Below are 144,179 nucleotides of genomic sequence, written 5' to 3'. Positions count from 1 at the left end.
CTCAAGTATGTACAATCCTTCTGTTCACTTATGTTTTTCATCTTGTCCAGTGTCTTTCAAACTTTTTACTACACCCATGCATAAAATTTTATGGTCAATGCATGCATACATATTTTTATAAAACCAAACCAGTTTCACAATTAATTCTGATTTTAATATGTGAAATGCATTCTGACACTTTCTACTCTGTTTTCTCTTTTATTTTGTTCTTTTAAATTAAAATAAATGCTGGTTGTCCCTCACTGCATTGATTTTAGGAACTATTCTTCTTAACGAACTGCTATTTGAATATTAATGTTCTGATTTGTGTTATCAGCTGTGACTGTCAATTTTTTTTCATTCTATCACTGTTCTCAAAGCTCTAATCTCCTTCTCCCACCACCCTACACATGTATTAGATCAATTGGACTTTGTGTTTTTCAAAGTCTTTACGCACTCATCCATTAGTTTCCGTCTCTAACTCCTTCATTTCTGTCAACTGCCCAGGAAACTGTGGCCCCATCTCCTCTGTAACAGATAGAAAATTGCCATCTAATGGTGGAAGAGAGACAATGCAGGCTTACATTTAGCATCCTTCCTCTCAATTCTCTCTCTCTCTCTCTCTCTCTCTCTCTCTCTCTCTCTCTCTCTCTCTCTCTCTTCCTGTCCTCCTCCATCACCCATTTCTGATGCAGTTTTCATAAACACTTACCAGCATTTTAACAGGAACTCCGTCCTTTCAGAGACTTTCAATGAATCTTCCTGAAGTGATATTGCATTCTGTAAATTTAGCTACTCCTTTCACAGAAGTTTGAGGATCTGCGTGCTAGATGTAGCTCTGTCCTCTACTAGCTGTGTGACCTTGAACATACCACCTACCTCTCTGAGTCTCAGTTGTCTTAACCACAAAATGAGCATGATAAAACCAGCCCTGACAACTTCCTTGGGTTGTCTTGTGGTTCAGCAAAGAAAATACAGCTTGTTTCTGTTCCTCTCCTCTTCTGTCTATTCTCAATTCACCAGCCAGATCCTGTTAAAACTAAATCAGATCGTGTCACTCCCGTTCAAAACCCTCCACTGCTTTCTCCGAGTAAAAACCCAAGTCCCTACAGTCACCAAGAAGGTCCTATATAATGTAATCTGTTCAACTCCCTGACACCACAGGGCAAGGGACATTGGAGTACCACTGCCAGCTTCCATGGGGCCTGGGGTGGGGGTTGGGTGGAAGGTCAGCATCCTGCTTGGCCCCCTTTGAACCCTGGTGGAGGTTGTGACGTGGTTGGCTGGAGTGGGGCTGGGTATTTTCAAAATCTTTTCTGCCCAGTGAGGCCACTTTTTCTGTTTCCTTGCCTAGGGAAACAGGCCTTTCTTGAGGCCTTTTGTTTTTCTGCCTATTGACAGTTCCACGCTGGAGGCTTCTTCAGCCGCTTGTCCAGGATATATGGGTGGCAATAAGGAAGCTGAGGAAATTGACTACCTTATTGTTCCTCAAGTTCTGAGGTCCCTAGACAGTCTGTCTTCTTCTTTCTACCTTGCACAATCTTCCTATGCTTATTTGTGTGTGTTTTTTCCAGGCTGTTGTTGTTGTTTTTTATGTGTTTTTACTGTAAGAGGTAGGACCTGTGAGGAATGAGTCTACTCCATCTGGCACAGAACTGAAGGTGGATATGAGATTTGAGAGCCTCTGAGAAGGGCCTGGATGTTAAAAACAGAATGTTTTTATGTGCTGCCTTAGAGAACCCTTTCCACATAGCACTGAAGAATCACCTTCTCTAAGAAGGGCCAAGGAACTCCCATGAACATGTCCAAAAAATACAAAAAGTGAGGCAACCAGCTAAGGTTGTGGAGGTTTTACTCTGAACAGAGGCATCCCACTGAGATAGTGAATAGGGCTTCATTTCAGCCACATTCCCCTTTCAAAACTCTGTGCCCTGGTGTGAGAAATTCATAAGGAAAATGTTTAATTCACTTAATAACAAGGAGCACCATTTTTTTATGCACCAAGGTGCTATATGATATTTATTCCATCACTTAGTGATGGAATAAATGTCAAGATTTTTTTTAAAGATAATCATTATGACTGGTATTATTCCATATTGCCCTAGAAGACATAGGTAATATGATTTTTTAAAGGAAGTGATTTGATTGTCTCCTCCCAAAGCAGACTTAGTAAGCTGAGGGTCTTATATAAGATATATGTGCCAAAACCGGTTTGGCTCAGTGGATAGAGCATCGGCCTGCGGACTGAAAGGTCCCAGGTTTGATTCCGGTCAAGGGCATGTACCTTGGTTGCGGGCACATCCCCAATGGGGGTGTGCAGGAGGCAGCTGATTGATGTTTCTCTCTCATCGATGTTTCTAACTCTCTATCTCTCTCCCTTCCTCTCTGTAAAAAATCAATAAAATATATTTAAAAAAAAAAGATATATGATACAAGATAAATATAAAAAATTAATAGCTTCCCTATGCTAACTATAATCAGATATAAGTTGTAATGACAAAATATTCCACTTACAATGGAAGCAAACCTATTTTAAAATCTAAGAATAATTTTAACAAGAAATTGATAAAAACTATATTAGAGTATGAAACTTCACTGAAAAAATCTGATTGAGTGAACAGATATACTAAGTTACTAGAGGGAAGACTCAATATTATAAATGCTTTGGCTCTCCCCAACATAATTATGAAATGTTAAATAAAACTGTTATAATTCTATGTTCTCCATGTCAAATGTAACCTCCTCAAAAAGGCTTTCCCTCGCCACTCTATCAAATATTTTCCTTGCTCCCTCTTTTGTAATGCTCTAGCCTTCCAACTTGTTCTAGCCTTCTTTATAAGTAAACTAGAGGCCCAGTGCATGAATTTGTGCACTGCTGGGGTCCCTCAGCCTGGCCTGCGGGGATTGGGCCAAAACTGGCTCTTCAACATCCCCCAAGGGGTCCCGAATTGTAAGAGGGCGGTTCTCAGGTGATGCAACCTGGAATCAGGCTCCCTCCTCTCTGGTTCCGGGTGCATCACCCAAGAACTGAGAACCGCAGCTGGCAAGTCACCACAGCTTGGCAGTTCCTGCATTGAGCATCTGCCCCATAGTTACCAGCTGGACGGTCGGACAGTTGGATAGTCGCTTAGGCTTTTATATATATAGCTAATATAAAGCACTAACTTTATATTACATATTTATTTGCTTTCTCTTTTACTTGTCTATTAGCAATAAGTTCCATGAAAGCACATTCTTTTTCTTTTTTTTATGCTTCAACCTTAACTTTTACTTATTTTTTATTTATTTGTTTTTTGACTTTTAATTTATTTATTGATTAAGGTATTACAGATGTGTCCTTCTCTCCCCATTACCCCTACACACACACTCATGCCCTCACCCCCCTGTTGTCGGTGTCCATTGGTTAGGCTTATATGCATGCATACAGGTCCTTTGGTTGCTCTCTTCCCCTTACCCCCACTGTCCCCTACCTTCCCTCTGAGGTTTGATGGTCTGTTCGATGCTTCTCTGTCTCTGGGTCTATTTTTGTTCACCAGTTTATGTTGTTCATTATATTCCACAGATGAGTGAGATCATGTGGTATTTATCTTTCTCTGACTGGCTTATTTCACCTAGACACACCAATTAGAAAGGATATATGCACCCCTATGTTCATAGCAGCACAATTCACCATAGCTAAGATTTAGAAACAACCTAAGTGCCCATTAGCAGATGAGTGGTTTAAAAAACTGTGGTACAGCTACACAATGGAATACTACGCTGCTGTAAAAAAGTTCTTACAATTTGCAACATCATGGATGGAACTGGAGGGCATTACTTTCTTCTTCTTATTCACCACTGTTTCCTCAGATGCCAGAACTGTGCCTGGTGCATAGTAAGTGCTCAATAAATATTTGTTGGATGAATGAATAAATGAACAAATGAAAGGCATAACATATTACTTTCATGAATTCAGTTATATATTAAAGTACTGGGAAGGAGATATCTTTAGGGGCTCTACTTCTAGGATTAGATAATAATATATATTTGTGATTTTGACATCCCTAATGACAAGCAATTGAAAATATTTGATATTTTTTGTTCCCTTGAGTATTTAATCTCTCACTCTCAAATATCATGAAAATTTTAATTGGTGGTGTCCAGTTGAATAAAATTTTACTCTACATGTATGAAGCTTGTAACTATTCTTTCAGATTTTTGCAGGATGAATGAATTTATAACTAAATTCATGATGCCAAACCTGCATAGCAATTTCCTTAGTTTAGTGAATGAAAAACCATTCATAGCAGATATATTTCTCAAATCCCCTAGCTCAGGGGTAGGCAACCCCTGGCATACGTGCCAAACATGGCACGCCAGTAACTTTTGCTGGCACGCGAAACCCTCTCTTCTTCAAGGTTCTTCACATACGACACCTTAAGAGATATCAAGTAGGCGTAACATGTTCTCAAAAAATTAGGGTTGGCACGCAGAAGAATTTTGAGTCAGAGATTTTGCTGGTTTTGGCATGCACTCACAAAAAGGTTGCCCACCCCTGCCCTAGCTTCTTCTAATCCTACATTATCTAAGTGTTAACTTTCTTATTCTAAACAGTCCATGGGCATTCTTCATTATGATGCTTAAGGCAAGAGGAAAGTAAAATGTCATGACCTCTTTTGATATTATGAAAACGATTATTTTACCAGTAGGAATAGATGGGAAAGGTTGTTTACTGGTCAATAACTATTTCTATATTCTATGTGCCCTTAACTAGAACTTGACACTTCTTCCAGGATGTCAGTCAAAGGACTTTATATCTTCATGAGAGGGTCATTTCTAGTTTTTCCTGTGATAAAATGGGAGAACTTTGAATCCCTTACCTAATAGTCTATGTAAACAATCCTTTCAATCAGGGTGGGGAAAAAAGGTAGAAAATAGCTATGTACAAGAAGAGTTAAATAGAACAGAGTCTGTGTCATAAGAAGAAAATCAGCCAACGAGAAATAGATGCACGGGTCATTGCTTGTTCTACATCATTTTGGGGGTTAAATACTCTACAATGTGCTTCAGGAGGCTAATACACCAGTATGCTTCATAACTCATCCATCTCCTTGTCAGGCTTTAACATTTTCCAGCACATATACATTTCTGTTTGATGCACTCCAAGTCCTCAATTTCCCTCATACTTGTCCTCCAATCAACATTCCTTTGAAATATGATCTCCACCTTCTCTCCTTACCTAAAGCTTATCTACCCTTCTAAGTACCAATCAAATCTCACCTCCTTGAACCCTTCTCTGACATTATCCGTAGAGATCACTGTCTTCACTGAATTCCTAAATTAATTCTCAGGGACAATGCACTACAAGTCTGAGGAACACAAATATAAGACATTGTCCCTGTCCTTCACCTCACACTGCCCAAGGAGTTTCTCATTTATTTAGACAAATGAAACAAAACAAAAATATACCACAATGGAAGGAACATTGCCAGTAATTAATTAATTGTTTGAGAATTTAGAGAAAGAAGAAATTACTGAGCCCTGAAGTAGTTTGGAAAGGATTTGCCAAGAACACACTTGACCTAGGTCTAAGGGGATGGATAGGATACAGATATATGGAGAAGAGAGCATTATAGGTGGTCAGGACAGAAGTAAATAAAGAATTGAGATAGAAAAGAACAAGATATGTTCCAGGAGGAAACAGGAAAAATGTCTGGACTATATTATTATTTATTTTTTAATGTATTTTTTAATTCATTTCAGAGAAGAAGGAAGAGGGAGAGAGAGATAGAAACATCAATGTTGAGAGAGAATCATTGACTGGCTGTCCCCTGGACACCCCACACTGGGGATCGAGCCCGCAACCCAGGCATGTGCCCTTGGCTGGAATCGAACCTGGGATCTTTCAGTCTGCAGGCCAATGCTCTATTCACTGAGCCAAACCAGCTAGGTCAAGGACTATATTCTTTAATGTACTAACCATAGTAAGTGCTCAGAAAGTATCATTGATTGATAGAATGAACTGAGAAAAGTAATATTTTTGCCAGGTAATAATCTGCCATTCTGTGAATATATAAACAGAAGATAGTTTCATTTTAAGGAAGTATAAGAGCATTAAGTTCCTACAAATATGAAACATTAATTATCTGGTTATCATATCTACTGATAGGCAGTATTATTAAGACAAGCTAAAGAGAACTCATCTTTTAAAATTTAGTTTAAATTAATAGAAATATAAGTATGATCTCAATTAATAATATTACTAATGGTTGCTCTCTATATCTGGCTGTTGAAAATGTCAATATGTAAGTTAAATATCTACAAAAATATGTACAATTTTAGCATAGTTCCCTTTCATTATATAGTTAACCTTTTTATTTTTGAAAATGCCTCTTTTGAGAGGTGATGTCTTCTACGAATAAGGACTTATGTACTCAAGTAACCATTAGATATATTGTTTCTGTAGAATAATAGATGATTACAAGAAGAACATATCTATTTCTGGTTCCCAGAACCACCATTCCACAGTTGCTTGAGGCATAATGACAGCAACCTTGAGTAAAGACTTTTCTCTTGCTGAAATCTGCAACATGTATCAGCAAGAATCAGGATGTCTGCTGTGGACTTGTAAGACCTGCTCCCTCATGCCTGACTTTAAGCAACAAACTGATCACATCACAGCTTTCCCCCCCTAAGTGTCAGACAACCTGACTGAACTCTGAAAAACCTAACTGCCCAATTGCTTAATTTCATTAATCAAATAAGCTTGTTTGTGTTCTGTGAGTGTGTATGTTTATGTGTTATGTATCCGTGAGCTAAAACGGTTAGTTACAGATTATGACTACATGTGGGGAAGATGTCACATTTTCTCCACTAAGGCACCTTTGGCAAGGTCAGTTTCTTCACTCCCATGAATAATCTTTTGTGGGTCACTAGTTAGGCCTTTACATAATAACAAAGAAATTAATAAGAAAGCCTGATGTTAAATCAAAGAGATGAGAATTATTTCTCACTAAAAATGAGAAAGCTACTTTCATACAGTTAAGCAAATGAAGTGAAGTGTTTTGTTGAGTTAAACACAGGTTTAGTTAATTCATACAAAGGTACTTGAAAAGTTAGAGTTTTCAGTAGAGATGTTACTCTCAAAGAATACTCATGAGAGAGAAATATGAAAATGAAATCAAGTTGGAAGAGAAAATTAATACATACAATTGTTACAATAGACCAGCTAATGTTGGTCTTAGAATTCAGTTATGAAATAATATAGAAGCTGAACACGCCTTAATTAATACAAGTGAGAATGAACAGTTACTTTCTGCCCCTAATTGTACCAAGAATTCCTCTTAAAGAGTATGTTCAAAATAGTACAGAGTTAAAAAATGGGCAGAGAGCAGTTTACAACTTCCCCCTCACAGCTAACCATCCTCAAACATACTGTGCTCTAAATTCAAAGTAGGCATAAGACGTGAAAAATTCTTCTAGTCTTGCTCTAGATACATGTCTTTTCATTTATCATAAAGTCTGCTGCTCCCCAGAATCATAGAATTTGGCATTTATCTGAAAATGCGATGGGGAAAACACATAGGTAACAAGTTCGCTTTGATAGTCAATGACACAGATCATTGTTCATGCCAATTATTTCTCCAATTATGGAAACATTATCAATTTTAGTTGAAGATATAATTCTGGCATTCTGAGTCACTTTTTTCTTCTAAGTTTTTGGCGTGGGCCAGAGTTATCCAGCATTTGATGACATGAGTTGCAGGGCTGCAGTCTTTTATCTGCCCTCCCACACTCCTCGTATCACAAGGCCAAGAATACAAGTACCTGCTCATAGCAAATAGCTCCAACATGTTTGCTTACAAGCCCGTAAATCCCATGGAAACCAGGCCAAAAAAACCTAGGAAACTGGAAGAGAGTGCATGCTGAAACAACCTAACAAAACAGGCTGCTTTTTCTAACATATTTTACCAGTACGTTTCTTTTGAGAACACACAACTAAAAGTGGACAGGCCAATTGTGATGGTTAATTTTGTGTAAACTTGACTGGGCTAAGGGATGCCCAAATACCTGGCAAAACATGATTCCTGGGTGTGTCTGTGAGGGTGTTGCCAAAGAGGTTAGCATTTGAACCAGTAGTCTGAGTAAAGAAAATCACCCTCACCAATGTGGGTAGGCATCATCCAATCACTGAGGGCCTGAGTAGAACAAAAAAGATGGAGGAAAGGCAAGTTCGCTCTTTGCTTGAGCAGAGATATCCATCTTCTCCTGCCCTTGGACATCAGCACTCCTGATTCTCAGGCCTTCAGACTCAGACTGAATTACACCACCTACTGGTTCTCCAACTTGCAGATGGCAGATCATGGGACTTCTTGACTTCCATAACCACAAGAGTCAATTCCGGCAATAAAACTCTTCTTATATATTTATATTCATTTATATTTATATTTATATACATATACCATATTGGTTATGTTTCCCTGGAGAATCCTGAATAATATACCAATGTTTCTGTGGAATGTAGAAAGCATGGCTTTTTATATAACCTGGCGATATACTCTTATACAGTTAAATCCAAACTTCCAAGGTAGAAAGTGACAGTGGGAAGGAATGATCATATTCGAATTGTTAAAATATCCATAGGGAAGACATATAAGCTCACCACAGTGTGTTATAAAACATCAGTCATTAGCTATCTCATCCTGACATTAGTCTCAAATTTACCTTCAGAATACCTGAGTTTAAGCAAGAAAGATTAGCTATACTTGGAAATGTAGGAACAGAATCCTAATGGGAACTAAAAAAATTAACTTGTCAAGAAAAACATATTTTCTTAACATATCTAAACAATTTCCCCCAAAGAGACTAAAGAGTTAGCAGTATCCTTAAAGGAGGAAATGAGAATATAAAGGATAACATCTCTAAAAGGAATTTTCTGCTTGCACACTGATTCTGCTTCATTACATTGATGATGTGCAGAAAACAAAATTAGGAATCCTCTGTGTTGACTAGGTTACCAGCCTGCATCAACAGTGGCCCTGCTTATGGACCAAGGGCTCAGCACACCCAATAGAAATATAACCATAGCTGACGCTGACCATAGCCCAGGCCCCACACCAACTGCTTTACCTGCATTTTATCATTTAACTCTCATAGCAACCATCTGAGATAGATATTTTTACTTCTATCTTAAAATAAAGAGACAAAGACATCGAAAGGCTAAATAACCTGTCAAGCTAGCTGTATAGAGGCTAAGACAACTAGTAAGTGACAGTCAGGAGACATCCTATGCCTTTCTGACTCCTCCCTTTAAGCAACTCTTAACTCTTCACACCCAAGGCTTCATGGCTCTTTTTTCACAGATATTTAAAAGATAATGCCATGATTAACTCATACAGCATGGAAAAGGTCATTATAAAAATCACAGAGGCTCTTTCTGACCTAGAAAAAGCCACAATATCAGTATGAAAAATAAAATTCAGTCAATCCAACATTAATTCACCACGTCTTAAGAAGTGAGTGCTAAATTTTATTTGCTAATATATCCCATTCCTAAAAGTGTTGTATAGCTAATATTTCTGTTTTAAATTAAAAAAGAAAATTATAGGTTTCAAAACTGTTAAAGATATCATGACAGTGCTTAAAGCTTTTTTAATGCAAATTCTTTATTGTTGAAAGTATTTTATATGTCTCCTTTTTCCCCCCATTGACCTCTCCCCACCCACTCCTTGCCCCCCCAGCACATGCCCTCACCTCTTCTACTGTCTGTGTCCATTGGTTAGACTTATATGCATGCATACAAGTCCTTTGGTTGATCTCTTACCCCCACACCCTCACCCTCCCCTACCTTCCTTCTCAGGTTTGACGGTCTGTTGGATGCTTCTATGTCTCTGTATCTATTTTTGTTTATCCGTTTATGTTGTTCATTATATTCCACAAATGAGTGTGATCATGTGATCTTTTTAAAAAAAATTTAGATCGTGTGATATTTATCTCTCTCCAACTGGCTTATTTCGCTTAGCATAATGCTCTCCAGGTCCATCCATGCTGTTGCAAATGGTAAGAGTTCTTTCTTTAATTTTTTTTTTTAATTTTAATTTTATTTTATTTTACTGAGAAGTCTCAAAACCAGAGCTGGGAATAGCTGGTTTGATTTAAAAAAAAAAAATAACTATTTTCGCACACTTACCCGGATGAAGCTCACATCTTGGAACTGTGAAGTCCTGGGCTGCTTGTTGGCAGAGGGAAGCAGGGAGGTAATCTATTACAACTCACACCTCAATTTCCCCTTCCATGCTTCTAGTCTCTACCTAAAAGCAAAACATCCCAAAAGGACTCAATTGTCATAAATCCCTCACCAGGAACAACTCTGATCTTCACTTCTCTATGACAGAAGTTGACACCACACCCAAACACATTGTCACAAAAGTATCATAACTCCCATTTATTTTTCCTAAGGACCCATTTTATATTTCCCAAAAGATATTTGTGTTTTCATTAGTGCCCCTTCCCCCTCCTCTTCTAAGAAGTCATTTGTCCTCCCAGAAGTACCCCTCTGCCCTTCCCCATCCCCTATTAATATTTAAGCTCCAAATTCTAACCTCTTCCTTGAGTCCCATTTTCCTGTGAACTAACGAATACCTATGTGAAAATATATATATATGTTAATCTGTCTTTTATCAGTTTAATTTGCAGACCTCCAAGCGCTGAACCTAAGAGGGTAGAGAAAGTTTTTTTTCTTCTCCCAAAGTTGGACTTGACCCAAGGGACACAGTTTTCCAACCCTGTATTGAATAATAACATCAAATTAGCAGGAACAATAGCTGCTGTGTTTCTTCAGTTTCCCCTTTCACGGAGGCAGACAAAACTTTGTTTCCAATTAGGATCAAAACACACTCAATAAAGGGCTTCTCAGAGCTGATGTCTATGTTCCTGCTGCAGGGATGCAAAAATAAGCATGTGAAAATTTACTTATGAGAGTCCAGTATAGAAATATTTGGCATTTTATCGAATCATTTTCTCTCTATATATTTCCCAATATATATCCTGTTGCTTTTAAACTCTGTTAATTGTTGGCATTGAAAATAGATTCTGTATTCAGAGTGATGTGCCATTCTCTACATATACTAACATTTTCCCCTTCTTAAAAATTCCTTTTTAATTGAGGGGGAAAGCACATAAAAATAAATCAAAATATTGAATTAAATATTAACTATGGTCTCGACTATATAACTAATGTTCACAGAATTGGTAAGTGAATACCTTTGTGTATTGCGAGAAAAATTTTGTTTCAATAGGGAACTCCATCTTTTATAGCACAGCCTTCTGGGTTATCAGATTCAGGTCCTGTTCATTGTCTTTGAACTATTTTGCATTTCTTTGTAAATTGCAGGTAACTGATAGATATACAAACTCTGCTTGTCTGATGGAGATTTGATTGACTTCCACTCCCTCTGGGAAAACCAGTTTTGGTTCCTTCCTGCAAATTAGACTGGATCCTGTTACTTTACCCAAATTGTCCATTCTTATCAAATGGTCGATTCTTCCAGTTTTCTTCCATATCTGACTATCACCCTCCATACTAACATCTCTAATTTTCTCCCTCCTTCCTGACTCCATCACTCACCAAGAACTAAAACCTGTCTGCCTAGATCTCTTTTGAGACTCTGGACTCCCTTGCAGCTGGCCTTTTCCTCCAGGCCCTGAATAAACTTTGTAAGTTGAGTGTCAAAGACTTAACATAAACCTTGAAGAACTCACTATCACAGTAGACCAGACCTGGGCTGGAATTCTGCTTGGATAAGCTACTGTGTAAACTACTAAGGAAGTCCAGTGAAATGCTCAAGTCGTGCACACCTTTATATGAGAGGTAACCAAGACTGTGGACAATACGACCAAGAGCACGAGCATACGAACTGGAGAGCTTCAAGGAAGTCAATGAGCTGTGCTGCCTCACCAACTGCTGCTCACATCATTCTGGTCTCCAGAGATGGTTCATGCTCAGTAGCAACTGCTATACATTTGTTCCCCAAAACTTCTGCGACATTTTTCAGTCAATAATCACAGTCAAAGTGCCAAGAAAGAAATTTGTCAAATATCTGTAATTCTTCTGACTCCTGAACAGATTTTCCTCCACCCATTTCTTGGAATCTAGTACACTGGTTACCCTAAGTGTTAAACTGGCTCTTTATTTTATGTAACTTTTTATTTTTATATCAGTGTTTCTCTTTTTCACTTCACGCATCCCTCTTTTGAAACGCTAGATCTCTGGGATTCTAAAACAACTTAACCTTTGCCAGCAAATCTCAACAGATGGTTTAACTGGTTTTACAGGTATAACGCCAACAAGAATCCTAGAGAAACTATTTCTTTAGACCCTACTTCCTCCACTTGGGAGGTTATGATCACCTGGGAGTTGTTAAGTTACTCATTATCTTTGTTTTGAACAAAAGGAGGGATGACCATATTGAATTTTATCTGAGCCCTGTGTTTCTAGAAGGTAGCAACAGTTAAGAAATCCCACAGCCCTTTCCAGGAAAGAATAAATGCAAAGAACCACTCTGCCCTTGGTACCCAAAGATAAGACCCACCTCCATCCTTCATCATTGGGGCTCCTCAAGACTCACATTAGACTCCCTGTCCACGCTGCCCCATGACTCCCTTGATTCCTTGCCTCTGTAAGACCTCAGGGGTTCTCTTTCTTCTTTGAGATATTCCTCATTAATGAACAGTGTCCTTATTACAATAGCCTGAACAAAATAGTCTCCTTAATTGGCCAGTGTCTTGTTTTCTTTGATGAAATTTTTACAATCAACATTTATTATTGTAGGGGATGAAAAACTTCATTTTTTTTCTCTACCTTTCTAGGTTCTCCCATTGGGCCCTACAAATTAACCCAACAAAGACAAATTAACAAGAGATAAACAGAGTTTATTAATGTGTACACTGTGCATAAACACAGGAATATTCAGAGATTAATAACTCAAAGAGGTAGTTAGAACTTAGTCTTATACATCATCTTAACAAAAAATAATACATTTTATTTTTTAAAAATTTTTGTTAAAAGTATTAAATATGTCGCCCCCTTTTCCCCCATTAACCCCTTCTAGCCCACCCCTCCACCCTCCACCCTATTGTCTGTGTCCATGGGTTATGCATATATGCATACAAGGTCTTTGGTTGATCTCCTTCCATCCACCCACCTCTGTCTTCCCTCAGAGATTCGAAAGTTTATTCCATGCTTCTATGTCTCTGAATCTAATTTGTTCATTAGATTCCACATATGAGTGAGACCATGTGATACTTGTCTTTCTCTGACTGGCTTATTTTGCTTAGCATAACAGGTCCCTCCAAGCTGTCTCAAAGGGTAAGAGGTCCTTCTTTTTTACTGCTGCATACTATTCCATGAAAACCAATACATTTCAGAGAAGTGACAAGACACAGAACAAGGACTTTGAGTTTTGGTGGGTGGCAAATTGTGGGAAGGTAAACATAAGGGGAAACTAATGGAAAATAAGAGCTAGTTACTAAAGTTTGTTATATTGATTCCTCTGGTGTCTAGAGTTGTCTCAGTAATTAATCTTTTTGCCTTTCTGGTAGAAAAGAAGGCAGAGATATTCTCACTTCTCCTACTTAATCGCCTTTAGTTCAAAATAATCCTTATGCCATAGTAACATATTTTGGAGTGGCATAAACTAAACATTATTCTTATATTTAATAAAAAAATAAGTAGCATAATAGATTTTTTTCTTTCAAAAAGTATTTTGGTTTTCTGTGATCGAATGATGATTTTTTTTTAGTGGAAGAAAATGTTTTTTAGCTTTGTGGCAGTTACTTGGCATACCTTTTTTGAGATAGCTGTAGTTGTGGATAATTATGATCTCCATTTCACTGATGATGACACAGGCTCAGGGACATAGGCCTTACTGTGTCAGACATAGTCTGTGCTGACATTCCACATTCTTGTACCTCCTTCTATGCCTCTCCTGGTTTTCAGAGGTTAGAAGTCTGGGAACCACATTTCTTAGACCTCCTTGCCAGTAGGATTCTGGATTCATTTTAGGTTCCCCTAATGAAATGGATATGCACAAAATTTGGAAGGTGAAGAAAAGGCACCAGCAAGTAGAACTAGATAGGTCAACAGATATGAATTTTTTCATTAGACTCCAGGTGTTTCTCTGCTAATCACCCTCCCTGATGCTGCTGGAAGCTGTGATAATTGGTGGCAGTCTCCTGTGGTTCCTTCTTTGGAGATCTGAAGCAAATTCTGAAAGCCAGCAGTAAACCTGAGAGCTAGCAGTGGCTTTCCCTGACCTTTGCTCCTCCAGCCCTTCCAACAGTCTTATAAGCATCTAAATATATGCATTATCACCCCTTTCAATTGAAATACCGAAAGTCATTTCTGTTTTGTTGTCCCAATCCTGAGTGATACAGGGGTGCCTGACATTACAGACCTTTTCATCACAGAGCTAAACTTGTGATCCAGTTGTGTTTGATTCCATAGACCAAGTTGTCTACTACCTCCCTGGTTTGCCAGCAATGCCTGCATTACAAATTCCTTCCTGCACCCTCACCTGCTCCTTGCACCATCACCTTCATTTTGGTATATGACAACTCCATTTTGAAATCATCCCTGATTTCTGATATCCTCATGTCCAATCCACCAGTTCTGCAATTCTGCTCTATCTTCAACATATATCCAGAATATGACCACTTCTCACTACTGCCAGTACAAGCCAACATGATCTCCTCTTCTCCCTTTGACTGCCAACAATCTATTCTCAACACTGCAGCCCTGTCACTCCTCGGCTCAACACCTTCCAGTGACTTTAGCTCCCACCCAGATGAAAATTCAAGTCCTTTCCATAGCCCTATCTTATTTTCTTCTGCTTTCCTCCTCACTCCACATCACCATCCTCCTCGCTCTTCTTAAAACATCTAAGTACAATCCAGCCTTAGGGCCTTTGTACTTGTTCTTCCCTCTGCTTAGAATGCTCTTCCCCAAAATATCTGCCTAGCTCACCCCCTCCCTTGCTAAAGATTTTGCTCAAATGTTACATTCCCAGCAAGGCATTCCTCCTTCCCAACCACCTAATAAAAAATAGAAACTCATCTCTCCCCAGGATTTTCTAATTCCCTTAACCTGTTTTCTCTTCCACTCAATACTTATTCATTTGTTGTCTGTCTACACCCACTAGAACAGTGGTTCTCAACCTTCCTCATGCCGCGACCCTTTAATACAGTTCCTCATGCTGTGGTGACCCCCAATTTCATTGTTACAAATGGAACATAATGAAAGCATAGTGATTAATCACAAAAACAGTATGTAATTATATATGTGTTTTCCGATGGTCTTAGGCGACCCCTGTGAAAGGGTTGTTCGACCCCCAAAGGGGTCGCAACCCACAGGTTGAGAACCGCTGCACTAGAATATAATTTCTGTGAGAATGGAGACTTCGTCTATTTTGATCACCTCTCTATCCCTAAGTCTAGACCAGTGCTTGGCACATAGTAGATACTTAACAAATAAATAAACTCAGAAAGCAGATTTAAATTAAGTGCTATAATAGATGTATAATAAAACAGGCTTGAGAATTTTGAAGAGGAAGGAATTTATTCTGATATCTGTGGAGGGGTAGAAATCAATAATGTCTCACGAAAGAACTAATATTTCAACATTGTCATGGAACATGAGTAGGATTTCCATTCTCTGAGAAAGGATAAAAACCAGAAATACTAAAAAAATGTTTATGTCTATTCTTTTTTTTTTTTTTTTTTTTTTAAATATATTTTATTGATTTTTTACAGAGAGGAAGGGAGAGAGATAGAGAGTTAGAAACATCGATGAGAGAGAAACATCGATCAGCTGCCTCCTGCACATCTCCTACTGGGGATATGCCCGCAACCCAGGTACATGCCCTTGACCGGAATCGAACCTGGGACCTCTCAGTCCGCAGGCCGACGCTCTATCCACTGAGCCAAACCGGTTTCGGCATGTCTATTCTTATTAAGATTGCTAAACCTAACACTATAAAAACACACAAAAGTAGCTTCTTCAATTTTGCATTGTGTTTCATGTGATGTAACATGTAAATAAAACAGAAAATGCAAATCAACATTTATTTTCTGTGCTACTATTTGTAAGAAAATGAGTAAAATTTAACACTGAATGACCCTGAAACTGAATCTATGCCATAAATGTATCACCTCCTATTTTAACACTGTTTGGGTGGCCAGAAGTAAAACACAGGTAATCTTGCTTAGAAGACAAAGCCCTGCATTCTGATATTCTGATTTTGGTTTTGCCCCTTATAAGCTTGGGCAAGCCACTAAGTCTCATTTGATCTATACTATTTACAAAGTCAATTCCTGCTCTCATGTTCTATCCGTAGGAGGTAATGCATTTGGAATTAAATCAAACAGGCATTAAGGAAGCTTAAATGTTTTGAAATGCTGGTGCAGAAAATCATACACTTTCCCAAGGTAATCTGAGATTCAAGAGGAAGTTATTTTAATTGGTACAGATTCTGATTTTGACGTGCCTATGGCCTTACACCACGGTTCATTGTTTCTCCTTCTAAATTCTTCCCACAATGAACCATGGAATGTTACCATTAATCATTCAAGTTTTAAAATAATCAATTCACAAACCAGGTAAGTCAGTTGTGAATTTGAGAAGCCCTATTAGATCCAAATAAATTAAATGATACCAGTCTACACTCAATAAAGTCCAAGTAAAATTATGACCTTCCTATTTTTCTCCTAGTTTATTCTCATGTGACAAGAGGAAAGAAAAAAAAAATGCTTCATCGCATGCCCCTACAAATTCCTTCCTAACTGGTGTTGAATCATGGATGGGGGATTATTCAATTAGACACTTACTGCTTCTCTCTCTGTCTGCTTACAGGACAGCACATGTAGCAGCCTGAAACCTGACCTCAGACACTGGTCTCTATGTGACCCTGTGAACCTTGCCTGAGACAATTTGGTTATACACATTCATGAATCATGTGGCTATCACTTTCTCCTGTCACAGCTGATTAACCTCAGGGAATTACCATGGGAACCCATCAAGCACTAACAAGATGCAATGTAGATACTGTGTACCTGCCCAACCTGTGCATTCCCTGAAAAGTGCTTCTCTTTTCTCCCTGGGCCTCCGTCTCAGTGAGAGAAGGACTTTGTGTGGCCACATACAGCCCAAGACTTGCACATCTGTAATGAATTCTAAACCCAGGAGACTTACTTCCTACCCTTCCCAATGTTTAGATTTGAACTGGGATCTTTGAAACCTAGAGGTTTCCTCATTATTGTATTAGCTTAGGAATTCCAAATATTTTAACCAAGGGGTATTGCAGGAGTAACTTCAACACAGAGAAAATTACTTTCCTGGATGCCAGTGAACCCAGGGTCATGCTAGTGGCTTCAGTATGCTGAGGTCTCAGTCTGGAAAGTCTAGTGGTGGTTCTGGAGGGCTGCTAGTGTGGGAGAAGATCCTGAAGACCTACAGTTCACTGAGAAGTTGCCTAGGTCTAGAAATATTCAGCAAACTCGCAGTCTTTTGTTGTTAGGGTTAAGAATATGCTTAGGAAAGTGTATCATTCAACTCTCAAACAGAATCATGTAGGCTCTGAATAGCTTTCAGAAAAGGATGCATTTCACAGACATCTTCAGGGATTCCATTTTGAAGAGATCTTGTAAGCCAGTTAGAACTACACACATAAGATATTAGAAAGAAAAAAAATAGCATGGGGAGCTCCTTTCAAAGGAACTTCTGAAAAACTCAATTTGAAGTTCTTAAAAAAATATCATGGGCTCAGCCAGCATGTCTCAGTGGTTGAGCATCATTCCATGCACTAAGAGGTCAAGGTTGGATTCCCCCTCAGGCACATGCTGGGATTCTGGGCTTGATCCCCAGTAGGAGGTGTGCAGAAGGCAGCGGATGGATGTTTCTCTCTCATCAGTGTTTCTATCTCTCTCTTCCTCTCCATTCCTCTCTCTCTAAAATCAATAAAAACATATTTTTAAATGTATCACCACCATCAATGCAACCAAAGATTTGCTGGAGAAGAGAAGGTCAGTCTTAGGAGGAACTGCAATCAACTTCAGGAACATAACACAAACATCAATATCAGTAGCAGAGATATTTGCTTAAGCTCACTGGCATCAATTGGTGTAAGCATTACTAAGAATTCAATGCCCACAACAAATACTCAATGGGAACTTTCTCAGCAAGTAGGACCAAATAAGATCCACGGGACCCAGCTACCATTCTCACACTCAAGACAACTCCAAAAGATTCTGCCAAATGGTCAGGCCATTCCTGAATTCATAGACGTTCACTGCAATCTGGATCAACAAGGCGTTTTGGAAATCAGAAAAACAAATGCCAAGTCAAAGGAGAGTTCTCTGTCTACAGGCAAGTGTCCAACAACTATAAGTCACAAGGGATGGCAGATGGTGAAGGACTTTAAACTTCTCTGTTCACAAGGAAGACAGCAAACAAAATCATTTTTCTTCCCCCCATGATGCAGGCTTTAAGAACAATAACTTGCAATCACTCTTAGAATACCAGAGAATAAATAATAATGGCAGTTCATGGGTGGAGATGAGAGTTGAGGTGAGAAAGAGAAGATATGAATACAAATAGCAGAACAAATAAAAAGCATTTTTTATTCCAGAAACCTTTCCCCTTATGTCAAGTTTCCTAACTCCAAAGCTAGGCACGTGAGAATTCATTTAAAGTAGAAAACGACCTATTCCCAACTTGATCATAAATTCCAGGAAATGCCAGGCGCTTTGATTATTATGGCCCATATGCCACGAATTCATTAAAACACAGACCTATTTAAATTACAGGAAGCACCACTTTGTGGAATGAGTGTGTCCTGGCTTGACTGTTCTCTTTTAAGTGATGCTAGGCAATTCGCTTAGGTCTTTTTCTGTGTTTAACTTCACAATTGGAAAAAGGAAAGGGGGAGGGGGGGAGGAGAGGGAGAGAAGGAAAGAAAGAAATTCTCCATTTCTTCTGCGTATCATTCAGAGATGCTGTGAGAATTGGCTAATAGCATCCTTAGAACATTGAGAGGCTTCTGGAAGCCCAATGTGGGGCATTCCCAGAACTGCATGCCTCAAGCTTGGCCCATATCCCCGTGGGACTCCACAGTGCCTGGGATGTTAAGAGGTTCATACTACAGTGTCCTCCTTCAGCAAGTCTCACTTGTAAATTTTCTAAGAAGGATCTTCTTAAAGAATGTCAAGGCAATTTAATTGAGGAAAGGAAGCTAAAGGAAACATTCAGTGATAAACAGGTTGATTCATTTAATCATTTCACAAACATGTGCCAGAAACTCTGCTAGTCTCTGGGAATACAAAGCCAAATGAGGCAGGGCTCTAGCCTCAGGGAGCTTATGGACTCGTAGGAGAGGAAGACAAACAAGCCTGTGAACTGGTACTGTGCTGAAGGTAAGACTGGGTGCTATAAGAGTCCATTGAGGCCATACCTAAACTGCACTGGGGTTTCCAGAACAGGGCATGCCTTGAGCTGGACTGTAAAGACACATAGGAATTAAGTTGAGAAGGAGGAAAGGGTATTTCGGGCAGGAGCAGCATCTGCAAAAATAGGTGTGAACCAGCTTTCCTACAATGTAGAGAAATACTGAATGAGATATGTGTGAGGAGCACCTAAGGAAGAGTAGGCATTGAACAAACAGGTGAAACAAATGGAATAGAGTCAGTGAAAGAGCTAAAGAGCTTATGGTGGTGCCGGCATGAGAGCCTCGCCTCATCCATGAGGCCCTGGAATTTATGGCCGGTAGGGGAACAGACAGGATGGTTGAAGTGGTACGCACAGGATCCCAGCCTTGGCCCTATCATCCTCATCTTCAACCCTCAGACCTCCAACTGTAGTTCATATGCTGACACCATGTAGATAAAAGGAAAGTAACCATGTCAGATTGGCTTTTCTCAGAATCACTGATTTTATAAGATGTCTTGAGAAGCCGGGAACTGAATCATGTCTAGATTTATGACTATAGAATTGTAGAAAATGTACAGGCAGAGTATCCTTAAGATGCAGCGCCCTCTGGATGCAGTGGTCTGAGAGTTTAGAGATTATGCTTTGGTGAGTTGTAGCAGTTACCATCTAAAAACACTATTGACAACCCATATTTATTGAGCTCTCACTAGATGCCAGGCAAGAAACAAACAAAAAAATAAACTCTTGTCCAATCTCTACAACCTCTAATTAACACATGATGTTTCTGTTGTTCATATTTCAAGGATAGTCATTTCTTTCCATTTGGCAGTCTAGAAAAGACATTTGGATCAAAGACAGTGAATCACATTTATATGATCTCCATTTATTACAGTTCCAGGGGAGAAAGCTAGAAAAGCCTAGTCTCTGCTGCCCCCATGTGGCCACTGTTCATCATCCTTTGCTTTCAGCAACCACATGAAAATACATTTCATACACCATCAGTAGAAGTGTGAAATTAAGAAATTAAGAAGCTCTTTCTATGAAGCCAGCATTATCCTAATCCCAAAACCAGATAAAGAACTACAAAGAAAGAGACTTACAGACCAATATCCCTGATGAACATAGATGCAAAAAATCCTCAACAAAATTGTAGCAAACTGGATCCAGCATTACATTAGAGAGATCATACACCATGACCAAGTGGGATTTATTCCAGGGATGCAAGGCTGGTACAATATCCGCAAATCAATAAACGTGATACATCACATAAACAAACTGAAAGACAAAAATCACATAATCATATCAATTGATGCAGAAAAGGCATTTGACAAAGTCCAACACCCTTTTTTTGATAAAAACTTTCAGCAAAGTGGGAATAGAGGGATTATACCTCAACATAATAAAAGTTTTCTATGACAAACCTACAGCCAACATCATACTCAATGGGCAAAAACTAAAACCATTTCCCTTAAGAACAGGAACAAGACAGGGATGCCCGCTTTCACCACTCCTGTTCAACATAGTACTGGAAGTGCTAGCCAAAGCAATCAGACAAGAAGAAGAAATAAAAGGCATTCAAATTGGAAAAGAAGAAGTAAAATTGTCATTATTCTCAGATGACATGATACTGTACATAGAAAACTCCAAAGACTCCATCAAAAAATTATTAGACTTAATAAATGAATTTGGCAATGTAGCAGGATACAAAATTAACACCAAGAAATCTATAGCATTTTATACACCAATAGTGAACTTACAGGAAGATTTAAAAAAGCAATTCCATTTACCATTGCACACAAAAAATTAATATACCTAAGAATAAACTTAACTAAGGAGGTACAAGACCTCTACTCAGAAAACTACAGGACGTTGAAAAAAGAGATAGAGGAAGACATAAACAGACGGAAGAACATACTGTGCTCATGGATTGGTAGAATAAGCATCATTAAAATGTCCATACTACTCAAAGCAATCTATAGATTGAATGCACTCCCCATTAAAATACCAACAGCATATTTCACAGACCTAGAACGAACTCTCCAAAAATTCATCTGGAATAAAAAAGACCCTGAATAGCTGCAGCGATCCTGAGAAAGAAGAACAAAGTAGGTGGGATCTCAATACCAGATATCAAGCTGTATTACAAAGCCACTGTTCTCAAAACTGCCTGGTACTGGCACAAGAACAGACATATAGATCAATGGAATGGAATAGAGAACCCAGAAATCGACCTGAACCAATATTCTCAATTAATATTTCACAAAGGAGGAAAGAACATACAATGGAATCAAGACAGTCTCTTCAATAAATGGTGCTGGGAAATTTGGTCAGACACATGCAAAAAAATGAAACTAGACCACCAACTTACACCATACACAAAAATAAACTCAAAATGGATAAAGGACTTAAATGTAAGACGGGAAACCATAAAAATCTTAGAGGAATCCCCAGGCAGCAAAATCTCAGATATATGCCGAAGCAATATCTTCACTGACAAAGCTCCTAGGGCAATGGAAACTAAACAAAAAATAAACAAATGGGACTACATCAAAATAAAAAGCTTCTGCACAGCAAAAGAAACCACCAATAAAACAACAAGAAGGCCCACTGCATGGGAGAACATATTTGCCAACGATATCTCCAATAAGGGTTTAATCTCCAACATTTACAGGGAACTCATACAATTTAACAAAAGGAAGATAAACAACCCAATCAAAAAATGGGCCACGGACCTCAATAGATACTTTTCAAAAGAACACATAAGAAAGGCCAAGAGAATATGAAAGCATGCTCAAAGTCACTAATCATCTGAGAGATGCAAATCAAAACAACAATGAGGTACCATCTCACACCTGTCAGAATGGCTATCATCAACAAATCAACAAATGACAAATGCTGGCGAAGATGCGGAGAAAAAGGAACCCTGGTACACTGCTGGTGGGAATGCAGACTGGTGCAGCCACTGTGGAAGACAGTATGCAGTTTCCTCAAAAACTAAAAATGGAACTCCCATTTGACCCTGTGATCCCACTTCTAGGAATATATCCCAAGAAACCAGAAACACCAGTCAGAAAGGATATATGCACCCCTATGTTCATAGCAGCACAATTCACCATAGCTAAGATCTGGAAACAGCCTAAGTGCCTACCAGTAGATGAATGGATTAGAAAACAGTGGTACATCTACATGATGGAATACTATGCTGCTCTAAAAAGGAAGGAACTCTTACCATTTGCAACAGCATGGGTGGAACTGGAGAGCATTATGCTAAGTGAAATAAGCCAGTCAGAGAAAGATAAATATGACACGATCTCACTCATTTATGGAATATAATGAACAACATAAACCGATGAACAAAAACAGATCTAGAGACAGAGAAGCATCGATTAGATGCTCAAACCTCAGAGGGAAGGCAGGGGAGGGTGGGGGTAAGGGGGAGAGATCAACCAAAGGACTTATATGCATGCATATAAGCATAAGTGATGGACACAGACACCAGGGGGTGAGGGTGAGGGCAGGACTGGAGGGATGGGGGCATAAGGACACATTTTTAATACCTTAATTAATAAAAAAAGAAAAACAATTAAAAAAAGGATTTGGGAGAATAAAGCTACAGTCTTGTGTAAGAGGTTTCTCCTTTTCCTTGTCCCCAGGAAAATTCTATGATGAGTCCCGAGGAGATCATTTGGTTGGAGGGTCATATCCATACTTCAAGGTATCTGGTTCAACACCCCCCCCCCCCAAAAAAAAAAAATCAGGGCACATGCAGGAGTCAACCAGTGAATGCATAGATAAGTGAAACAACAACAAAGGGTAAAAAAAAACAACACTGTAAATGACATCTTAAGAGATCCCAGTAGTAAATTCTGGTTTATCCGTTTTAAAATTAAAATATATTTGGCATACAATATTAGTTTCAGGTGCACAACATAGCGATTCAACATTTATTAATATTACATGATCACCAAAATAAGTGTAGTAACCATCTGTCACTGTGCACAGTTATCACACTATTATTGACATTACCTCTGCTGTACACTACATCCCCATGGTTTCTTTGTTTTATAACTGGAAGTTTGTACCTCTTAATCCCCTTCACCTTTTTCACCAATCCTCCCATGCCCCCCTCTGGAAACCATCAGTTTGTTTTCTGTATCTCTGGGTCTGTTTCTGTTTTGTTTGGTTTGTCCATTTATTTTGTTCTTTTAGATTCCACATATAAGTGAAATCATATGGTATTTGTCTCTGTCTGTCTGACTTATTTCACTTACAAATACTCTCTGGGTCCATCCAAGTCGTTGCAAAGGACAAGATTTCATTCTTTTTCATTGCTGAGTAATATATTTATCACATCTTTATCCATTCATTTGAATTGAAGGCCCTTATTCAAGCTTTCTAAATTCCATAAGTTCCTGCAATGTCCAAACTGGTAAAAAGCAGTTTATGTCCAGGAATTCAGTAAACAAATTCTGGAAGCTATTTCAACCAATGTCTTAGCTATGTGCTGTGAGAGCTTTGAAGAATTTCAACCAAATATCAAATTTATTATTTTCGGGTCTTCTTCAACTAACCTATCCTACAGTCTCTCCTTTAAAATCTGTTATGGAATAAGTTTAGCCAAGCAAATTCATTTGTTCTTCTCCACACATAAGCCAAAACTACTAAATCAAATTATTCTCCCACATTTATTTCCCCGTTGTGAAACACTTGCTTTATTCTTTTCATTACACCAATTCCTTCCACTCTAGGAAATTTTAATTCAACTTTTCTGTGAAATGTTCTCAGCCTCCACTCAGAAAACGTAGGCCAAAAATTTCAGCATCTTCCACCTAGAGGAAAAAATAGAGACAGACAAAGCAAGAGAATGACTAGTAAACCTTTGCTCTTTGTATACTTACATAACTAGTACATGCTATCCAAAGCAAGGACTGCCTCTAGTCTTTCCATGTTGTCTTTTTCTACATTATTACAAAGATAGATAGATGATAGATGATAGAGAGAGAGAGAGAGAGAGAGAGAGAGAGAGAGAGAGAGAGAGAGATGATAGATAGATGCTGCAACCTTTTGCAGTGAGGATTCAGGATCTGAAAAAGGGGCTGACGCACAAATGAAGACACTAGACAAGAAATATGAATTTAGAAGGCATGGGGGCCAGATGGAAACCTTTCTCTAGTGGAGAGACTCGCTGAACCCCTTCACCTCTTAGCTTTTACTCAATTTTAGAATACACATCTTGCCCTCAGTTAGGCATGGCAATCCGGTAGCAGACAGATTATCTCAAAGGTCAGTAAATATTAGTAAAGATTTACTTTGAGACTACTAGGTCAGGAAATTGCTTGAGCCAACACTATCTCGACAGTACAATCAGTGCATAGCTTTTAGCCTTTGCTAAAGCTCAAGGTTCATCAGCCTTCTGAGTTCATTGTTGCACTTTCATGATAGTGTTTGACAATGGATAGCTTCCCACATATATAGGTAGATAGATAGATAGATAGATAGATAGATAGATAGATAGATAGTAGTCAAAACACCACAGTTATCATCATCCTGCCTTGATCTGTTAGTCTGATGCTGACTTTTAGGAGAAGACAGGCTGGTTAGCTTGTAGAATGTCCCAAAACAATCATGATTGTTTTTTCATGATGCCATTTGAACTTTAATCTCTTGTACCTTCTATAGACTTCAAGTTAGGTCTAGAGGTTTGATCAGTTTCAGGTTAAGCATTTTAAACAAAATACTTAATAATTGTCAAGAATAATTCATAGGTGCTACTGTGCTACCCACTACTAATGATGCTAAATTTTCTACATAATTAACAAATAATCTGTAGAGTGGCATTTTGGTTCTATTCAAAAACAACCTTTTAAAAATGCTTTTAACATCTGCTATGGACTGAATGTTTGTGTCCCACCCCTCAGAATGCATATGTTTAAACCTAATCCCCAAGTGATAGTACTAGGAGATGGGGCCTTGGGAGGTGATTAGGCCATGAGGATGGAGCCTTTATGAATGGGATTAATGCCTTTATAAGAAGAGACAAAGGCCCTGGCTGGCTTGGCTCAGTGGATAGAGCGTCAGCCTGCGGACTGAAGGGTCCCAGGTTCGATTCCGGCCAAGGGCACATGCCTGCGTTGCGGGCTCGTTCCCCAGTGGGGGGTGTGCAGGAGGCAGCCAATCAATGATTCTCTCTCATCATTGATGTTTCTATCTCTCTCTCCTTCTCCCTTCCTCTCTGAAATCAATAAAGAAATATATTTTTTTAAAAAAAAAGAAGAGACAAAGGAGCTAGCTCACCCCTTTTTTACCATGTGAGGATACAAGAATACAGCTGTCTGTAATCTGGAAGTGGGACCTCACCCAACCATACTGGTACCATAATCTTGGACTTCCAGCCTCCAGAACTGTGAGTAATAAATTTTTGTCAGTTGATAAGCCACCCAATTTATGGTATTTTGTTATAGAAACTCAAGATGACTAAGACAACATCCCTTGAGGTTCTTTGCCTGAATCAATTACTACATGGAGGTTTTCAAAATAGGAATTTATTAATTATACTAGAGGCCCAGTGCACGAAATTCATGCATGGGGCGGGGGGGGGGGGAGGGTCCCTCAGCCCTGCCTGCACCCTCTGCAATTCAGGACCCCTACACCTTTTTCTTATCTAGCTAACCTCTTCACATTTAAAAAAAATAACTGAAATACCACCTACTCTAGGAAATCCTCTTTGAACAAATCTCTTTACAATCTGTATTAAGTATTTATTATTATTATTGTTATTAGTTAAGGTATTACAAATGTGTCCTCATCCCCCCCATTAATCCCCAACCTCCCCCACCCCCCGCCCCGCACACTCATGCTCCCATCCCCCCGTTGTCCATGTCCATTGGTTTGGCTTATATACATGTATACAAGTCCTTCGGTTGATCTCTTCCCCTTACCCCCACCTTCCCCTACTTTCCTTCTGGGGATTGATAGCCTGATCGCTGTTTCTCAGTCTTTGGGTCTGTCCCTGTTCATCAGTCTATGTTGTTGTATTTTATAGCATATCATTCTTTTTCTTTAACAGCAGCTTAGAGTGGATACAATGTGCTTCTCATTCTTGCATCTGAATTTTTTCTTCTTGCTCTTGTAATAGCAAAGCTTATCCAATTTACATTTTCCCTTCAAGGGCTTATATTTGGTTCAGTTTCTAGCTGGCTCCCTGCTTTTTTTTTTTTTTTAAGCAATAAATTTGTGTTGTGATAGTAAGCCTCACTTGTAATTAAGCCCGTAGGTCTCCCTATCCGAATATTTCTATAATACCTATCACTTTAGCATACCAGAGATTGTGTTCATTTATAGACAATAACAATAAGTGTCACCTGATCATTTGCTCTTCTAGTAATATTTTATAGCAAGATGTATTATTCTAGTAATTTAACTATTACAAAACTGAGGCATACAGAAATAAATCACATTGAACAATAAAGAATGATTCAAATATCAAAGCGTACTACACTTAGGGCCTCCCTTGCCCTGTGCCTCAGATATCATAGCATATTACATAGTTCACATGGAACTCAGTTTCCTTTAAAATAGGAAGGGATCCCATACTCATGAAGCAGCTACTTCCACACATATTTTTTTTATTTAATTCACAGCACATACTCTTTGTACTAATTGTTGGGAAATCATCCTAGCAATTGCCTCTGTTCCTTTCTGTATTGTTGCCTTACATTCTGATGTCATTACTGCGCTTTTATCAGCCACTCGCTCTAATAAGATTGTGAATTATTTAAGGGCAGAGATCATGACTTGAGCTTGTGTTTCCCTGTCATGGTGCCAGATAAATACTCAGATGCCATCCAGTCCAAATGACTGTGATGAGAGAGCCTACCGTTGCTGGAAACCTCTGATTTTTATTTAAGGGGCCTCACTTGTTCTGCGCCTTTACAGAGGGGTGAGTAGGGGCTGAGGGAATTTGAGGAACCTCAGACAGAATTCTCCTCCTAAAAGATTTTTCTAAGCTAGAGCCTGGGACTGCCGGGCTTTTGTCCAATTAAAACCCGGACACACAGGAATAACAAAGGCACTGGTCTCCTACTGCTAATGCCTAGGGATCAAACCCCAGCCTGCAGGAACTCACCCCCGCAGTCAGGACCAGGCTGATGGGTGGACCTGGGCCGGTACTCCTAACTCTGGGGAGAGGGAGACTTCCCATGGCTGCAGGCTAGAGGCCCCGGACTCCGTGCCACCCACCCGAATAAGTCTATAGTGCAGGCTGGTCAGCAGAGCGGCTTCTTCACCTGGGATCATGGGGAGGCCTGGCCTGGCCTGTTAGCCCCATGATTGCAGAGAGGCCTGGTCTGGCCTGTTTGCCCCATGATCACAGGGAGGCTTGGCCTGGCCTGCCAGGCTGGGGAGCGTAGACCTGGGCTGCTGCTTGGCACTGGCACACATGCAAGTGGCCACGGGGTGGGAACATCCACTTGGCACCTGTGCCTGTAGGTATGGAGTGGCTGGGGGTGTTCTGGGACCCCAGCTGCTCAGGGCCTATGTGCGGGCCTACAGGCTAGGAGTGGCCTGGGTCCCAAGGATGTTCCCAGGCCACCTGTGTATGCAAATTAACCCACCACCATCTTTGTTGGGTTAATTTGCATACTCTCCTGATTGGCTGGTGAGTGTAGTGGAGGGATGGTCTATTTACATGTTTCTCTTTTATTATATAGGACTAGAGGCCCGGTGCACAAAAAATTGTGCACTCGGGGGGGGGGGTCCCTCAGCCCGGCCTGTGCCCTCTCACAGTCTGGGACCCCTCGGGAGATAACGACCTGCTGGCTTAGGCCTGCTCCCAGGTGGCAGAGGGCAGGCCCAATCCCTAGGTGCAGCCCCTGGTCGGGCTCAGAGCAGGGCCGATTGGGGAGTTGGGGCGCCACCCCCTGTCATGCACAGAGCAGGGCGATTGGGAGGTTGTGATGCCACCCTCAGTCACACTCAGGGTAGGGCCGACTGGAGGGTTGGGGCACCATCCCCTGTCACACTCAAGGCAGGGTCAATGGGGAGGTTGTGGCGCCAACCTGTCACGCACAGAGCAGGGCCAATCAGGGGGTTGGGGCACTGCCCCCTGTCACTCTCAGAGCAGGGCCCATCAGGGGGGTTGGGGCTCTGTACCCTGTCATGCACAGACCAGGGCCAATCAGGGGGTTGGGGCGCTGCCCCCTGTCACGCACAGAGCAGGGCCGATCAGGGGGTTGGGGCGCCGCACCCTGTCACACACAGCCGCAGGGCGATCAAGGGGTTGGGGCGCCTTCCCCTGTCACGAACAGAGCAGGGTGGATAGGGAGGTTGTGGCCCCGCCCCCTGTCACACACAGAGCTGCAGGGCGATCAGGGGGTTTGGGCGCTGCCCCCTGTCACGCTGATCCTGGTGCCAGGAGGCCTCACGGCTCCGCTGATCCTGGTGCTGGGAGGCATATTACCCTTTTAATATATAGGGTAGAGGCCTGGTACACGGGTGGGTGCCGGCTGGTTTGCCCTGAAGGGTGTCCTGGATCAGGGTGGGGGTCCCCACTGGGGTGCCTGGCCAGTCTGGGTGAGGGGCTGAGGGATGTTTTCAGGCTGGGGGTGACTGAAGCTCCCAACCGCTCCTTTTTTCCTTTTTCTTTTTTTTATTCTGGGCCAGCTTTAGCTTTGAGGCTTGGCTCCAGCTCTTAGGCCTCCGCTGCTGAAAGTAGGTTTCTGGCCTTTGCTTACAATGTTGCGATCCTGCTGGCTGAAGCCCGGACTAAAGCAGGTTTCTGGGGTTTTGTTTAGCTTCTATATTTGTTACATAGTTGCTTAGAGTTGCAGCTCAGAGGCCTGCAGCGGCAGGCGGGGAACATTGGAGTCCTCCATCACTGAAGCAAGCAAGCCTCATGTTAGTTTCAAGCTGCCTGGCTGCCCGCCGCCATCTTGGCTGGCAGTTAATTTGCATATCGCCCTGATTAGCCAATGGGAAGGGTAGCGGTCGTACGCCAATTACCATGTTTCTCTTTTATTAGATAGGATATTTTTTTCTTTATTAGGTGACATTCTTCTATAAATAATTGCTGTAGTAAATACTGTGGTGCTCTGCTCAGATCTCCTCTTCAGGGCCAGTACATTATCCCCAGTTTCTGGGAAAGTCAGCTACTGAATTCACAGCTATGTCTCTCATTGGGTGCCGGGGTCCAACCCCAGCAGGTCCAGGGGTTCCCAAAGGCGTAGACGGAGTCGGCGAAGAAGGAATGACACGGAGACAGCGTTCAGTTGATCAGCAGCTTAGCCAGGATCTCTAGCCAGGATCTCCAGCCAAGTTCTGTTCAGGATCTCCAGCGAAGTTCTGGTTAGGATCTCCAGCCAGGTTCTGTGTCCATGTTCTCTTGCTAGGTTCTGTCTCTAGGTTCTGAGGCCAGTTTCTGTCCAGGATCTTTTGCCATGTTCTCTCCAGCGAAGTTCTTCTGTCTCTAGAGAACGTTCTGTGTAGGTTCTGTGCCAATTTCTGTCTCTCTCTCTATCGCTTGCTGTCTTGTTACATCTGTATTTATACCAGTTGATTCAATCCTATCAATCTCTATTACAATGGTTAGGGCGTTTCTTATCTCCATTCCAGGGAGTAAAGATTATGTAGCTTAAGCATGATTGTTCGTAGTTAAAGTGATTAATTACCCACCTGGCACTTAGTTAAGAGGTTTTATTCCCTCCCTAACTTCAGGGGAAAATCCCTACCTGGGGATTCAACCTTTCTCAGAGAGGTGACCTTGGTTAAAACACAGCGCCAAGAAGGTGAGCAAACATATTAAGAACCGTATGCCATATATGCTAGGTCCCTTGAAACAGCAAGGATGGACCAGCTCCTGGCAATTGGGAATGGCCCTCAGATACAGGGAACTGCTTCACTCAGGGTTACACACTCACTTCCCACCCCTGCCCAGGAATCAGGCAGTAGTCAATGAGTATCTGATGTTGGAATAAAACATACAGCCCGTTCTCCTCAATTTACTACAATTCTGAAGGGCTATCCCAGCTCCACAGCTCTCTGTAGTATTGTCTGAGGCCTCAGTTGTAACTGCAGTGCAAGTTAATTCTCCCTCTGTCCAATTCAATCTTCCTTAACCTTTTTTTTTTTTTTAATATATTTTATTGATTTTTTACAGAGAGGAAGGGAGAGAGATAGAGAGTTAGAAACATCGATGAGAGAGAAACATCGATCAGCTGCCTCCTGCACATCTCCCACTGGGGATGCGCCCGCAACCCAGGCACATGCCCTCGACCGGAATCGAACCCGGGACCCCTCAGTCCGCAAGCCGACGCTCCATCCACTGAGCCAAACCGGCCTTGGCAATCTTCCTTAACCTTTACAGATGATTTCTTCTCAGTAAATCTTCCTTATGCAACTCTCCATCTCTGTTCATCTGAAACTCATTTTAAAACAATAAGAGAGCTTTCTCCTTTTTTCCTTTTATCTTTTTGTTCATTTTTAGAGTATCACTATGAACTCATGGATTTTTGTTTATTAAATGTATTGCAATAAATTGCAGCTATCGTTCTTTGTGGTGTTCAAATGATCTCAAAAGTGGTTAGTGAAGGTCCTTCATGATGCCCCCTCTGTCCCTTAGACATATCCCATTAGTCTTTAAGTGCATTCTTGCTTTCTAACAGAATAAGAAAACCATGCTCATCACGAATTCTTCCAGCCCCAGACCCAGAATCTAAAAAACTCTGGTTCCATTTTCATGGGAATGATGGCAAGAGATCAAGACATGGGCACTAGGGGTAAACTGTTTTCTCTTAATTTCATTTTCTAAATGTGTTTTTGCTGCTATACAGAAATACAATTTATTTTTGTACAGAAATTTGACTGTGGTCACATCAGAATTACAACCAAGTTCTCCTGAATCTCAGTCTATATCAGTTAGAAATAGTTTCAGCTGCAAATAACAGAAAGTTGGTTCCCAATTGACTAGGAAAACAATAAGTTTAATTAGCTCATTTAATAAGGAGTCTGTTGATAGCCAGTCTGTGACTGATATAATACTAGTAGCCTAATGATCCTGTCAGGGACTCAGTTTGTTACTATTTAACCACTTGTTAGTTTGTTCTCATGTTTCTTGCCTGGTTCTTACAAGACCACTGGCCTACTCCCAGATATTATCTACATTCCAAGCAAGAATAAGGGAGAATAAAGAGGTTAATGATTAAGTAAAACTCCTTTCCAGGCTTTGCTTGTTTTATTTGAGAAAGATGCCCTCTCCATATAATTCCACTTACTCGTTATTGGACAGAATTGTCACAAGTCCAACCCTTGATGTTAGGTAGGTTAAAAATTGAGCAACTTGGGTCTGTTGGGATTACAGGGAATTTTTACAAGGAATTTTCGCTTAATTAGAAACCTAACTGCCATTTAAAAACCATTTTCAGTTAGATATGAGTGGTGATCCTGGGCAAGGTTGGTGGCAGGCATAGGCATACATGTGCAAGGAAATGCCAAAGGGAAATCCTACAGTAAGGACAGGTACAGCAATGGCGCCAGTTTGTTCCTAATATGTGGGGAAGACAATGAAAACTGTCACCGCTTACCAGGTGCCTACAGTGGCATTAGAGAGAACAGCTGTCTGCTACTCTATGCTGAGTTTTCCAAAGAGCAGAAGCCAGATTCTCCTGGGTCCCTGGAATTGTAGCTGCTGGATTTAGTTCAGGGCACCAGGTGTCAGAGTTTCTCCCTCGTTTGTGTAGGTTGCTACCCTCCCCACAGCCGAGTGCGGCTCCCAGGTCCTCCCCCAGGACCCTTGCAGGACTGGCCCTGAGTCCTGCCCACTAACCCCTGAGCCTGAGAGGACAGCCCTACTCTGGGGGACTAGCCCCGGGCCCCTGCGCACCGTGAACAGCAGGCGTCGCTATTGTTCTTGTTCGGAGGAGCTGAAGGAATTGGATAGGGTGGCTTTGGGAGGATGGAGGGACACAGAGTCCCCAGGGGACACTTTGGAAAGGGGCCGCTGGAATAGCCCGCTTGCCTCTCGCCGCCCAGAGACCTCTCCCCAGTCCTCGCGGAAAATGGTGGCAGAGAACCACGTCAGATCCACTGTCCCCTAACGACGCCATGTCGGTCATTGCGGGTGGGGGGACAGGGAAGCTGGGACGCACCGGTTCTGCGCTTGCGCCGCCGCGCTCCGACCGCGGGCTCCGGGGTAACAGGGTGCCGGAGCGGAAGTGCTCCGCTGACCCCTGACCCCGAGGGCTTGAGAGTCCGCTGCCTGTTGTTCTCTGCGCGAAGCTGTCAGTTCCTGCGAGCAAGGTAAGGGGAGGCGGACTTGGGGAAGCGCTTCACGGGGAGGGTGTCCAGCGACAGAGCAGGGCTGCGATGTGTGTTGCGGGGCGGACTGTGGAGTTCTCGAGTGATTGAGGGATTCATTGAGTGCCTAGTAAATGCCCTATGAGAGGGTACTACGATTATCTTCATTTGATAGAGCGAGAGGAAGAACAGAAAAGCTCGGAAAGCCTGTCCATAGTCACACAGCTAGGAAACTGGGGAAGCGTTTCCCTTTTTTAAAATTTGTGGAACTTCAGAGTCCTTGCTAGCTATGCTACCATCCAGTTCTGCCTTGTGTTGATGCTACTGTAACTGGGCCTGAGAGCATGACTTATTAGGCTACAAGTGCTAAACCCTGTTATTTCAATGCTGCCACGGGGATTGTAATAACGGTTATTCCACACCAAAGCTCCTGGCTGAAACTTTCTTTGCAAAACTGCCCAACAAGGAATCAAATGAAAATCATGAGAAAGAGGGAAGGGATGGTGGGGTGAGCCCCATGAAGGGCAGAGGGCACAGGGGACAAAGTCAGTGGTTTCCAGCTCCATTGGAACTGAGCAGTGCTGGGCTCCTCTCCTCCCAGCCCTCTTAACCCTTGTTTGTCTCTTTTCCTCCAAACCACAGCAAGACATCCCTGTCCTCCAGACTTTGCTCAAGGTCTGTCACCTCTAGGGCTCAGTGTGATAATCGGGGATTTGTAATAATTTTTAATTTTTATTTGGCTAGTAATTAATATTCACTGTCAAAACTGAGAAATGCAAATAAACAAGAGGAAAGGTGACATCACCATTCAAAGGTAACTGTCAACATTTCAATAAATGCTCTTCCAGAATGCTCTTCCTTAGTACACACATACTGCTTAACAAATGGGATCACACTGCAGTTGCTTTTTGTAACCTGATTTTAAACATGTTAAGAAATGAAAACAGGCCCTAGCTGGATGGCTCAGTGGATAGAGTGTCAGCCTGTAGACTGGGGGGTCCCAGGTTTGATTCCGGTCAGGGCACATGCCTGGGTTGTGGGCTTGACCCCCAGTAGGGAGCATGCAGGAGGCAGTCAATCAATGATTCTCTCTCATCATTGATGTTTCTATCTTTCTCCCCCTCTCCCTTCCTCTCTGAAATCAATGGAAGTATATTAAAAAAAAAGAAATGAAAACAGGATTCCACACCATTTTTAAAGCCCATGTGGTATTACTATTTGTATTTTTTTCTATTTGTATTTCTTACTTTTTTTTTTAAATATATTTTATTGATTTTTTACAGAGAGGAAGGGAGAGAGATAGAGAGTCAGAAACATCGATGAGAGAGAAACATCGATCAGCTGCCTCCCGCACATCTCCCACTGGGGATGTGCCCGCAACCCAGGTACATGCCCTTGACCGGAATCAAACCCGGGACCTTTCAGTCCGCAGGCCAACGCTCTATCCGCTGAGCCAAACCGGTTTCGGCTGTATTTCTTACTTTTTAATGGAGTTCCATTTGCTGGAGGTTTAGTTGAGTCCAAATTTTTGAATGGTGGAAACAACTACACTAACATCCTTGCAGCTTTGTACTCTTTGTATTTGCTTTTTTATGATAAATTTCCAGGAATAGAATTATTGAGAGAAAGGAGGTACCAGGTGATTAATAACTTCTGAGTAGATGTTTTTAAACACAAGTTATACATCTGTCCAGGAAATGGGGAAAATTCCACATGCGAAATCCACAAGTGCTTAGCAACATCTCAAGGGAATAGACTGGCGCTCCAGGCCATGTTTCCAGATTATTCTACCCAGGGTGCAAGGGTGATTATTGTTAGGCTGATGATTATGGTCTCATGACTGTTTGCACTGATCTTGAACTTCCTAATTCTACCTTTGTAGATCTCCATCCTTTGTCCAGAGCTGAACAGAATGGCCATGTCTCAGGTGAGTGCCTCATTTCCCCCCTGCTTTGTTTCCAGTGAACTTCAGGCAGCTTTGGAGAATCTATAATGTAACCTTGAAAGATCTGTTAATCCCCTCCGCTCTGGCTGTTTTCTGTTCAACCTGTCGTGCACCTCAGGTTTCTCCAATCCTTGCCCTCCCCCCCCCCAGAAAAAGAATAAGAAAAGATAAAAGACAAATACTTTTCTCATCTTATTCCTCTGAGAAATTCACCTCATCTTTCTTCTCTTCCTTCTCAGAGAAGATTGTTTAAATACTTAGAATCATCTGGCTTCTTCCATTTCTTCACTTGCAGTTCACTTTTGCCTTTTCTTTATGTTGAAAATAATGAAAGAAAATGCATGCTTAATGTTTTAATATTCATGAAAAATAGTAGGCAAAACAGTCCCATTTCTTCTCCCTCCAGTTCTTCCACAAGATGCGCGCTGTTAACAGTTTGGTGATAGCATGATGTGGATGCATTTACATCAGTTAAATTAACTAAAAACAGATACATATGTAATGTCGTACACGTTCTTACACCAATGCCATCCAGCTCCCATATCCATCTTGCTTTTCCCATCTGATTATATATTCCAGGTGGTGTTCCTCATCCTATATAATAAAAGGTTAATATGCAAATTGTCCCCTCAACAGGGACTTCGACCAGGGGGTGGGGCGAGCCATCCAACCTCCCGTGTCCCTTCCCCTCAGCCAGCCCAGCCCAATTGGCCCGATCGGGGTAGGCCAGCCAGACCCTACCCATGCAAAAGTTTATGCACTGGGCCTCTAGTCAATACATAAAGATTATTTTAGTTCCTATTTTGTAGTATGGATGTATCATTTAACTTTTTCTCTATTCATGGATAGTTAGGTTTTTAATTTTCTTCTTCTTTTATGAACAGTGCCTCTTAAACAACTTTCTAGGTATATATCCAGTAGTGCAGATATTTATGGAGAATATACCTGGAAGTTGGAACTTTAAATCAAAGGTATTCACACTTCAAATTTGCCCTCCCAAATTCTAGGTTAATTGCTACTTTCACAAAATTTTAAAGGCCAGGTCATTTCTATGTTCAACTTTTCCAGGCTCTTGAAAGATAAAAAGGAATTCAATTCATTTTATGAAGCCCCTTAACCTTACATTTGAAGAAGATACTACGATGTAAATCATAGACCATTTTTACTTAAGTATATGCATACTAAAATTCTAAAAACATATTCTAAATAGAGCATTAATGCATTGAATTGAGCATTTTAAAAAGTAATTTGTACATATGATAAAAATTCAAACAAAAGCATTCTTTAACAAAAGGTGAAAAAGAATTCTTCCAGTTCCCCTGTCCCCTCATCTCCTTCATTTTTATACATTCTTCTAGATATCAGGTATGCATATGTACCTATCCTGAAATAAAAATCTTTTTTTCTTTTTCATATATTACAGCACATTCTGGTACTTTTCATGATCATTTTCCCTTCACTGTATTTGGCCAGCCCCAGGTTTTCTCAAATTGGTACTCTTGACATTTTAGGCCAGATAATGCTATATTGTAGGGAGCTTGAGTATACATTGGAGATATTCAGCAACATCGCTGACTTCTACCCTCTTGATGTCAGCACCCCACCCCACATGGCAATGAAAAATTTTTACAGGCATTGCCAACTATTCCCTGGAAGACAAAATCACCCAGGATTGTACCCCATTTACAAAGTGGCTGATTGATACCCCACTGCCTGGAAATACCATTACATACTTACCTTCTGTGATGTACATTTAGGATGTTTTGATGCCATAAACAACATAGCAATACATATCCATGTACATTTCAGTTTGTAGCCATATCTGACCTGGTAGATAACTTTCTAGAGGTGAGAATTCTAGGTCAAAGTCTGTGAATGTTAAATTTTGACAGTTTAGGGCTTCTAAGCCAGGTGGCCCCCTCTCTTCTCTAGTGAGGTCATGGTCCCTAGCAACTGAGCTATCATTTGGAAGGAGTGAGAGGAGAGGGTGAGCTGCTCTGAGAACTCCTGCTTCCTGTCTCCTTCTTCTGCAGAGCTAAGTAAAACTGATGCCATGGAATGCCTATTGGAGCCCTGTGGGTGCAAAATGTTTCCTTGAATTCAAGACCACCAAGTGTTGGTGTGACAGTATAGGATCCAGAGTGTAAATAAATGGGTTATTGGTCTCTGACAGGAATCCGGGCACTTAGAAGAGTGAGTTTTTGTTTGGTGGTGACAAGCCAAGCATAGACCTTCCTTTGTTTACCTCAATCTGCTGACCAGGCCAGACACAGACCCTCCGGCTTCCTGGTTTTGGGTGTGTGTGTGTGTGTGTGTGTGTGTGTGTTTATGATTGATTAGCTAAGAGTAGAACCCTTGGTCATTATAAAGGAAAAACCCATTGAGTCCCTTCTGGATAAGGGAAAAGCCAGTTCTTCCACACCATGTCTTTCTTTCCTGTATTTCTCCTTTTGGTGTCTCTTTCACTATTCACACAGAACACTTCCCTTCTGCCACTTCTGGTCACCAAATGTGTGGAAGTTTTCCCCCACAGCAAGCACTTCTTTCTCACTGGGTATCCTACAGTCTAACTCATTTTTTTTTTTTTTTACATTCTCCAATATATTTTATTTTTTATTTTGGTTTTTTTTTGTGTGACCACAAATCAATCTTTATTTTCTTTCTTTCTTTTTTTAAAAATATTTTTATTGATTTTTTTACAGAGAGGAAGGGAGAGGGATAGAAAGCCAGAAACATCGATGAGAGAGAAACATCCATCAGCTGCCTCCTGCACACCTCCTACAGGGGATGTGCCCGCAACCAATGTACATGCCCTTGACCAGAATCGAACCTGGGACCCTTGAGTCCGCAGGCCGATGCTCTATCCACTGAGCCAAACCGGTTAGGGCCTTTATTTTATTTCTTATTGCTTAAAGTATTACAATACTTTACAGGCATTGCCAACTATTCCCTGGAAGACAAAATCACCCAGGGTTGTACACACACACACACACACACACACACACACACACACCCAAAACCAGGAAGCCGGAGGGTCTGTGTCTGGCCTGGTCAGCAGATTGAGGTAAACAAAGGAAGGTCTATGCTTGGCTTGTCACCACCAAACAAAAACTCACTCTTCTAAGTGCCCGGATTCCTGTCAGAGACCAATAACCCATTTATTTACACTCTGGATCCTATACTGTCACACCAACACTTGGTGGTCTTATATGTCTCCTTTTTTTTCTCCCTTGACCTTCCCCTGGCCCCCCGTACCCGCTAGTGTCTGTGTCCATTGGTTATGCTTATATGCATGCATACAAGTCCTTCGGTTGATCTCTTACCCCCCACCCCCACCCCCGCCACCAACCCTCCTCGGCCTTCCCGCTGTAGTTTGACAGTCTGTTCGATGTTGCTCTGCTTCTGTATCTATTTTTATCACTAACTACCTGAAGATAGCATCAGATCCCACAAGTTAAGGGCTCAGTCCCACAAAACTGCCCACCACACCTGTGTTTCTGACCAAGCAGCTATAGATCCCAGAGGTTCCAGTGACTCCCCACCTTGGTTAATTTGCTAGAGTACCTCACAGAACTCAGGGAAACATAGGCTATGATAAAGGATACAGATGAGCTTCCAGAAGAAGAGCTACATAGGGTGAGGCCTGGGAGGGTTCTGAGTGCAGAAGCTTCTGTCCTCATGGAGTTGGGGTGGTGGTGTCACCCTCCCTGTATGTGGGTATGTCCACCCACCTGGAAGCTCCCTGAATCCCTTACTATAGGAATTTCTTCAAGGCCTCCCCTCATACATACACTCAATTATTAACTCCATTTCCAGCCCTGGTCCTTTCTCTGGAGGATGGTGGTTGGGGCTGAAAATTCCAAGCTTCTAATCATGGCTTGGTCTTTCTAGTGACCAGCCCCCCATTCAGGAGTCAATCAAGAGTCACCTCTTTAGAACAAAAGGTGTTCCTAGTGATTTTATCATTTAGGAAATGATAAGGGTTTTAAGAGCTCTGTGCCAGGAACCAGGGAGCAGATACCAAATATATATTTTCTCTTATCTCACAGTCATGATTGAGTAGCTGCATTTAGAACCGTTCTAGTTCTGTAGTCTCTGTGAAGTCTTCTGTGTCAGCCCCAAGGAGAATTTACGTCTTCCTCTCCTCTGTTCATAGTCTTCTCTGTCACTGTCCTCTGAGGGCTGACAATCCTCCTTCTCTCTCACTTTCCCTCCCTCCATCCCTCCCTCCTACCCTCCCTCCCTCCCTTCCTCCCTCCCTCCTTCCTTCTCTTTCTCCCTCCCTCTCTCTCATATATGAGTTTCTGTTGTTCTATTACCTCTGCTATGCTGAAGCTCCTTCTGCTCAGGAGGTGTTTATTTTTATTAATCTTCACATCCTTGGAACTTAACTGCTTGGTCACTATTCAATAAATATGGGTTGAAAGAATGAATTTCCAGGGTAAGATCTGTTTTTTCCTAAAGCTTAAAATAACTTTGTTACATAAACACTTTATATCCTATACTATGTCAAATTGTGGACAGTGAACAGCATAAGGACAATTATATAGAGGAAGGCAATGCAGTGTGCTGTGTTAAAATGTAGGTGTGGAGACCTGGCCAGTGTTCTCAGTGGTTAGAGCATCAGCCTGTGCACCAAAGGGTGGCAGGTTCGATTCCCAGTCAAGGACAGGCACCTGGGTTGTAGGTTCACTCCCGGCCCTGGGTTGGGGTGCAGGTGGGAGGCAACCAACCAATGTGTCTCTCATCTCTTTCTCTCTCTCTCTCTCTCTCTCTCTCTCTCTCTCTCTCTCTCTCTCTCCCCCCTCTCTCCCTCCCTCCCTTCCACTCTCTCTGAAAAGCAATGGAAAAAATATCCTCTGCTGAGGATTAACCAAAAAAAAAAAAATGTAGGTATGGAAACCAGACCACTTGGGTTTTAATCCCTAATTCCTAGGTGCGTGACCTGGGGTGAGTAACTTTGCACCGTGTGTGCCTCACTGTCTTCATCTGTCAGGGTTCTGGATGGGAGCAAGGATCGAAATACTTAGGATAGGCACAGAGTAGGCAGTTGATACAAGTCATATATATCCAGTCCCCTGAGCGCATCACTCTGGGCTAGAGAAAAATGTGCTGTTGTAGGAATCATTGACCTTCAGAGATGTGTTTGTGGACTTCACCTTGGAGGAGTGGCAGCAACTGGACTTTTCTCAGAAGAGCCTCTACAGGGATGTCATGCTGGAGAACTACGGCCATGTGGTCTCTGTGGGTGAGGGACTGCTCCATGGTGTGGCTAGAATACCCCTACTCATGTCTCCCTCTCTTGGCTGCTGCATGCTCAGGGGTGTCTGAAGCCCTGAATGAGTTCAGGCCTAAGGCTCACTGTCAAGAATTCATACTCCTGTTTGCACCCAGCACAGTATGTTTGTGCTCTTGCTTTCTATGTGCATGTTCTGCATGAGGGGAAAATAGCTGTGCTCATGGGACGGTCACCGAGGCCAGACCATCTTCACCCTGCAAGGATGGGCCTCGGTTCTAGACTGCCTCCAGCATTAATAATAAAGTCCTGTGTCATTTCACCACCACAGGATACCTGTTGGATACACCAGATGTGATCTTCAGGTTCGGACAAGGAGAAGAGGCCAGGAGGGAAGATGGAGAACCCATAATACAGAGCTGTCCAGGTGAGCATGTGCCTGCCAGTCAGGACAGGGCCAGGAGAACACAGTAGAGCAGTGAGAGCTTGGCCTTGGGCATGCTCTTGAGCTCTTCTCAGAGCCCTAGCCTTAAGGACAGGACTCAGATTGAAATGAGTTGCTGTGATATCCACAGGATGCCCCCCATACACTGGTTGCCTAGTGAGAAGTGCTAAGCCTTTTCTTCATCTTTTCTGGCACCTTCAGGGCTTTCCCCCTCTTGAGCATTTATATTTTCATCAGAATAGAAGTAGATGCAGGTGTGATGTTTCCTCTTTATTTGCTATATGGTGGGCCCTTTGAGTCTGAAACTTGGAATCTTGTCTTCAACCTCAGGGAAATGATCCTACCTGGTTTAATAGAATCAGTGTGGACAAAAAGCTTTGCTAATGACCTTCAACTCTATCAGACTAGGTACCCGCTTGTCTTTTCCTGCCCTCACGGTGTGAGTGAACGGTGTCAACATTCACACAGGTCTCTATTTTCTCTTCTTATTTCCTCTCAGACTCTTCCAAAACTGACTTGTGACTGCTGGTTTTCATATTCCTCCTCTTATCAGTACTTCCTTCCCACTCAACTCTTTTGTCTTTTGTATTATCTGTTTATTAAAAAAAAGAACTAAAAACTGGAGAGGACATTACTTTATGGTGGCAAGCTTCAGTGATCCATACCTCAGTCCCGGACAGAGCTGCTTTTTTTTTTTTTCTTTATCTGTTTGTTTTTGCTCTGCACCCCTAATGGGGATTCAGACACTCTTCAGATGTTAATTTTCCTCTTTCTCCCCCACTCACAGTGGCCAGTCAGTGTGCCTACTCCAAATAAGTCTGTCTAGAACAGTGATGGCGAACCTTTTGAGCTCGGCGTGTCAGCATTTTGAAAAACCCTAACTCAACTCTGGTGCCGTGTCACATATAGAAATTTTTTGATATTTGCAGCCATAGTAAAACAAAGACTTATATTTTTGATATTTATTTTATATATTTAAATGCCATTTAACAAAGAAAAATCAACCAAAAAAAAATGAGTTCGCATGTCATCTCTGACACGCGTGTCATAGGTTCACCATCACTGGTCTAGAATTCTGCTACTATTCAGTGTGGTTCATGGACTAGCAACATGGTCAAGGCCTGGGCTCTAAGTAGAAATGCACCTCAAATGGACTGAATCTGAATTTGCTGTGAAAATTAGTGTCAGAGCTACAGCCATAGTCAGATACTGACCCGGCTGATCCCAAGTGACTCCTGGGCGCCTTTCCCAGAGCCCATGCCTACTGGGCAGAGGCAACCTCTCCCTCAGAACCTTCCTGTGCAGACGTACACCCACCACTCTGTAGCTTCTCCCAGGGACATTTTGGGCTACAATTTCCTCTTCATTGCTCAGTCATTCCCATATCTACTGCCTTGTAGAGATTCACTGGGAGTTCCAGTCTACTAATGGCATGCCTTTTCCTACTTCCAATGTTTCCAGGGATTATAATGACTGTGAGTTCATTCTTATTTCATATTCCTCCTCTTATCAGTACTTCCTTCCCACTCAACTTATCCTGGAAGGAGGAAAAGCAAACTAAAGGCACAGTCCAGCCTTGGAGTTCTGATTCCCTTGTATAAAAAGCATACAATATTGCCCTGGCTGGTGTAGCTCAGTTGGTTAAGCATCATCCTGTGCACTAAAAGGTCACCGGTTCTATTCCTCAGCACATACCCAAGTTTTGGGTTCGATTCCAGGTCCAGGGGCATATGCGAGGACATGGATCAATGTTTCTCTCTAAAATCAATGAAAATATTTTTTAAAAGTAGCCTTCCTTCCTATATAACAAAAGCCTAATATGCAAATCGACCAAACAGCAGAACAACTGGTAGAACGACCGGTCGCTATGATGCGCACTGACCACCAGAGGGCAGACGCTCAATGTAGGAGCTGACCCCAGCCTGCAGGCCCCAGGCCAGGCAAGGCAAGTGCCAGCGCCCACCCTCCCCCAGATTGCTCTGCATCGCCCCACAGAGGGAGGTGACCTGCAGCAGCAGGGGGGGGGGGTGGGCAGGGCCGGCAAGTGGGTGGCACCAGGCCAGCCAAGGTGGGTGCCAGTGGGGGTCCCCCAGACCGCCCCGCCGGTTGCACCACAGATCAGTCCTGATCACCGGCCAGGCTTAGGGACCCTACCCCTGCACGAATTTCGTGTACTGGGCCTTTAGTAAGATATTAAAAGTAGTGGAGGCTCATGTTATGTAGGAGTTCTGAACAGTATGTTATTCAGAGTAATTCTAGTGTGTTTCTAGTCACACTTCCAAGTACAGCCTCTTTTCAGGATTTCTGTTTTTAATTCTTGGGAGTGTTTAGTTTTGCCACCCTTCTGTGAAAGACAAGGATTTAGCTCAATTACACATTGGCCTTCTGCTCCCCAGCTCCTTCGCAACTTTTAAAAATTTTTTATTTTTAGTTTCTTTAATTTGCTGGTTCTTTATGTTGGATAATTTTGGATTCTATCGTAGATACTGGTGGTTATTTTGTTGTTTTAATATTCATTTATCATGTAATTAACCTGGTTAGATTCAGACCACCAGTTTCATCTCACCATCTGAGGGTGTTGGTTACAGTCAATTCAGTTTTCAAAGCCTTCACTGTGCTCCTTTGGATCTGTGTTGTGTATGAAACTTTCAAGAGTTAATGTAAGACTTGAGTGATGGTTTAAGTCTTGGTACAATTTTCAAAGCCTTCACTGTCCTGCTTTAGGTCTGTCTCACACACGTGTTACTCAGGTGTTGGTCTCAGACTTGAGCTGGGGTTTAAATCTTAGTTTAGTTCAGTTCTTAAAGCTTTTGTATGAAGCTTTGCTTTCCTTGCATGCACAGCTCTTGGATGAGCTCATGTCTTAGGGAGATTCATATGCCATTGGGACAAAGTTTTGTGAAAAAAAAAACAGTGATGTACGGGCTGCTTTTCCACTTTCTGGTTCACCTTCAAGTCTCCCCGCTTTTGTTTACTTGTTAGAATCCTCAAGGAGTTGCTTTACATATTTTGTCCAAAGTTTTTAGTTGAAATAATCAATAGACATACTTCATTGTAGCCAGACATAGAAACCTCAAATTCATTAATTCTAGGTTTATCTTTATCTCTGTCCTTTTGCTAGTTTGAATTTAATTTTCTCTTTTCCTGGTTTCATAAGGTAGAAGCTTAGATCATTAATTTGATAGCTTATTTTTCGAATATGATCATTGCAAATGCTATGACAGTCTTTAAGAACTGATCTAGCTATTTTAACACCTTTATTGTATAATTGACATACAAGAAATTGCACATATTTAAAGTGTATAATTTGATAAGTTTTGACATGTACACACCCATGAATCTATCACCACAATCAAGATAATGAAGTCATAGATGAGTTGGAAGTATTCCTGCATCTCTTCAGTTCTTTGGAAGAATTTGTGTAAAATTGGTATTAGTTTTTACTTAAATGTTTGATAGAATTCTCTAGTGAAGGCATCTGGGATTGGAGTTTTCTTTGTGGGAAGGTATTAAATTACAATTTCAATTTCTTTAGTAGATATTGGGTTATTCAGATTATTCTTGAATTAATTTGGTAATTTGTACCTTTCAAGGAATTTGTTCATTTCACCTAAATTGTCAAATTTATTGGCATATAGTTGTTCATAATATTCTCTTATTATCCTTTTTATTTTTGAGGGTCAGTGGTAATCTCATTTTAGTTTTTAAAAAGTCTAATTTCGTGTAGTAGTGAAAACTATGAACTTCATTTAAAGGGAAATCTTTCCCCCTTTTCCCCTCTTGAGTCCTGCTCCCCTCATTCCCTCCCTGGACAAACAATATCGCGAATATGGTGAGTATCCTTCTAATCCTTGTTTTTATACTTTTACTACATATCTATCATTAATATAACATTCTTTTTGTAAATTTACCAGATTAGTGTTCTCAAACAATAGGCGTCTTTCTACAGCTTGCTTTCTGTATTCAGTGTTGCACTTTGAGCTTTACCTATGCTGATATGTTATATTTACTAGTTCATTCATTTTAACTCTTGTATAGCATGCCAATGTCTGAGTATCACAGTTCATTAATCCATACCTCTATTGGTGAGCATTTGGTTGTTTCTAATACTTTGTTGCCCTTCTTGTACATGTATCCCGACTCACATTTGCAGAATTTGTCTATGGTGTAACTACAAGTGGAATACCTGGTAGGGTATGTACATTTTCAATATCACTAGGTGTATTATGTCTTTTCTCTCATAAATAAGTTCAATTTGCCTTGTGTGCTTAAGAGTTTTGCATCTATGTAAATGAAATTTCTTCATAATATGCTCATATTCTGACCTTATTTGCTTTTGGCATTAAGTTCATTCTGTTTTGTATAATATTAAGCATTGTTTTACTATAATGTTATTTTCAACATTTCTCTCTCATTTTGTTCTAATTGTCTTTCGAAAGCAAAGAGCTGATGTTTAAAAATACAATTTAATATGGTCAGCTTTTAGTTAATATTTATTTATTATGCTATTACTATATTTGTATTTCTTACTTGTTTGTATTTTCTATATAGCCTGCTTTTTCTTTACCTCTTTTTTTCTGCTTTTGCTGTGTTTTCTTTACCGCCCTTTTCCCCTTTGGCCATCTTCCTCCTGAATATTTCAAGTACCAAGCATTATTCTTAGCCATGCTGTGGTAAAGTCTCTGTCTTTTCTTGTCCAAAAATGTCTATATTTGTCATCTTTCTTTGAAATAATTTATCTAGGAATAGAGTTATAAAATGTAGCTTCCCTTAGGACTTTGAAAATATTCTTTAATATTTTTGCTTTTTTTTTTTTTAACCTAGATAGGGGCTCTCAAGATCACTACCAGATTCAGATATTCTTGAGAAGGACGCATGGGAATCAGCATATAGTTGTACTTACAGCTAAAATTTATTACAACAATGAAGTGAGCATATATAATTAGATTATAAGGGGAAAAACAGTAATAGATTCTGGAGGAATTCATGTATAGTATCCCTTATGCTTTCTCCCTCCCATGAAAGGTCACACAGGACACACTTCTCCTAGTAGTGAAATTCAGCAACCTGTGTGATGTTTATGCCCAGGGAAGACTATTAGAGGCTCACCACCCTCAGATTTTCTTAGAGGCTGGTCAGATACACAAACTTGGCTTAGCACGTACCAAAATGCCAGACTCCCAGAAGGAAAGGAAATGTTCAGCATAAATCACAGGGTTTGTACGAGCAGCCTTATCTCTTAGGGAATGGTGGGGACATTCCTGAACTCCAAATTCCCAAATGTCAGCCAAGGGCCAACCTCCCAAGGAGGTCTTCCTAAGTATAGCATTCTCAAGGCTTCTTTGTTAACCTATGTCTTGGCATATTGCCTCTCTCCATTTTCTCTATTCTTCCATTTGGATTTTATATTAAACTTATGTTGAAACTTATCATTTCTCTATTTCTCTTAACATATTTCTATTTTGTTAGCTCTTTATGCTACATTTTTGTGTTATTTCTCAAGCTGTCATCTAATTCATTAAATCTGTCTTTATCTGTGACTAGTTCAACCTCTCTAGTTTAACACCTATATATTCTTTTATATTTATACTAGAGGCCCGGTGCACAAAAATTTGTGCACTCAGGGGGGTCCCTTAGCCCAGCCTGTGCCCTCTCACAGTCTGGGATCCCCTCTGGAGATGTCCACCTGCTGGCTTAAGCCCGCTCCCCAGGGGGATCGGGCCAAAGCTGGCAGTCAGACAGCCCTCTGGCAGCCCGGGAGCCCTCGTGGGATGTCCACTTGCCAGCAGGGAGCAGGCCTAAGCTGCAGCTGGACATCCTTAGCGCTGCTGAGGAGGCGGGAGAGGCTCCTGCCACCACCGCTGTGCTGGCAGCCGTCAGCCTGGCTTGTGGCTGAGCAGAGCTCCCCTGTGGGAGCACACTGACCACCAGGGGGCAGCTCCTGCATTGAGCGTCTGCCCCCTGGTGGTCAGTGTGTGTCATAGTGACCAGTCATTCCCAGTCGTTCTGCTGTTAGGGTCAATCTGCATATTACCCTTTTATTATATAGGATTCCCAAAAATTTCCTATTTTTCAACCCATAGTCCAATTCTTACCTGATTTTTTTGTATACTTAAAATGTATTTATTTTAAAATCCATATGTTTCTACTAGTTATATTTCTAGGAATGTGGGAGTATCTTTAAATGTATCTGCTAATTCTCTCTCACAATGATTCATTTCCTTGTGAGGTTTTTAATTGCTTACTGTGAGCTCTTCAGTGAGAATTGGTTTTCCATAGATGGACTGTGAGCCCTAAACTATAAAAACATAACAATATAGGGTATGTACATTGTTGGAAAGTTTTGGAAAGTTTGCCATTGCTACTAATAACAGGACCAATTTTCAGGTTAATTTTTCAGATTGTTGTTGCTGTACTACATTGATAATCACTTGAATTGGGTTAAAGAACTAGGTTTTTTGTTTCTTATACAATAGAGGCCCAGTATGCACTGGGGGGGGGGTCTCTCAGCCCAGTCTGCGCCCTCTTGCAGTCTGGGACCCCTCAATCTTTACTGCCCGCCTGCTCGCTGCTCCTTACCGCCACCACCACTACACTTGACAGCCGTGAGCCTGACTTCTGGCTGAGCAGTGCTCCCCCTGTAGGAGTGCACTGATCACCAGGGGGCAGCTCCTGCACCTGCTCCCTGGTGGTCAGTGCACATCATAGCGACTGGTTCTGGTCGTTCTGCCATAAGAGTTGCTTAGGCTTTTATTATATAGATAATATCCTTATTTTCAATTTCCTTGACCAGTGGGGAGTCCTTCTAGTTCCTGTTAAACAAGCATGGAAACACCTTGTGATTCCAGCTTTAAGCGCAAATTACATTCCTGAACATTTGTGCCCTATTGTCTGGAGTCCCCTGCAAATCCTCAAGCTTCAATTTCTGTTCATCCCACCACTTTAAATTTCCACTTCACTTTTCACATGTAATAAGTTTATTTTCTTGATTTTGAGCTTGACTGTGTTTTAAATTATTTTTGTTAAATATGAGCCAGCATTTCTTTGCCTTTTAATTTGGTAGTGGTGGAGGAGCATAGGGAGGGTCAATCCACATCAGCTAAAATCTATTGATAGGAATTCTCAGTGGGATGTTTATGAATTAATTTTATCCTAGAACATTGTAGTAGGAGCATTTACAAGTTTGATGATTTATTGCATTTTTCCCCCTAGAATTCTGGAAAGTTGATGACCAGAAAGATAACCACAAGGAAAGCCAAGATAAATCTCTGTGGCAAGCTACATTTATACACCAGGAAACTCTGAAGGATGCGAGTGACCAAGAAATAAGAACATGCGGAAAAATTATTTATCCCAGCACAGACTTCGTTTCTATAAGACAAAGACTCCTTAAATATTATTCATGGGAAAGATGTTCAAAACATAATTTGAACTTTCTTAGTCAAAATAGAAGCTATGGAAAAAAGAAAGATGATGAATATCAGGCATATTGGAAATTATGCTTCTGTTCTAATCTTGATAAAGCTCAACCTGGAGAGAAAATCTTTGAACCTAAACACCATGGAAAAGCCTTCCACCATAAGCAAGCCCTTAAAAGTCAGAAAATTCAAACTGGGGAGAAACCCTATGAATGTTCTGACTGTGGAAAAGCATTTATCCAGAAAGGAAACCTTGCTGTACATCAGAGAACTCACACTGGAGAGAAACCTTATGAATGCTGTGAAAGTGCAAAAGCCTTCAGCCAAAAGTCAACCCTCATTGCACACCAGAGAACTCATACAGGGGAGAAGCCCTATGAATGCAATGAATGTGGGAAAACCTTTATCCAGAAGTCAACTCTAATTAAACATCAGCGAACTCATACAGGAGAGAAACCATTTGTATGTGGTGAATGTACAAAAACTTTTAAGAGTTCATATCACCTTATTAGACATGAAAAAACACACATTAGACAAGCATTTTATGACGGTATCAAACGTGGTAAGTCAAGCCTTATGCATCAGAGGACTCAGATGGGTGAGAAACCTGAATGCAATAAACACAGGAAAACCTTTTATAAGAAACCCACCCCCATTAAACATCAGAGAATGCATACAAAAGAGAAAACTTTTGAGTGTAACGAATGTGGAAAAAGGGGGGTCTCTGTCTAAACTCAGCTAGTAAAGACAATGAATGGACTGCAGCAAAAAGCTTCAGGGGAAAGTCAGACCTCTCTGTTCATCAGAAAATTCACACAGGAGAAAAACCCTATGAATGTAGCATATGTGAGAAGACTTTCAGTGGAAAATCATACCTCTCTGTACATCATAGAACTCATACAAGAGAGAGACCTCATGAATGCAGAAGATGTGGGAAAGCCTTTGGTGAGAAATCGACCCTTATTGTACATCAAAGAACTCATACAGGAGAAAAACCCTATAAATGCAGTGAATGTGGGAAAGCCTTCAGTGAGAAGTCACCACTGATTAAACACCAGAGAATTCATACAGGAGAGAGACCCTATGACTGCAGTGACTGTGGGAAAGCCTTTAGTAGGAAGTCAACTCTCATTAAACATCACAGAATTCATACAGGGGAAAAACCATATGAGTGTAGCGAATGTGGGAAGGCTTTCCATGTGAAATCAACTCTCATTGTACATCATAGAACTCATACAGGAGAGAAACCCTATGAATGCAAAGAATGTAGCAAAGCCTTCAGTGGGAAGTCAACTCTCATTAAACATCAGAGAAGTCATTCAGGAGATAAAACCTCTTAATACACTTAAGAGTGGGGTAACATCACTAGCAGTTATACTTCATTGTATATCAATTCATCCTCGGGAGTAACTCTTAAAGGCCAGAAATTCTTCATATAGTATTTAATGTTCATTTAACTTAATAAAAAGTATAATTGCAGAAGCATATAATAAATGTGATCAATATTTCACCCAGAATTCTTATGCATGCATGGAAAATTGTATATCAAAGAATTCAAAAGTGGCAAAACTGTGCTTGGTGTTGGAAAGCCTTTGGAGAGAATTTAAATGCCATTGCTTATCAGAGTATTTATGCTGTGGAAAAACTACAAATTTAATGAATTTATAAAACTGTTAGAAATTATGAGAAAAATATGTTCCAAACATTGTGGAAAAGGTGCAGAGGCTGGAAATAAGCACTCATTAGTAACACTAAGATATATTCATTGTGGAATAGAGTATGACATTTTTAAAAGAACAGTACAATAAAGCATAAAATATTAATCCTAGTTAGGGCAAACTTCCAGTGTATTTCTTAAATAGAGTGAGAAAGGATGAGTCAGCATGATCCATGAGAGAAGATCAAACAGAAGATCTTCCACATATTTATCAGTATATTCAGTGCAGAATTGCAAACACAGAAAAGACAAATAGTAAGCTTTGACACAACTTGCTTAGGAACAGTGCTTACAACATAATATTTTGTCTTTTAAGAAAGGTTAATCATTTAATGGTTACACTAGAGGCCCCATGCATGAAATTCATTCAAGAGTACATCTTCCTTCCTCCGGCTTCTGGCACCAGCTTCCCTATGGCATCTGGGACCCAGGCTTCCCTCCAGCCGCTGGCAGGCTCCCAGTACCCGGGCTTCCCTCACAGCCCTGGCTATGTCCAGAAGGTCGCCCAGAAGGACATCCAGTCTAATTAGCATATTACACTTTTATTATTAAAGATTTTATGAGGCAATGAAAGATTTTTAATTTTTAGTGTATCTACCGTCACAGCAATATTATTTAAAATAGCAAAAATATTGATTATTCAATGATGGGCAATTGATTAAAGCTATATCAAAAAGGTGGAATAATATGTACCAATTAAGAATTACCCTGTTTGGGGAGAATGGTCATGATAATCTGTTAAGTGAAAAAATAGATTATAAAACAATATACTGCATGACTTACATTGTAAAGAAATACATAGAGGATGTATATTCACCATTTATATAAGTGATTCTGGGTGGTAGAAATATAGCAGTTTTATTGTGAGTAAAATTATATGCACATATATAAGTAAACATATTTGTATTATATTAAAATATATTTTAGGGCTGTGTGTATGTGTCTAGGTCTAGGTAGACACAAAGAACAAAAAAACTAGGAAGGAAATACTCCAAATTATTAAGTTATTTATCATTTGGGCATTGGGATTATTGATGATTTTTAAAATGTCTTCTCCAGAAATTAAACTTGTTTAATTTTGTATATACTTGATTCTGTTTTCCATTTATTTTCTCATTCAGCTTTGTCTTTGATATATGACATCATTCTCTTAAAAATGACCTAATTTTCATGTGTGTGTGTGTGTGTGTACATGCGGGCATGTGTGTACTGCCTATTCATTTTCCATGTGATTGAGTCTATGATTTTGAGTATGTATTTTGTGTCTTTATAATATGTTTCCTGTTATTTTAATATCTGGAATGTTATTTTTTTTATAAAAATAAAACATTTCCATAGTTTTTTAGTTTGTAACCACCAAATCCTGTGACATAATTTATCAGCTAACAAATTTTATAGGTTAGGAGAGATGAATGGTTGAAAGTACCAAAAAGTAATGAGAAAACTGACTTCTGACATCCAATAGAAAGATAGAAATCTCATTCACCATGATATTTGTGAATGCTCATATTCCCCTCTTTTCCTTGTCCTGTTGTCAGCAATTTTATCAGGTACACCCCAGGTGACCCCAATAATTTCTGCCCTATATAATGCTCTCCCCTTGAGTGTGGGCAGAACTGAGACTTGCTCCTAACAAATAGATTATGGCAAAAGTGATGGGATGTAGCTCCATTTTGGCAGACTAGAGAGTTTTTCTTAGCTGTCCTGATGAAGAAAGCAGCCATGCTGAGAAAAATCCATGTGGCAAGGAACTGCAGTTGGCTTCTAGGATCCAAGGAAACCCTGAAACCCTGAGCTAAGACAGTGGGACTTGAGTGGCAAGACTATTGAGATAAGAGAAGTGAAGAAAAATAAGACCAATGGATTGAGCTACTTTTTCCCACAAGGAGCTCAATGGTTGGTAAATGGCATGAGACAGATTCAGAGATGCACAGCAGCCAAGTTCCTGAGAAACTAGGAGCTTTCCGCAGAATTATGTGCCAAGGAGATCAAACTTAAAGTTCAGATCCCACCAGTGATGATGGGCTCTGGTAAAAACCACAGACTTTCAATTGGATCTTCTTTTAAATATATATATTTGAAAGAATTACATATGTCTCCTTTTTTCCACCATTGATCCCTTCTAGCCTGCCCCCTACCCCCTGTTCCAGACCTTCACCACACTATTCTGTGTCCATGGTTATGCATATCCCAATATATAAAAACCCAGGGTCCATAACGACCGACCGAAGGCTCGACCAAACACCAGAAGTCAGTCCTGCAGTCAGTGCTGGGTTGCTGTGGTGACCCAGCACTGACTGCCGCTGAGGGTGCAGCGACCCAGCACTGACTGCTGAGGAGGCTGCGGATCAGGCCTGGAGAGAGAGGCAGGGTCTGATCCGCAGCCTCTGTGGCAGCTGTTGTCCAGCCATTGCCTCTCTCTTTCTCTCCAGGCTTAGCTAGCTGCCACACCTCTGTTTCTCTCCAGGCCTCTGCAGGGGGGCTGCTGATCAGCCCCGCCTCTCTGATCAGGCCCAGAGATAGGCCCAGAGACACTGACTGGCATAGAAACCGACCAGTCAGAACCAAATCTGGGTGAACTGTGAGGAGCCAATGGCTGCCTAGGAGACGGAGCTTTTGACACTGACTGGCATAGAAACTGACCAATCAGAACCAAATTGGCCGGTAGGGGAGGGCAGTTGGGGGTGAGATGAGGCCTGCAGGGGAGGATAGTTGGGGGCACGATCAGGCCGGCAGGGGAGGGTAGTTAGGGGTGATCAGACAGGCAGAGGCAGTTAGGGACAATCAGGCTGGCAGAAGAGAGCAGTTAGGGGTGATATCAGGCCAGCAGGGGAGGGCAGTTGGGGGCAAACAGGCTGGCAGGGGAGGGCAGTTGTGGGTGAGATCAGGCCGGCAGGGGAGGGCAGTTAGGGGTGAGATCAAGCTGACAGGGGAGGGCCGTTGGGGGCAACCGAGCTGGCAGGGGAGGGCAGATGGGGGCGAGATATGGCTGGCAGGGGAGGGCAGTTGTGGGTGAGATCAGGCACGCAGGGGAGGGCAGTTGGGGACAACCAGGCTGGCAGGGGAGGGCAATTGTGGGCGAGATCAGGCCGACAGAAGAGGGCAGATGGGCGCGAGATAAGGCCGGCAAGGGAGGGCAGTTAGGGGCAATCAGGCAGGCAGAGGCAGTTAGGGGCAATCAGGCCGGCAGGGGAGGACAGTTTGGGGCAAGATCAGGCAGGCAGGGGAGGGCCATTGGGTGCAAGATCAGGTCATCAAGGGAAGGCAGTTAGGGGCAACCAGGCCATCAGGGGAGGGTAGTTGGGGGTGAGATCAAGCTGGCCAGGGAGGGCCATTGGGGGCAAGATCAGGCCAACAGGGGAGGCAGTTGGGGGCAACCAGGCCAGCAGGGGAGGGCAGATGGGGCCAAGACAAGGCTGGCAGGGGAGGGCAGTTGGGGGCAAGATCAGGCCAGCGGAGGGGGGCAGTTGGGGGTGATCAGGTTGCAGGCAGAGGGGTTAGGGGCAATCAGGCAGGCAGGCAGGTGAGCAATTAAGAGCCAGCAGTCCCAGATTGTGAGAGGGATGTCCGACTGCCGGTTTAGGCTTGATCCCACAGGACATCCCCTGAGGGGTCCTCGATTGCAGAGGGTGCAGGCTGGGCTGAGGGAACCCCCCCTCCATACACAAATTTCATGCACCGGGCCACTAGTATACATATACTTTCTTTGGTTGATCTCTTCCCACCCACCCCCACATTCCCTCTGAGATTCAATTGGATCTTCTGAAGAACTTTACCTAGGAATTAGTGGGAATAAATCTTTAAAATATTGATACCCTACCATGAATTAGCTCATTAGCTAACTGAGTTAAGGTAATTTGCCCCTACTATAATTTCCTGTCAGAAACTACAAGTCATCTAGAGCACCTACAATTTCTCATGCAGAGTGGTATTAAAAAATTACCAGTCACAGAATCAAAACTAAGGTAAAAGTAGACAAGAGAAGCAGACCCACAGCTAATTCAGGCATAGAAGTTAAAAGTCATGGCCTTTAGGCCTGTCCAGTGTGGCTCAGTGGTTGAGTATCACCCTATGAACAAGGAGGACATAGTTCAATTCCCTGTCAGGGCACATGCCCAGGTTGCAAGCTCAATCCCCAGTAGGGGACATGCATTGGGCAGCTGATCAATGATTCTCTCTCATCATTGATGTTTCTATCCCTCTCTCCCTCTCCCTCTCTGAAATCAATTTAAAAAAATTTAAAACATAAAAATATATTTTAAAAAATAGTCATGGTTTTTAAAATAACTGAATAATATGAACAAGAAAATTTATAAAATGAGGAAATTCATAACAAAGCAAATTATTTCCAATAATTATTTACTTTTTTGCTTAGCTTTTTATTTTCCTGGAGTCTCAAATTGCCCCTTTTGTTTGTTTGCTTTTCCAGGGTCACAAACATCTAATCTATGGAATTCTCCTTCTCTCTGGTATTAGAATTCAGGATAGTTATTAACTTTTAAGAGGAGGATTCAGAAAGAGTAAAAGAAGGACCCTCAAATAGGGTCAATAGCAAGCTAGAAACTTTGTCCAAAGAGTATCTACAGAAGGTGGTATTGCTATGCTCAAAATCCTCATGGAATGAATACTGTGACCCACAAACAGGGACTTTCCAAAGTCTCCCTTCCTCTCTCTCTCTAAAATCCATAAAAAACATATTTAAAACTATATCCTGCTAATGCCTGTCTTTTAATTGGATAGTTTAAATCATTTATGTCTAAAGTGATCACTGATGAGGAAGGACTTTTTCTGTCATTTGCTATTTGATTTTTCTATAATTTGTGTTCCTCAATCCCTTCATTACTGCCTTCTTTTGTGTTTCATTGATTGCTTTCCCTTTTAGTGTGCTGTTTTGATTACTTCATTTCCTTTTTTTGTTTATTTTTTAAAAATATGTGTTTATTGCTTTTAGAAAGGAAGGGAGAATGAGAGAAGGATCTATCAGTTGCCTCTCATACACTCCCCAACCAGATATCGAACCCACAACCCAGAAATGTGCCCTAACCTGGAATCAAACCCACAACCTTTTCAAAAAATATATATTTTTATTGATTTCAGAGAGGGAGGGAGAGGGAGAGAGAGATAGAAACATCAATGAGAGAGAATCATTGATCGGCTGCCTCCTCCATGTCCCCTACTGGGTATCCAGCCCACAACCTGGGCATGCACCCTTGACTGGAATCAAACCCGGGACGCTTCAGTCCGCAGGCCAACACTCTATCCACTGAGCCAACCTGGCTAGGGCAAACTTGCAACCTTTTGATGTAGGGGCGACACTCCAACCAACTTAGCCACCCAGCCAGGGTGGTATACCGTTGGATTTTTATTTCCCTGAGGGATAATGGTTTTAAAGATCTTTTCATGTGCTTATTGGACATTTCTATATCTTCTTTGCATAAATGTCTATGCACATCCTATACCCATTGCCTTTATTTTTGAAAAATAGTTTTGCTAAATATAGAATTGGCTGTTGACACATTGTTTTCTTCTGGCACTTTGCATATATTCTTGGTGCTTCCTACTCCTGTAACACTGCTTTCTGGCCTCCATGTTTCAGATGAGAAGTCATTGTGATTCCCTTGCATATAATATGATGTCCTTGTACCCAACGAGTCACTTTTCTATTGTGGCTTTTAGTATTTTCGTTTTGGCTGTCAATGGTTTGAATATGATATGTTTAGGGATAGAGATCTTTGTGTTTATCCCACAGGGGATTCATTAAACTTATTTTATGTCTAGATTAATACTTTTCATCAAATTTGGGGTTGTTTTAGCCATTATTTTCTCCCCAATATTTTTCTGCCCCTTTCTCTTTCCTCTCCTTCTGGTCAATATCCAGAGTTCTGAAGTGATGGTTTTTTGCAATTTTGTCAGTTTTACCATTGCTTCTTATTAAGCCGTTTTTGGAAGTCCCACCTATACAGTCGCTAATTTTAATACCCAATACTTCCATATCAACTGCAAACAGCTGCAAACAGAGGGCAAGAATAGTTTCTCTGAATTGCCCATTGGGGAAAGCTTATTCTCAAACAAAGCAGAGTAGTGAGTAACATTTGCTTACGTGACCTGGTAATTCTTCACTGACCAGACTAGTATAATCATCTCGCTAAAAGAAAAGTTCTATAATCCTAAGTAGTTAATCATGTTGACTGGGAAAAATAATACTTCACACAACAACGTTGAATTGTACATTTTTTCTTCCTCCAGCAGATGGTGACATTTTATAGACTATGGATAAATTGTCCAGACCAGTAAGCTAAGTGACTAAAATAGAATTGCCTCTAGTTTGTTTTCTCTATCTACATCTTGAATTCATTTACAAAATGGCATTCATCAAGAAGTCACATTTATAAAAGAAGACCAAGAATAATAAAAAAATCATGACCAATATTGACAGCGAAATTTTTCAAGTTCTTAGCTGCATTGTGTTTTTTCACATTTGGCATGAAGTCACATCAGCTTGCCTATATACAAAAATAGAACAGCAAGGACAGAATGCTAAAGTGCGCAACTGTTTCTTTAAATAACGTCCATCTCTCATACCCCTTCATTTCTTGCTATGTGAGTTTCAAATCTAATGAGATTTCACAGACTGAGATGTGGACAAAAGGCAGTTCAGGCAGAGGAAACAACTTGAGCTCAGACTTAAAAGCATCAAACTATTTGACATTTTTGCCGGACCCGGAACTGTTTGGCTAGAACACATTGCATAAAACACACAGTGCTACCAACTGAAGTTGGAGTGGAGGATAGAAGAGGAAGAGGAAGGAATTGGTTGGAAGTGAGACTGTAGGTTGGGGCCAGACTATAAAATCTTTAGAAGGCATGCTAATGATTAAGGACAGCACTATGAAAAACCTTATGAGGTGTGCTAAGGAGTGTGAAGTTGGTCTTGTGGGCCTCAGAGAGCTGTCTTACAAAGGTGTGAACACAGTAAAAGAGGGAATCAGAGAGACCAATTAAAAGATGATGGATCACACAATGCTGGAGAGGAAAAACACAGTGTGGATTGAGGAACGATGACATTTTGCATGGAAAAGGGTTAATGATGGAGCCATGTTTAGGAGGCACTCACATGATAGGTAGATGGTGAATGGCTGGATGTGCTGTCTGAGAAAAAGGAGAGGCATGTACAAAGATGACTGTGGGGTTTCCAATTCTGGCATGTTCATGTGTAATAATAGCATTATGCAAAACAGGAAATTCATGAGGAATAGAGGGGTATAAAGGATTTGGTTTGGGATGAAATGAATTTGAGGTGCCTGGAGGGCACCCAGGTGCAGTTGCTGGGACAAAAGTATAATTATGAGATTAATGAGTTCAAGAGAGAAATCTGGAAATGCTATTTGAGTGAACAATGAAGACTTGATGGGAAAGGCCATGGTAATTGAGTCCCAGGTGGTTGAATAAAATGAGAAAAAGATCCTAAGGATAGAGCTTTTGGATTCCTAATATGTTCGGTTAGGTCAGTGATGGTGAACCTTTTGAGCTCGACGTGTCAGCATTTTGAAAAACCCTAACTTAACTCTGGTGCCGTGTCACATATAGAAATTTTTTTATCTTTGCCACCATAGTAAAACAAAGATTTATATTTTGATACTTATTTTATATATTTAAATGCCATTTAACAAAGAAAAATCAACCAAAAAAATGAGTTCGTGTGTCACCTCTGACATGCGTGTCATAGGTTCACCATCACTGGGTTAGGTGGAGACTATGTAGGAGATTAAGAAGGAGCCACTTGAGCCATAGCCGGTTTGGCTCAGTGGACAGAGCATTGGCCCTTGGACTTAAGGGTCCCAGGTTCGATTCTGGTCAAAGGCACATACCTTTGTTGTAGGCCCCCACGTATGTGCAAGCAATTGATGTTTCTCTCTCTGTGTCTCTCCTCCTCCCTTCATTCTCTCTAAAAACCAATGGAAAAAAATATCCTCAGGTGAGGATTAACAAAATTAAAATTAAAAAAGGAGCCACTTGAGAGGTAGTAAGGAAACTACAGGGAATGGAGTTATGTTTAAAGAGGAAAGAATGAAAGTAACCTTCTCACAGTACAGCTTTTTTATTGGTGGGAAATAGAGTGGTATACAGTGATATCCTAACAATCTTTCTAGAATAATCCCTTTGGCCAGAGCTTGGAAACCTGTCTGGTCCTTAACATGTTAGAAAGTCAACCTCTTAAGGATGTGAAAGACTGAGCATAACATATAATTAACTAGAGGCCTGATGCACAGATTCGTGCACATTGAAAGGAAATTAATTAGAAGGTGGCCGGTGGGGCGGGACTGGGCAAGATGGGCTGGACACACCCTGGAGCCAACCTCCTGTGGTCCCTCCCTGGCCAGCTGCACCTGCAGCGGCGCTAGGGCTCAAAGGGTGTCTACGGAGTGAGTGGGGTCCCTCTGGCAGGTGGGGTCCCTTGGCCTGGATTGCAGGGATCGAGCCAAAACCGGCAGTTGGACATCCCCTGATGAGTCCTGGAGTGTGAGAGAGTACTCTGCAAAGTTGCTGTTGCTTGGCAGCTCCTGCGTTGAGCGCCTGCCCCCTGGTGGTCAGTGTGCATCATAGAGACTGGGGTCTACTGGTTGTTCGGTCGTTCGGTCACTTAGGCTTTTATATATATAGATTAAAGTTTGAGATGTACTAGTCTAGGATATCCTTTCTCACCTGTCTGGTGCTTGGGAGGCCAGTTGGTCTGGGAAGCATCAGCTGGAAAGGCTTATTCTCTGATCTATGTGGCTAGCCCAGGCTTCCTCACACAGCAACTTCAGGGTTCCCAAGAGCAGTAAGGCGGCAATCCCCACAGTGGAAGCTTTTTTTTCAAGCTTCTGCTTGTGACCCATTTGCTACTATCCCTTTGATCAATACAAGTCACAAGGCCATCCCAGGGTCAGTGTGGGTAGGTATTGCCAAAGGGCATGAAGAGAGGAGGATACAACTTCGTGGTTATTTTAAAAACCTATGACACTCTACTGGGGTTTAGACTTTGCGACTAAAACACCTTTTGCACTCTGCCCAGCCACATCCCTCCACTCAAGTGAGCACAGAGCCACCTATTTGCTTAAAAGAAGACAGGAGGGTGGATATAAAAACATGGGGAAGGAACAAAGGTATAGATTTACATTGGAAAATATATTCTTGCCACAAAGGAAAAGATGGGTACAGATGTAAGTGGATATATAGGTCTGGTATCGGAAAAGTGAGATATTATCTAAAACAGTTTCATTTTCTCTTGAAGAAGGAGGTAAGGTTATCTGTTGAGATGGGAAGGAGTCGTGGAAGGCAAAGAGAGGGATCAAAGATCTAAATACTAGTAGTGTAGACGTCTCCTTCTAGAAGGTTTGAAATAGTCTTGAGCCTGGAAATTGACATGGAAAGTACAGGATCTCAGGGACCATTTGAGATTGATGATTATGACTTTATCTTGATGCAATCTGTCCTGTAGGGAAACTTTTTGCAACAGTGTCTGCAGGCACAGAAAGAGCAAAACGCAGGGTTGGGAGATTTTGCTAAATAAGTAATTAAAAGACAGAGGAAAATGGAGTTTAGGTTATTGGCAGAAGTATTATTAAAATAATGGTCTGGGGTCTTTTTGCTGAATATGAAAATGAGAAGAAAATGGGGGTACTGGTCAATGAGGTTGGAGAGTAGAGAAAATTTGAGCAAGTGATTGAAAAGAGACAGAATTGTGGACAGAACGTGGATGTTTGAGCTGGTGATTTCATAGGTGGAGTAGTTTCTGTGATGAAAAAAGACTGAAGAAGAGCTTTTGAGATGCTCTGACTCTTCCACTTTGAACACCTTTCCCTTGTGATGAGAATTGCTTTAGAGCTTCCATTAACTGTACACCACCTTCTGCAAAAGAGTGCTCATTATCCTGAGGAAACAGAGCAAAAAATTATCCTTTTTAGTTCTCTTTTGGATTTCAGGAACTCCGAGTTTAATCTGCCTCTTGGACTTCCTGTCACTTTTTCATCCATCCTCGAGTACATGTCCCCCCTTATGGGTCTTCTAAACACTGAGCTCCTGAGAAACGCCTCCATCTTCCCACTATGATTCTGTAAGTGTTTTTTGCTCACTTGGGTCAGAAGTCTTGGTTACGCCAACACCAGGAAGTACAGAAGCACTAAAAATCATGGCACTTTTAAAATGAGTAAACAGATTCTCAGGATGTCTGTAAAAGGTGCATGCACCTCAGGGGGCAAAACTCAACTCAACACTTGACATTTCACAAAGACTACACCTTAATAACTAAGTGCGCCATATGACTGCAGTAGTGCCTCTGAGCTCTCTGGACCTCCATGTAATGTGCAATCTTCTCCCCTCCCCTCCCCCCAATCCTCACCGGAGGATATGTTTTTATTGATTTGAGAGAGAGAGAGAGAGAGAGAGAGAGAGAGAGAAATAGAAACACTGATGTGATGGGCTGTCTCCCATAAGTGCCCGGCAGGGGATCAAATCCTAAACCCAGGTATGTGCCCTCACAGGGAATGGAACCTGCAGCCTTTTGGTGTATGAGATGATGCTCCAACCAACTGAGCCACCGGGCCAGGGCGCAGTCCTGTATTTTTATCTAAGTGGAGAGATTCTCCATCCAGAACTCTAACACTCATCCTGGGCGGATGTGGGCACTGGATGTAGATGGTGACCAGGAACCTGACTCTAAATAGTGTGGAAGCGAGCCTGCCTGTGAGAGAGATGGCCAGGCAGGGGACATGTGGCCAGAGAGGCAGTGGAGATCTCTGGGTGGGGTCCACGTCCCATCACTGGGTACATTCCGTACACGAGCCCCTCCCTTGCCTGATGTTAATTCATGAAGACTTGACTTCATTACGGAGGAGTTCGGGAAAGGTGGGGTCTGGCTCCGTGCACCCCAGCCGGCGACTCCGCCCCCTACCACCCACCCCCGCAACTCCGCCCAGCAGGGAAGGAGGCGGGGAGAAATTGCGGGCGAGGCGGGCGGCTGCCAAGGCGGCCAATCGGCGGCTGAGCCGAGGGACGGGGGCGCCGCCACCAGCCACACCGCCTCCCAAGTTTCCCCTGCGGATGCCCAGCCCCGGTGGCTCCGCTCCTCCCGGCTCAGAGGGGCCCACAGGGGCCGGAGGAGCGGACTCCCGACAGGGTTCCTAAGCCAGGGGAGAGGACGGGCGCCCCACTCGCTCCGAGGGTCGGTCAACGATGAAGAGCCGGCGGCGGCGGCGCAGGGAGTACTGCAAGTTCGCGCTGCTGCTGGTGCTGTACACGCTGGTGCTGCTGCTCATCCCCTCCGTCCTGGACGGCGGCCGCGACGGCGACAAGGGCGCCGGGCCCTGCCCCGGCCTGCACCGCAGCCTCGGGGTGTGGAGCCTGGAGGCGGCGGCGGCGGGAGAGCGCGAGCGGGAAGCGGAGGCGCGGCCGGCCGCCCAGGGGCCCGCGGGCCCGGCCCCCGGTGCGGCGGGCAACCTCAGCGGCGCCGTCGGGGAGACGGTGCCCGGCGAGAAGCAGCACATCTACGTGCACGCCACCTGGCGCACCGGCTCGTCGTTCCTGGGGGAGCTCTTCAACCAGCACCCGGACGTGTTCTACTTGTACGAGCCCATGTGGCACCTGTGGCAGGCGCTGTACCCGGGCGACGCCGAGAGCCTGCAGGGCGCGCTGCGCGACATGCTGCGCTCGCTGTTCCGCTGCGACTTCTCGGTGCTGCGGCTGTACGCGCCTCCGGGGGACCCCGCCGCGCGCGCCCCGGGCGCCGCCAACCTCACCACGGCCACGCTCTTTCGCTGGCGGACCAACAAGGTCATCTGCTCGCCGCCCCTGTGCCCCGGCGCGGCCCGGACCCGGGCGGAGGTGGGCCTCGTCGAGGACGCCGCCTGCGAGCGCAGCTGCCCGCCCGTGGCCCTGCGCGCCCTGGAGGCCGAGTGCCGCAAGTACCCGGTGGTGGTCATCAAGGACGTGCGCCTCCTGGACCTGGGCGTGCTGGTGCCCCTGCTGCGGGACCCGGGCCTCAACCTGAAGGTGGTGCAGCTCTTCCGCGACCCGCGGGCCGTGCACAACTCGCGCCTGAAATCCCGGCAGGGGCTGCTGCGCGAGAGCATCCAGGTGCTGCGCACCCGCCAGCGGGGCGATCGCTTCCCGCGGGTGCTGCTGGCGCCCGGCGTGGGCGCCCGGCCCGGGGGGGGCCCCTCCCGCGCGCTGCCCGCCGCGCCGCGCACCGACTTCTTTCTCACCGGGGCGCTGGAGGTCATCTGCGAGGCCTGGCTGCGCGACCTGCTGTTCGCGCGCGGGGCGCCCGGCTGGCTGCGGCGCCGCTACCTGCGGCTGCGCTACGAGGACCTGGTGCGGCAGCCGCGCGCCCAGCTCGGGCGCCTGCTGCGCTTCGCCGGCCTCCGCGCCCTGGCCGCGCTCGACGCCTTCGCGCTCAACATGACGCGGGGCTCGGCCTACGGGGCGGACCGGCCCTTTCACCTGTCGGCGCGCGATGCCCGCGAGGCGGTGCACGCCTGGCGGGAGCGGCTGAGCCGGGAGCAGGTGCGCCAGGTGGAGGCCGCCTGCGCCCCGGCCATGCGGCTGCTGGCCTACCCTCGCAGTGGGGAGGAGGGCGACGCCGAGCCCGGCCTGGACGAGGAGACATCGCAGGAGGTGGAGGCCGCTGGCGCCACGTAGCCTCCCGGCCGCAGCCCGGGGGGAGATCCGGGTAAGGGGGCGCCTGGGGCCGGGAGGGGCCCGGGAGGGGCTGGAGGGGCTGGGGCCAGCCTGCAGGGGAGGTCGTGATGCCGGCCGGAGCTCACCCGGTCAGGACAGGTCTGAGCGGTGGGAAAGCGCTGCTGGCGGAATTGGAGCGTCGCCACCTGCCTCCTCCAGGGAGGGCCCCGAGATGAGAGAGGTTAAGTATGGCTGCGCCGGAACCCAGGTCTAGGCACTCCCAGTGCCCTCTATGAAGTAGGAGTGAAGGTCATCTGTTGAGAATTGGGGGAGGGGGAGGGGGAGCAGAGGTCTGGGGAGAGCGGAGAAGGTTTGAAAGTCATACTGGAACTTGAGACCGGAAATTGACATGCAGAGCATAGAATTTGGGGGACCATTTGAGGTCGATGATGATGATGACTTTATCTTGATGGCAATCTGTGCTGTGGGGTTAGGTGGAAAGTTATTGACTCTTATTCTACCTCCCCCAATCTGTTTCATATTTCTTCTCTCTCTCTCTCTCTCTCTCTCTCTCTCTCTCTCTCTCTCTCTCTCTGATGTGGAGGTTCCAGAACTTTTCTTCTGAGTTCCTAAGCACACAGGCATAGTCAGGCTTCTCTTGCAATAGTTTTTGCCCGTGTGTGTCTCAGGCTCTGGTATAGTGGCCTAGAATGCACTTAGCTTTCCTCCTGGCTCATGTGGAGTCTCCTCCTACCCCCACGGCTGGTGTTTGCAGGACATTTGACCATATCCCATTTACAGCAATTCCCAAGAGCTGCTTGGTCAGCTTCCTCTAGTGCCGACAGACCTCAGGGCCGGGCTTCCCCTCGCTTCATCCCATCCGTTTTTTGTTTTTTGTTTGTTTTGTTTTTAATATTTTTATTTCAGGGAGGAAGGGAGAGGAAGAGAGTGATAGAAACATCAATGAGCAGAGGGAATCATTGATTGGCTGCCTCCTACACGTTGGACCGAGCCCGCAACCCAGGCATGTGCCCTTGACCGGAATCGAACCTGGGACCTTTGGGTCCGCAGTCTGACGCTCAGTCCACTGAGCCAAACCAGCTAGGGCAACCTTAGATCCGCAGTAGCAACAGGAGGAGCTTTGTGAAAAGACACGCGCCCCCCCCCCCCCAATTTGTTTTGTTCTTTCTCTGTAAAGTATACATCCTGAGATGCTCAAATGGGGCTGAAATGATCTCAGAATGTGTTCAGTGTCTGGTCAGTTGTTGGCCGAGGGAAGAGCTTGTTCTGCATGAGGCTGACTTTAGGAGTCTAGTCAGTGGCATGGGGATAGCTTTCCCCAACCTGTGTGGGAGTTGGAAGGGTGAAGCTTTCTGCACTGTGCAGTCCAGAGGAGGAGGAAAAGCTGAGCCTGGTGGGAGGAAGTGACTTAAGTTTCCATTCATTATTTTATAGTATAATTCACTATTCCCCTGGGATGACGCTCTGAGGACAAAGTTGAAGATGTTAATGAACATGGATATTGTTGTTGTTAGTAGCAGCTGGCTGAATTTTCTCCCAGTAATCAAGTGGTTTTGTATGTCAGTTTCTGTACTTTCTGGGAAGTCTGTGTTCCTTCCTGGTTTCCAGAGGAAAGGACAGTAAGGCCCAGGGTGACTTGTCACATCTGAACAAAAACATCCTTTCATCTGTTAATCCTGTGTTTACAGATGTAAATAACATAATGGCCCCTAACCCTCCTTCAGAGGCCTGAGGGATCCCCTCTCCAGGGCAGATGCTGCATTTTATGGCTTTATAGAACTGACAGTCTCCCAGAAACTTTCCCCCCATTTTAAAAATATTATTTTATTGATTTCAGAAAGGAAGGGGGAGATAGAAACATCAATGATGAGAGAGAATCATGGATCGGCTGCCTCCTGCACGCCCCCTACTGGAGATCAAGCCCGCAACCCAGGCCTGTGCCCTTGGCCAGGAATCCTCAGTTTTCTTAACATTTATTGAGTGCTGATTGGGGTGGGATAAGAAAGAGAATAGAGAGGAGGTTTAGTACAAGGCTTCATCTTCTAGGACGTTACTAGTATAAAGGTGACTACGGAGGAGACACTAGTGCTGCTGTTTGGAAGGCCAACCGGGCTTTCTCTGCAAGGCTGCAGGGACATCTGGGAGCCAGTTTTAGGCTCTTCCATACTTTGGTGACTAATCCCTTCCTCCCACATTTCTGCTGGAATTATTGGGCACTTACCATGTCTCCACCAACATTATTGACCCATCGATGAGTTTCTAAAACCCTGTCAGGCTCTACTTTAGGGAAGAGAAGGGAATGGATCCTTATGTACCATGCATTGAGTTGGGCATTGTACATATATCATTATTTGGACATGTTATCAGTTTTATAGGTGAGGAATCTGAGACTCAGAGAAGTTAAGTAATTTGCCTGAAGTCACACCTGGGCTGGTGAGGGTGAAGCAACTTTGGTGTTCGAACCCAGAGCTCAGAATCTCTCCATTATAACACACCCTTACCTGGCCTCCCTTAGCAGCCCCTGGCAACACCGTTGGTACTCCAGCCATTCTTAGAGACTAATCTGGGGTGAGAAACACATTTAGCTTTATTACTAATACTAGAGGCCCAGTGCACGAAATTCATGCACTGGTAGGGTCCCTAGCAGCTGCTGGCTGCCAGTCAGGTACTCCCTCCCTTCCCCTGGCCAGCCCCGCGGACCCCCCACCCCCACCCCCGCCGTCAAACTCACCGATGAACTCCCAGTCGAGGGGACAATTTGCATACTATGCTTTTATTATATAGGATGTTTCATCTACTGAACAAATCAAAATATCCTGGAGCTACCAACAACAACCTACACAGGATAGCTGGTAACTCTCCAGCCAGCCTCCCCATGGCTGCCCTCCTCATGGGGCATCTGACCATGCCCTCAGCTCATCAGTGAAAAAGGTCTACACATTAATTGACCTGAGTAACTCCTGGATGGTCCAGACCTGACAACCAGGATTTGCCAGGGAGGGAGTCGGTGCAATTTTTTCAGGGCTGGATGGGGACCTCAGCACCCTGAATCAAGTTACCAAGGACCCAGACCCTTTCCACCTTTTGCATCTTTTTGGATTTCATGCACCAGCTTATCTTCCCACTGTCACAAGATGGTAGCCTCAGCAACAAGCATCACTTCCTCACACAACTACTCAGGGTTTTTAAAATGCAGAAAGGGAGGAAACTGATCAGCAAGTAAGCAGTGGAAGAGTTTTTCCTTATCTGTCTCTCTTTCCTTCAATCTGGTTATGGAAACCTTTCCCAGAATCCCCTGCCCCCAGCCAACTTCCTATTACGTCTCACTGGCTAGAATTGACTGGTCCAAAAATCGGTGAAAGTGACTAGCATCATCATGTTTGGACACATTACATTCACTGGAGGAGCTCTTGTTTCTAATGTCAATACCTGAGTTCCACCCCTAGAGATATTGATATAATTGGTCCGGCATTGGGATGTTTGTAAAAGTTCCCCAGGTGACTGACTGTACTGTAGAGAGAAGCTGAGGACCACTGACTTAGACCAGTCATGATTCATCCCCCAGGCTAGGTTGTTGCCATGGGAACAAGATCAGGATGGGGGCTGTTAATGAGCAGCAAACTGTCTGCCACAGTAATCCTATATAATGAGAGAAATATGCAAATTAGGTCAGGACATCATGACCAGCTCAGGAGGCTGCGTCATGACCAGCTCAGAGCACGCGCCCCCAGCCCCAGTGGACACATACCACACACCAGGGCTGGGGGCGGGCTCCGAGCAGCCATGGCATGGCTCAGAGCCCGCCCCCAACCCCGGCGCTGCCAAGCTCCGAGGCCACTCCTGCGGGGGGGGGGGTTCGCGGGCAAGCAAACCACACAGCCTGCCCTGGGAGCCTTCCTGCCCTGGGAGCAAGGCCCCTGGTGGGAGTGCAGTGCTGTCCAGCTCCAAGGCCACTCCCGCCAGGGGCTTGCAGGCAGGAACACCACACCACCTGCCCTGGGAGCAAGGCCCCTAGAGGACCCACGGACCCGCCCAGGGGGGCATGCTCCAAGCCGCAGCGTGGCTGGGACCAAGGCCCCCAGCAGACCCACCCAAGAGGGTGTGCTCCGAGCTGTGCCGCAGCGGAGACCAAGGCCCCTGGCGGACCCGCGGACCTGCCCAGGGGGGCATGCTCTGAGCCGCTGCGGCCAGACTGTGGCTTAGGCCCACTCCCCATTGGGAGCAGTCCTAAGCCATCAGTAGGACATCCCCTGAGGGCTCCCAGACTGTGAGAAGGATCAGGCTGGGCTGAGGAACACCCACCCAGTGCACAAATTTTGTGCATCGGGCCTCTAGTTTATGTGAAAGAACTTGAAATTGTGAAATTCCAAGCAGATGTAGGGTATTAATATGGAAAGGGGAAAATGTTTTAAATTATTCATGACTACGGTTCCCAGCAGACTGATGTGCTATCCTATCCTTTTCACCTCTACCCTTGGTAGGACCCAGGCTTTCATTCCCATAGGCATTTAGGACACCTTGAAAGGAGATAAGTGCACTGTACCTTAATTCCCAAGAGTCAGAAAGCTTTTTTTTCTGAGGAAATCATCCAAACAGAAAAAGCAATGACCAACCACCCCCAAGTCCCTAACAACATTATGAAAGTCATTCCATTTTTTTTTTTAAATATATTTTATTGATTTTTCACAGAGAGGAAGAGAGAGAGATAGAGAGTTAGAAACATCGATGAGAGAGAAACACCGATCAGCTGCCTCCTGCACACCTCCCACTGGGGACGCGCCCGCAACCCAGGTACATGCCCTTGACCGGAATCGAACCTGGGACCCTTCAGTCTGCAGGCCGACGCTCCATCCACTGAGCCAAACCGGCCTCGGCGAAAGTCATTCCATTTTAATCAGGTTATTATGCTCCAAATGGCGCATGTATAAATATTACTGCAAGGAGAGCCTCGTGCTTCAACACAGACTGCTGATGAGAAGGCATTTGTTAAACATTGTTCCTACACAGATTTCTCATTCAAGAAAATTAGTTTAAGTTTCCAATTGTAAGGCATTGTGGGTGCTGTGTTCATGCTAGAGGGATGGAAGTTAGGAGGGATAGTGCATGTGTGTGTACGTGTGTATGTGTGTGTGTGTGTGTGTGTATCCATAAGTAGGTACCTGAGTGGCAGGGCTACAGTAAGGTGTAAACAATTTTTATTTTATTTTTAAATATATATTTTTATTTCAGAGAGGAAGGGAGAGGGAAAGAGAGATAGAAACATCAATGATGAGAGAGAACCATTGATCAGTTGCCTTCTGCACGCCCCACACTCGTGATCGAGCCCACAACTCAGGCATGTGCCCTGACTGGGAATCGAACGTGACCTCCTGGTTCATAGGTTGATGCTCAACCACTGAGCCATGCCAGTCAGGCATCTTTACACGTTTTCTCTATGCTCCTGAGAGCTGTCCTTGTAGTCTGGGGGAGGGCAAAGGTGTGAATTTGCAGTTGCTGAGGGCAGGACTCAGAGAGTTTTCAAAGAGGTGTTTTTTGGTCTGGGCAGAGATTTTCTTCTCATGTATACAAATGTAATATAAATAGTTGGCAATGATGCTTTGAAGAAAAAAAACACATTTATAAGCAGCTGGCTTAAAATCCCTCAGTACACCTTTTCTCAGGCTCAGCATGAGCAACACAGAAAAGAATGAAACTAAAAGCTAAACGGGCCTTGCTTTTTTGTGTCTGATGTTCTAGTCGCACAAGATGACTAATAAATGAACCTCCCTCTCTGTGAGGGCTTCTGACTCCCTCTACCTCTTGCTTCATAATGGAACTGAAGGAACTTGCTCTACTGAAAGAAACATTTCTGCTTAGATGCAGTATAGAGGAAGAACGGTAGAGACTGAGAAACAACCTTGGCCCAAGTTCAAGAACACAGGGAAGTGAACTGTTAGGGAGCTGAATAGGAAGTAGCTTCAATTGGAGAAAAGTTGCAGCGCTCAGTGATATGTTCGTGAGAATTGGAGCCCTTCAGTTTTGCTCCCTGCCCCCCATGGCCCTCAGGCACCAAGCCAGCAGCCCGGTTTGACATTTTTGCAGCTGGTCTTGCTCACATTAAAGACCATTATGCTGGATCCTGGGAAGAAATTGGAACATCATTTGATAGTGAATATATATATAGGGTGTCCCAAAAAATGTATGCACAGTGTTTAGCTGATAGCTCAATTGATGTTTCTTTCTTTTCAAATTTGACCCATTAGAATGAGTAATTATTCAAAGTGTGTATACATTTTTGGGACATGCTGAATATATATATCATCATCCGACGATATAATTTTAGAGAGGGAGAGAGAGAGAGAGAGAGAGAGAGAGAGAGAGAGAGAGAGAGAAACGTCGACCAGCTGCCTCCCATACATACCCTAACCAGGGATAGAACCTGCAACCTAGGCTTGTGCTCTGACCGGGAATCGAACCCACAACCTTTTGGTGCATGAGATAACACTCCAGCCAACTGAGCCACCCGGCCAGGAATGACAGTGAATACAAGTATTTTAAATCAGAAGATTAAGAGGATGTGAAAAACAACCACCAGATCTGACTTCCATCCTGACCATGTTTGTTTGGAGTAAGCAGATTCTCCTCCCATGAAGAGTCACATGCCAAAAATAATCACCAAGGGAGACAGGTTTTTACTCATGGCATGGAAGCCCTTTCTGTTAACACTCCTGTCACAAGCCCCAGTAGGCAGCCCCAGGGGCACAGGGAGAGCTGTGAGGGCCCAGGGCAGTCTTTGGGCTATGCCATCAAGAAGCCTCACATCTGGGCAAAACCCAGATGCCCAGAGGGATGGTTTGGAGAGATTAATTAATATTGTGTGATTAAGATCATTTGAGCCTGAATGGGGTGGCTCAGTGGTTGAGCGTCAACCTATGAACCAGGAGGTCACAGTTTGATTCCCAATCACGGCACATGCCTGGGTTGGGGGCTTGATCCCCAGTAGGGGGTGTGCAGGAGGCAGCCAATCAATGATTCTCTCTCATCATTGATGTTCCTATCTCTCTCTCCCTCTCCCTTCCTCTCTCTGAAATAAAATAAAAACATATTTTTTAAAAAGGTCATTTGGACTTGGTAACCAGCAGCTTGGAAGCAGAGAAAGCAGCCTAACTGAAGGTCTGACACAGAACATTACAGAGACATTCATAAGGTATGGGAGCCAGTAGGGGCGTGAAACTGAGTTCTTTTATAAAGATGAACTGAAGAGAGTTATGAGCAACCCCCAGAGTGACCTGGGAGGCTAACTAAAGCAGTCCTTACATACACACAGATAAGGGGAACATTAAGTAAAAATGTCCCAGAGCTTAGAAGTCACTTTCCCCAGGACTAAGACCAGACATTACCAAAAAGGATGCATTCCTGCCTTGGAGAGATTATGGGAACAGTAAGCCAGAAATACTAAGATGAAGATAATGTTTTAAAAATAGGACTTCCTTTCAAACAGCGTGGAGTTTGGCATATGTTAAATAGACAGATTTTGGAAGCAATAAAAGCAGATGCTATCTCTTGCTCTAATAAAGAATATCACCAACACAGATGTAATAAAGGAAAACAAGACATTTTTCATGTTCTACAAACAACAAAAAGTTACATGTTGTTGCCTAAAGATAGCAAAGGGGGCTATTTTGCAAAAAAAGAGATGGTTGGCTGAAAATAAACACGCCCCCAAAGAACAACAAAACTCTTAGCATGATTGAATGCTTTTTAAATTAATTTTATTTTTATTTCTCAACAACCAAAAGGGAAGAGAAATGCTTTTGACCTCAGGAAAAATCCATGTCCTGCTCCTAAGTATGGCCATCTCTGGCAATCCTACAGGCCCCGGGGGAGGACTGGTTTACGCGCTCTAGTGTCCTGTGCCAACATAAACCTCCTCTCAGCCATGGGGCCACTTTATCCCCTCCAGCTTGTGGACAAGGCTAGGAAAGGGAGGAACAGACACAGCGCCTCGCTCTGCAGGGAGAGCTACCGGAAGTGACGGGCTGGACTTCGGCTGACACACACAAACTCTGTATACTGACCAGCCATCCTAACCTGTGAGTCCTAAAACTGATGAGGGCAGCCCCAGTGCCCAGCACCCCTTCAGCCACGCCATTGGCTGATGGCTCCAGTGGAGGCCAAAGGGTCGCCTGAGTGGCAGCTGCAAGCTCTGGTCACTTCCCAGCCCCATGCCCTTACTAACCCCTGCCATCTCCACTTGGTGGATGACAAACATCTGTAGGTGAGTGGTCAAATATATGTTTTCAATGCTGACTCAGTTCCTTCATTTGACTTGGGAATGACCTTACTCAATAAAGCAATTATGTCTGCCAATTAAAATTGTATCTCGGAGCAGTTCAAGGAAAGGAAACAACAAAAGTCAACTAGGCAAACTCAGCTGTTTTCAAATTTTATTAATACTGGTTAGGAGCACATTCATTTCGTTCTCAAGTGAACTCAAGAACTTGGGAAATTTTTAGTTGGGGTTGGGGTATGATAAAATTGGAAACATTATTGTTTAATTCTATTGGGGGACTATAATGGCCATTTAATCATTGCACTGGCTGACCCTGGGGCTTGACTAATGACTCACATGGATTGAGGTTTTACTCTGATTTCCGGAGCAGAAAAGTGGGTCTTTTCCTCCCACCATGGACAGAGAGAAGGGTATAAGGGCAGCTTAGCTCTTTACATGGGTTGCTCAGGTCCAGGCAAATGACCTCTCCCCTAATTTCTCCCTGAAGTCCCCAGACAAGAGTGTGTGTGTATGTGTGTGTGTGTGTGTGTGTTACTCCATCCCTGCCTGTTTTCATCAGAAGCAAGAGTTGTTTCAAGTATTAAATACAACTGAAACTAATATTGACTAGCCCAAGTACGACAGCACCCCTTGCCACTTAACTTTTCAGATTGAAAGTCTGAAAGTGATTTATCACATTTATATTGTTTATAGTGCATTTCTAGGCTATTTCGTGGCGGGGGAGGGGGGGTTGCAGTTAGATTAGCAAACTGTTTCCTATTACAGTTTGCTTTAGATTCACAATGGATGGATGCTTGCACTTTGATATTTCTGGTATTTCAAGTATTATTTTGCCATCATGCCTAAGCAGCTCCCTTTAAAAAAGTCATTAACTTAATGGTTCTATTGTTGTAAACATTGTCAGTCATTTCCGGTTTTCTTGGCACTGCATTTCACTGATTGGAGGTGCAGACAGGAAGGTTAAGAAAGCTTAACAGATATGCTTAGATGGTAACATCATCTACAGAGGGTGGCTCCAGGGTCAGATGCTGGGAGAAGACCCTACAAGGACACTTTGCCATTGAAAAGGAAGCTAACGAAGTCCTCAGGCCATTTGTTCTGGAGTGGGTCCAGGAGGAAGGCTGTTACAATGGGCTGGAAAGTAATTCACCAGTGATAACGGGACCTGCTGAATACCCGGAAATCTCAGACCCCTCAGCCCAAGTGCCAAGTCGCAATACCAACTTTTAGCATCTGTGAAGTCTCTTTTGGTGGTAAACCCAGGATGCTGCACCTGGCACAAGCGAATGGGCAGGGGCAGATGAGTACTTTCAGATACAAAAACAAGAGCAACTTGAAGAAGGGTGGACAAAAATCTACAAGTGTGGTTCAAGCAATGAAGTAAGGTGTCCAAGCAAGTTCCCAGATCTACTTGGGAGGCCCAGGGCTCAGTACCTGACTTGAAAGAGGACAGGAAGGCCACCGAGAGAGGCAGAGCTGCAAGTTCATGTGGTTGAATCTTCTGTTCTCACACTTTAAAGCAAGCAGGAAGATGATTCTTCTTCCTCCCCCATCCCAGCTGAAAAAGTATGATTAAAATGCTGTGTGTGTCTTCCTGAGTTATTCTGCTGTAGCCTGGGGGGCTCAGCACAACCAACTGCATGCAATCACAGTCCAGGCTCCTTCACCCAGAAAGAAGTTTCCCTTTGATGGCCGTGAGGCTATTAGGAGGTCACCCAGCTGCATTTAGGGTCCAGCTGGTCATTTAAATACTCAGGGGAACTGTAGCAAAGGCCATAAAATATACATAACTCATTGGAGTATGACTTTGAATCTTTAAGTAAACAATCCTTTTTTTTAAGGGAACTTGTAAATTTAGTATTAAGGAATGACTTCACATTTCAATGCCACATATTAAAAAACCCTTTTATGCACAATTCACAAGACAATGATATAAAGAAATCATATATCACTGCTTGGGGTACTCCATTAAACAGTGAGATGTGGTTGTTACAAGGTAGTTTTATTTACTTGCAGCAAATAAAGGAGAGACAGGAGATTCATATCCAAAGCCTTGCCTTGCTAAGGGAAGCCTAGCCATTAATTATATGCACTATTTGGTCAATTATCTATATATATAAAAGCCTAAGTGACGGTTACAATGGAACAACCAGAACAACCAGTCACCCAGTCGCTATTTTGCGCACTGACCATCAGGGGGCAAATGCTCAATGCAGGAGCTGACCCTTGGTGGTCAGTGTGTGCCCACAGGGGGAGCACTGGTCAGCCAGAAGCCGGGTTCATGGCTGGCAAGTGCAGCTGCGGCAGAGGGAACCTCTCCCGCTTCCACAGAAGCACTACCCAGCAATGGCAGCAGGCACAGCAGGCCAGGATAAGTGTGAGTGGCACAGTGCCCGGCCCCAGTTTAGGCTCCTCCCTGGCTGCCTGTAGCTTGGCACACTGCTACATCCCCCAAGGGGTCCTGGATTGCGAGTGACTGTGTCATAGCTTATAAACTGCTACATCTCACATACAGTTAAACAAGGAAGGTGGCTTCTGCAGTATTTGAAAAAGAGATCTGTGGCTGCTTAATGCTAATTCATCAGAAGAATCTCCAAACTGTCCACATCCTGTTTATTCTACATGGGGATGAACATGCACTCCTATATATCGGGAACAGTCTCTTAGATTTAAAAATTAAAACCTGGCAAGACTACTCTAACACTGAAAAAAACAGGATGATGCAGCAATGACATGCATGAACTCTGGCTTGCACATTTTGTGGTCAGCCCTGATTCTGACACTTATAACTGTGTGACAAAGCCAATTACTTAACTTCTCTCTGCTTCAGTTTTTCCACCCATAAGATGGGGAAAATGGTACTACTGCCTCAGAAGGATCATGTTAGATACTACTTTTTATAATCAGGGCAAAAAAATGTAGCTGCCCATACAACAGCAAGATGCCTTTCACCTGTATAAAAAGTATGGTCACTGGTGCATGCAGCATCCCGGATTGCAAGAGGGATGTCTGACTGCTGGTTTCAGGCCTAAACTGGCCGTCGGACATCCCACGAGGTGTTCCAGATTGCAAGAGGGATGTCTGACTGCCGGACATCCCTCGAGGGGTCCTGGATTGTGAGAGTGTGCAGGCCGGGCTGAGGGACGCCACGCCCCCACCACTGTGCACAAATTTCATGCACTGGGCCTCTAGTATGTTGATATCCTCTTTGCAGTTGGCTACTTTCATCCCGTTGAGTTCCTTGTTAGCTCATCCTGTTTACTGCTGCATCTGCAAAATACTGGGCTATACTTTAACATTTAGCAAGAAATAACATTTAGAACTGCCCAGACCTTGAGATCCTTGTCCTATCTAACAAAATCTCTATAAATCTGGAAATTAATTGTACTAAGATAATTTTGGAATTATCTATTTTTTATTATCATACAACATAGGTCTTTAAATACTTTTGACTTACGAATGACTGGAAAGGTTTGTATTTGTTTGAGGTGATTCAGGCAGTAACAAACATTTTCATTCTCTCCAAATTCTGGGTAAATGGAAATAGTTTTAACCAAGAAGTTTAGTAGCTTAACATTTAATTCTTCATTGTCAAACATCTAGTAGTTTAAAGACAGGGCAAGGCTAGCTACTTGATCACTGCTGGCTGATAAACTGAATGATTGGTTCTTAAATATGCATCCAAAGTTGAATATTTCATAGCTCCAACTGAAGAGGGCCCCCACAGTATTAAGACGAGTGGGATCTGGAGTGAATTTAATTTTTAATCCTATGTCTAAAACACTGGGGGCTTAAGAATTTTGAGAAACGTCACACTAAGAATTAATGGAAATAGGAACCAAGATGGTGGCATAGGTAAATGCCTGTACTCGCCACCTCCCAAAACCACATCAAAATCACAACTAAAATACAGAACCCAGCTCAAGTGACTGGGGAGGCTGAGCTACTGGGCCCTATAAAACACCTACTACACAAGGCTACTCTATCAACTCAAGGAGACATAGCAGCTCTACCCAATACATACAAACAAACACAGGGAAGCAGCCAAAACGCAGAGACAAAGAAACATTTCACAAATGAAAGAAATGGAAGAAAGCAAACTACTGGATATAGAGTTCAAAACCACAGTTATAAGGTTACTCAAGAGTCTTCTAGAAACCTCCAAGGAACTTAGTGAGACTTTCAAGGATCTTAGTGAGAATGCCAAACACATGGAAAAAGACCAGTCAGAAATTAAGCATACACTGACTGAAATAAAAAATAATATACAGGTATTCAACAGTAGAGGATTCTGAGAATCAAATCAATGATTTGAAATATGAGGAAGCAAAAAACAGCCAGAAGAGCAAAAAGAAATAATCCAAACTATGAAGATTATGTAAGGAGCCCCTGAGACAACTTCAAGTATACCAACATTTGTATTATGGGGGTGCCAGAAGAAGAGAGGGAGCAAGATGTTGCAAACCTATTTAAAGAAATAATGACAGAAAACTTCCCCTACCCGGTGAAAGAAATAGACTTACAAGTCCAGGAAGCGCAGAGAGTCTCAAACAAGAGGAACCCAAAGAGGACCACACCAAGACACATCATAATTAAAATGCCAAGGGCTAAAGACAAAGAGAGAATCTTAAAAGCAGCAAGAGAAAAGCAGTTAGTTACCTACAAGGGCATGCCCATACAACTGTCAGCTGATTTCTCAACAGAGACTAAGCAGGCCAGAAGAAAGTGGCAAGAAATATTCACAGTGATGAATAGCAAGGAACTACAACCAAGATTACTCTACCCAGCAAAGCTATCATTAAGAATTGAAGGTCAGATAAAGAGCTTCACAGACAAGAAAAAGATAAAGGAGTTCATCACAACCAAACCAGTATTATATGAAATGTTGAAGGGTTTTCTTTAAGAAGAGGAAGAAGAAGAAAAAGATCAAAATATTAACAACAAAATGGCAACAAATATATACCTATTAACAATTGAATCTAAAAATCAAAATAAACTAATATGAAATCTAATGAACAGAATAAACTGGTGAATAAAATAGAATCAGAGGCATGGAAATGGAACAGACTGATGATTCTTAGAAGAGGGATGGGTGGGGGAAGAGATTAAACAAAGATCTTATATGCATACTAAAGGTCCAATGCACAAAATTTGTGCAAGAGTAGGCCTTCCTTCCCCCCGGCTGCCGGCACTGGCTTCCCTCCAGCACTCGGGACCTGGGCTTCCCTCACAGCCCCAGCTTCGTCTGGAAGGTCACCCAGAAGGACATCCTATCTAATTAGCATATTACACTTTTATTATTATAGACTAGAGGCCTGGTGCATGAAATTCGTGCACAGGGGGTGGGGGAATCCCTCAGCCCAACCTGCACCCTCTCCATTCCATGAGCCATCAGGGGATGTCCTACTGATGCCTTAGGCCCACTCCCCATGGTTCTCTGCTCTCTGTGAGGCCTGGCTGCTTCACCCCACTGTTCTCTGTCTGCGGGGCCTGGGGGCTTCACCGCCGCCACCACACGAACAGAGCCACCATGCCCTGCTACCCACTCTCTGTCTCTGTCTGCCGGGCCTGGGGGCTTTGCCGCCACCTTGGTGATGAAGCCCCCATGCCCTGCTGTCAGCTCTCTGTCTGCTGGGCCTCGGGGCTTCGCCACCATCATGTGAAGGAAGCCGCCACACCCTGCTGTCAGCTCTCTGTCTGCTGGGCATGGGGGCTTCACCACCATCATGGCGATGAAGCCCCCATGCCCTGCTGTCCGCTCTCTGTCTCTTTCTCCCTGGCCTGGGGGGCTTTGCCACCACTGCCGCATGAATGGAGCTGCCATGCCCTGCTGTCCGCTCTCTGTCTGCCGGGCATGGGGGCTTAGTCACCACCGCCGCGTGAATGAAGCCACCACGGGGGCACACCTCCAGCCCAGCAGCCTCACTTTGTGTCCGCTGGGCTGGGAGCATGCCCCAGCCTAGCAGCCCCGTGTTGTGTCTGCATCCCTCCCTTCCCCCACGGCCTGGGCTTGGGATGCTGGCGTCGTCGCCCTGGCAACAGCGTCCCACCCCTGGCCTCTCGGCGCCTGCATATGCAAATTAACCCACCATCTTTGTTGGGTTAATTTGCATACTCACTCCCGATTGGCTGGTGGGGGTCGTGAAGGTACAGTCAATTTGCATGTTTCTCTTTTATTAGTGTAGATATGCATTACCTATGGACACAGACAGTGGGGTGGTGAAGGCCTGGGGTGGGGTGGGAACTGAGTGGAGGGAGACAATGGGGGCTGGTGGGGGGAGAGGGACATCTGTAATATTCTCAACAATAAAGATTAAAAAAAGAATGGATATGTTTATATTTTAACCACAACAAAAATATTGAAAATGGTAGGAAATTTGATAGTTTTTTTAGTCTACTTGGGGGCTACAGGTATAGCTTCAATCCCACCTCTTTCCCTCACTCTACCTAGTCTCAGAAAGCTCTATTTTCCTTAAAGGAGCAGCTGCAGAAAGCACAGTCACTCTGACAGAGGTACCCCCATCTTTTTCCTGTCTTTATTCTCATCTAACCCCTCTTGGGTTACACTTATTCCTGGACTGTCTTTACAAAGCAGAAATGATAGATACTGGTTTGGTATGGATTTCTAGCATTGAATAATGCAGCTTAGATAAGGAAGATTAAAGGTTTAATATATAAGAGGCCTTTTATCATCAGGATTCAACAGGCTGTTTGTGAATTTTGGTGTTCTGAAGTTCAAACATCCTTTGTTTCTTTCCTTCCAGGTCAGGCGTCATGAACGGGGCACTCAGCATGTTGAGTGCTGTGGAGACAGTCTATCACGCTGTCAGAGACTGGGACTTGATTTGGTACCAACTGCTGTGCAATTCTGGAGAGTGGAATATCATGAGCGTATTAAATAATGACGGACACATTGGTTGAAACAAAGTTTCCAGTAAGGAAGTGCAATGTGGATAGTCATGGCAATAAAATAGGAAGAGCTTTAGTTCCCAGCCCGAACCTGCCTCGGCTGGAGCCATTTCAACAAGGTGTCCTCACAACAAAGAGATGCGATTGGTACCATTTCCCATCATCAGGTGTCTGGACAAAACATAAATGTGAATAAGGGCCAAGCGTGGTCCTGTGTATCTCGATTAAATTACGCACTATTAAATAAAAGGTCTAGATGATATTGTTTTAAACCTGACTCATCCAACCCTTCTTCAAACAGCTCCCCTTGCCACCACCCCTGAACTGATTTTTAAAAAGTAATTTCTTTCTGTAGGGTGGGAGAGAAATGAACTGAAACCATTTTTTGCTTTTAAATTGTTCCATTTGGTGTTTTGTAATCATACTATTAAATGACTGAGTCATGCTAATGATAGGATTTTTGTTTTGTTTTGCTAGGAAGCTTCAGATTTTATGATGTAGTTTGATTCTGGGGAAAGCTAGTCTACAGAGGAATATGAAGACTATAAAATAAACTGCATGTTGGGTTCAAGATTCTTAGCAATTATCCAACATTCAAAGCCTACTAAAGAGAGTTTCAGGCCAGGAAAAGTCACAGGCAGAGATGAGTTTAAAGTGGTTCTTTTAATCCTAAGGCACATGTTGCCATGGTTTTTAGACCCTATTTTAAAACTAAAGTTTTTCAAGCATCTAAATCGGGTTGTCGAAAACATTTTCTGTGAAGAGCCAGACAGTAAAGGGTTCCTGCTTTATAAGCAAATAGTTGCTCACTTCTGTCATAACTTCTCAGTTCTGCATGAAAGCAGTCACAGGCAATATGCAAATGAATGAGCATAGTGTATGCCAAGAAAACTTTATTTACAAAACAGGCCGTGGGCCAGTCCGGACCCAGGTGCCGGCTGTCATTTGTCAACTCCTGGTCTACTAGTAAATGAAGCTGGAGAGGAATCGCTTCCACCTAGAAAAGAACCTCTCAGTGAAGAATACGATCATACTGCACTTCTACTACTAACAGACAATGCTTTGAAAAGACAAAACAAGGTCAGTTCAGCCGGTTAATCTTTTTATTTTGTTTTGTAAAAAAAAAAATACAGAAAGAGCTTTGAGAAAAATGTGTTAAATATCAGCAAAAGCAGGAAAACATGTGACTAGCTTTACAATATCAATCTAAGCCTATACACAAAGGCAAACATTAAGTAGGATGCTACGGAAAGACAGCACTTTGGGGTCTAACTTCAGTTTTCTTTATTGCACATAAAGGTTGCTGATAACTCCAAGTCTTCACTTTTTCACAGTTAAACATACTTTAATATTATTTTGTATAACATGTTTATATAACGTACTGTTACATAATGTTAATTTTATAAAACCACCAGTTTGCCACAGTTGAATGGAAATAGAAGACAAAATTCTCCCCAACTACAGTATTTAAGCTTTCTATAAAAAGTTCTCCAGAAGGTCACATCGTCCATGTTAAATTTATCCTATTCTATGTAAAAAATTGCTTTGTAGCTATTAAATGAATATTGGTGGCCTTCGCATTGAATAAATTTAATGAACAAAAACTTCTAAGTAAGAAGACCAGATGTATTTTATGTAAAAACCTAGGAGTAGGTGACACTACTATGAAATCATACTTTGAATGAGTGCGTGCAGTGATACATTCCAAAGCCATAGAGTGACATAATACCCACACAACCGAAAATCATTCTTCTGCTTCTCCAAAGCCCACAGCTGGAACAATCACAACAAAAGTCAACCCCCAAATGTCCATGCAGTTGGATGGTCACCCAGTAACACTGGATCTTAACTGTATTTAAGTGCTTTTGACAGAGATGTAGAGTTATTCAAGCTATTTCCATGTCCTTTTTCTTCTGAGCTCCTCCAGCACACACAGGCCCAAATCATTCTCCATTGGCAAAGAATTGAGGTGATGATGACATCCCGTTAACCCTTTTTAAAAGGTGGCCATCAGAAGAAAAGGATGGCCTCTCCCAAGTGCTCTCGTGTCTATTTCAGACCTTTTCAAAATGCAGCAGAACAGGAAGACCTTCCTTCTCATCTTCTCCAAGGCTCAAGTAGCAGAAAACCGGTGCCTATGTGTTCCATGTGGACCATGGTTATCGTATACCCTGCTTACAAAAATAAAATTTACATCAAAAACTTTGGTTTTGCTCTTTACAATTTCTCCTAGCACTGGGTGACAAGACAAGATGTGTTTGTTTTTTTTTTTTTAAACTCTACTTATGAAAATTGAAACTGGAAAATATCATTTACTTCTAAATCTTGTTTTGAAAGGACTGTCAAAAATCCTACTTGCTTTTCCTAGTCAGATCCTCACATTGGTTTCTATGGTATTTGTCTGTATATTGTTCTTATTAGGTTTTAGAAAGGGGGAAGGTCTTTTCAGGTATCAAAGTGGTGAAAGCAGTATTCAGATGGGTTGTTTCTAAATTCTAATTCTTGCCCACTGGATTCTTCAACTTGCTGTGTGAGGACATAGCAAATGACACTGGCCAGCCAGATCCCCACTTAGAAAACGACAGAAGAGATCAGAACTCAATGACACCAGTCTAAAGTTTCTGACAGATTAGCTCCTACAGTACCAACTCATCTGCAGAATCAACATCAAAGGCAGGCATGAAACTTGTCTAGTTCCCTATTCCTGAAGTGGAATAAGAAGTCATTCATTGAAACAGCAACCCTCATTCCAGAATACATTTGACAAGAGATGGTAAACTTAGTTTTCTGATACACCCCTTAGAAGTCACAATGGGTACCAAGGTAGGTTTCCAAGCAGGTGATTCCCCTCTGATGAATGGCTCAATTGCCCTGGCACCGATCTCTAAGGGCATCAGTGGTGTTTCTACATTTAAGAGTCACTGTTCACATCAAATATTCAACATGATTACATTAACTTCTACTATGGACAGAAAAAGGGAGGGATATGATGAGGGGTGAAGGAAGGCCGTGCAACAGACCTCTATTTTGGAAGGAACAGTCACTTCTTTGCTCTAGTCTGAAATGTTCATGGATAGTGAAGATAACATTTTTGGTGTTTTCTAAAATTTGTTTTTTCAACCAAACCACAGAGGGCGTTTTCAGGTCTAGGGATCACAGCCTAAAGAGCTCTTGCTGTTTGGTTGATGCAACACTTGATGTCTCAGTGTTGTTTCTGGCTGCAAGGCATCAATGCTTATTTGTCTGGTCAGCCCAATAAGTATCATTGATGGTTAGTGTCCATTTAATTACATATGCCTTTCCTATACTTGCTTCCTAGGAAGAAATGCGGACTTATTTAAATCCTAAATTTCCTCTCTAGGAAAAGAATATTAAAAGGAATGTCAGGAGTTTATATCTTCCCTCTGCCAGTGCTATCCACAAAAGTTTGCATCTCCTTAACTACCAGCTCCCAACACCACCACCACATGACAGCGAAGTGATCACAACCTTCCACGTAATAAGGGGCCTGTGCTCTGGCAGTGGACAGCCCTCCCCCTTATTTTAAGGAGTCCAGTGTGTATTCAGGCATGGAGACGAGTGAAGTGTGAAGAGAAAGAAATTTCACTTGACTGCAAAGGGGACTATTAATTTAATCCCAGGTTAAATGGGAAAGACAGCTTGTTAGAAACCTTCACATTTGATTAGTCAGCAGCTCAGTTAAAACAAAACCCCTTTCCCCCACAAATCGGAGCAAAAATGACAGGTTTTAATCCCTCTAATATATACATTCAAGTCATCCTTCTCCCCCTTTCAGGCTCTACGGTTTTCTAATGTGACCTTTTTTTTTTAGTTGTATTTATGGAGTATGTGTTTGACTTCTACAAACATTATTAGCACGAAAGTCACTCACAGCTACCTGGTCTGTATTATTGATCAACACTCAGTTTGTTCCACATGACTAACAATTAAAAAAAAAATCTGAATTTGCTAGGTCATCCTTTAAGGTTTCAAGTTGGGCCCACTGCAAGTTCTAGACTAAAGGCTCTCCACCCGAGCTGCAGATTAGAATCCCTGAGGATCCAAACATAGCACAGAAGCCTGGCCGCACCCTAAACCTACTGAATCTGGATCTCTGAGGGTGGGCCTTTATGTTGATATTCTCAATAAATGGGCCAGCTCATCCTAATGTGCAGCCAGGGTGGAGAACCTCTGCCCTAGAACATCCGACTTTGCGGAACTGTAAACGCCCCCGCCCCCCCCGACCCAGAACACATATGCTTATAAAATGACTTGGGATTATCCTCTCAGAAGAATGTTGCTTACTTGGATGTACCATTACTCAGCAGTTTCTACCTTGTTTATGCCAGACTGGCAGCAAATAGTTAGCCTTGGGTTAGTTTCTCGGCACCCTACTTTTTACTTTTCAGCATAGTGGAAGCATGAGGTAAGTATGTTTAGCTTTTTCCCCAAACTTACAAAGCCCATGGATGACCATCAAATCAAAATGTCCTTTAGTGTAGATAGAAGAGAAAGGGGAATAAAAATCACCCAATTCTCTTATACTGAACTATATGAAATTGTCATTTTTGTTTCTTTAAAAAAATGGCTGAATACCAGCAATTTCATATGGCTCAAACTAATAAATTTTTCTTGGTTTGCACAAATTATCAACTGAAAAAGAGGGTGAAACAATGTCTTATTTAAAAATTAACCATTAAAAATGCGAGTTAAGAAGGTTAAATGGCTGATTTCATGATGGGTGCGCTAGATTGAGCCACTATCTTATAAGGGAAATGGCCACATTAAATGAAAGCATTTTTTAGAAATTGGGTTTTTGAAAATAATAGCACTGAAGCACAGAGCACAGGGAGAATCTCAAACTTGGCTTCCAAGAGTTCTCCTCCATATTTCACTTACTACAGGTGTGGGCAGGTAGAACAGCTCACCCACAAAAGAACCCAAAGTAGAAATCTAAATCTCAGACCACACTCACACATGAAGCTGGTGCAGACCTCCCCAGATACCCCGAAAATGACCTTTCTCTACATGGCACTCAGTTGCCAAGACACCTCGATTCTTAATCTGAGAGTGGACAGGAAGCTTCCACTGTATAAATAAAGCTTAACATTTCACTGCCTCGCCTCTGTTTCTTCAGGTGACCACTGAAATCTCATTCATTTCTTAGCTCAAAGTTTGGAATTCTACTAAGTCTTTAGAATACAATCTTGTGTTTTCTTTGCAGTGATTTTTTTTTTCACAGTGAGATTTCTTCCCTCTGAATACTAGCGTATTGCCTCTGAGGGTTGTTACTGCCTTCTCGTCACCAGATCAAAGCACTCCACAAATTTTCGTGTTCTTTCTAAACCCACAGTAGATATGTCAGTCCTGTTAACCATTTTCCAGGCAGTCAGCTCATATGGCAGCCATCAAGAATTGACTGATGTTTACAGTGATGTAATCATCAGTTTCTAAACAGTTTCTCCTGCCTTCACATTAATGAAAAAAACAAAAAAAAAAAACAACAAAAAAACACAGCACTTTAACACTATTTTGCCTTTGGTTTGAAACATTCCAGTAACTTCTTCTTTGTGGAGATTTCCAGAGAAGGAATTACAATTCTTTCCCCCATGTTGAAATGTTGATGGATATATTTTCCAATCTTCAGTCTAGAGAAAATACAGGCAGCAAAAGAAGTCAGGAATCCAGAGATGAGGCTGCTGTCATCATCTCTTGTTGCTGGAGCCTCCACTCAAATTGCTTTTTCATGCTTTCTGTCCCATTTAACACCAGCTTCCCCTCATCCTTAGAGGTCCAATCTCACTGGCCTTCCTTCGTGATCTTTCTTCTAGCCTGTTCTCCCTTCACTTGATATTCCTACATCCAGCTAGACTTGCACTGCTGTGTATGGATACGGAGACTCTCCTGGGAGGGGTCACCGGCACCCACCACACCTTGTTCAGGTACCACAGGTGAATGAATTAGAGACCAGTAAAGCATGCGATTGTTTTTGTTTGTTTAACTCTGAACAGTGCACTACTAAGTGAAAAAGTGGGAATAGATCTGCATTTGTCTTGAGCCCCACCATCTGTATCTTGGGTTAAATTTTAAATGTTAAGATATCTTCAGACCTCAATACAATAGAAGCGTTAGTTCCATTCAGTCACTGTCCCACCTCAATCAACACTGGAGCATGCAGCCAGCCCCACACCACCGGTGGGTCTACCTCATCGCTTCAGGGTTTGGGGGGAAAGTCATGCATTATCCTCCAGGGGGAACACTAGGCGGGTGCCCCGGCTTGAAACCTTCTGGTCTCCCATTCCCAGGTCTCGTTCTAGCGCCTCCTCAGAACTGCTCTTTGTTTTCCGACAGCCCTCCAGGCTCACGGAGGCCGTGTGGGAGCCTGAGGAGCCATTGGCAGTCACTGTGCTGTCCCCGTAGGTCAAGGTGAGGTCACCCTCAGTCAGGATGAAATCAGAGTCTTCCTCTCTCAGTGGCTCTTGGTTCTGAAAAGTGCAACAAATAACAATTAACAACAAATCGAAGACTGGAATCTCCCAGAGCTCCAGCCAACCCCAATCTCAACTCCTCATCTGAAACTGGGGATCATGAGACTTGCCTGCACTGAGCCTCCAGCATGAGAACTGGATGTAAACTGTAGCGTGCTGTTCAATGTATAGCACTGTTGCCTGAATTAGGACTTGGAATAGCAAAAAGCAGCTGTGATTTTAAATGCCTGACAGTTTGTGACAAAACGGAAGAAAAGGAAACCAACCTGGATTTTCAGCTTCCCAACCCACAAAGAAAGGAAGGGCTAAGGTCACTGGGAAGACCTGCAAATAGGTTTCAGGTCCTCTCTCCTCTGGGAAGGTCTTCTGGGTGGGCCTCCTGCCCTACACAAACCATCCTACACACACCTAGTTTACATCTGAACTACTCTTTACCCTCATCAGCATGGAGGGAAGAGGACAAACCATTATTAGGATTTCCTTCCTGTCGCCACACAAAATCCCTGATGGGAAGTCCTCATATAGATGAAGCAAGTGATACAGAGGGAAGGTATATTTTCTTGAGCGTCTAAGCACGTCAAACTCGCAGCCCATAATGAATATTTTTGCGTCCCAGCCAATATAATGGTACGTAAGAAGTGTTTTAGTAAAAAATTCGTAACTTAATTTTTACAATATCTTGTTATACATAATTATTAATAATGAACTACAACGTTCGCTAATGACTGATTACTATAATCGTGTTGCATTCATTTCCCTTACACGCCTTACACGCAGGCACACCATTTCTCTCCACTGATACTAGCAGTGAATATTTTAGCAGCTGATGGCCACGTCATTCGTCTTGTACTGACCTGTTTGGTGTGCACAACAGGAAATATTTCGCTTTCGGAGAACAAGAAAAATAGGTATATCTGCATTATGCTTATTAATTTGTGCAGCTATTCAGTGTCTGGTAAGAATGTTCAAGAAAAAATACTAATTTTTATTAAAATGTTCTATTATTTTATGCTAATGATGACTCATTTATTTCAGCCCTTTGTATTTAGCAAGTCTCTATCAAAATAAACCCACATTTCTATGAAAATTGAAGCTTTTCTTTTTTTGCAGCCCACATACACTTAAACCTTGTTTATTTGGCCCGTGTTAGCCTTTAAGTCTGACATGCTCGGTCTATTACAGTGATGGCGAACCTATGACACGCGTGTCAGAGGTGACACGCGAACTCATTTTTTTTGGTTGATTTTTCTTTGTTAAATAGCATTTAAAAATATAAAATAAATATCAAAAATATAAGTCTTTGTTTTACTATGGTTGCAAAGATCAAAAAATTTCTATATGTGACACGGCACCAGAGTTAAGTGAGGGTTTTTCAAAATGCTGACCCGCCGAGCTCAAAAGGTTCGCCATTACTGGTCTATTATATGCCTGCCAGGAATGTCACATAAGCTCTCATTTGATCCTTACCCCTCTCCTGAGAAGGGTGCAAGCACATGTCACAGAGCAGAAGATCTGAGCTAAGAGAACCTATGAAATTTGCCCAAGGTTGTCCAGCTGGTAGGAAGGTTTGGATTTATGCTACCTCCAGACTGGTTCTGCCCACCTAAACGATATGAAAAGTGACCCCATTGGGAAGAGGACTGTGACAACATCTCATAATAAGCAGCAGTTGTAGCAAAAAAGACTAGGCTGTGCAAGGCAGGCGTCAGCCAAGTGGCAGCCATTTGAAACTAAAAGATGGCAGGGAGAGAGTGTCAGGAAGCAGCATGAGGTCAGACACAACCTTTCATTCTCCAACGGGTTCAACAAGCAAAACAAGGGTGGGGTGCTCCCCCACTCCCCTATTTCAATGGCTGTCAAAAACTGTGGACTACCTTTATTGTTTTGTTTTGTAAATCCTCACCTGAGGATATTTCTCCATTGATTGTTTAGAGAGAGTGAAAGGGAGAGGGGGAGAGAGAAACTGATGTGAGAGAGACACATCAATTGGTTGCCTCCCACACATACCCTGACCAGGGCTGGGGATTGAGCCTATAACCCAGGCATGTGCCCTTGACCGGAATTGAACATGGGACCCTTCTATCTGCAGGCTGACCCTACAGCCACTGAGCCAAACCAGCTAGGTCTGGACTTCCTTCTTGAATAGCAAACACAGTTTGAAAACTGTTCTTTCTCTCCTATTTCCTATCTACCCTTCAAAGCACATCTGAAGTCCTACATCCTGTCCTCTACACACAGGGTGTCCTTGTTGCAGGACTTGAACCTGCCCTGTTAGTCCATGGTCCCTGCTCAGTCATGCTGCCCAAGGCCACAGGCAGATTCTCCTGTGTCCATGCCTGGACTCCCCATCTGGGTGAATCACCAAAGGGCAGTGGCCTTCTTCTCCTCTTGTCGGCGCCCTTCCTTGAAGTGCTTAACTCAGTAGGTGCTAGAGGAATGCCTGTTAAGTGCACTGGCCTAGGGAGGACTCCTGGGTTCTGCCTACCTCACTTCTCTAGTCCCAGCCCATCTCTGTGCTCTTACTGGTGACAAACACACCCATGCTTTCTGCATTGTTTCTCAATGTCGACTTCTCCAAACTCCACAATGTGACTCCATTTAACCAATGCTGCAGCTTAACAGGCAAGCACGCAACTCCTCTTGCTTGCTGCCTCAAATCTTCACTGGAATCGGGCAGGATGCAAATGTATAATCAAATAAGAGTCCTCTAGTTGGGCAGAGAGGAATTCTAAAACTCACTCCAAACTCCCGTTTCCTCCTCTCCATCACTATTTAGAAAGTCCTGAAACTCTGCCCAGTGATAGTCTTTAAAAAATATATTTTTTTAATTGATTTTTTACAGAGAGGAAGGGAGAGGGATAGAGAGTTAGAAACATCGATGAGAGAGAAACATCGATCAGCTGCCTTCTTCACACCCCCAACTGGGGATGTGCCTGCAACCAAGGTACATGCCCTTGACCGGAATCGAACCTGGAACCTTTCAGTCCGCAGGCTGACGCTTTATCCATTGAGCCAAACCGGTTAGGGCCTGGTGATAGTTTTATTAACAACAAATGACATCACGTTCCCTGTTTTAGTATGTTCAATTTCTCCCATTAATGCATGTGCTAAATATTGTTTTTGTTCATTTCTGTCAAAATACCTCTCCCAGGGCTCTTAGCACCCAGATTTCAGGGGGAGATTCCTCGGCCGTAATTCATTCTTTTAAAGTTTGGAGCCTCAGAGGGACAGAGAGGAATCTTTCTGCTACGTCATAGCTGCTGATGTTTGGGAACCCCATAACCCTAGTAAAAGGTCTCTCTGTTGCTGTGCACAATGTATTAAGCATAGGAAGCTGGTCATTTGTAATCAATCATCTTACTGGAGAAGCAATTTCTGTGAATTTGGAGGCTGCATAGAAATGCCGCCCTGACATGCAGTACTTACGTCATACACCTGGGGACTGGTCAGACATCGAGCGAGCAAGCCACACCAGGCTGGGAGCGTGGTGGTTAATGGGGGGCCACTGTGTGTGAGGATAGGCTTCAAGTAACTTTAAAAAGAGAATTAAGGAAACAATGTCTGCAAAGAAACCCCCAACAAAATGTGTTGAGAAATCCCAACAAGTAAATCATCTGACATTCGACCTAGAAAATGTCTCTTTCCCCCATTTTACCAGTACAATACAGACAATGTAGCCATACCTGGTTTTATTGTGTTTCTCTTTATTGCACCTCACAGATGTGTTTTCGTTTGTTAGTTTGTTTGTTTGTTTGTTTGTTTTACAAACTGAAGGCAAGACCCTCCACACTGGCCAGGGCAAGATCTTTTTTAAAAAATATACTTTTATGGATTTCAGAGAAGGGAGAGGAAGAGAGAGATAGAAACATCAATGATGAGAGAGAATCACTGATCGGCTGCGTCCTGCACACCCCACACTGGAGATCCAGCCTACAACCCGGGCATGACCTCCTGGCTCATACGTGGATACTCACCCACTGAGCCACGCTGACTGGGCAAGGTCTTTCTTTTTTTAATGTAGGTATTTAACACTATAAACTTTTTGTCTCTTCTTAAAACTGCTTTTGCTAAATCACATAAGTTTTGTTATGTTGTGTTTCCATTTTCATTTGTCTCAAGATATATTTTTTATTTCCCTTCAGATTTCTTCATTGACCCATCGGTTATTGGGGAGTGTATTGTTTAATGTGTGCCCACTGGTTGTTCGTTCAGGAGTGTGCTGTTTAATGTACACATATTTGTAAAGTTTCCAGTTTTCCTGCTGTTATTGATTTCTATTTTCATACCATTGTGGTTGGAAAAGATACTTGCTTTAATTTCTATCTTCTTAAATTTTCTAGGACTTGTTTTGTGATCTTACACACAGATTTATCCTGGAGAATGTTCCATGTGCACTTGAGAAGAATGTACATTTTGTTGCTGTTAGATGGAATGTTCCGTGCATGTCTGTTAGGTTCATTTGATCTAAAATGTAGTTCAAGTCCAATGTTTCCTTATTGATTTTCCATATGGATAATCTATCCATTGTTGAAAGTGGAGTACTAAGTGCTGACAAGAATCAATTTCTTATCACTTTAGTATTTTGTCACTCTCCTGTGAACTCCCTCCAGTTTTCTCTACATCCTTTCTAAGCCCAGTGAGTAACATGCCTTCTGAATTACAATGTAGACGAAGTTCATATGACTTTAAGAAACCTCTGGCGGTTCTATTTCAGTTAATAGCAGACAATAGTAAACAATAATTTAAACCATCCTTTCCACTAAGAATGACTAGAAAAGCTAGGTCAAGATAAAACACAACAAAATCTTCTGCTTAATGGCATCAGAAAGCTACCAGGGCAGTGAAGAGAGCCAGAATCTGGAGGAGGACACTCAAGTGGGGAGCCTGGCGCTTGGTGAGCCACGTCTTCCCTAAAGCACCTCAGCAGCTGAGCAGAGCATCTGGCAGACTGAAAAAATAGTGAATCTGACAAAAACTGGTGTCCAGGGCCTTCTGAGGAAGACTCCGTAAACACCCTAGGCTCTAGGTTGGAACCCTAGAACCGTGGTCAGCAAACCGCAGTTCACGAGCCACATGAGGCTCTTTGGCCCCTTGAGTGTGGCTCTTCCACCAAATACCACGTGCAGGTGCGCACGTACAGTGCGATTGAAACTTCGCGGCCCATGCGCAGAAGTCGGTATTTTGTGGAAGAGCCGGTATTTTGTGGAAAAGCCACACTTGAGGGGCCAAAGTTTTGCCGAGCCGTGGTTTGCCGAGCCACAGTTTGCCGACCACTGCCCTAGAACAAAGGGTAGACAGAAAACAGACTAACCTTCACAGGAACTGCAGCCCAGTTTCAAATCACTTTTATTTCTGATTGCACTAAAGTGATCTGGAATTACTAATGCCCCTAACCTAGACCCAATGTAAATTAAATTATCTCAGAAGAATGAAAACCTCATCTAGAGCACTTCAAATTATCTGTATACTTTTTCAGTTCCCATATCTGTCACTGAAAAAAAAAAAGGTGCACAGAAGAAAAAATATAAAGCTTCTAAAAGAGAACACAGGAAATTAGCTTCAAGACTTTGAGATAGACAGAGATTTCTAAAACAGGACACAAAGAGTACCAACCAGAACAGAAAAAAATCAGTGAATTGGACGAAGACCTTGTTCATCAAAAGAGTATTTAAAAGTGAAAATGTATCACAAGATCTCACTCGTATGTGGAATCTAATAAACAAAATAAAGTGATGAACAAAATAGATCCAGAGTCACAGAACCATGAACAGACTGATGAATGTACGAGGAAAAGTGGGGATGGGGGTGGGAGGGAGAGATTAACTGGGAAACTTACATGCATACATGCATAACCCATAGACACAGACAATAGTGTGGCAAAAGCTTGGGAGGGGTGGGTGCAAGGAGGTGGGAGTCAATGGGGGAAAATAACAAAAAAAGAGGACATGGGTAATACTTTCAACAATAAAGATAAATTTAAAAAATAAAAAAGCGAAAATGGAAGTCATGAGTAGCAAAGTTATTTTTATCATATGTAATTACCAAATACTAAGCCCAGTGAATAATATGCTCCACTTCACTTCCTGACCACACCAATTCACCTACAAAGCCACACTCCCCTTGTATACAAAGCTCTGCAGAACCACATGAGTCTACCAGGCTATGGGCCGACTAAATCTCTTACCCAAAGAGATGCTCACCAGGACTACCTGTGGTTGAATGATCACTGCATGAGTCCCAAGCGAGAACTGACTGCACTGTACACATCCTTCCTTACTTATCAGAAGTCATTTACTGGCAACTCAACAGGACGATTTCATCATCACTGTTTGAGGGAAACTACTTCAAAGGATACTTGTGGTCAAAGCTGTACCACAGCCTGAACAGCCATGCACTCTCCTGCTTTGTCCGGTTTCCTCCAGCAGAATCTGGACCATCCTAGGAAAAAACAATAAGACAGATGCTTAGTTGTATAAGTGGATTGAAATAAGGGGGGAAAGCTTTATTTTAACCATAATTTTTAATTATTTTGAGCTCAGAATCAAACATCCTGTATCACCAAAGCATCAAACTTCACCAAAGCTATATTGGGAAGTAAATTTTTTTAAATTGAATAATTCCAAAGGCAGGCAAATCAATCCCCCAAATGAAACAACTTGCTTATGTCTGTGAGTAGATCTTTTGGTATTATTGTAATTTTCCCAGAATTGTCTTTCAGAAGATTACTAGTAGTCACCCTAAAGTAGTCTAGATCCTAACAGGCCAAAATTGATTTATAGAGAATATTAAAGAAAGCTTCTGTAAAACCAACTTTCCAGGTCCCCCAAAGCTGGTCTGGGAAAACTGTGCTTGGTTGTTTCCTGACAAACTAGCTCTTGGTGGTCCTGACCCAGGCACGTGCACTGTGTTCCAGGTGGTGCAGTAACTTGTTGTCCTAACAGCTTTAGGAAGGTGGGCGTAGTGGGCAGGGGAAATACAGCCAGAACTAGCATCTCTGTTCTTTCATCTACCTTCAAGTGGTAAGTTCCTTTACTACTCCTTTCATGCCTTTTCAACTCAAAACATCTCCATCAATTAATTTTCAAAATAACTAGCAAAATCAAACATTCAATTCTGGTTTAAAAAATCTGTGCACAATTACTACTAAAAGTGGACTAGCTACATCACTTTGAGGACAGTGGTGGGTACTACATTGCTGGAGGACAAGCTCTGAGAGTACAGATTGCTTGGGGAAGCACAGCCATTTTTAACATCACCCCCTTGAATGTTATATGGAGAGGAAACTGAGAGACCATAAGCAGATAAAAGCTGAGCCACAATTACAAGTAGCTCTAAATCACAGTGGGTGTAAACTCCACCTGCAATAGAAATACAGGTTATAGGACTACTTGGAGACCTCTGAGAAGCTAAGCACATAGGCAAGTAGATGGAGGGACATTAGCATGCACTACTTAAATTCCTAAAGTTTCCAGTGGTGAAGATTATTTTTAAAAATGAAATCCCTGTGGTATCTGAGGAATGTTTAATGACAAATACAGGGTAGGGCAAAAGTAGGTTTACAGTTGTTCCTATGTGAAACAGTTTATTCTTGTATTATTATTTATTAATTATTCTATTGTTTTACATACGAATAACTGTAAACCTGCTTTTGCCTCACCCTGTATGAAAACAACTTAGTTAAATGGGCCCTACTGTGGATGAGGAAATAGAATGAGAAATTACAGAGACTAACTTTATTTCACATTTTTATAACTCGTGTGTAAGAAAGAGGGTACAGAAATATCTCCACTTGAATAACAATCATTCATTCAGGTAATTAATCGCTAGCTCAATGAAAACTCTAGAGAAAGTTCAAAATGCCACACAACTGAGTGGAAAAGTGGTAGATGAACGTTCTGGGAAGCAAGTATATTTTTGGAAAAAAATAAACCATCTTCATAAAACAACAGGTTCTAAGTTCTTAGTTCTAAGTGCCTGTTGAATCTTATTGAAGAAAATGAACAAGATGATAAAATCATCAGGAAAGATACTCTAAACCAGGGGTGGGGAACGTCCGGGACGTGAGCCATAGAAGACCTATGAAAGTATTTGGTCTGGCCCTGCCAAGGCATTAGGGGCGAGTTCATGAAATGTTGGACCAAATATAGCAGCTAATTTTTAAGTTGATAATTCTGTATGGCCCTCAAATGATGTTATAAATATCCAGATGGCTCTTGGCAGAAAAAAGGTTCCCCACCCCTGCTCTAAACTATCAGGCACAAGACAAGTTCCCTAAAGCCAGTTTCATCTGCTCCTCCTCTAAGACAACAATAAAAATGACAAACCCCTACTCTGTCATCCTTTCCTCTGCAAAACCACAATGCATTGTCGTCACTTGGAACACTTAAGTTCTTGCCATCTCATATCGAGGAAGCTAAGGAGACTTATATAAGCCCCAAGAGGGACCATTAAAATGAGTAAAGCAAGGAAAATGCTTCTTTTTTAAAGCAAACTGAAAGATCTTCTCAGGGTACAAAGAAATATGCCTGCAGTCCACCAATAAGATCAAGTGATCTCAGAAATGTAAGAAACTGAGAGGCAGCCCTGAAGGGTCACGTGGAGCAATTTCAGGGCAAATCTAAAAGGGCAACATGGTAACAGGGTTGTTAAACAATTGATTCCAAGAGATGGTGCCAAAAGCATGATTAGGTAGAGGAAGAGCTTAGATAAATCCACACAGAGTGGCTTTGGGGAAATCAGGACTAGTTGTGTAAGTTGACCCAGAAGACAAAGAACTGCTTCACAACATGATTTATCACAGACTAGTCACTGGAGTCCTTCCTGTTGGATCTGAGCAGCAAGAACTGAGCAGGGGTCAGTGTGGGCACAGGCTTATCCTCCAATGGGCAAGGCCTCCTTCCCAGCGGCACTTGCAGACTCTTGAATTTCCACTCAAGCGTTACCAACAGGAACTTGCTCTGTCACCACACCCCTCCTCAAAACCTGCATTCCCATCACGGGGGTTCACACCCCGTATCTTTAGCTCAGGCTGCTTCTAGAAGCTGGAACACCCTGTCATACTCTCAACTCCGCTCACAACACCTACCTGGCCGATTCCTATTCATCGTTCAAGGCTGTACACAAGGTCACTGTCTCTGAGAAATGTGTGGGTCTGGGTGTGATCATCACAGGCTTTCTCAACAGACTACCTGGTTCCAAATCCTAGCTCTATTCATGACTGTGTCATTGCCTTGCTGTGTGACTGCACAAGTTTAAATAGAAATATAACCTATATATAACATAGAGAAATATGCTAATTAACCAGGACACCGTAATGGGTTGACCCGACAGGATGTTGTGCGCACAGCGTTGGGGGCGGGGCAGCAGGGGCCTCTGCATACCTGTGCTGGGAGAGGGCCTGATCAGCAGCGGCCGCAGCTACTTCAAGGGCCAGAGAGGGAGGCAGGGCTAGACCTGAGGGTGGGCGGCACTGCATGATTTCAAATCGCGCACTGGGTACGTTTAAGGTGTACAATGTGTTGATTTCATAAATTTACATATTGTAATATAATTACCACTACAGTGTTAGCTAACACCTCTATCAACTCAATAGCTATGACTTATTGTTTGTGGTGAGAACAATTAACATCTAGTTCCTTAGCAACTTTATAGTTTATAATACAGCATTTTTGATAGTCACTGTGCTGTGCATTAGATCTCCAGATGTTATTCCTCTTTTAGTTACAAGTGTGTACCTTTAAATATCCCCTTAACTCCCCCAGCTCCTGGTAACTACCATTCTACTCTCTGTTCTTGTGAGTTACATGAGGGATTTGTAAACATTTTACTGACATTATTAATGGAAAAACCCCTTCAAGAATAAATACCACCAACTCTGCTTATCAACAACTTTTGAGTATTTAACAATGAGTATTTATTTCTTCTGCATTCATTAAGCACCAACTGTGTGCCTGCCAAGCACCAGGCTGGGTACTGGAAACAAAAAGAGGAATGAGACCCAGCACCTGCCCCTTGAGCACATTTCCAGAAGGGGAGACAGAGAGCTACACATATGGTGACAAATGTGATGAAGAAACAGAAAGCAGATTAAAGAACTTAAAGTCCTATTTTCAAAATAATTTTTCTAGAACTAGTGAGTAAGGATTTCAGGGTAGAATTGGACTTTATTTCATTCTTAGTGTTAAAAGGCTTTTTAAAGGAAGGTCGTTACAATAATGAGAACAGTTTATGCATTTTTTTTCAGAGATGGAGCAAACTACTGTCCCCTCACCCCCCCAAGATTCCTACATCCAAATCACTAGAGCCTGTGACTATGTTATGTCACATGGCAAAGGGGGCTTTGTAGATGGACTGAAAGTTTTCCAGGTGGGGCCAATGTAATCACATGGGCCCTTTAAGAGTCAGAGAGCCCTAACTGGTTTGGCTCAGTGGATAGAGCATTGGCCTGCGGACTGAAGGGTCCCAGGTTCGATTCCAGTCAAGGCATGTACCTTGGTTGCGGGCACATCCACAGTAGGGGGTGTGCAGGAGGCAGCTGATCGATGTTTCTCTCTCATAGATGTTTCTGACTCTCTAGCCCTCTGCCTTCCTCTCTGTAAAAATATCAATAAAATATTTTTTAAAAAAGAGTCAGAGAGATGCAGTGGAAGAAGAGGCAGAACAGATTCAAAGCCTCACAGAGACTCTTCTCACTGTTGCTGCCTTTGAAGATGAAGGGGACCACAAGCCAGGAAATGTGGGTGCTTCTAGGAGCTGAGCTTGATCCCCGGGCCAATGGCAAGCGAGGAAATGGGGCCTCTGTCCTACAATGGCATGAAGCTAAATTCTCCCCAAGAAGCCACTTCCAGGCTCATTCAGGTTGTTGGTAGAATTTAGCTTCATGCCATTGTAGGACAGAGGCCCCATTTCCTCGCTTGCCATTGGCCCGGGGATCAAGCTCAGCTCCTAGAAGCACCCACATTTCCTGGCTTGTGGTCCCCTTCATCTTCAAAGGCAGCAACAGTGAGAAGAGTCTCTGTGAGGCTTTGAATCTGTTCTGCCTCTTCTTCCACTGCATCTCTCTGACTCTTTTTTAAAAAATATTTTATTGATATTTTTACAGAGAGGAAGGCAGAGGGCTAGAGAGTTGGCTTTGAGACCTGCAACAGGGAAACCAGCGGGGCCCACCGGACATCTGATCTACAGGACTGTAAGATTGTGTTGTTTTAAGCTGCAAAGTTTACGGTAATTTGTTACAACAGGAATATAAACCGAAAGCAGAGCAAATGTGTAAATAAATGATGCAGCCAGATTTGGGTCTTTTTCGTTGTCCCTGGGATGATGGGGCCAAGATTTCTCAATAAAAGAGTTTAAAAACAGGGAATCGAGCTCCACAGTGCCTGCTCCGGGGCTTCCCAAATTGTAAAATGCGCACAACCCTCCTAGGAGCCCTGTTAAAATGAAGATTCAGATTCCGTGGGTTGAAGTGGGACCAGAGACTCTGCATTTCTAATAAGCTGTAGTCATGCCCAGGGTGCTGGTCCACGGGGACAACCGGGGCAGCAGAAGGAGAGGTCTACAGTCTCTAGAGCAGTGGTTCTCAACCTTCCTAATGCCGCGACCCTTTAATACAGTTCCTCATGTTGTGGTGACCCCCAACCATAACATTATTTTCGTTGCTACTTCATAACTGTAATGTTGCTACTGTTATGAATCGTCATGTAAATATCTGATAGGCAGGATGTATTTTCATGGTTACAAATTGAACATAATGAAAGCATAGTGATTCATCACAAAAACAATATGGAATTATATATGTGTTTTCCGATGGTCTTAGGCGACCCCTCTGAAAGGGTCGTTCGACCCCCGAAGGGGTCACGACCCACAGGCTGAGAACCACTGCTCTAGAGGAAAAGCAGATGAGGGCCTCCAGGAGCTCACCTCTGCCACTCTCTACCCTTATCCTTCATCACATTGTCACCAAATCCTTAAGGACAAAGATTCATCTGTCTTGTTTACTGATGTATTCCCAGAGCCTGAAAGAATGTCTGGAATGTAACAGATGCTCAATAAATATTTGTCAAATGAATGAATAACTGAATGTTAATTTTGAACTTTAAGAAGAAAAAGAAGAGAAGAGTAGGAGGCAATCAGAAGAACAAAAAAAGCCCTAACCAGTGTTGGTTGGGTGTTTTCCCGTGCACCTAAAGTTTGCCCATTCGATTCCCGATCAGGGTACCCAGGTTGAGGGGTTGTGGACTCCATCCCAGGTAGGAATTGTGCAGGAGGCAGCTAATCAATCGATGTTTCTCTCTCTCCCCCTCTTCCTTCCCTCTCTAAACACCTTAAAAAGAACAAAAAGTGTGGTGGGAGGGGGGTGAGAAAATAAGCATTTGAGGAAAGGTACTTCAGCACTGTTTGAAGTTAAAGATTTAAGTGACTGCGTATCAGATTTCAGCTTGGAAGAAAATCTGAAGGAGAACCCAGAACCAGAGAAATCCAACTTGCCCAGAAAGTTCTATGCCAAGGCAACTATGAACCACTGATTTTCTGCAGTTTTTACACTTGTGTGCACACACCCACACTCACACAGAGACAATGCTCTGCTAACACAGCGTCTCCTTTCCTCCACATTCCACTCACATCCGGCTTGGGACCTTGTCCTGCTGAGATGATAAAGCCAGGATAAATTCAGATTCGGGCTCCTAGCTAAGCGTCATCAATGAGTGCTCTTCTGTAAACACAGGGAAGGAAGTGAATGATGTGCCTGCATGTCCAGCCAACAGAAATCTCAGCTGGCTCTGGCAGGCAAAGTCCCCACTTGAATGGGGTGTGAGGCCACCTCCAAGCCTGGGCAGTTTGCCTCCAGCTGCACTTGTTTTTGTTTTTGTTGCAAAGTCACCAAGACCTCCAAGAAACAAAGCAACTGAGTTTATTGTTTTGTTTTGTTTGAATGAGTCAAACTTGCCAGGGATATGAAATTCAAGTCTGCCCACCATATTCTTATGCTTCCCTCACCCAAAGCCAAAAAAGTTCTAGCTAACAGCTCCCTTCCTTCACCCACACGCGCTAATATTCTGTAGCCCTGTAGCCATGACTGTTTATAACCTTGGGCTTCTAGACTAGTGAGGAAAATTGTGCTCTATATAAAAAAAAATGCTTTCCCAACACATATCACTTTTCTGTTTGTTTTTAGAAAGATCATTTAGAAAATGAGGTAAAGAGAACTGACTGCCCTTTCTTTTCTAATGGAGAACAAACATCTGGACTTTCTCCACCTCTGATTGCAGTTTCATGACAACCCTGAGTGTGTGATCTGGATCCATTTCAGGGGAAACTGCAAGAACCCAGGGTTTCACCCAAAAATCAGACGCCCATTTACTTCCCTGTTTTACTGTTTCACATGACCACCGAGTACTCCCAGCACCGCTGTTAGTGGCTCACTGTACCAAGAAGGTCAGGCCAGGAGGATTTAGAGAAACAGGCTGTTTCTGCACAAGGGCATGAGTCATTCTTAAGAAAGTGTCTCGGGGAACCAAACTTGAAGTTCATCTTTTTTTGTCTGGTCTTGACAGCAATCTTAAAATGCCAACGGAACTGACTTGGGGGCCCTCTGCATGACTGCGTGAGAGACTTGGAAAAAGGAAAGTCACAGGGAAGCTGTGACACAGCTTCTAGCGAGGGCTGGGCCACCTGGCCTTCACTGGGAGGGCAGGGACAGTGGCTGTGCCCTTTTACAGTTGGTCCCCAGGGCCCTCCAGGGACCTGTCAGGAACACTGAGTGACGGAGTTTACCCACCCAGGAAGGCTTGCCCTTCTGGGGCAGGGGGCACTATCTTAGCTGTCACTGCATGGTCTAAATGCGCTGCCAGATCCCTTAGCACAGCGGTTCTCAACCTGTGGGTCGCGGCCCCTTTGGCGGTCGAACGACCCTTTCACAGGGGTCGCCTAAGACCATCCTGCATATCAGATATTTACATGATGATTCATGACAGTAGCAACATGACAGTGATGAAGTAGCAACGAAAATAATGTTATGGATGGGTCACAACATGAGGAACCGTATTTAAAGGGCCAGAAGGTTGAGAACCACTGCTTTAGCACTTAGGACCTACTGCTTTCTCAAACATTTCCATGGAAAGGCGACAGCAAGTTTGTTACTAAGCCTGGTTACAAGCCCATTGTCTCCATGTGCAGTATAATAAGTTCAGCTGCATGAAACCAACCAAACCATTCCCCATATTTCCTTTTACAGATGCTTGGATCCAAAGGCAAGAGCAATAGTAAACAGCAAGAGGGCTGGGAGGTGTTTGACTGTTCTGAACTGTCAAGATGAAATCTCTCTAAACCAGTGGTTCTCAACCTTGGCTGCACATTAGAATCACCTGGGAATCTTTTTGAAATCCTGATTTCTGGGCCCCATCCTCCAGAAATTTGTTCCTTTGTTACTAATGTTGTGGCCCCACCCCATCACAAAGAAACAGAATTTCCAGAGGATGAGGCCCAGAAATCAGGATTTTAAAAAGATTCCCAGGTGATTCTAGTGTGCAGCCAAGGTTCAGAACCACTGAAACCCTGGCTATCCAGCTGGAATTGGCCAGCTTTTCTGGTAAAATTAATATTGACTGGCCGTAGGTCTGTGGAGAATACTTTGGAATAGGGCGGCCATATCCTCCCAGAGCCGTAAGTGAAATGAAGACATCCAGCACACTTTTTGCCCAGGTTTTCTCAGGGTGAATTTTAAGATATCCTAAGCTGTTATGCTCTAAATTTGTTTCCAAGTGCACAGTTCTTGAACCCTGTTTACTAAAGTCTTTCATCAAAGCTCAAGTCAAACAGCAACTTTTCAAAAAGAACTTCTCATTGAAACCACATGCTCCCAACTGCCACGAGGGCCAATTCTAATATAACCGCAAAGGTCTTCTGGAGCACCATTGGAGTGGGTACCAAATCTCCAATGTAGCTCATTGAAAGCTCTTCCCAACATGCCCAGAACTTTCAGAGGGCATGGCTTTGTGTTCGTTAAGAGACATAAACACCAAGGGTCATAAACACCAAGGATGCCTTATCAGGCTGTGACCACCCTCAAAGAGGAAAGAATCAGAAAAGCATCCTCTGTACTCCCTCACAGCACCACATTTTGCAACACTTGTCACATGGGATTTGGTAGATGGAGTCAGTTAGAACAGTGGTCGGCAAACTCATTAGTCAGCAGAGCCAAATATCAACAGTACAATGATTGAAATTTCTTTTGAGAGCCAAATTTTTTAAACTTAAACTATATAGGTAGGTACATTGTTATTAACTTAATTAGGGTACTCCTAAGCTGGCCTTTGCTAAAAACGTCCTCAATCTGATTGAGGTACGTTCGCTGAGGTTGACCCCTTCCAGCTCTCCCATCCACACTCGTCTTGTATACTTGTTTCGTCTATCTCAGTGGTCAGCAAACTCATAAGTCAACAGAGCCAAATATCAACAGTACTTCTTCAAAATAGACTCGCCCAGGCCGAAAACCGACTTCTGCGCATGGGCCACGAAGTTTCAATCACACTCTATGTGCGCGCCCGCACGTGGTATTTTGTGGAAGAGCCACACTCAAGGGGCCAAAGAGCCGCATGTGGCTTGAAAGCCGCAGTTTGCCGACCACTAAGTTAGAAGATCCGATGGAATCTGAAATATGCAGACGGGACTTGGGATGAAGTGCAATGATGTGTTTAATTCAATGCTGGCTGGAAGAAAAAGCAACACTCGACATGACTTCACAGACATGTGCATGTGGTCAGTAAAGCTTCCTACTACACTGTGCTTCATGCCTGCATCTGCCCATCAAATCCCTCTCGAGCTCCCAGGTACCAGGCTCTATGCTCAGCACTGCATATTCAATGCTGATCAAAATTGTTCTTGACTTCCAAGGGCAAATAATAACATTTTGGAAACCAATTCCTGCTCTTATAACTCTCCTTTCCTCCAGTTGGCCTGCCCAGGAAATGCCAGCCTGGGAAAGGAGCAAAACCTGGAGACAAAGTCACCTGCCAATCCCACAATCAGGGTGATATGGCAGCATTAAAACATGTTGACCACTTCGCTGACACTCTTCCCATCAAGAGGTTACAGTCTCTGTCCCCTCCCCTTAAATCTGGGCTGGCCCTAGCAACTCGTTATAACCAATGGAAACTCACAGAAGTGATGCTGTGAGACTTCCAAGGTTAGGCCAGAAAAAGGTATGGCCCTGGCCGGTTTGGCTCAGTGGATGGAGTGTCGGCCAGCGGACTGAAGGGTTCTGGGTTGATTCCAGTCAAGGGGAGGCTGTTGTAGGCTCCTCCCTGGCCTGACCCCTGGTCAGGGCACATACAGGAGGCAACTAACAGATGTTTCTCTCTCACATCAATATTTCTCTCTGTCTTTCCCTCTCCCTTCCACTCTCTCTAAAAATCAATGGGATAATATCTTCGGATTAGGACTAAAAAATTTTTTTTAAAGAAAGAAAAGGATATGTAGCTTCCATCTTGCTGGCTGGGGCACTGGCTTTTGGAACCGTAAACCATCATATAAGGAGTCCAGTTCCCTGAGGCCCCATGGAGAAATCACAGTTCAGCATTCGAGTTGGCTGTCCTTATGCGAGTCCTCCCAGCCCCGGAAGCACACATTGGAGCCAATCAGCCTTGGGATGATTCCAGCCTCAGCCTCACATTATCCCAGGCCTTCCTCATGGAGCAAAGGCAAGCCACCCCTACTAGGCCCTTTGTAAATTCCTGACCTAGAGAATCCATGAGTAGAAGAAATTGTTCACTCTCCTACGTTTGGGACAGTTTATGATACAGCAATAGTAACTGGTGCAGATGATCATACCAAGGGCCATCAGGATTCTCTGCTGCTGCAGGTACTCTTCCCTGCCCTCATACTAAATCAGTGGTTCTCAACCTTCTGGCCCTTTAAATACAGTTCCTCATGTTGTGACCCAACCATAAAATTATTTTTGTTGCTACTTCATAACTGTCATGTTGCTACTGTTATGAATCATAATGTAAATTTCTGGTATGCAGGATGGTCTTCGGCGACCCCTGTGAAAGGGTCGTTCGACCGCCAAAGGGGTCGCGACCCACAGGTTGAGAACCGCTGTACTAAATGCTGCCACAGGGCTCTTCCACTCATCACCTCTATAGCTTCCCTCCCTCACACTCTGCTCTGGGCTGTCACTGCTTCCACTGCCTGGCCCAAGCCTTCACTGTTTGCCTTGCTGTGACCTTTAGCCTGCACAGGGGTGAGGGCTGCTACTCTGCAACCTAAAGGCTGGAGGGAAACTCAGAGAGCTTAGAGGATCCCAGGCTCTTGAACAGGAGAGCCTGCCATCACACCCTGTCCTTCCTCTGTCTGGATACCACTGAGAGACTCGGAATCAGTCACCATCTATCCCATACATCCATTCGTGGAAGGCAGCGAGTTGGGGACTTAAACACTCTTTCTGGCCAGCCCACCTCCTCAACATGTTGTTTATGAACACTGTCTCTGGGGTCAAATCCTGGCTCCATCACTTTCTAATTCTTTGGCCTTATATAACTCACTGAAACTCTCAAACTTTAATTTCTAATCTGCAAAATGGGATAACAGTACCTACCTCATAAGGTTCTTGTCAAGATCACAGTGAGGGAATTCATGCCATGTGCCTAGTGTGTAGTAAATGCTCAATAAATTTTAGCTATTTTTAATATTATCTTTCCTATGAAGAAGCATGTCTTGTGACTTACCCCTTGTAAGACTTGAAAGCTGTCGTTGTTGGGTGGTGGGTCTTGATCTGGGTCAACACCAACTCTATAAGTCACCAGGGAGAAAGACAAGGAGAAAAACAGAGAGTATTAGCTTGGACCATGACAGCCATTCTGGCTGAAACTTGGCAAGAGGCTGACCATCTTCCCGAAGCAGAAGGAATGATTAGCTAAAAGAAGAGAAAGACTGTCATGCAAAAGTCATGAGAAGGAGGTAATACACATCAGATCCCAGGGATAGGAGAGGCCATACAGCCTGTGTGCTTACACCCTGAGCAAGGCCGCTGAGGAACATCACCAGCTGGCAACTGTTGGTCTGCCTTCCTGTCCCAGACTGTCCGTCCTAAAAGTGTGGGTCCCACTGCACCAGGCTTTTCCTCTCCACTGCTTCCTCACATCTGCCCTGCCCTGCTTTTATTTCCCTAACCTTTTGTTATGAAACCTCTCATATATCCAAGGAAGTGTTGAAAGAATTTATAGTGAACACCTAAATACCCACCACCTAGATCCTACCATTAACATTTTGCTATACTTTATTACATCTCCATCCATCTCTCTATCACCCATCTTAATTTTTGGATGAATTCAAATAAAATCGCAGGCATCAGTACACTTCCTCTAAATACTTCAGCATGCATATCTCTAACTTTTTTTTTATCCTGGTGCTGCCACGTCTTCCCACAGCAGAGATGACCTATGAAGTCACATATTTGAAATCAACAACTAAAGACAGAAAGCAAAGTGCCAAAATCCACTTATAGCAAATTCATAAAAGCACTATCTTAGCTTAGTAACATACCAACTGTCGCCCTGTGCATCTGGTAATTCTTTATCCCTGTGCCTTCCTGATTCTGACACAGAAGACATGGATAGCATGGAGCAATGAAGGAGAAAACAAAGATGCCAGGGAATTTCTCTACCTTCCCTCACTTCCTCCAGTATCACAAAGAACAGATGGCATTATAAAAGGTAAACAGAACAGTTTTCAGCAGGTCTGATTCAGCAAGAGAGGTGCTGAATGGCCTTGAACAGGGGTGTGACCTGCAGTCCAGTACCAGGGTGCTGACTCCAATGAGCAGGCCAGCAGATGCACAGAGCCCTGTGTATGCACGTCTTACTTTTCCTCCTCTCCTTCCCTCCTCCCCACCTGTGATGCCCAGCATACTTCTTGAGAAAAGAGACTAATGGAAAAGGGGAATAGAAGATAGCACAGATGCACCCCACCTGCAAAACCAACCTCTACTCTCTTACTCCAGACTTGTTAAGCACTAACCCAAGGTGCATGCCCCTGGACAAGGGGGGGGGGGAGGCGTATAGAAGAAAAAGAAGCAGTTACCCCATATTTTGCTGAAGGCAAAGCTTAAACCCACAAGATGCATCCATGGATTCAGCAAATATTTATTAAGTACCTACTATGCCAGGCACTGTTATAAGCACGTCCATAGTGTACCTAGTGTCAGATTTCCTCCCCGTGGGCCTGAGGTTTGATGGGACCTTTGTAGTGAATTAGATGGGCTTTGCTGTGTACATAGGCTGCTTCTAGGCAGGAGTTTTTGAAAGATGGAGTCTTATCCTCCCAACTGGACATTATCCTGGGATTCTGAGCAACAAATACAGCTACTTTTTAATATGAAATCCACCTAATTCAGAGGTCCCAGGACTAGCCACAAAAGTAACACCAGAATATCAGTGCACCCAAAGTGTCTAATGTATAAAAGTGGTAGAGGTCATCAATTGAATTTCTAGCTGTGATCCTGAACCCCTACCTGTTTGTTTGTTTGTTTGTTTGTTTGTTTTAATGCGTTTTTATTGATTTCAGAGAGGAAGGAAGAGGGAGAGAGAGAAAAAAATCAGTGATGAGAGAGAATCATTGATCGGCTGCTTCCTGCACACCTCCCTACTGGGGATTCAGCTCGCAACCAGGGCATGTGCTCTGATTGGGAATCGAACCTTGACCTCCTGGTTCATAGGTCAACACTCAACCACTGAGACACACCAGCCGGGCTGAATTATCCTTATTTTCAATAAGCATGAGACAAATGTGGAAATCCCATACCAACTGAGAAAATAAGCAACCAAATGGATGTGTACATTCTGGAATGATTAAATACAAAAAAAATGAATAATTGCTCTTCTGGTATAATATGTACATTCTGATTAACTGTCATAAAAAGGCTGTAAAATTTCAGAAACTTTAGAACTTCTACAATTTAGAAGTTTAGAACTATCTGAGGTCCTAAATAATCTGAGGGATATTAGACACACACCTTCATACAAAACCTTGAACAACAGATCAGAATCTGAATTCTCTCACATCCCAAGTGTAATAATTTGCACTTTCCACTTCCTTCTTAAAAGTGGAATATTTCAAAGGAGGGGGTTTCCTCTGCCAGTTAATCAGTATCAAAAGTCAGATCTCTGAAAATAAACCTGTGTGTGTATTTTAAACAGAAAAAAGTTCAAAACCAGGAAACTTAAACATGTCACTTAACTGTATGAGTGTCATTACAGTATACATCCAGGGCCTAGTGATATCCCAAGATCCATGCACCATGGCAGCTATAGCTGCTTTCATTGCTGTGCTCAAAGAGTGAAATGCTTTCCCAATGCCAAGAACAGAGTTCAAGCCTATTTTGCATTTATATTTTGACCAGCACCCAAAATCAGACCAGGAAGAAAGCATGCTGGTTAAAGATGCAGAAGGGAAAGAACATTAAAGTCTTAATTCTGATTGTCCAATATCACCACCCTTAAGCATAATCAAATAAAAAACCTGGATGCACACTGAGCAACAGATTGCATTAGAAGAGCCTTTAATTATCCCCCAGTTTAAAAACACCTGTTATGTGTACCTTCTGATTCACCATGATAAAGCACAAGTACACAAAAAACATACTTAGAAAACGAAAACAGTACTTAATTAAGATGGTGTGAGCCATATGCCAGCCATGGCTGAAATATAAAATTCTGGTTCTCTTTATAAGTTGGAAGCCTTGTTTACTAGAAAATAAGCAGAATTTTGTGGGGAAAGTATGTGTGGCTCTGCAAATGTGCTGCTCTCAACACGAAGGCCAGTTGTACAAGGAGACACTCGCCAGCACTGTTCAAAATGCAGGGTAAGTGGACACAATCTCAGGAACAGATACATCAACCAGCCAAGAGAAAGCATGGAAAAATGATTAGACTTGACCTCCCCTCTTGCCCCTTTGCTAAAAGGAGCAGAGGGTTGGCACACACAAGAAGAAAGAGACAAATGGCATAAAGAGAAGCACCTCATGTTAGAAAGAGGTTAGAAAGAGGGGGAAAGCCAGGCCCAGTTAATTTGTTTCTGAGGCTGCCCTTGTGTCACCTGAAGTAGTGCCAGTGGAGTTCATTCTGGTCCTCTTCAAAGGGCTCCTCGACGCCAACTCTGGGCAGTAGAAGAAGGGAACATGAGTGTGACAGGGACAATAGGGGAGCCAGGAGCTCTGGGCACATGACCTGGACCACGTCCATCAAAGAATAGACGGTCTCACTTTAAACATAAATCCATACCCTTTCTTACACTATCCCTGCTCTCTAAAACCTGGAGAGGCAGAGGGCTGCTAAATTTACATTTAAAGCAACAATGTTAGGAGCAGGTCAAATGAGGATCAATTTAGAATGAAGATAAGCCTCTCAAAATATAATGAAATGAAATCAGAGGAATAAATGCAACTCAGAAAATGAATTTCTGCAATTTTTTCAGGAATTCATTTGTTTCATAAAGCAAGACACATCCAAACAAAAATAAAAAACAAAGTTAATAAACACATATTTGCAGCATTTACACATATTTGACAGAAAGAGCAAAAAGCCTATATTATTGAAAACAGCAACAATACTTAAGACAGGGATGGCCTTTTTTTCTAGTTAAGTATGACACATTGTCCATTGTTCAACCTGAAGGTCAGCAATCCAACTTCTGTTCTTCTCTTTACCTTGTGACCTTAGAACTGGCACAGTCCATTTTCACCTTCCTCAATAATTGCTGGCTCCTTCAGAGTGCATTTAAACATCACCATTACATGAACAGCAAGGTCTCACACACTCGGCACTATTGATATTTTGGGCGCTGGCCTCTACCCACCAGTAAGGACTGGGGTGGGTACCCCAGTGCAACCAAAAATGTCTCCTGACATTGTCAAATGTCCCCTAGGGGGAAAATTGACCTCAGTTGAGAAGCACTGCATTAAATCACGTATTCCCAATGGGGGGGGGGTGATATTGCCCCCAGGGGTGTGAAAATTGGTTCTTGTAGCACAAAAACATTTTTTTGGAGATTACAATGATTTGTACCATAGTACATAAATAAATATATACTAGATCTATGGTACTGAAATTTCTTAAAAAGAAAAGTAACGGTGGTACTAAAATCTTACTGTGGTATTAAAACTGAGGAAAACATTTATAAAGGCTCCTTGGAGGGGCAATAATTTTTTAAAAAAGGTTGAGAAACGCTGTTCTAGACATGCCCAAATCCTCAAGCTACGAATCTCCCCTGAAATATGCAAGTGAGAAGGTGATGCTTCTTAAAGTGTTACTTTTAGTCACACATTCAGACTATGACTTATCCGGACTCTATATACTACTACAGTATTAAAAAATACAAATTCCAGAAAAGCAAACTAGATTCCATTAATGTACGATCCACTTGTAATAATAACAGTAATCATAACAGTAGTGACACCATGATTAGTAATGATAACAGCTAAAATATACTAAATGTTTACCATGTGCCAGATGGCACAGTTAATGAAAAAAATTCTCTATCACATTTATTCATCACCACATTTTGTCCTCACACTATTGTCAACCTCATTTAACCAGCCAAGAAACTGAGTTAAATAAGTTGCCCAAGGTCACAAAGGTAGAAAATGCTGGAACCAAGATTGCGATTGAGTCTGTTAGATGCCAGAGCCCCAGCTCTTCACCTTCCAGGACGCTGCCTTTGATTACAAGGTGTCATCTTAAAACTCCTTAAAAACATCCAGTTACAAATGCTATTACATAAAGAGCTCAGGGCTTCTCCCAGCCTTTATTCCTTAAGTCACCTTACAAAGAGCTTTATCATAAATTCTGTCTAACAGGATTATAGGGGACAGGGCATCCTAACTTGACCTTGAGTGATTGTATTACTACACGCTGAGGTAGGAGGGCTACCTGTTCATTTGACTGCGTGGATGTGCACCATTCCACCCCCCACCATAACCACCACTTCATGTACGTGTCACCTAAGCTGGGGGCTCCAAGAAGACAGCCACCATGCCGCCAAAATGCACACAGGACACATGCAAGGTTTATCCACTGAAATAATCCTGTGACCATTTTTTTAAGTTGCCAAAATTTTGTCCTTTGTGAATAGCAATACTTGCGTAAGAGACTAAGACAAATATTAAGTAGTTTGTACATTTACAGAAAACAATATGAGCATTTTGCCTCCATGTTCTAAAATATTAATCACAAAATACCAATTTTAAAAGATAAGTTGGATTTCTGGAAATCAGTGACCTGGCTTTAGATTTGTGGTTATATTCACTTTTACTTTATACACAGACTAGAAATTAGCCATGCTTTAAAATCACAGCTAACTCTTAATTATTTATAGTTAAACTCTGAGTCCTACCCTGGGCTTCTGACTTCTGGGCAGGGCCTCTGTCAGCAGCCTGAAGAAGTAAGAAACAAGCAGGTATTGATCTTACTGAGGTTACAGAGGTCAAAACACCATGCTGAATTTCAGGGGGTTTCTGAATCAATTTAGAATAAGAATCTGGTTTACTAATATATAAATGATTGTGGCCACTAAGTAACATAATAAAGTCACAAGCCAGAAAAAAAAACCAATCAGTTTCATTTCCTTATTTTGGAGGGAATTTCTTTTTATGTAATCTCTGTAAATTCCAGTTTCTATAACAGTAAAATGACACTGTATTTTTCACCAGTGACACACTTTGCTTCATTATGTTGTCTGGGTAGAGTTGGACAGAAAGAAGGAAATAAAAAAAGATAGAAGCAGATATTGAAAACAAAAGCAATACAGAAAAATCAATGAAATAAAAAGCTAATTCTCTGAAAAGATCAATAAAATTGACCAACTTCTAGAAAGACAAAGAAAAAAAGAGAGGAGATACAAATTACCAATATCAGGAATTACCAATTACCAAATTACCTATATCAGTGATATTAGGGGATAGCACTATAGATCTCATAGACATCAAAAGGATAATAAGGTAATGCTATGAACAACAATAAATGTAACAACTTAGATGAAACAGACCAATGTCACCAACTACCATAACTTGCCCAATCCTATATAATAAAAGCCTAATATGCTAAGTGTCCAATCATCCAGTCGTCCATTCAATGAATCAAAGTGTAATATGCTAGCCCTAACCGGTTTGACTCAGTGAATAGAGCATCAGCTTGCTGACTGAAGGGTCCCAGGTTCGATTCTGGTCAAGGGCATGTATCTTGGTTGTGGGCACATTCCCAGGAGGGGGTGTGCAGGAGGCAGCTGATCGATGTTTCTCTCTCATCGATGTTTCAAACTCTCTATCCCTTTCCCTTCCTCTCTGTAAAAAATCAATAAAACATATATTTTTAAAAAGTGTAATATGCTAATGATATGCTAAGGCCACTCAACCACTCACTATAGCATCCACTGATCACTAGGGGGCAGAAGTCGACCAGCAGGTTAGCTTGCTGGGGTCTGGCAGATCAGGACTGAGCGAGATGAGCCGGACATGCCCTGGAGCCCTCCCGTGGTCCCTCCCCAGCTGGCCAACCTCCCATGTCCCTCTCCTGCCCCGATTGTGCACTGGTGGGGTCTCTTGGCCTGGCCTGAGCCCTTTTGCAATCTGGGACCCTCGGGTGATGTCCGAGAGCTGGTTTCGGCATGACAGTAGAATGACCAGTCGCTATGACGCACACTGACCACCAGGGGGCAGATGCTCAATGCAGGAGCTGCCCCCTGGTGGTCAGTGCACTCCCACAGGGGGAGTGCTGCTAAGCCAGAAGCCAGGCTAACAGCTGGCAAGTGCAGCAGCAGTGGCGGAAGCCTCTCCTTCCTCTGTGGCAGTGCTAAGGATGTCCGACTGCCAGCTTAGGCCCACTCCTTAAGCCATCAGTTGGATAGCCTCCAAGGGCTGAGAGCCCCCCCCCCGAGTGCACAAATTTTGTGCACCGGGCCTCTAATATGAAATAATCTTAATAGCCATATAACTATTAAAGATATTGGCTTCATTATTTACTTTTTTAAAAATATGGTTTTTTTTGTTGTTGTTGTTGTTTTTAATATATTTTATTGATTTTTTACAGAGAGGAAGGGAGAGAGATAGTTAGAAACATCGATGAGAGAGAAACATCGATCAGCTGCCTCCTGCACATCTCCTACTGGGGATGTGCCCGCAACCCAGGTACATGCCCTTGACTGGAATCGAACCTGGGACCTTTCAGTCCGCAGGCCGACGCTCTATCCACTGAGCCAAACCGGTTCCGGCTTTAAAAATATGTTTTAATTGATTTCAGAGATAAGGGAGAGGGAGAGGGAGAGGGAGAGAGAGATAGAAACATCAATGATGAGAGAGAATCACTGATCGGCTGCCTCCTGCATGCCCCCTACTGGGGATTGAGTCCATACCCTGGGCATGTGCCCTGACCAGGAATCAAACCATGACCTTCTGGTATATAGGTCAATGCTCAATCACTGAACCCCACCAGCTAGGCTGCTTCATAATTTAAAAAAATCCCTGAAAAAAAGTCTGTAGGACCAGATGGTTTTACTAAAGAATTCCATAAAACTTTCAAGAAGAATTAACACCACTTCTACACAATCTCTTCCAGAAAACAGAAGAGTAGGGAACATGTTCCAACTCATTTTGTGATGCCAGATTATGCTGATACCAAAAACAGACACAGGCAGTATGAAAGAAAACCAATATCCCTCATGAACTCAGACATAAAATTCCTTAATAAAATATTGTCTAATAGAATTCAGCAATATTTATAAAATTTACACACCACAACCAAGTGGGATTTATTTTAGAGAAGTGAGGCTGGTTTGATATTTGAAAATTAATCAATGTAACCCACCTTATTAACAGGCTAACCAAGAAAAACAATAGGATCATATCAATTCATACAGAAAAAGCACTTGATAAAATTCAACATCTGTGGGTGATTTTAAAAATCTCAGAAAACTAGCAATAGATATAAACTTCCTCAACTTGATACGAACATCTTAAAAAACCCTACAGATAACATCATACTTATTGGTGAAAGACAGAATGCATTTCCCTTAAGATCAGGAACAAGGCAAGGATGTCCACTCACATCACTATTATTCAACACAGCACTGAAAATCCTAGCCAGATCAATAAATCAAAGAAAGAAAATAAAAGGCACACTGTTTGGGAAAGAGAAATAAAGCCATCTCTATCTGCAAATGACACGATGGCCGACATAGAAAATCTCAAAGACTCTAAATAAAAACCTAAAAAATAACACAAAACCCTCCTAGAACTAATATATAAGCTTGGCAAGGTCACAGGATATCAAACAACTGTATTTCTATATTTTTGCAATGAACACATGGAAACTGAAAATAAGGTTGAATAACCTTTACAATTGCTCAAAAAGAAGACATAACTAGATGTAAATCTAACAAAACATGTGCAGGCATTGTATACTGAAAACCATAAAATACTGATGAAAGAAATAAGAGAAAATCTAAATAAGTAGAGAAAAATGCCATGATCACAGATTTGAAGACTCAACAGGGTAAAGGTGTCCATTCTTCGCAAATTGATATACAGGTTTAATACAATTCCTATCCAAATCCCAGCAAGATTTTTAAAAAGATATAGACAAGCTTATTCTAAAATGTATATGGAAAAGAACTAGAATAGCTATGATTGTTTAAAAAATAATAAAGTGGAAAGACTCACTCTACCTGATGCTAAGTCTTATTATCTCTATATATAAAAGCCTAAGCGATCAGCCGACCAGCTGACTGACCAGTAGCTATGATGGGCACTGACCACCAGGGGGCAGATGCTCAATGCAGGAGTGGAAACCACAGGCATGGAAACATGGAACAGACTGGCGAGTCTCAGAGGGAAAGGGGGAAGGGGGAGGGCAGGAAGAGATTAACTAAAGATCTTATATACATAGTAGAGGCTAGATGCACTGATTCATGCACCGGTGGGGTCCCTCGGCCTGGCCTGTGGGGATAGGGCCAAAACCGGCTCTCCAACATCTCCTGAGGGATCCCAAATTGCGAGAGGGCGCAGGCCAGGCCGAGGGACCCCACTGGTGCATGAATCCATACACTGGGCCTCTAGTATAATTATAGTTATCAGGAGAGTGTCATACAGGTGGAGAGATAGACACATGAGTTAATGGAGCAGAAAAGAAACGGACCCACATGCACGAAGCCAACTGATGTTGGGCAAAGGATCAATAGTAATTCAATGGAGTAAGGATAGTTGTTTTTTTTTTCAAAGTGTGCTGACAACTGGATAGCAATAGTCAGATAAAATAAAACCTCAATTTATATCTCACTTCTTATATAAAAACTAGAGGCCTGATGCAGGAAATTCATGCAAGGGGCTCAGCATCTACCGCCAGCGCTGCTGCCTCTACCCTGGCCCCCACCCACCTCCGTGGCACCTCTGCCTCAACCCCTGCCGTCGTGGCTTCACCAGGAAGGTCGTCCGGAAGCATGTCTGGTCTAATTAGCATATTACACTTTTATTATTATAGATTAAGTCAAAATGGATGACAGAATTAAATGTAAAGAGTAAAAGCAAAACACTTTTAGAAGGTAACACAGAAAGAAATCTTGGAGACCTAGGGCTTGATAAAGAGTCCTTAGACATGATATCAAGGGCACAATCCATAAAAGAAAAAATGATAAAGTACCTTCATCAAAATTAACATCCTCTCTATGGCAGACACTTTTAAAAGGATGTAAAGACAAGCTACAGCCTAGGAGAAAATGTTTGCAAACTACACATCTAGACTAGTATCTAGAATAAATAAAAGACTTAAACAGATATTTTACCATAAAAGATATATGAATGGCAAATAAGCACACGAAGAGATGTTCGTTATTTGCCATGAGAGAAATGCAAATTAAGACCACAATGATGTACCCCACACACCTACTAGAACAGCTGAGTTGAAAAAATTGTGATAACACCAAATGCTGGCAAGGATGTAGGGAAATGATCTCTCATACACACAGTCATGCACATAGTCATCTCTGGCCCATGGCCATGTGCTAGTGCTATGTTCTGAGTGCAATCCAATTATTACATTATATTAATACATTTACTGCTTGTGTGCCTCAGTGAAAGCTGCCCACACTCTCAGCTCTGGGTAGGGCTGTTTTCATGTCCCATTTCTTAAACAGGGTTATGAGAAGTGCAAAATGTCACAAGTCAACTTTTTACTCTCAGTGGAAAATTATTTGATCCTGTGTATGTTGGAGGGGGCAAAAAAAGGACTTATGAAATAGCATTTAAAAAACATGATTCAATCAGGCTCTGAGCTTCCAGGGTAACTACTGGGTGACCAAATAGGAGCAGGAAGTTATCTCAGAGGCCACTGAATGCAAAGATTCCCAACTGTGTGTAGGATAAACCTCCTTTCTTGTTCTTAATCCGCTACACAGAACAAAGATGTCTCAAGTTTCAAGCCAAAACTCTGTAAATTTTCTTCTCTAGATTTATATTACCACAGATGAACTGTTTTCCTTAACATAACTCTTGAGATTCATGCCAAGAAACTGAAATTCTAATAATCCCAAATTTTACAACATAAAAAAGACCCTAACACAGCAAGCCTTCTTACAGGCAGTCACAGCACAGTGGTAGTTAAGAGTGTGGACTCTGTGGCGTGGATTCATATCCCAAGCTGTCCACTTCAAGCTTTGTGACATTGGGCAAGTTACTGTTCTGTGCCTCGGCATCCCCAACTCTAAAATGAAGACAGTAGTGGTAGCTCCCTTAGAGGAATGTCATGAGAATTACCTTAATATACATGTGGCATCTTAAATGCCACCTGCAGCACAACTGTTAGCTAGTATGTGACTATCACTGAGAAGCCCCACATAGATTCTGCAGATCCCCGCTCTAAGGCTGAGACATGCCAGCCCCCAAATGGTAGAAATGGCAGTGGCCAAACCCCTGCCTGCCATCAATATGAAAGTCCCCAATGGGGGAGACTATTCTCTCAAATTCCAGTTTTCTCCCTAACTCCAAGGATGACTGCGAGGTCCTTTTCTCTCCTCGGAGCTAGGTATGCTTGGCAGCTGTCAGTCCCATGTACTCTGCATTCTAGAGAAGGAAACACAAACTAAAAGCCAGCACAGAATGGAAAAAGCATTGCCGCCTTGTGGCTTTGCAGAGGATTCTTCACACCTCAGCACTACCCAAGTGTCACCCTCTGCAGACCCAAAACTGAGGCAAGTGGCGAGAGCACCTCCAATGATGGAGGGTGCTCACTTAGAGCTGAAGGCTCCCTGGGGGAAATCTGCCAATGTGCTCTTATTTCCTGTTGTCTTCAGGTCCAAAGACATGAGGGGCTTTCATACACCAGAGCCAGAGTTGGGATGCAGGTCTCTTACTCCCTGTTCCTCAGTCCTCATTACCACAGGGTGTCGGAGCTCACCAGCCAAGTCTGGAGTTGCCATGCTCTTTTTAAAAAAGCAAACTCAGGTCAGTGCCCCTTCATTCTGACACAGCAGCAAAACCACAGGCAGGCGACATCCATGAGGCTGCAACCGATGAGGGATCTGCAGGAAATGTCACCTCTTTGTGCACTCAAGCAAAAAGAGACACAGCAGTTTCCTCCTAAAACAAAACTCTGATTGTGAACATCAAACCTTAATTGCGAAATACCAGACATTGCCAACAGCAATGTCTACTCTCTCTCCTGCCGCTTTAACACTTTTTGGATTCTTACCCTAATGTCACTGCTCTAGAAGGTCCAGGTGTTTCTCATTCCTTGTGTTTTTACACCAACAAAAATTTTAACGACTTTTTTTTTTCTCCTGGAACATTCAATACTCTGAATTTGTATGGTTTTTCCGTTTTAATCTCTCTCAAAAACAAAATTAAAAAAACCTGTAAAAACCTTCCAGGCGCTAAGCTAAAGTACATCCTACATGCCCACAGTGGTGCAGACACCAAACTGGCCTCTATTTCAAACCAACCTTATATTAAGCCATGACAACATGGGTGTTGTGCCTCCGCCAACGATCCAGACGGTGAAGAAGACAATGAGGAGGGTGGTCGTGAACATCATCTGGCGAGCGTAGGACGCTGTGTCTCGGATGGCCAGTGCAAATGCCATCGCTCCCCTGAGGCCTGCAGGGACCGAAGAGGAAGATCTCCTGGTTATACGGCCAAATGACAGCGTGACCTCAAATCCACTGCTGCCTCTCGGGGCTCATAAACCATATCCACTTGTATTTCCGGAGCCAAGCTGTTTTATTCAGAGAGAAGAACCTTAAAGGAATATCATGTTCTCCTATTTGAAGTTTTCTTTTGCAAAATGTCCAAATGCAATGATAAAAGCACTGCACTAGCCCAGCTGGTGTGGCTCAATGGTTGAGCATCAACCCATGACCCAGGAGGTCACGGTTTGATTCCCAGTCAGAGCACATGCCCGGGTTGTGGGCTCAATCTCTGGTAGGGAGCAAGGCAGCCAATCAATGATTCTCTCTCATCATTGATGTTTCTCTCTCTCTCTCTCTCTCTCTCTCTCTCTCTCTCTCTCCCCCTCTTCTCTCTGAAATCAATAAAAACATATAAAAGAAATACTGCACTAGCTTGTACAGCACATTTTAGAATAAACTCTTTCATTGCTGAAATAATTCTCCTGCTAGTAATATAAAATAAAAAGAAATAGAAATAAGAAATAATTTAAGCTCTCCAAATCTGTGATCCAAGCATGACCAATGCACTACAAAGTCATTATAAACATCAGAAACATGCTAGATGTGAATATGTCAAACGAGTATTTGTGGTTCATGTACTATGAACCACAAAACAGTTCAGCATTTCCCTAGCAAGGCCACACAGAGAAGTAACTATATAACCTGATCTACATCAGGGGTTGGGAACTTTTTCTGCAAAAGGTGACAAATATTTTATGCTTTGTAGACCACGAGGAAAAATTAAGGCTGTCATGTAGGTCATATAAAAGAGAGAAAACAAATTTTCACAAAATTTGATGAGAATTACAAATATAATAATGAGTACAATTCATTCTAATACAGGTCTACTACTGAAAAGAAAGGAATTCTTTGGGGGGTTGTTTATTTGGGGTTCAAAGTTATAAACTTTCACCTGTGAAAGCCATTCTGAGCCCTCTGGGTATATGAACACAGGCAACAGCCAAATTTGGTCCAGGCACCAGTTTACTGACCCTGATAATCTACATTAACGGGTATAAAGATTAAGTACCAACGTTTTAATGTTTATCTAAGTTCTTTTGTTCCTTCCCCATACCATGCTCATAATTTTTTCTATAGTTAAGACTGAACCCATGGTCTTTAACGCATATGTAGTATAAATCCCTATTCACAATGAGCAAGATTGTGTGTATATGAGAATGAAAATTATACCCACTGTATCTGTTTGTAGATTTTCCCACCTTTTCCAATCATTTCACAATTAATCTGAGAACTTCACTACAATTTACTAAGAGTGACTCCACAAAAGTTACATAAAAAACTGAGCAAAGTTAATGTTTTCTATTAATCTGTGCTAGTGAAATATTTATACAAATCTATGTTGCCCTACAAGTCAGTTATGTCATTGATCAATCGATCAATATTTAAGCCTCTAAAGAAAAAAACTTGAGGGGAGGATCAGAAAGACAATGTGTGCTATATTTTTCTTACTTTTATTAGGTAAACACTGTAAGCAATATGAAAGTGAAACCTCAGGTAGGTCATGGCCTTGAAGAGTGAGTCCTCCCAGCAGAAACTCATTTTTATAGGCGATATCTTTAAACAGCGCTGTGTACGTCTCAGTCTTTTAGTACAGAAGGTAAAGCACATATTTTAAGTTCATCTAGGTGAGTGAGTTATGTCCAGTTCATTTTTCTCTTTCTCCCACCACCTTCCTAATATGTGAGGAGCATCTTGTCACTGTCCTCCTCAGAGACCTCTAATGGTTCCCAGCTCCTATATAAACCCAAAGCGGCACAGCACTGCAGCTTCTCCGTGGTCCTCCAAGTGTGGTCCTCAAACCAGCAGCAGCAGAGGACACGTTAGGAATTCAAATTCTCGAGGCCGCCCTGTACCCTCTGCTTTAACCAACCCAACAGGGGATTCCAACACAACCTAAAGGTTCATACCACTTTACATGTAATTTTCCTTTCCAACCTCACCTCCTTTCTGCATTACCCCATGTGTCTTACAGTTCTTGCCTTTCCAACCTGCTGCCTCCTGAAATCCATTTCTTCCAAGTTCAGTTCACAGGTTACCCCTTTGTGAAGAAGGCCCTGGTCCCTCCTCTCCTCATTTATTTCATACCTCTTTTGTTCAATTCACCCCCTTCTCTTCAGAGAAAACACGTTGTACACATGCCCCCACACCCCAGTAGACTGTGAGCTCCTTGCAGGAGACTGGTTTCTGTATCCTCCACAACCGAACACTGCGGCTTATAAAAAGAGAACGCTCAACAAACATTTGTCAGAGTGAAAGGAAATCATTATCGCAGGCTGTACATTTAAGGGCAGATGCAAATGAGTCCTAGACAGTGACTGCTTTGCTGAACAGTGCTAGTTGGTGTGGTTTCAGTATGACTCTCTGAGGCCCCCAAGAACTACTGCATGGCGTTAAAGGGCAGCTACTCACTTTGCCTCTTGTACAGCCTCTCCCAACGCCCCCGCCACAGGACAGAAGTAACCCTAAGGGTCACAGTAGCTTTTTGCGCTACCATTTCCTTCCTGTGCTCTACAGAAATGCTCTAACTTGGGTCTCATTTATCAACTCTGACCCTTACCACCATCTACCCATGCCAATTGTTCTCTCCTTCCATTATCTCCACATAGTTAGTTCCTTATTGTCCTTTACCTTCTCAGTGGCTTCTCCATACTTCCTAGCTTTATAGTGAAGTGGGGGGGGGGGGCATCTGGGAGACAGTGTGAATGAGCTGGGGTTCATCTTTCTTATGAGTGTATTTTATTTCTTTTGCTCCATAGAAAGTCAGAGTTAGGAGGAACTTCAGTTCAATTTCATTATTTTACAAGAGAGGATACTGCAACTGGGGTGGAGATGTTGCATGACATGGCCCATATTCTTTCTCATTAAACACCTATTTTAGATCTGGAGCCCTTCTTGAAAATTAAGGGTTATGAACAATCTACTAGAGAACAATTAAGCACTTTCAATACATACCTCCAGGCCCTTTGGGTGATAGAGATGAAATAAATATGCAAATATTTTAGGGGATAATGTTCACATTTGATAGTAGTTTGCAAAGTCAATATTAAGTCAGTTTACCATGTACATCTGTCTACTCAGCACCACAGGGGATACAGAAGACCCAGAAACTTTAACCTTTCTCTTTTTATGAACCTTGTCTATACTTTAATGCTGCCTGCTTCGTAACACCCATTTTCTTGACATTTATACTGTCTTACCTGAAAACATCATCATGTGTTGAAAATTCCAGCCAATCTTATGTCTTCTGCCCAAGTTGAGAAAGAAGGAGAGTGGGTAGATATGTGCAGCTCTGCCCAGAAAGATGGCAACCTGAGCACCAGGTGGAGGTTAAGGGCCCAACAGGTTTCCAGAATGCCACCATCACAACCTCTGGGTGAACAGAGAATGTGAGGAATGCCGTGACATCTCATTGTGATCAGGAGAATTGCACAAAGAAGCCAGGCTGTCTAGTTTCCCTCAAACGAGTCTCCAAAACAAGTGGTATTCAATTGACCAACTTTCCCAACCTCCTGGCCCATTTGTAGCACATTAAATGCACCGTTGTAAATGCCTGATTTCATTATGCTGCTATGATCAATACAGTCTATCTTAAAATGAGTCCAGAAATAAGCGAAGGTCCCATGGAAGGGGTGGGGAGCTGAGAGAAGCAAACAGTGTGTTGGGGTCTTTTGGAAGAAAAACCACAAGAAGAAAGAATTACTGACCTCTGAGTCAAACTATGAAGACAAAGTTTGCTGGGTAAGTTCATAAGCTGTGGTTGGAAGTGAACACCAGGGCCCTGAATGACCAGGAAGATCTACTAACAAGAGGTGGGGAAACTTGAAGCATTCATAATCCTAAGACAGCCCAAACCGGTTGCTCAGTGGTTAGAGTGTCAGACTGAAAGGTCTCGGGTTTGATTCCAGTCAAGGGCATGTACCTCGGTTGCCGTGCTCGATCCCTGGCCCTAGTTGGGGTTGGGACACGTGCAGGAGGCAACCAATCGATGTGTCTCTCTCACATCAATGCTTCTCTCTCCCCCTCTCCTCCCTTCTACTCTCTAAAAATCAATGGAAAAAATATCCTCAGGTGAGGATTCACAAAAGAACAACAGAAAACCCCACATAATACTAAGACACATTCATGGACCTCACAAGAATCAACCTGGGAAGACTTTTCCACTTCAGTGGCTGAGGAACTGTACTGTGGAAACCAAAGAATTCAGGGAAACCAGTCATTCGTCACTTGCTGAATTTAGAACAGAGCCCAACAGAGAGCTCAACAGAGAGTGCACACAGCCCCCATCACAGAAGGAAAGCACCGTGGGAGCCAGAGGAACAGGAAGCTTCCGTTTCGGCAAAGCACCAGCTGCCACAGCTGCAGCTGTTTCAGACACAAGCACGGGCAGAACTATCTTCTGCCTTCTCCGGGGTAAAGCACTGACTAAAATTTTCTTCTTTTGTGTTTTGTTTTGAACAAAAGGAAACAGGTAGTGCTTATAAAGCCCATTCTACTCCAGAAGCCATGCAGAAGTCCTCCCTGGTAAGCAGCCTTCAGGATTCACAGAGGACCTGGCTGGCCCTCCTCCAGGGTCCTCATCTGTAAACAAGGGCTGGGCTCTCACTATCTCTCACAGGATGCCGTGCTAGGAATACAAATCAAAATGGCATGCAAGGTCTTTCCTCATCAAGAAAAACAACACTGATCCCTCAGACTTTTACCTGTTGGATTCTTAAAATATATTGTTATTGATTTCAGAGAGGCAAGGAGAGGGAGAGAGAGATAGAAATATCAATGATGAGAGAGAATCAATGATCATTTGCTCCTGCACGCCCCCTATTGGGGATCGAGCCCGCAACCTGGGCATATGCCCTGATGGGGAATAAAACCAGGTCCTCCTGATTCATGGGTTGATGCTCAACCACTGAGCTACACAGGCTGGGCTTGCTGTTAGTTTTTTTGACAGTCAATTCAAGAAATGAACCCCAATGGAAGCAGATAACTCTCTAAGTGCAAGGATTCTGATGTAGCATTAGACCATCACCACCATCTAGCTGCTTGCTGAGTATCACTTATTCCTGCACAAGAAATAAAAACTGAGAAGAAAAAAAAAAGGCTTCTTTTTTGCCAGCATCCCAAGACCTAAGGATATCCATGAGGCCTTGAAAAAAGCAAATGTGAATGCCCAGCAATAGAGAACTCCTGCTCGGGATCTGGCAGTCCAGGCTGAGCTGGATTGCTACAGTTCCAAGCCTCAGAAAAGTTTACCCGAATGAAAACAACAGGGTCTGAGGCCAAAGCCCTCAGCTGTTGATCTACTGCTAGGTATTCACATCCTCCTCACTTGAGAGAAGCTAACTCTCAAAACTGTGTCTCTTTCCAGAAAACTGCGCTCCCAGTAGCACAAAATGAAGGACCGCAGTGTTTTTCCATTTGATCTTTCCTTCCTCTCCCTTTTCTCTTTCTGGGGAAAAAAAAAAGTCTTTTCCACGATGGTATGTTAAAGCTTGGGTAAAAGCGTGCTTATTGCCTACGAGCTCCCCTGAGCTGCCAGGAAGGGCTGCCATACCGGTGTGCAGTCAAGAACAAGAGTAACAACCTTCAGGTTTTCCAGATGGGGAACCTCCCGGATTGGAATTCACTTGGCAAAGAAATAAAAATAGTTCTGGGGACAGACATGGTTGCCTACTGTTAGATCTGCTAAGAAGGGCTCTTTACAAAACAAACTGCTGCCTGCCAAGCACAAGTGTAATAGGAAGGCCATCTTACACAGAAAATGCAGAAATCCACGCCAGTCCTTTAAAGCAAACACATTCAGCTTTATGAACCTTGTAAGCCTTCTTTTTTCTCATCATAAAAATACCTGAACTCACACTGGCTCAGCCACCCACCGCAAACAGACATTATTACTATAGCTTCCTCTGCAATGGTGGCGTTTCTGTCTAGAAAATTGTGGAACCGGAAAAAAAAAAGGATACAAAAGCTCCAATGATGAAAATGGGGCTGAAAACGTGCTTCTGGAAGGTAAACAGTGCCAGGCCCATGTAGGAGAAGATGAAATTCTCTGCCAAGAAGTGTAACACCTCAAAGAGCTGCAGGGAGAGGGAAAAGGAAGCATTAGACCTGCGGGTCCCCTCCCCTTGTCGTCACAGGGAACTTGTGAGGACCCAGGACACAGGCTCACCTGCTTCGTTCGACTTCTTGATTCCACCGACAGGTTGTTGTAGGTGTAATGGGCTTGTGTGATTCCACAGAAAAGGACAGCTACAACACCTAGCAGGAGAGTGTGGGTTCGTTTTTTTTAAAGCAAAGGAATAAAAGGCAGCAGGAAAAATCCCTGGTGAAACCCAAAGTGAAGATAGGCAAGCCCAGCAGCCCCAAGCCGCTGCTCTTGAAGAATTCTTCCCTCCTGCCAAGCTCCCAGATACAGTGAGGGAAATGGTGGCCCCAGGGCAGAGAAAACCCACCTGTAAACCCGCAGGCTTCTGCCAGGAGGAAGGTGCTCCAGGACATGAGGAAGAACAGCGCAGTCTCCAGCAGGGGGAAGCAGTGCAGCTTGGTAAACTTGGTCACGTCAGCCCCTGTCAAGGAACTCATCTCCAGGAACACATACCAGAGTCACCAAGAATCGCATTCTATTAGCCCAGGATCCTCTTTCTAGGGGCCTTCCTTTCCCCTCAGCTCTTCTTTTGGGGGCCCCAAAGGTGCTGCTTGCTTTTTAAAGGAAGAAAAATCAAGCTTCCTAGGAGAATAGAGGTTACGAAGGGCTGGGAAAGGGGGAGGATCCTGTTTAATGAGTACCCAGGTTCTGTTTGGAATGATGAAAAAGTTCTGGAAGGAGATAGTGGGGCTAGTTACACAACATTGTGGTTGTACTTAATGTCACCGAAATGTACACTTAAAATAGCTATAAGGGCCAATTTTATGTTATATACATTTTACCACAAATTTTTAAAAAAAGAGTAATGTCTGGGGGAATGGGGGGGGGGAATGTGGGGATAAGGACACACATGCAATAACTTAATCAATAAAAAAATTTTAAAAAAATGAGTAATGTCAAATCCCAAACACCATCGAGGCAGGGGAGGGTGAGTGTAATGGGGAGAGATCAACCAAAGGACTTATATGCAAGCATATAGGCCTAACCAATGGACACGGACACCAGGGGGGTGAGGGCATGAGTGGGGGGAATGGGGGGTAATGTGGGGGGGGATAAGGACACATATGTAATAACTTAATCAATAAAAAAAACATCCATAAGTCACATGGGCCAGCCAATAAAAAAAATTAACAGAAAAGGGGGAATTGCACAGTGTGAATTTGATCTCAATAAAGCTGTTTTTTGTTTTGAAATTAAGCTTTCTAAAGAAACTGCAAATGTGTTTTCTGTGCCCCTCGCAATGCCCATGGCTCTGAAAGGCACAGTCATGGCCTGAGGTTAGGTCTGACAGTGGGGGGAGTGCCCAGGGATGGCTTGGGAAGATGAGGCTGTGAGACCTTGATTTCTGCAGGGCAGAGCTAAGCCTAGAGTTACACCGCAAACATTTCCGCATCCCCTTAGCTAGGCCCTCAACTGTCATGTGTTTTTGTAATGTTCTTATTGATTTCAGAGAGAGGAAGGGAGCGGGAGAAGAGTATTAGAAACATCAATGATGAGAATCATTGATCAGCTGCCTCCTGCACGCCCCCTACTGGGGATGGAGCCCACAACCCAGGCATGTGCCCTGACTGGGAATTGAATCATGACTTCCTAGTTGAGTGATGGCGGACCTTTTGAGCTCGGCATGTCAGCATTTTGAAAAACCCTAACTTAACTCTGGTGCCGTGTCACATATAGAAACTTTTTGATATTTGCAACCATAGTAAAACAAAGACATATTTTTGATATTTATTTTATATATTTAAATGCCATTTAACAAAGAAAAATCAACCAAAAAAAATGAGTTTGCGTGTCACCTCTGACACACGTGTCATAGGTTTGCCATCACTGTCCTAGTTCATGAGTCAATGCTCAACCACTGAGCCACGCCAGCTGGGCTCGACTGTCATGTTTTACCAAAGTGACATTTCAGGAGCCCCCAAACCCCATTGGAACAATAGATGTAAGACTCATTTCTGAAAGGAGGAACTGACAACTTTCTTTTTGCAAGTGTAACATCACACAATCATACCCAGGCAAGGGCAGAAAGTACAAAAAGGATATTAGAGCGGTCACAACACCAGTCACAGCTCCCATGGTAAAAGAGCCACTAAATATACCTAGAAAAATGCCAACTGACTTAAAAAAGGCAGCAGCATCAAAGGCATGAGTATTCAGCCCTGCTGGCTGGTAGGCAACAATAGACCTGGAGTTTAAAAAGAAGAAAAAAGTGTTAAAAGACTGCGCTGGCTTTACACCATGGTACCAAAAACTATCAACAAACATAGATATGTACAGTCCGCCAGGCACTCCCTATGGCAGCAGTTCTCAACCTTCTGGCCCTTTAAATACAGTTCCTCATGTTGTGACCCAACCATAAAACTATTTTCATTGCTACTTCCTAACTGTCATGTTGTTACTGTGATGAATCGTCATGTAAATATCTGATATGCAGGATGGCCTTAGGCAACCCCTGTGAAAGGGTCATTCGACCGCCAAAGGGGTCGCGACCCACAGGTTGAGAACCGCTGCCCTATTGTGTCTTCAATAACTTAATCTGCAGTCACCATGCTACGCTGGTACAACATTCTGATTGCTGACGACTGGACAAAGCAATGTAACATTATCCATCAAGCTGAGAAACCTCATTTAGAAAAACACCCAATTCAATAATTTAACACTTTTCAGACGGGCCTCTGAGCATTCAGGAAGCCAGTCTCTCCTCCCGGGCAGACACAGTGTTACTTACGAGGACAGCACAATGGCAACAGCATCGTTTAGGACGCTTTCTCCAAACAGAAGCGCATAGAGGTCCACGTCTGCATGTAACTCATTAAATATCGCCAGTACAGTGACTAAAAAGTGAGCAAAAGCACATCAGTTAGTTTCTGTTTCTAACCTTAAGCCATCGATGACAAATTTATAGAAGCAATTCTTATGTTCAGTGGGACAGGGCAGTTTGGAGTCAACGGCGCGTTGTCTGTCTATGGCAGAAGTGAGGATGGCAATCTTCCTAATCAGGATGAGTGGTAAGATGATGCTGGGTTATAATAACACTGCACTGAAACACTGCCCTTTCTACTGGAAGCCCGTCACACTTTGAAACAACCTCTATTACAGAACTTTAAAATACATAATCACAATTGCCCGGCCAGCATGGCTCAGTGGTTGAGCGTTGATCTATGAACCAGGAGGTCAGGGTTCAATTCCCAGTCAGGACACATGCCTGGGTTACAGGCTCGATCCCCAGTAGGGGTCATGCAGGAGGCAGAAGATCTATGATTCTCTCTCATCATTGATGTTTCTCTCTCTCCCTCTCCCTTCCTCTCTGAAATCAATAAAAATATTTTTTTAAAAAGTACATAATCACAATGAATACGATTCGGTTCTACCATTGGGCAGAAACCTTATTTTATTGACCACTGTGCTCCCAGAGCCCAGCAGAGGGTTAGGGAGCAAGAGAAGGCTTTAATGATGGTTTTTAAAATATGTCTTTGTTTAGGACAGACTATACGTAATTACACTTCTCATAGTCTCCATATTTCTTAAGTGTTTAAAAATCAGCTAGTCTCCAGACCAGCAGTTCTCAAACTTTTGGCTTCGGGACACCTTTACACTCTAAAAAATCACTGAGGCCCCAAAAGAGCTTTAGTTTTATAAGCTACCAATATATACTGCATTGAGTAAAGCAGAAAAAAATATGTATTCATTTAAAACTACTAATAAACCTATTATGTGATTACATATTTTAATAGAAAGCAATTATATTTTCCAAAGCAAAAAAAAAAGTGAGAAGAGAGCCATTGTTTCATATTTTTTCACACCTTTTAAAATCTTGATTAATGTAAGACAGATGGTTCTTATCTCTGTTTCTGCATTTGATCAAAAGATAGTCAATATCACACGTTAATACAGCCTCAGGAAAACCCAATTCACTGTATACTTGTTAAAGAATGAAAGTTAAAATGACTACAAACGTATTACTATTATTTTTACATCAGTGTTGACCTTATGGACCTCCTGAAAGGGGTTTGGACTTTCTCAACTTTGGTTCCGTTGACATTTGGAACTAGAAAATTCTTTGTTGTGGGGGGCTGCCTTGTGCATTGTAGGACAGTTAGCAGCATCCCTGGTCTCTACCCACAAGACAGAGTAGCACTGTGCACTGAGCATCTGGATGCCTGATTGTAGTAGGAGCCTGGGCACCAGCTCAGGACTGTTAGCCAAGATAAACAGCTATTTGTTTAAGCTGGTATTGCCAGGTTTTTCTGTTATTTGCAGCCAAAAGCATCACAAACTGATACAATTAGAAAAATAAACCAAACAAATGTTTAGCTTAGTGAATTATAAGCCAAACCATTCATGTAACCATCATTCAGTTCAAGAAATGGAACTTAGCCAGCTCCACAGAACTCCCCCATATGCTCCATCCCAATCTCAAACTCTTCCTTCACTCAAAACTAATAACCATTAACCTGATTTTATAGTAATTGCTTCCTTTCATTTCCTTATAGTTTGGCCACCCAATGTATATTCCCTGACACTATCGTTTGGTTTTGCCCACTTTAAAATTTATTTTTTAAAATATGTACTTTTTAACATCTCTTTCACTTCACGGGCCCCCCCTCCATTCCTTTTGGCTGACTCTCTTTTCATGATGTCCTATTGTTAAGTCCTCTCACTTTTAAATTTTCTAATAATGATACACACAGTTCTTTCATAACTTCTATCATTTTTTAAAATTTCCCTTAGGTTCTGTTGAAATATTAATAATGTTTTGTCTGCCTTGGGACCCTATTTTTCTGGTATGACTCCACTTTCTGTAACTTGATTATTCAGAATGATTACCTTCATTTTTCTGATTATAATATGTTTGCAAGAAGTTCAACCTCAATCCATTTCTGCTCCTCATATTAAATCAGAGGTAGGAGGCCCAGCGTAGATTTCCTTGTTTCATGGCTCTAGGGCTCCCTCTTCTGGTTTTACATTGAAGTATTAAAAACATGGCCTTTGGGTGTAGCCACATCCCCAGCACTCAGATCTACTTAATCTGCTCTCCTCCACTTTCTTGGCTTTCTTTCTCCTTCAAAGCCCCATCAATCGAGGTCCATGGTCCTAGCAGTTCATGTATAGGGAGTGGCTTCCAGATAGATCTTCCCTGGGTATTTTCTGAGAGCCCTGGGGGCTCAGGTCTCTCCGAAGTCTCACACCTCCTCTAGTCTCCTTGCCCACACCCACCAACTGAAGCCCATAAAGTCCCTCCCAGTTTTACTGTTGTTATCTAACATGCCTATGAAGTTGTTTACTCCCAGTGGGGACCTCTCATTTTGAATGTGAATACTTACAGGAAATTTCTGGGTTCCCTGACAGTTAAAATGGCCAACAGCCCCCTCCTCTCCCCTCTGCTTCCTCAACACATCTGCTGCTTCTAGCTCTAAGTCTCACTGCTGCTGCTGGTTTTACCCCACCAATGGGTAGTTGTGAATTCATAAGGCTACTCTATCAGGTAGTTGTGTAATGTGGGTGAGACACATCCAGTCTGTTAAAGGCTTGACTAGAACAAAAAGACAGTAATGGAGAACTCAATCATCTCTCTGCCTGGCTGTCTTTCAGCTGGGATGTCAGTCTCCTCCTACCTTTGGACTTGGACTGGAACTATAGCATTGGCTTTCCTGGTTCTTAGGATTTAGGACTGCTGATCCTGGGACTACTCAGCCTCCATAATTGCATGAGCCAATTCCTTATAATTTCTCAATTTCAATTTCTTTCTTGCTCTCTCTCTCTTAAACACACACACACACACCACATACATCTCCTATTTGCTCTGTTTGCCTGAAGAACCCCAACTAATACAAAACTCTACTAGCTTATCATTACCGTTGACCCTTAAACAATGTGGGGGTTGGGGTGCTGACCCCCTTGCACAGTCGAAAATCCATATAATTTTTGTCTCCCTCAAAACTTAGTTGTCCCTCAGTATCCACGGGGACTTGGTTCCAAGATCCCCTGTGGATATCCAAATCCAAAGATGCTCAAATCCCCTATATAAGATGGAGTAGATCAGTGCCTTCCACATCTGCAGACTCGCAACTGTGGATTGAAAATAGTACAAGTATTTATTGAAAAGAAACACGCATGTAAGTGGACCCATGCAGTTCAAACCTGTGTTGTTCAAGGGCCAACGGTATATGACAAAAGAGTTGTCTTGTTTGTAACCCAATGTCAAAGAAAAGTTAATAATGATAATAACAATTATTAAGGATTTACCATGAAGTAGGCACTATGCTAAACATTTTACAATCTCACTTAGTCCTCATAAAAACCTGTGGGTAGCACTATCGTTTCTCCCAACTTAGAGAAAATAAATCAGGCCTTGTATAATGGGCCACCTTCTACTGCAATATCAAAATTCCTAAGCTTGGCCAGTGTGGCTCAGTGGTTGAGCATTGACCCATGAACCAGGAAGGTCATGGTTCAATTCCTGGTAAGGACACATGCCTGGGTTGTGGGCTCAATCCCCAGTAAGGATCATGCAGGAGGCAGCCAATCAATGATTCTCTCTCATCATGGATGTTTCTCTCTCTCCCTTCCTCTCTGCAATCAATTAAAAACACATATTTTTTAAAATTTCCTAAAACCTCAACAGTTGAACCCAAGAATAGTTTTATCCATTACTCATACGACATGTCCACTGAGTGCTGGCACCAGAGGCCTCTGTTCACATCAGTCATTCAGGGACTCAAGACTGATGGAGGCTAATCTCCACAAACAGAACACAGGGCTGACAGCCCAGGAGATCTGGGACCCAGGACTTTATGAGTCAGGGTCCTGGCAGGAAACAGATGGCACACCCTCAAATTGAGCAATTTGAGGAGTGTTTAATAAGGGATTATTTATAGAAGTGTGGGGAAAGTACAGGAAAACCACAAGGGAGAGGGCAGTACTTGAGGCTAAAACAGGGAGCTTTATACCATCCCTAGGCCAGAAGGGGCCAGAGAAGGAGTGATTGTCAGGACCAGGAACTCTACAGAGATGGTTACCTGACAGGAGCTATGACCTTTGATCAAGGGATGCAGCCAGGCCTCAGGGACCCTGCATTTCCACCTTCCTTCCATCCTCACACTAGTGCTCCCCTGTGGATGAATCAAATGGGAAACCAGAGGGCAAAGGAACCTCTGAACTCTTCCATACAAGTCAGCCGCTTGGCATGGAGAAGAAAGTGGAGAAGGGTGGCGAGTAACTCTAGAGGGGCACACGGAGGCATTCAACACAGCCACCCACTAGCTATGAGAACTCAGCACAAAGCAAAGTCTATAGATTTTAGCCAAGTGAGGGTTTGAGCTACATGATTTTCAAAAGCTCTTCTGACTTTACTATTTTCCTGAAATACTACAATTATTAGTTGTTAAAAAAGTATAGTTAACTCATATATCCGTGACAATGAAGGCTAGCTTGAATAATTAAAACAATTAACATTTATATAGCACTGATCTGAATCTGACTGCTCTGAATTTTATTTCTCATTCCTCCCGCCAATCACCTTATAAAACAGGACAGAGCCTGGCTGGTGTGGGTCAGCGGTTGTGTGTAGACACATGAACCAAGAGGTCACAGGATCCATTCTCTGTTAGGACACATGCCTGGGTTGCGGGCTCGATCCCCAGTAGGTAGCATGCAGGAGGCAACCGATCAATGATTCTCTCTCATCATGGATGTTTCTCTCTCTCTATCCCTCTCCCTTCCTCTCTCTCTAAAATCAAGAAAAACATATTTTTTAAAGAAAAAAAAACAGGACAGGAACTCTGCCCATTCCCCCCCACCCCTGGGCAAGGCTGAGCCCAACCAAGATTAGGAATATGAGTGCTAACACCAGGAAGATGACTGGGGGGGGGGGGGCGGAGGATGGAAGACTGGGTAAGTGACTTCTAAAATGGGGAGTAAACAGACTCTTCCACCCCCAGCAAGACCTTTGGAATCAGAGAACAGGGTCACATCAGCTGTTTCCAACTGGATAAGAACAGAGAAATTAAAATGGACTGATGACTACAGGTACAGCTATCTAAAAAGCACGGGAGGGGAATAATAAAATAGCAGATAGGGGAAGAAGGAAGTATCAAGAGCCTTAATTTGTTCATTCAACTAACTTTCCCTGAACACTTCATCTGTGTACTAAAGAGCACTTAGCACTTGCGAACATTCAGTACAAAGAGGTAAGAATTGTGTACAAAGTAGACGACTTAAGAGCTGTGGGAGCAAGTAACTGAAAGAATGAGAGAAGAACTAGGCAGGTGGCAGATTTGAACTGAGTCAAAAAGGATAAAAGAAATACTGACCAGCCCTGGCTGGTTTGGCTCAGCAGACAGAGTGTCAGCCTGTGGACTGAAGGGTCCCAGGTTCAATTCTGGTCAAGGGCACATGCCCAGGTTGCGGGCTCGATACCCAGTTGGGGGCATGCAGGAGGCAGCCAATCAATGACTTTCTCTCATCATTGATGTTTCTATCTCTCTCTCCCTCTTCCTTCCTCTCTGAAATCAATAAAATATATATATTTTTAAAAAGTGATAGTTCCTCCCTTCCTCCAACTGGTGGGCGGAGTATGACGTAACCAGCAGCCCGGAAATACCTGAGTAACTAACCAGGTACCTTATATGGACTATACATTGGACCACCAATCCACGCCTGCCAAATACCCTAAGCCCTTGTCCTATATGGACAATGCAGTAAGCCACCAATCAGTGGGCGCTGAGTACACTAAGCCCCCACCCCTTCCCATTCCGCCCCCCAAAAGGCGTGCCCACCCCTGCACGTGCTGCTGTCCTCCCCTTGCGAGGCAGCCTGGCAGGTGCTTCTCCTCTAATAAAGCCTGTAGTCCTGGTTTCGGCCTCTGTCTGATTTTTCAAAAAGAAATACTGACCAGCCTGAGGGATGACACTAGAGAATTACACTTTGACACCAATCATAGATTTTGAAACCTGTGAGTAGGCTTGATTGACTCGAGGGGTATAAAAGTGACAAAATTAAAATGAGAGGAGTCACTTCATAATGGTTCATAAGAAGGAATAGCATTCATTTTCTTTGGTAGCTGCCTAAGAATACACTATGGATTGGAAATTTCATTTTCTTTCCTGAACTGTGGATCCATCTAAAGGAACAGTCCACAAAGATGGCACATGGCACCCATGACACGTAACCACAGAATGGAGAGGGCTCCTAGTCACAGAACAGCTTCCACCATTCCACACATGTGGTATCTTCTTCAATAGGAAGACCAAAGACTGGTGTCTCAAGCCAAGTACAGAGTAATCAGAGACAAAGATTTTTGTTCTTTCGTATCAGTCAATACCACTACATATCCCAATGCCAGAAGTTTTGTTTGATGTACCAGACACGCGAAGTCAATTTGGTCTTATGGTCCCCTCTAACTTTATACTTTAGTTTTTATTGGATGGTCCAAGTTTTCAAACCGATTTTTGGGAAGCTGGTAAAACACCTTTAATTTTAAAAAAACATTCTACATTTCAGAAAGATTTCCATTAAAAAGCAATTAAAGTTAATATCCTCATGTTTATTAAGATTTAACTTTCCATTTCCTAGAACTTTCAATTTATATCAAACCCTTACTGTGCCAATCTTCACAGGCAAGAAAACAAACAAACAAACAAACAAACAAACAAAAAACAAGGTGTACCATGGAAATGTCTGCTATTATTTTCCACCACAGGATGGACACAGTAAAGTGGCACAAATAATTACAAAGATAATCTGGAAAAATAAGCCTTTTAACCAATTAAATGAAGCAACACTAATAGCTCAGAAAACATAATTTCAGTAATCTTTATGTTACACTAACCTCCCTTTGCTTGTTGGTGATACTAATATATTTTCAGAGAAACAAAGACCTTTCCTAGACTTATGACGAATCTATTTCATTTTTAAAAATATTTTTATTGATTTCAGAGAGGAAGGGAGAGGGAGAGAGAGACAGAAAATATCAATGATGAGAGAGAATCATAGATCAGCTGCCTCCTGCACGCCCCACAATGGGGATCAAGCCTACAACCTGGGCATGTTCCCTGACTGAGAATCAAACTGTGACCTCCTGGTTTATAAGTCGACACTCAACCACTGAGCCATATCAGCTAAGCAAGAATCTATTTCTTAATAGACACATTTGGAGATAGTCACAGACATTACAGTATTAAAATAATAAAGCCACTTTCAGAATGCTCTTTAGAAACGTGCTGGGGTTAAGAGATGACCTGTTATTTATTTTTTAAAAAGCACACGAGGAAAACAGAGAAATCTGTGCCTGATTCAGATGTGGCTAGAGACCAATATAATTAGCAGGTGCTATGCTCAATGTTTTACATGTGTTATGTCATTTAATCTTCACAATAGCACTAGAAAATAGGTACCATTATTCCTACTTCATAAATGAGGAAACATGACACTGATAGGCCACCAGCTCAGTGACTGGCAGGACTTCATTGAAAACCTCTGCCTACAACTCCACATCCCACATTCTTTCCACAAACAAGGGTGCTTCAACCAACCAACTCTTCAATATAGATACTTACTAGTAGAGTGTTGGGAATAAAATATGGTGATAAGAGGGTCAGTGGTTTGGGGAACATTGAGATTTTTCAGAACCACATAACTATCTAGAGCTGTGCTATCCACGTGTGGCTACTTAAATTTAAATTACAAAATAAAATTTAAAATTCAGTTCTTCAGTTGCACTATCACATTTCGAAAAAGCCACATGTGACTACTGGCTACCACAATGGACTGGGAAGGTTACAGAACATTTCTACCGTTACACAAAGGTCCGTGGATAGCACTGATCTAGAGAACCCCCAAGAGGCACGGTGAAGTAGGAGGGGAATTTAGTATCTTTAAGATCTTTTCTGACCAGAATGTTAGAGGACATCATAGACCTTTCCATCCCCACTATTAGGACAGGATCAGCTTTTTCTCCGTAAATTCTTTCCCTAAAGTGTACCCTCAAGAGTTGACATTAAAGGAAGGAATAGCTGTAACTATTTTATGCAAACTGATTTAATTATGGGTTCTGACTTGGAGAAGAGAGGTTGTCTTGTTTTATCTTTCTTGTTTGTTTTTGAGCTGCAGGGGAGGAAAGACATATAATAAGAACTGGTATAACTCTTAAGAATTGGTTTAACTAATTCTAGACTTGAAAAATACAAGGTAAGAAATTTATGTATAAGAACTACATCACAATGTGAAATCATGCAGGAACATTGCACGAAAGGAGTTTACAAATTAAATTACATTCACTACAGGTATCATGTACATTTCACAAAGAATAACTGTTATTTAAACCAAATGATACGTTTCCTGAAAGGCAAAAGCACAGCACTGAAAAAGAAGGTAGGCTATGTATAAAAATTATGAACAAATTGGACATTCTCAAATGAAAGACAAAAAGGTAATACAGGTGAAAGCAACCCAAGTGCCCATTGGCAGATGGACGGCTAAACAAAATCCATATAATGGAATATTATTTGGGCTTTAAAAGGAAAAATTCTGGTACATGCTATAACATGGATGAACCTTGAAGATGTTATGTGAAGTGAAATAAGCCAGTCACAAAAAGACAAATACTGTATGATTCCACGTATATGAGGTACTTAGAGTAGTCAAACTCACAGAAACAGAAAGTAGAATGGTGGTTTGCCAGGGACTGGGGGAGGAGGAAATGGGAAGTTGTTTAATGGGAAGTTTTGAGTTTCAGTTTTACAAGATGAGAAAGTTCTGGAGGTTGGTTAGACAACAATGTGAATACACTTAACCCTACTGAATTGTACACTTAAAAATAGTTAAAATGGTATATTTTGTTCTGTGTTTTATCATAATTAATTGTAATACTAACAATAAGGAAAAGTCATCTCTGTTAGACCACTTAGTGGTCTCTTCCTCCACCATTCCACTCTGAACTTTTTAAGATTTAATTAACGAAATGTCATAATGAAAATGCCAAATATGCAAATACCTGGGTCAGTGGCAGAGATAATTGCTCCAAAAAAGAGACAATCTGTGTAGTAAAATTTATCCGAAAGCTGTCCCACCATCTTCATGAGCTTCACCACACCATACATGAGATTTCTGTACGGAGGGAAGACAAACTATGTCAGAGAGAAAATTAAAGAGAACTCTCCTAAATGAGTAACCAAGCAAATATGCAAGCAGAGTAGTACTAGAATATTGTACTTCAAGAGTCATGAAAACATCAGGCAGCTGCTGTGGTTGGACACTTACCAGAAACATGTGCAATACGACTTTGGCACCAAGTAATTATTTGCAGTTAATGTCATCTTGCTGAAACATTTGAACATCCCATTTGTTAAAGTTGTGCTTATTTACAACTATAAAGTATGCTCCTCAATTAGCAACAAAGGCATCTTAAGCAATTGAGTAATAGAGAAGAAAGAGAAAGAACCCTGCATAATATGTAATAAATTGCCATAAAACTCACAGGATTCTAAGATAGTATGTTTAAAGTCATGGAAATGAGTGGACTGGATGAAGCTGGAGAGGAAAAAAATGGGTTAGCTACAAAGATTCAAGTGATCAATCTTTTCTGCCAAGAATTATTTCAAAGAAGGGAAAAGAGGCACAACTCTCTAAATATCCAATTAAAATATCAGTGTACCCATTGGCATATCTGGCATTCCATTCGTTGCATGGGTTTGGCAGGCCAGCAGGAGCCCTCCTTATGCTACAGAATGTGTGACCCAAAAGGGACCACCAAGTTCAGTATTACATTTCCTACAGGACAGCTTACAAATTAGGATGAGTGAGGAGTGTTAAAAGGCCTAGTTCTCGTTCTTTTCTCTCTCTCTCTCTCTCTCTCTCTCTCTCTCTCTCTCTCTCTCTCTCTCCCTGTGTGTGTGTGTGTGTGTGTGTGTGTGTGTGTGTGTGTGTGTAATGGCAGCAGCTGCAGGAGTTACAGGAATAAAAATAACCACAGAATAGGCTCATTGTACCATAAAGCCAATCCTCTGATAATAAAATTCTTGATAGTCGGAACCATGCCCTTGCTTGTCTTTGTATCCTGGGTGCCTAGAACAAGTAGACTGACTAAGCTAGGAGCTCAAGAACTATTTGCAGAATTTAATCCTTTTGAGAATAAGTAAGTATAACTTAATGTTTGCTTACTTTGTGCCAGGACTGTTCCAGAAACTTGAACAGTTCTATTTCAACTTATAGTAACTCTGTGATACAGACTGGATTTGCCCTTTGTTGCTTACCAAAGGCTTCTTTCATCAACCCTTTCAATATTTCCTGAAACCACACCTTTCTCTTTATTTCCTTCTACCGCAAGCTTAGACATGGTTACTAGACTTCTCTGCAGCTTTTCCTCCCTCTTGCCTTCCATCATCACCAATGTTTGTTTTCTGAGCACTTCCTTATTTTGTGGCATTGTAAGATTCTCCATCCTTCTCTTGTATATTTGCTGCCTCAGCCCTAGAATCAGCCATTTCTGCAAAGGGCCCTGATTCTTTTTATTGAAGAATGATATTAGAAACCAAGACCTGGAGACTAGGTATAATTTTATTCCATTTTAATGAATCTTAATTTTAATAGACCTTACATACCATTATCATAAATGTCAAAATACTGCACTCTGGTGATTGCCAGCGGCTGGGTGGTGGGGAAATGGGGAGATGTTGCTCAAGGGTACAAACTTCCAGTAATAAGGTGAATAAGTTTGGGGATCTAATGTACAGCATGGTGATTATAGATCATAACGGTGTAACATATACTTGAATGTTGATAAGAGAGTAGGTCTCAAATGTTCTCACCACAAAAAAAGGTAACTGTGACAGGATGGAGGTGTTAGCTAATGCTTTGCTGGTAATCATTCTGCACTTTATAAATATATAAAATCAACAATTTGTACATCTTAAACTTACAAAATGTTATGTGTCAATTATATCTCAATTAAGCTGGGGGAAAAGACTGGACTCTGTGGACCCACGTAGAACTCATCTCTTTGGAAAAATGTGTTAATTAGGTTACATGGCAAAGAGTCCCTTACCCGATAATGAAGCAGGAAACAGCAGTCCCCAAAAAGGCATAGGCCAGAATAGACCCAAGATTTCTGAAAAAGTGTCTCTGAATAAAACAGAAAAGCAGGAATCACATTGTGATTTTTGACAGTAAGCATTAGAAACACATTAAAATTCCCTAAAAAGTGAAACTTTACTTATTGCTTCCGTTATATCAAGTCATAATGAAAATTACTCCTGAATTTGCCCTTGAACATCATGGTTTTAAAATATCCTTTGTCTTACCAATCACTGATCAAGCAAGCAAAGTCATAGTAAATTTCAGACAAACCACTGCAACTAGTTATATTAAATTACATTGTGTGTGTCTGTGCGCACGCATGTGCATGTGTATAAGCAGACCAATTATTTTAATAAATTTAACCCAAACCATTTTACTCTAGTGATTCAGTTATTCACTTCCAGTTCTGGCAGAACCTTAGAAGATCATTACAGATATAAGTTTGAAACTAATAAAGCATGAAAGTGCCACCTAAGGAGCTTTCTGCTTGATTCAGTATCAGAAAACAGAATGTCCTAAGTATCAGCTCATGGCATCTGTGGTGTCTCCTGATGTTCATCTGGATTAATCTTTAGAGCCTGGAAAAGATAGATGTGAAGAAATGAGAAACAACTAATTGTAGTTAAAATGGGCACGTTTTTGCTCTAGCCAGTTTTCTCAGTGGTTAGAGAGTCAGCCCACGGACTGAAGGGTCACAACCTCGATTACAGGTTCCATCCCAGGTCCCGGTCAGGGCATGTGCAAGAAGGAACCGATGGATGTGTCGCTCTCATATCAATGTTTCTCTCTCTGTCTCTCTCCCTCCCTTCAAAAAATATCCTCAGGTGAGGATTTTTTTTAAAAGGATGGGCAAGTTGATAGATATGTTCATATACTTACATGGGTACAAGATATAGCAATTATTCAGAAAGGGGTGGCAAAGCTGTAATTCTCTTAATGTCTCTGTACATTTATTGGCTCCCTTAAAACACATGCGCGCACATGTGCGCATACACACACACACACACACACACACACACACACACACACACACACACTGTACTTCTCATTAAGCCTGTGGAATATTTTGATGGGGAAAATCCATGTTCTTGCGATCCTGAGCCATGGCTCTTACTCTTCAAGGCATAAATTATTTTCATTGGACAATCAGAACTACTTAACAAAAACAGATGAACAAAATCCCTCCAAACACCCTAATTAAACAGGGGCCAGGAACACTTTATCTTAAAATTTAAAGAGGCAGGAGTCCAGGCATGACAGCCGAGCAACATCAGAGACAGACAAGACACAAGAACTCAGCCTGGATCGAGAATCCATCATGAAGTATAGCCACACAAAAGGCTGCGGGCATCCTCTGGCCTGTGTTCCAGACAGAGGATCTGAGGACTTGGCTTTGGTCTTCCCCAATGCTTGCCTCTCTTTGAGGCAGAAGAAGGTGTCAAGGAATGCCTACTGTCCTTAAACCACTGCTCAGAAGAGAAGCCTTCAAAGACTTGACATTCCACAGTGATCAAATGAGGGTGCTGCCTGTATATATTATGGACAGATGATGTTTGCCTCTTAAACTAGTCATTTTATTGCATGGGTAGATTCATGTAAGCACCACTGCCATCAAAACACAGAACTGTTGTATCATCAGAAAAATCTCCCTCATACTCTCCCTTCATAGTCACACACATCCCCTCTCACTCCCACATCCCTAATCCCTGGAAACCACTAATCTGTTCTCCATCCCTATAATTTTGTTATTTCTAGAATGCTACAGAAATGATATCATACAGTATGTGACCTTTTGTGATTTGATTTTTTTTTCACTCAGCATAATGCCTTTGAGATCCATACAGAGTGCTGTATATATCAATAGTTTTACTGCATTTTATTGGTAAGTAGTATCCCATGGTATGGATGTTCATTTAACCATCCACTTACTGTAGGACATTTTAGTTGTTTCCAGTTTGAGGCTATTACAAATAAAGTTGCTATGAATAATCACATACAGGTTTTTGTGTGAATATAAGTTTTCATTTCTCTGGGATAAATCCTCAGGAATAAAATTGCTGGGTCCTATGGGAATTTCAACTTTAGTTTTATAAGAAACTGAGGAACTGTTTTTCAGAACGGCTCTGCCATTTTCCATTCCCACTGGCAATGTATGACAGTTCCAGATTTTAAAACAAAAATGAATCACTGATGATGAGTCAACTATAGTCTCTGAGTGGGTACAGAACACAGTAATAAGCAATCTGGGAGAAGTAAAAAACTAGAAAATTATGCAGGTGAATTAACACAGAAATCCCCATACTTTAAGAAATACTGGCAAAAAAATCATACTCCTTACATAATTTAAAGCCTTTCTACCTATCAAGAGAAACTAAAGCTTTAAAGCAAGCAATAACATTATTAAAAGATCAACCAGCAAGAAATCTGTTTGTCGTGGGAATTCTTTCCATAGTTTCCATAAAGTAATTGGTACAGGTACACCAGACCCACTTTGTGACATTACCTTATAAACCACACACACGTGTACTATTATGAGCAATAGTTTGGAATGTGTTTACAGTATGATATATTTCATTTTTCAACTATACAAAGCTTTTGTTTTTATGATCATTTGCCCCAAGAATGTCATTATGTTGTTATCTGTGGATAATTTATGACTATTTTTAAGCTTGAAAAAAAAAAGAAATACTGGCAAAAATCTCTTACCTTCTTCAAACTGTATCCAGCATGGAAAATAATTGGAGGCAGCAGAATGTTGAAAAAGACCTCTGGGTCAAACGTTACCTAAAAGTTTAAAAGGAAAAAAGCCCATTTTTAGGTTAATACCAATTGGTGCTATGATGTTTGCTTGATATTTTAAGCCACTGGCTAAAGTGTGAATAGTTAAAGCCCGTGACATAAATGTGGAAAAGCATGAGCTCATCACAGAAGAGAAGCCATAGCTCCCCTGTGGGCTAATGTGTTCTTGTCCACATAGCACTTCTGAGTTCTACTCTTGCTCTGCTGTTTAATACATACTACTATACGATAGTACAGTGCAATTTTGAGACCTCAGACAAAGCTTTTGGTCAATGTGTTTAAACAAGAAAGAAAACATCTTGATTTTTAGCAAACCTTTATGAAGGCTCAACTGCAATAAAAGATGCAGTCATCATTCTTATTAATTTTATGGATCCTCTCACAGAATCATTTATAGACATAACGCTACCAAATTTAAGTCTCTTTTGAGTGGCCAGCCTTCTGTGACACATGATGTGGCCTAGATCAAAGTCTCCAGCGATGCTAATGGTTTCCTAAACATCAACATAAGTTCAGCAGTTCTAAGGGGACTAACATTACCTGTAGGTTTGATACAGGGAAATCATTGTGAAATTATTAGACATCAAAGTCTTATCACATCCAGAAAACATAACCATTCTATAAACTTCCTAACTCTTTAAATAAAAAATTTGTTCATTTTAGTAGATCATTTGTCTCTTATTTCAATTAATTATTAAATCATTATAATTATTAAAACCAAAGTTAGCATTTCTCTTTAGAAACGGGAAATGTTAACCAGTCTAATGACAAAGAGAATGGTTCTCTCAAAATTATGTTTTATTCTATCTTCTTGCTGAAGGTAAGAATAGTCTGAAAAGCAGGGACTGTCCAAGTGAGAAGGGGATTTGGACAAAACCTATGCAGTATGAGGATACTGAAGGATACTGGGGCCAAAGAGAGTGGCACTTGCTGGAAGTCACCACACCCAGTAATGCATGAAGCAGCACAAGGGTTTCTTGACTCCCACAGCATCCCATGCAGGCTTATGAAGGGTTGAAAGAAAAGAGCGCATTAGAACTGCCATTTGGGACAAGGAGAAGATGGGCATATTGAATGCTCCAGGTTGAGAATAATTTTCTTTAAGGATTAGGGTAGATCTGGAGATCAATAACAATTTAATTTTTGGAGCACAGGCTATACTCTGTGTTTGACTGCAAGCCTTCACACACATTAATTAGCCTTATTCCATATTACAAGGAGCTCCCACGGGTTGTATCCCCCAGACTTTATCCAGAAGCCTTCCTGCTGATAAGCCCAGGTCTATAAGGTACTAGAATATATGAGGATAAATACACATCTTTTGCTTACGCTGAAAATCACCCAAGTAAGGAGATACAGAATCCTTTTTCCTGTGGAGTATTTTAGCTAGCCCCAACATCAAATGAAAACCAATGTTTGGATTCAAATTCTAAGAAATATCCTTCCTCTGAAGAATAAGCCATTGGCATCAATCACCAATGAGAGGGAATTCTCATTCAATATTTATAGGATATGACCAAAGAATCATGAAGAACTCAGAATTATACTTCTGAATTCTGAATAAACAAACTGAAACTGAAGCCATTCTTAAGAAAGAAACAACCTCATCCCTAAACCATAATAAAAGACATAGTAAAGAAAAGATGGGGATTGGAGACACAAGCTGAATGGGGATGTACAAACCCACCACACCCATCAGTGTCCCAAGTCAGCCACTGAACCTCGCAAAGCTGAAAGGCTCAAGTTCAAATATGGTTCTTTCTCCTCTTCATTATAACCCCAAAGCTTCCCAGGAAAATGGAGAGGCAGGGATGCCACCTATGCTCCAGGAGTTTAAAAGGGTTTCTCTCCATAAGATCAAGACAAAACTGGAAGTCAAAAACCACGTCAGACAACAACCACTGAGTGTCCCCAGCTCACCTTCCTCAGCATGTCATTCTGCTCTACACTGTTGAGCTTGCCGGGGCTGATTTCTCCTTTCAGGGTGTATTCAAAGAACTTCCCACTGACATTGACTAATAATGTGCTGAAGGCCCTGTCTTCCTGAGTGCAGCTGAGGGACTTGTCATGGCCACTGGTGGCAGGGGTGCCGTACCTCAGGATCACCCCGACGATGAGCCCTGAAACAGAGTGGGGAAAAAACACACATGAGGCCTGTGAAAGGACAGAGAATGCATGGAAATGATGGCATGGGTGATTTACAACTAAGCAACTCAGAAGTCATCTTAAAGCTCAGGCACCGGGTATGTATTGTAGGAGCAACTGCACAATCCTTTAAAAGGGTTAACCATCCCTCAGCCACCAGGAGGACAAGGTAGGACAGTATCTTTCATGGTTATTATGGCGATGAGTACTTTTTAACAACTGATCGCATGTCATTTCTCAGGCTTTTAGTGAAGGAAGATGGGATGATAAGAAGCAATTTTTTTTTCTGCCAAGGGTAGAACCTCTGAGCTCTTGATTTGCACCAGCAACAGCCCTCAGGCCAGTCCAGCTGCCATCTGCCGACAAGGACCGGGCTGCACTGTAGGAATTTCTAGTTGTAACAAATACAATATGCTTTGCCACGTACCAGAGGAAGAAGATAAAAAGAAATGTTTTGTTTAGGTCATTTCAAGGACTAGGTATCATGGAAAAAGTAATTACATCCCTTGGGAAGCTAAACACCACAGTGCACATTTTTGCAGTTATGATCCAAGGACTATGCACTATGCAGTCAACTTCCAGGGCCTGTGGCTATGATACAGATAACATAATGACCTGCAAGTCTTTAAGTCTCATTTCTCCTTAGTAAGGTTTTTCCATTAGGAATCCCCCCACACACACACACACACACAATAAAGTCGTATATAAGCATTCAATTCCATGAGTGAGAAAGGAATGTTGTTCCCCTGATCTTGGACATGAGTCACACATGCCCAAGGAAAAGTGAGTGAAATGTGGAAAAAAACCTCACACACCACAAATAACCACCACTTTCTACATTTCTCTCTTAGGAGGAAAAATTCAGATATCTCTCTATATTCAGTTCTTTGCTAGCAATAATAAATATGGTAAAATGTTCCCCTATGCCATTTTGCCATTGAAGGAGAAAGTTACATGAGAAAAAGGTAAGCGATGTTTGCATATTCTATGTATATGTTTAATGTCTCTTATCAGCAAGATATATGAGAATTCACAAGGCATTGTTGAATAAACAATATACAAAATCCAGGAAAACCTTATAGTTTTAAGCCAAATTCTGCCTCAGTATTACATCATCATCATCATCATTATTGACCTGTATTAATAGATACTTGCAGTTTGCTGCCTTTTGTGAAAAAAACAAGTTGTAAAATTGTATTCATATTAAAAATCAGGTTCTTAATAATATCAACTTAACATGAAATAATTTTAAAACCTTTAAAAGAATATAAAATACACCAGACTTTTTAAACAACATGTTGGTCAATACCAAAAGGAGTTGTCATTAGAGAAAAACAATTAAAACCCCATAATGCATGGATTTAAAAAGCTGTGGTACATCTACACAATGGAATATTATGCAGCTGTAAAAAAGAAGGTATCTTACCCTTTGAGACAGCTTGGAGGGATCTGGAGAATATTATGCTAAGCGAAATAAGTCAGTCAGAGAAAGACAAGAATCATGTGATATCACTTATATGTGGAATGTAATGAACAAAATAAACTGATGAACAAAATAGATCCAGAGACACAGAAACATGGAACAGCCTGATGAATCTCAGAGGGAAGGCAGGGATAAATGCATGGGTGCAAAGAGATTAACCAAAGAATTTGTATGCATATATGCATAACCCATGGACACAGACAATAGGATGGTGAAGGCCTGAGGGGGGTTGTGGGAGTGGGAGGGAGGGGGCAATGGGGAAGAAGGGAGTATCTGTAATACTTTCAATAATAAAGGTAAATTTTTTAAAAAGAAGATAGTGAATTCCAAAGCTGCAAAAATTCAAGACTTTCTCAATTTAAAAAAATTCAATACTGTTTTGACTCATGGGTATGAATTACACATGGTCTGAATTAGTCTGTAACTTGCTTTTCTTCACTCCACAATATGCTTGTGAGCATCATCCATATTGACACGTGGCTTTGATTCATGTGGTCTCAGCACTGCGCTGCACTTCAACATGTAGATATCTTTTCCTTCTGCTTCTCTATCCCAACTTCCCGAACAATTACTTCAGATTATTCATCCTTTGGTTCACCAATTCTCTCTTCAATACTTTACCCTACTGGTTGGGTTTGTAATTTCAATGATTAATTTCTTGAAATTATATTGGGTTCTTTCCCTAATATGCCTGGCTTTTTGTTTGTTAACTGAACCTGAAGTAAGAGGTGAATATATTTACAATCCTCAGCTCCACTCTCTGTGGCTGCAGCTGACTTATTCCCATGTACTTCACGGGATGGATAACAACATTATTATGAAAGGCCTAAATGTCCCTTCCAAAGGGTACTGGCTCAATAAATTGTGGTCCCCTCACATAACAGAGTCTGTAGCCATTATATTAAAAAGAATACAGCAACACTACTTCCAATACATTAAGTGGGGGGGGGGGGGGGAAGCAAGGTGCAGAACCAGTTGTACAGCATTTACCTTTTGCCTGGGGATAAAAAGAAAATCGATCTCAGGTTTATAAATGCAGCAAAACTCTGTGGAAAGATTTACCCAAGAAAGTGTAACAGTGGCTGTCTCTAGGGAGAGGACTTTCATGGCTGGGGGGTCAGAGGAAAGACAGGACTTAATTTTCATTGTTGAGCCATTTTAGTTCTACACCATCCTATTAAAAATAAAACTGATAGCCCAAGAGCTGCCTCGAACAGACTGTGAAACTACAGCAGGGAGGCCAGGGAGGGTGGGAGGGTGGGAGGGTGGGAGGGGGGTGGGTAAGAGATCAACCGAAGGACTTGTATGCATGCATATAAGCATAACCAATGGACATAAGACACTGGGGGGTAGGGGAGGCCAGGGGATTGTCAAGGGCAGGGGGGGGGGGAGGAGACATATGTAATACTCTTTGTAATACTTTAAGCAATAAAAAATAAAAAATAAAAAAACTGATAGCCCAGCCGGTGTGGCTCCATGGTTGAGCATCAACCTATGAATCAGGAGGTCACAGTTGGATACCTGGTCAAAGGCACATGCCTGGGTTACAGGCTCGATCCCCAATGGGGGGCATGCAGGAAGCAGCTGATCCATGATTCTCTCTCATCATTGATGTTTCTATCTCTCTCTCCCTCTCCCTTCCTCTCTGAAATCAATAAACATACGCTTTATAAAAAAATTTTTTTAAAAAAACTGATAGCTAAGTACTGAAGCCAGGTCACTTCCTACCTCCCTGCTCTTGCTACTCACTGTCAGGTCTGTCTCCCAGTCCCTACTCTCTCTCCTGCTCCCGCCTCTACCCCCACAATCAACCTGGTCGGTTCCTATTCACCTGCAGTACTCAGCTGAGTCATTGAACCACTCCTTTGTCACTTAATCACTCCTTCCTCTGTGCTGTCAGGGCCCACACAACTGTTATTGTGTGTCCTCCCCACGAGATTGCAGGCTCCACTGGCCACAGCACAATGTCTGGAACATGCTCATTACTCAATTAATGGTTGCTGAATGAAACCATGAAAATAAAAAAAACTATAATCCAACTACAAATCATATTAATAGATTATACTCATATGGAAGTGTTAGTTCTCTAAATTGTGAACATAATGCCTTCCCCCTCCCCATTTATGTCTGGGTTTTGGCAGGCAAGAAAACAGTATCTGGAAAGATCAGAGCTTTGTGTTTTTGATGCAATTCGTTTGAGTCATGAAACTGGTGTCTGCGAAGTATCCAAAGTCAATAATCAGAGTCAACATTAATGACATGAAAAGAAACACACCATATACCCAGCAAAACCTTTTACATGTCTATGAGGACAGAATACAATATAATTGCTCACTGGTTTTAACTCAGCTCAGCTCAGCTCAAAATCATATCATATTTAACAGCCTACTTGATAAAACAAAGCACAGGGTGGAGAAGCTATAATCCAAAATCTGTTGTTAATCTCTCTAAGTCCACAAGTTGGTACCAAACACATTTACTTTTTTTTAATTGTTTTATTGCTTAAAGTATTACAAAGGGTATTACATATGTGTCCTTTTTTTCCCCCCACCCTTGACAATCCCCTGGCCTCCCCTACCCCCCAGTGTCTTATGTCCATTGGTTATGCTTATATGCATGCATACAAGTCCTTCGGTTGATCTCTTACCCCCCTGCCTCCTGCCCCCCAACCCTCCCCGGCCTTCTCGCTGTAGTTTGCCAGTCTGTTCGAGGCTGCTCTGCCTTTGTATCTATTTTTGTTCATAAGTTTATAATGGTCTTTATTATCCATGAATGAGTGAGATCATGTGGTGTTTTTCCTTCATTGACTGGCTTATTTCACTTAGCATAATGCTCTCCAGTTCATTTACTCTGCCTTGCAGGAGGGGAGGGCTCTTAGCTGCCTGCTGAGGAGACTGTGCTGGCCAGGTCACAGCACCTGCCCTGAGCTTCCATACAAACACCCCTGCCCTTCCAGGGAACACGTAAGTAACAAAACAGCCAGTCAAATCGTGACAAGCACCACAAAACAGAGGCATAAAAAGATGGCATAGCCCAGCTGGCATGGCTCAGTGGTTGAGAGTCGACCTAGGAACCAGGAGGTCATGGTTGACTCCCAGTCAGGGCACATGCCCAGGTTGCAGGCTTGATCCCCAGAGGGGGGTGTGCAGGAGGCAGCCAATCAATGATTCTCTCTCAGCATTGGCCTTTCAATCTCTCTCTCCCTCTCCCTTCCTCTCTGAAATCAGTATATATATATAATCAATATATATATATGGTGGCATAGTCCAGCCAGAGTGCCTCCTTTGTTGAGAATCGTCCCCTGCACTGAAGGGTTTCTGGTTCCATTCTGGGTCAGGGCACAAGCCTGGTTTTCAGGTTTGAGTCCCTGTCAGGGCGAATGCTGAAGGCAACTTATTGGTTTCTTGCTTGCTCTCACTCTCTGTGTCTCTTTCTCTCTCTGTCTTTTTTTTTCTCTTTCCTCCCTCCCTCCCTCTCTCCCTCCCTCT

The 144,179-nt window shown here is 42.6% G+C and overlaps 2 protein-coding genes across 2 annotated transcripts; one reads left to right on the top strand and one right to left on the bottom strand.

Annotated features, from left to right (window-relative positions):
• Positions 1-60,697: 60,697 nt before the first annotated feature.
• On the top strand, positions 60,698-78,915 carry CHST7 (carbohydrate sulfotransferase 7; the record flags this gene model as incomplete). The annotated part of the gene is made up of 2 exons (XM_081081958.1): positions 60,698-62,192; positions 77,198-78,915. One exon carries the CDS (start codon positions 60,698-60,700, stop codon positions 62,159-62,161), a length of 1,464 nt encoding a protein of 487 aa, XP_080938084.1. The 3' UTR covers positions 62,162-62,192; positions 77,198-78,915.
• Positions 78,916-83,320: 4,405 nt separating this feature from the next.
• On the bottom strand, positions 83,321-139,287 carry SLC9A7 (solute carrier family 9 member A7; the record flags this gene model as incomplete). The annotated part of the gene is made up of 16 exons (XM_081081793.1): positions 83,321-83,827; positions 87,257-87,362; positions 90,186-90,268; positions 101,554-101,617; positions 113,807-113,960; positions 117,250-117,361; positions 120,010-120,123; positions 120,216-120,304; positions 120,499-120,623; positions 122,203-122,376; positions 122,920-123,025; positions 132,184-132,296; positions 134,233-134,309; positions 136,971-137,048; positions 138,984-139,183; positions 139,266-139,287. 16 exons carry the CDS (start codon positions 139,285-139,287, stop codon positions 83,576-83,578), a joined length of 1,869 nt encoding a protein of 622 aa, XP_080937919.1. The 3' UTR covers positions 83,321-83,575.
• Positions 139,288-144,179: the final 4,892 nt, after the last annotated feature.

The sequence above is a fragment of the Myotis nattereri genome (assembly GCF_964212035.1).
Source record: "Myotis nattereri genome assembly, chromosome: X".
NCBI classification, from domain to species: Eukaryota; Metazoa; Chordata; class Mammalia; order Chiroptera; family Vespertilionidae; genus Myotis; species Myotis nattereri.
Note: the sequence above shows the minus strand (reverse complement) of the source record. Positions and strands in the feature narration are given on the sequence as shown.